Source organism: Anastrepha obliqua, chromosome 1 (assembly GCF_027943255.1).
Source record: "Anastrepha obliqua isolate idAnaObli1 chromosome 1, idAnaObli1_1.0, whole genome shotgun sequence".
Taxonomy (NCBI): domain Eukaryota; kingdom Metazoa; phylum Arthropoda; class Insecta; order Diptera; family Tephritidae; genus Anastrepha; species Anastrepha obliqua.
This window is the reverse complement of record NC_072892.1, coordinates 143,170,197-143,314,375: the sequence shown is the minus strand read 5'-3', so window position 1 is coordinate 143,314,375 and position 144,179 is coordinate 143,170,197. Positions and strand designations below refer to the sequence as shown.

The 144,179-nt window shown below is 36.8% G+C and overlaps 6 protein-coding genes across 14 annotated transcripts; 2 read left to right on the top strand and 4 right to left on the bottom strand.

Annotated features, from left to right (window-relative positions):
- Positions 1-18,231: 18,231 nt before the first annotated feature.
- Positions 18,232-20,141, bottom strand: LOC129237590 (uncharacterized). The gene is made up of 3 exons (XM_054872423.1): positions 19,711-20,141; positions 19,548-19,640; positions 18,232-18,828 (listed from the first exon to the last, which is right to left on the bottom strand). Exons 1-3 carry the CDS (start codon positions 20,051-20,053, stop codon positions 18,269-18,271), a joined length of 996 nt encoding a protein of 331 aa, XP_054728398.1. The 5' UTR covers positions 20,054-20,141; the 3' UTR covers positions 18,232-18,268.
- Positions 20,142-29,311: 9,170 nt separating this feature from the next.
- Positions 29,312-30,588, bottom strand: LOC129237580 (uncharacterized). Its single transcript, XM_054872411.1, has 3 exons — positions 30,397-30,588; positions 29,844-30,305; positions 29,312-29,781 (listed from the first exon to the last, which is right to left on the bottom strand). The coding sequence occupies exons 2-3, from the start codon at positions 30,301-30,303 to the stop codon at positions 29,312-29,314; spliced, it is 930 nt and encodes a 309-aa protein (XP_054728386.1). The 5' UTR covers positions 30,304-30,305; positions 30,397-30,588.
- A 10,857-nt stretch (positions 30,589-41,445) lies between these two features.
- LOC129236373 (la-related protein 1) lies at positions 41,446-107,512 on the bottom strand. 5 transcript variants are annotated; one of them, XM_054870726.1, is made up of 8 exons: positions 107,070-107,512; positions 106,100-106,287; positions 104,988-105,999; positions 51,432-51,744; positions 50,541-50,605; positions 49,472-50,460; positions 46,965-49,366; positions 41,446-46,890 (listed from the first exon to the last, which is right to left on the bottom strand). In XM_054870726.1, the coding sequence occupies exons 3-8, from the start codon at positions 105,834-105,836 to the stop codon at positions 46,058-46,060; spliced, it is 5,451 nt and encodes a 1,816-aa protein (XP_054726701.1). In that variant the 5' UTR covers positions 105,837-105,999; positions 106,100-106,287; positions 107,070-107,512; the 3' UTR covers positions 41,446-46,057. The 5 variants fall into 5 exon arrangements, with proteins under 5 accessions (XP_054726701.1, XP_054726703.1, XP_054726702.1 ...); XM_054870728.1 differs by having other exon boundaries at positions 107,244-107,512; XM_054870727.1 differs by lacking the exon at positions 106,100-106,287.
- Positions 107,513-110,601: 3,089 nt separating this feature from the next.
- Positions 110,602-113,876, top strand: LOC129236372 (glutamine--fructose-6-phosphate aminotransferase [isomerizing] 2-like). 3 transcript variants are annotated; one of them, XM_054870725.1, is made up of 2 exons: positions 110,602-111,148; positions 111,223-113,876. In XM_054870725.1, exon 2 carries the CDS (start codon positions 111,434-111,436, stop codon positions 113,486-113,488), a length of 2,055 nt encoding a protein of 684 aa, XP_054726700.1. In that variant the 5' UTR covers positions 110,602-111,148; positions 111,223-111,433; the 3' UTR covers positions 113,489-113,876. The 3 variants fall into 3 exon arrangements, with proteins under 3 accessions (XP_054726700.1, XP_054726698.1, XP_054726699.1); XM_054870723.1 differs by having other exon boundaries at positions 110,602-111,164; XM_054870724.1 differs by having other exon boundaries at positions 110,602-111,168.
- A 6,002-nt stretch (positions 113,877-119,878) lies between these two features.
- LOC129236371 (peptidyl-prolyl cis-trans isomerase G) lies at positions 119,879-129,561 on the top strand. 2 transcript variants are annotated; one of them, XM_054870722.1, is made up of 8 exons: positions 119,879-120,360; positions 123,147-123,234; positions 123,818-123,847; positions 123,917-124,056; positions 125,494-125,635; positions 125,703-125,814; positions 127,149-127,322; positions 127,383-129,561. In XM_054870722.1, exons 1-8 carry the CDS (start codon positions 120,036-120,038, stop codon positions 129,270-129,272), a joined length of 2,901 nt encoding a protein of 966 aa, XP_054726697.1. In that variant the 5' UTR covers positions 119,879-120,035; the 3' UTR covers positions 129,273-129,561. The 2 variants fall into 2 exon arrangements, with proteins under 2 accessions (XP_054726697.1, XP_054726696.1); XM_054870721.1 differs by having other exon boundaries at positions 125,700-125,814.
- Positions 129,562-132,118: 2,557 nt separating this feature from the next.
- Positions 132,119-133,073, bottom strand: LOC129252909 (transcription factor Adf-1-like). 2 transcript variants are annotated; one of them, XM_054891065.1, is made up of 3 exons: positions 132,851-133,073; positions 132,611-132,773; positions 132,119-132,554 (listed from the first exon to the last, which is right to left on the bottom strand). In XM_054891065.1, exons 1-3 carry the CDS (start codon positions 132,984-132,986, stop codon positions 132,137-132,139), a joined length of 717 nt encoding a protein of 238 aa, XP_054747040.1. In that variant the 5' UTR covers positions 132,987-133,073; the 3' UTR covers positions 132,119-132,136. The 2 variants fall into 2 exon arrangements, with proteins under 2 accessions (XP_054747040.1, XP_054747041.1); XM_054891066.1 differs by having other exon boundaries at positions 132,611-132,770.
- Between the last annotated feature and the right edge of the window lie 11,106 nt (positions 133,074-144,179).

Sequence of the window (144,179 nt, the reverse complement as noted above, 5' to 3'; positions counted from 1 at the left end):
TTTCATGAGATCGAAGAACAACAGCAAACTTTTTATCACTATGCCAGCTATGTATTTCATAAATTTGCGGAAGAAAAGGCTTACCTATAGCGATTATTGCCTCTCTCGTGCCAGAGTTCATGAGTGGTTTACACGTTTCAGAGATGGTTGTGAGGACATAAATGACAATGAAAGGGACAATACGGGCCACCCAAAATCAGTAACCACAAACTCCATCGAAATTGTTCGTAAGTTTGTGAAAAATGAACCGAAGTCACCGTTGAAATTCATGGAATCGGAGTTGAATATCTCCAAAGCATCGATTTATCGCATTTCAACTGATCATTTGAGCTTACGAAAGGTCTGTGCCCGTTTCAATTCGCACAAGTTAACTGAGGACCAAAAATTGCTCAGAATTTAACATTCGAAAGATCTCATTAAAGAGGCGAGAACTTCCTTTACAACATTGTAACTGCCGAATGGAAGGCTCGAGACGAGCCACCACACAAAAAATTACGTTTGCAGAAGTCAAAAATCAAGTCGTTGCTATTTTTTTTTTTACGATTCCACGGGAATTGTCCACAAGGGCCAAACTGTCAATGCAATTTTCTATCTCGGCGTTTTGAAGCGTTTGTTGCATCAGAACGACAGACGTCGCGAGCCTTGCAGCTACGAACTAATTTGGGCGTCTATATGCTGACACGCGTCCGGAACGGTGAAACGGCTTGAGCGGATATATGCTGACACTCGTTAACGCGTTCACGCCGGCGCGTACCACCGGTGGCTCGCACAAGATTGCTTCATGGGACGGCGTGTACCACCAATGGTACTTTATTAGACGGTACCTATGAGATGAGAAGCCATAAACGACTACCCTTATGAAAAAATTTCGTTTTATATAACCTGCAATCGCTTCCGATAGAGCGAAAAGATGTAAACGTTGCCGTCTGTCGGCGAAGACCATGAATAACAGCGCCGGCGGGAACGTGTTAAATACCATCGTTTTTGAAACGTTTCATTGTGTTGAAATAGCCCAACAGGATAAACCGGTCTTTTGCAACCCTATGATTGCTTCTCGATGAGCTGGGCTGCAATTTTTATCTTTTGACATTATTGAATTGTTTGAAGGAAATTAAAGTTCTCTAGGAATACTCCAGATATTTTTTTTTGCTTTCATTACCAGTTGCAATATAAAACACAAAACAATTCACAAAATTTTGGACGAACACCGAATCGTTCTTAAGTACATTTCAACGGCTGTAAATACCAAGCAAAAACATTATCTAACCTCTTATATTACCCTTCATGCTTTGCAATACCATTTTTGGTTATTTTGCGAGCAACTAAACTTCCATTTCCATTTCAGTGAGCCCTGTGCTAAATTAATAATAATCGAGCTCTGAGAGGAAAGGGCGCACGAGCAACAACTTGTTAGAAAACCAATTGAAATTAAACGGAAACAGATTGTCACATCTGTATAAAAGAAAAAAAAAAAAAAAGCAAAAACAAAATACACTCGTTTATCTTCAGGCATCCGCCATAGATCTTCATCAACGGTCCGCTAAGACGGCACGTAAGTGAGATAGGTAATAAATCGCTGAGTGTTAATTTGTCACACGATTTTATGTAGTTTAACAATTACAAAGACAAGTTAGGTTAAACGGAAAAATCGAAAAACTACAATGAAACAGAATAAGCGGCACACACACAAAAAAAAAAAAGAAAAACAAACAAAGCAGAAAGCAGGAAAAACAAGAAAGAAAAACAGAAAAATAAAATAAAATGTATTGACACTGTCCAGAACAACGAGCCGTGAGTATTAGCCCACAATAATGTCCGCTCGAATTGACAGCTCAACTAAAGACGAAAGAAATTGCCAAATCGCTCCACACCGATGTGGGAAAGTGGCCGAAAGAGAAATTGAAGACGGTAACAAATGGCCAACAATGCAAGTCATGCCTGGACTCTGCGATAGTTTTCCAAAGGCGAACACATAAATAAACTCAATTTAAGAGACATCTCATGAATAGGGAATAGTTATGTAGCACGAGCACAAGCAGAAGTGCGAATACATACAAATCTACGAATTATAAATGTACACGCATTTGAGACGAATGAATTAACGCATGAGTATTAGTTGCGATAAAATCGCTTACTTGTATGAATGCCTGAAGAACTACGGAGGCGTTAGGATGTGAGTGAGAGGCAGAAATTAATGCCAAAAATTGGCGTGCTTTCATTCCATAGGACCAAATGTGTTTGTCATACTCACATACGTGTGTGCTCACATAATTACTTATACAAGGTGAAGTCCAAAATAAACAAGACTGCGCTAAAATGGAAACGACATGAGCTTTGTTCTGATAACTTCGAGTTTATTTCTGCAAAATAGTCCCCTCTGGCCTCAATACAGTGTGTATTGCGTGATCTAAAAGCTTTTCGAAAGAGTGTTTCAGGTCACTGACCGGAATCCGGAATGTCCTTCAGGTAGGTAGAAGTTACAGGGATTCATGTCAGGCGAATACGGTGAGTGATTCATGGTTAAAATGCGATTTCTAGTCAAAAAATCAATCACAAGAGTGGATCGATGAGATGGTGCAAGGCTCGCGACGTCTGTCGTTCTGATGCAACGTAGGTATAGTAAAAGAATCAAGTTTTCATTCAAAGGCATTAGGAGCCCATAGTGATGAAGTCTTACCTTCCTTATAATGTAAACTTACGATCTGAGACGACGATAGAGTCAGAACGAATTTCAGTTCTTCGATTCAGTCTCTCAGTGTCACTGCCAGAGGAACCAGCAGGATTTTTATATATTTTATATTTTATCCTACGCACGATGGCTAAGCGATCTAGAGATGATACGTTAGATAGTGATAGTTCTGACGTATATTACTTTGAATCTGTCAAGACGGAAGATGATGGCATTACTTCGTCAAGTGGAAGTGAAATCCGTGCAATAAGGAATCCACTCAGGCATTTCAACGTTAGCAGTGATAGCAGTTTGTTTATAATAATTTTTTGAATTTATGAAAAATTTAATAAAGCCTTAGTTTTTATTACGTTCAACGTATTTATTTTCTTTACTGCGCACTCCAATACCCCTCGTCCTCAGCTGCTCTCACCCGTCGAGCGGCTGCGTCCCCAAAGGGTTAATGCTTTGAAATATTTTTCTGAGTATAAAAAACAGCAGAAAACGTTGCCAAAAAAAGAAAGCGCGAAAGACTGCAGACTGATTGATAGGACGATTTTTTGATTGTCAAAACCGGATCCCAGGAAGAGGACTGCCGACATCCATCGAAAAATTTTTGTTCACCTGGAAAAGACAACAGTTGCGCTTCGAATTGCAGAAGCAGAGCTTCACGGTCGACTCGACACGGAAGAAGCCATTGGTAGCAGCATCGCAACAAGAAGTTTGCTCGAGAGCACAGTAGGAAGTACGGGCGGTGGCCACAGCGTGCAGCAAGCGACCCCAAGTTCATCTAACTAATCATAAAACACGGGTGGGACCGCAACAATGGTGTGGGACCGCTTTTCATAAAACGTTGTTTACTGGTGATTTGGAAATTTCAACAAGATTTGCACATTTCTCGTTTGGCAAAAAAGGTCGTCGAAGACAATTTGATCACCTGTCCGGATTGAGCATCTTCGAGTGGCGACTTAAATCTAATAGAACATCTTTGAAACGACGTAAAAGATTCACTCAGTACGCAGAATATCACAAATTTGGATGAGTTATTTGAAAAGGCAAGACAGCGTTGGCGCTGAGGCGTCACTTGAGGTGTTCGAGAGAAATATTCTGCGGAAATTTTTTGAACCTTTGCACGTTGGCGACGGCGAGAATCGCAGGCGATCAAACGATGAGTTGTATGAGCTTTACGACAACATACATGTAGGCATAGCGCAGCGAATAATGGTCCGCCGGCTATGTTGGCTTGGTCATATCGTTCGAATGGATACGAACGCTCCGGCTCTGAAAGTATTCGATACGATACCAGCTGGTGGTAGCAGAGGAAGAGGAATGCCTCCTCTGCGTTGGAAAGAACAGGTGGATAGGAACTGGGCTTCACTTGGTATGGCCAACTGGCCATGGTTAGCACGAAAAAGAAACGGCTGGCGCCCTTTGTTAAACTTGACCAAAATCGCGTAAGCGGTTATCGCCCCAATTAAGAAGAAGATAGAAGGAAAGGCTCTCCCTCAAAAAAGCTTGCCAGCATCATTAGGCCAAGACAAGCATTTGAATAAATAGAATGTACCGTAAATAAGTATTAATACAACAGAACCTGATAATTTTTTGCACGACGAAGTCTGTGGTGATTTAACTCAAGCTTCGACAGACATGTTTTGAGAGAAGGAGAGTGTTAAATTCTCACACAATTGCTCTTCAAATAATGGGGAACAATATTGAGTTTAAATGTTTCTAAATTTGGCGAACATGCGTCCAGTAGAGCCTAAGATAAAGTTCTATTGGTTGACTCTACTTGGTATTATACCAGGACCCACAAAAAATTAACTCTATTTGTCTGTTTGTCGGTTTAAAGGACAGTGTCAATAGTTTTTTGTGTTAATTAATTTTATTAAAAAAAATTAAATTCTTAAAAAAGACCAATCTTATTCAACCCTTCAGCCACTAAGGGTTTTAGAAAGGAATTTTTGCTCTGAATACGAGTACAGAGCGTTTTTATGGATATTTTGAAAAATCGTAGTACTGAAATTGCTAGTTTACCAATAAAATAAATTTAAATCTTATTTGAAGAGCAAAAAACAAAAGACAGAAGACAAGCAATGGTTTCGTCGAAGGAATCGTGTTGCTTATGGCATCGTTTCGTGTCGTAACTGTTAACTGGCTCTGTGCTCGAAATGAAAATACAATAGTTATAAGGCAATGAAAATACAATAGTTATAAGGCCAGCCGTTCATGCTTTAAAAGAGAAGAGTGAACTATAGGCCTCTTCTATTCGCCTTTTCCCCGCTCGCTATCTCTATGCTCGATTAACTTGACGAAAAATTTACATACGAAAGCAATAACAAAGTTAACGAGTAAAATTCGCCGCTAGCGAGTATGGCTATAGCTCATTAGGCGGCACTGCCTTACCATGCAGTTCTCTTCTCGCGTTACCGACATATGCTCATTTGTTTCATCTACTCTCCACTTGCAAAGTCTTGGTGAAAAAAAGAGGCCTTATATTGCCTTTCAACTCTTGCTAACATTTGTAGTGAATGTTGATCGTCTGCTAAACATCGGTAAGTCACACAGTGTACAAAGAAAAACGTGTGACCTCGTGTAGGAGTTTACTATATGATCATATATCATATGCTATGTATGAGTATATGTATGTACTTGTATGTATAATACACACACACATAATTCAAATAGTTCTAAATGATTTCAGATATGATTTTTTCCATAACAGCACAGAATTTAATATAAAATTAAAACGGTATACTTAGACGTGACATAAAATGAGAAAAATACTAATATAATTTTGTTTTTTAACTGGCAACTAAAACCGATGGCCGGTCTTGGCCGCTACCAAAATAGTATGCCAATCGCCTCTGCATTGCGCGTGTTGACGCCAGTTAGAAACACCAGGAGCAGATAGATCGTCGTCGACTTGGTCTTTCCAATGTAAGTGAGGACGTCGTTTTTTGCGAGCTCCACCAGTGCATTTCGAAAAGAGCACCATCTTTGCTGGAGCGTCATTGACCCTTTGCTCAATGTGACTTAACCAACGCAGCCGCTGAATTCTAATGCGCTTCACTACGTCGATGTCGGCGTATGGCTCGCGACTCCATCCTATTCGATATGCATCATTCGCGCAAATCGGACCATATATCTTGCGAAGAATTTTTCTCTCGAAAGCTTCTAATAACCGCCCACCGGTGTTCGTCAATGCGCCATATAGTAAGACCGGGAGGATGAATGATTGATAGAGCTTCTTTTTCGTGCATCGAGAGAGGGTTCTGCTTTTCATTTGCCTACACAGCCCAAAGTAGCACCTGTTGCCAAGAGTTATTCTTCGTTGGATATCTTGGCTGACGTTGTTGTTGAAGTAGACAAAGTACTTGACTACGCCAAACTCGAAATTGTCAATCGCAACCTGCTGTCCAATACGCGTCGTGTTTTTGTTGCTGACACAAGGTATTTTGTCTTGCCCTGGTTTACCGCACGACCCACTCGACGGGATTCCTTTTCAAGATTGGAGAAAGTTGCACTGACTGCCAGCTGACTAATGCCAACAATGTCGATATCATCAGCGTAAGCGCTTTTGTCGAAAATTATTCCAGAAATGTTGATGTCGGTGGCGTGGAGAAATCAATTGAAATCAATTGAAAACAACGCATGATAAGTGTCTGAAAGCCCTAAAACTGATATAAATACGTTGCAAAATACGTGTCTTCTTATTTTTCATAACTTATCCGAAAATCACTATGAGATCTCAGAGCTTAAACAGTTTTTAATTTTATTTGCAAACTGTAATTAAAGAAACATCACTGATTTTTGCTACTAAAGGCACCATACCACACTTTAGAGAAAACAGAAATGTTACAAGAACACTTAGTCCAACTGAGCAGCTTTAAAGATATCGAAAACTAAGCTGTCTACGGAAGTTGAGGTATTTGAGAATACCACAAAAACCGGCTTAATACTTTTAACCGATTAGGGGTAGTCAGAGGACCGAAAAAATTATGATTTTCAATAAAATAACAAAAAACAAATGCTAAATCAAGTTACGAAAATGGTAATCTGGTCATACTGGATCTAAAATCACGTAAGTAGTCGTCAAATTCGCTGAGCGCAAAGTAACGGGACCACGATAGGCGCCACCTCATTATTCTTTCCATCATGCAGCTGTACAACCTCACCTCGCAGCCGCCGTTAACTCTATACCCACAACTCCTCTCTCATGGAATGAGCAAATCCAAACTGCAATTGATCTAATCAGCATTTCTCATCCCACCACTTGTCTGGTAGCTCTCACAAGCGCAACAACAATCACAGCAGTTACAACATCAGCATCAACAAACAGAACCGCTACTACAAACTCTTCAATTTTCCCATACTCACCAATCATGTCTACATGCCCAAACATAGTTATGCAGGCAAAAACAGGTGAGAACAACAAAGAACTTTCTCTTCCAAAGAGAATACATAATTCTCCGGATAAGAATATAGAAACAACAATAACCACCAAAAAACATAAAACATTAGCAAACCAAAAAAAAAAACAATTACAACCTACTGGTTAAGTAAACCAACAAATAACAAAACAATCCAGCATACTCTGACATCAGATTTGATATACTCTCTCCCATCAGCAGATAGGGCAAACTCCAGGCGGCTCAAACGACCAACCGCAACTGAGCTGATAACTAGAATAATTTAAAGCTATGTACATACACTTGTAAACTCACACAAAAACTTAACCAAAATGTAATATTGATAATGATTAATGTTATGAAATCCAAGCTGTAGAAAGAATTACTTAGTGTTAATAAAGGAGGCATAAAAAAAATTTATTTATTTATATGTATTTATTTAAAAACATAGCATTATTACATCACGTTTCGACTAGACTTTAGCAAAATTTCAAAAAAGAAAATTAATAATTGTAAAAGTTATCGCTGTTTGTGTGGAGCCCGTTGCTCCAGAAGTCCCTTGGGGTGATCATCACAAGTCCTTTGAGATTCATCTAAAATCAATCGGATAAGAGAAATTAGATTTATTAATAGATCATTTTGTGCCTGATCGAAGCTTTAACAATATGGCAGCCTCAGGAAATATTTTGCAGATTTTCGAGAAAAAACCGACAATTAATTGTTAAAAAAAATCGAGCTTTTTGAAAAAAAAATCCTTCGATCAGGCACGAGTTTTTTATGTTTTTCAAAAGCAGTATAAACTGTATTGAAATCTACCAATTGGTTTTTACGTTATAGTAATCACCAGTTCAAAAAACATAGTTTTGAGAAAAACGCATTTAAAGTTTTGCTATCGCCCGAGCGGCCTTTGTTCTTCTTCTTCTTAATTGGCGCTATAACCGCTTACGCGGTTTTTGCCCGAGTTTAACAAAGCGTGCCAGTCGTTTCTTTCTCGTGCTAACCGGCGCCAATTGAACACACCAAGTGAAGCCAAGTCCTTCTCCACCTGATCTTTCCCACGCAGACGAGGCCCTTCTCTTCCTCTACTACCACCAGCTGGTACCGCATCGAATACTTTCAGAGCCGGAGCGTTTATATCCATTCGGACGACATGACCCAGCCAACGTAGCCGCTGGATCTTTATTCATTGCGCTATGTCTATGTCGTCGTAAAGCTCATACAGCTCATCGTTCCATCGCTTGCGATATTCGCCGTTGCCAACGTGCAAAAGTCCAAAAATCTTACGCAGAATCTTTCTCTCAAACGTGTTGAGAGCCTTTTAGAGTGTTAGTTTTGTTCGTCGATAGAGGACTTTACTACTCAGTGGCCTACTTCCTCCAAAGTAGCACTTGTCGGCAAGAGAGACTCTACGTTGGATTTCAAGGCTAACATTCTTTTCGGTGTTATTGCTGGTTCCTAAGTATACGAAGTCCTTTACAACCTCGAAATTATAACTGTCAACAGTGACGTGGGTGCCGATACGCGAGTGCGCCGACTGTTTGTTTGAAGACAGGAGGTACTTCGTTTTGTCCTCCCATTCGCTTTGCCTCTTTATCCAGTTTGGAGAAGGCAGAACTAACAGCGCGGTTGTTAAGGCCGATGATGTCGATATCATCGTACGATCCTCTCCAATATCAGGTTAAAGACACGACTCACCCTGTCTGAAACCTCTTTGGTATCAAACGGCTCGGAGAGGTCCTTCCCAATTCTGTCGGCACTGCTGGTGTTGAGCAATATCATCTTGCATAGCCGTATTAGTTTTGTGGGGATACTAAATTCAGACATCGCGGCATGCAAGTAACTTCTTTCCGTACTGTCGAATGCAGCTTTGAAATCGACGAAAAGATGGTGTGTGTCGACTCTCCTTTCATGGGTCTTTTCCAAGATTTGGCGTATTGTAAATATTTGGTCAATTGTAGACTTTCCAGGACTAAAGCCACACTGTTAAGGTCCAATCAGTTAGTTGACGGTGGGCTTCATCCTTTCACACAATACGCTCGCTAGAACCTTATAGGCGATATTTAGAAGACTAGGCATGCTTTCATCCAACCATATTTTGCATAGAAGCTGATGCATGCACGTTATCAGCTCTCGCCGCCCTGTGCGCCGCGACTTTTGTGTTCTTTAGCCACGTTATCGCTGTTCTCACCTCCTCATGGTTGGGTAGCGGAACGTTGATTCCATCGTCGACGATTGAGGTATCAGCATCTTCACATTCTCTGTGACATGCGCAGCTATCACTGTTTAACAGGTTCGAGAAGTATTCCCTTCATAATTTAAGATTGCTCTGGATGTCAGCCACCAGTTCGCCGTATTTGTTCTTACAGGAAAACGCCCCGGTCTTAAAACCTTCTGTAAGCCGCCGAACTTTCTGGTGGAATTTTCGGGCGTTGTTCCTGTTGGCCAGCATCTCAAGCTCTTTGCACTCACGTATTTCGGCCTCTCGTTTCTCGAGCGCCCTTTGTTAATTATTGAATAACTCAAAAAGTATTTGTCGAATTCACTTCAAATTTTCACACAATATTTTTAGGATATTATACTTTAAGAAAATGCAATGCAAAAAATCTAATTTTTTTTAAATTCTAATTACCCCTATCTCCGTTGGAATTATCTCGGAGTATCTCCTTCGGAATGAAAATACCAATTCAACTAGGAAGACCACAGTTAAGTTCGCTAATGTGTCAAAAAACTTAGAACTGATTTACTGCGTTTTAAAATTCTGCGCACAATTATGTATGTATGTGTGTAGATATTTAAAAAATTGTAGTCAAAGGCGGCAATTTAATTTCCGTCTTTTATTTTATATCTCACACCACAAGAAACTCAAAAAAAAAATATCAAAAGCAAAATGTGAATTTAGCAATCTAAAATATTACCACACATTCACGCTTCACTTGACTTTTGACCAACACGGAAGCAGAATTGCCAATAAACGAATAGCATGCCGTTCTCAGATTAGCGCCTGCTGTTGCGGATCGAGGCCCAAGGGGCAGGTTGGAGACGCAAATGGAAATCAAATGAGCCAATATACGGCTAGAACAGAACATTGCGGTGGAAATCGAGCGTACAAAGCGTACAAGTTGCAAATGCCCGCACACACAGGAAAACACTAAATACTATTACTTAATCTAAATGTGTGCCATATACATACAAGCACTTACAAGCACACATGCATGTACGCATGGCTGTATGTGTACGTATGTATGAATTTGTAAAGTCGCACAAGCCAGTTCGTCCACATGTTGATCCTTAGTGTTGGGGGAGAATTAAAAAGCGTCTACTTCTCAAAGTTTTCAACTGCTTTAAAGCGTGTTAAATAGCAAATATCGAGGCGTTTACTGGCTTGGTTGAGGATATGAATTTAGTTGTGCGTACACGTCGCACACACTTACATATGCAGACATACACGTAAGTACCTTTGAATGTAATGGCGGGCCTAGGCAGTCAACTGCGGCTTAGCCTCATATCGTGGCGGCCGACTTGTGTTGGCAATATTTATGACCTGCCTGAGAACAGCAACACGCCTGCCATGCAAGAAGCTAAAGCGAGTTGAGTGGTAGCAAAGTGTTTGGGACGGGTGCGTTGTGTTGAGTAGCGGCAGCCGCAACTGTGTTTGCTAGTGGCGTGACCTGATATCGAATTACTTCAGTTTTAGTTTCCTTTCGAATTGGAAAATGACTGCATGACTGCGCTATTGGCCGCAATACAAAATTCTAACTACACATATTTATGTGTGTGTGATATGTGATATTTACATGTGTGTGTATGTGTTCATGTGTATGCGCTTGTAATCGCAATCGCCTTTGTGCGCGCCATAGAAAAATCAAAGGGCGTTCCTAGCCTATCGCCTCGTAACACAAGCGATTTGACGCTAAGCGCACGCACACACACACATATAGTACACGCGTTGTGGCCATTGATGATTTCTAATATTGAATGGCTCACGGAATCGGTTATGTTTATTTTATCAAGTAAGTAAATTGATTTGATTTCCGCCTAACAGGTGATTTCCGATACACATTTTCAAAGTGATTGGATTAGGTGTTGCTGTGTGTGTGTGTGCTTATGTATGGGTAAATATTGACCCACAATAAATAAATACACATGTATGTATGTGTTGTTGTCTGCTTGAGAGCAATGTAGAGATTGAATTTTCTACACGTTCTTGAATTAGTTATGCATTTACATTATTAATACTGCAGTACGGAAGCAGTGATTTGTTTCCCGATTATGGCACATTTATTATAGAAGAAATGCATTGCATTAAGCGGGTATCCCTGTAGAAATAACAAATTCATTAGGTAAATATTGGTAATGGATGTTCATCTAGGCGTTGTATTATTAAAAATTGAAAAAGCGAGGGGAAGTTGTTGGGCATGCGGCCGCCTCAACCAAATGGCTGTGTGCGTGACTGCCATTCTGATGTTGATCTTGGACTCGCTGCCCATAAATATTAATTTGGGGAAAAACAAATCGATTATTTTCTCTGTAGATGGCTGTGGTGATCGATATCTCGTGAAGTATCGATCAAACAATTTAAAGTTTATGCTCTTTGTCACGGTGACATTTCACAATAAGTAATCCTTTTGCTGTTTTTTGTCATGATTCAATAATACAAGGTTAAGTAAAGTTTGACAACTGATTTCGGATGCTACTTAATCCATTGATGCAATTTGGAAGCAAGGGAAAAAAGGGAATAAGTTTATCCCCTTTCTGAAAATGTAGTAAAAAATTGAAAAAGGTCGTTGTAAGCCATAAAATAATTTTATGTTATTTTATAACTGGTACTTAATTATTTATATTTTTAACTTAACTATTCCCATGGATTTGTGTCATATATATACAGTCCAATCGTGATAGTCCGACACATACGTGACCGAATCGTTGTCGGATTATCAAATATTCCGGACTACCGAAGGTTCCATTTAATGACACGAAAAGACAGAAAAAAATCACATCAACACCGTCAGAAATCGCGAGAGAACTGGCGTCGTTCAAATTTAATGACAAATACGTTGTGACCGGGAAACAAAACACAATCCCGTCCTGCTGCTCTGCTACGATTGATCAAAATAAAATAATGCCAATTGCATCCATAGACGTTATGAGGTTGTCGGATTACCGAACGTGTCGGATTAAGAAATGTCGGACTATCACGATTGTACTGTATGTATTTTGACCATGCATCGGATTGGAATCTATATGTGCCACTTGTGAACCTACACTGAAGTAATAAATAAAACAAATAGTGGAAACTCTTAACAAGGAAAAACCACTTTTATTTCGTCACGCCCGCTATTCATACATTTGATTTTTTAACGAGATTACCTGCAAAGTTACAAGTATAAAATCTGTGTTAAAAAAGATAAATTTATATATACGCAGAAACACAAGTAGACGGCCAAACAATAAAAGCGTAGCTCCAATTATAATCAAATTGAGCTCTGCTGCAGATCGCTCTCAACTGCTGAAAGCTGTAGCTAAATTCTGCAAAGATAAGAGACGAGCACTTTCTCTTAGTGATGTCGGCGTCAGTATTGAAGGGAAGCTATTTATCCACGAATGTCTTACAAGAAAAAATCGCGAACTAATGCGTTTGGCTATGCAGTATAAAAAGCAAAAGCGTCTAACGTCAGTTTTCTCTGTTCGTGGGCAAGTGTTTGTTAGAGCTCGACCCCAAACTGATGCTGATGCTTTCCATTTCAATTCAACCGGGCTATTCGGGTCATGTTCTTCGATTTCGATGTAACTGAAATATGTTGCTCTCTGCTCAAAATAATGAGACACGTATTTTTTTGTTCGCCCGAAAAAATTTTTTTTCAAGATTTATCGGCAATTTTGTTTTTCCGCTCAAACTCGATTTTTTTTTCATTATATAAGAATTTTTTTTTAAATGCTCATAACTTAGTCAAAAATGAACCGATTTTAATGATTCTGGGTTCAAAATGATCGTCATTACTTACACGAACGACTTCATGCAGAAACAATTGCAAAAAAGTAATTGAAAATTTTTTATTTTGCAAAAAACAAAAAGTGCAAAACAGGTTTTTTACTCAAAAATTCATTACTCAAAAACAACTCATTTTACAATAGCTACTGCGCATTCAGCTTAATTGAAGTTTGAGGTGTTCTCTTGATTTGGAAAAAGTTATAAAAAAAAAAAAAATAGAAATGACCTCTCAGTGATATTTGATAAATTAGCGGAATTCCACATCTCCTATGAACATATTATTGTGTGTGGTGATTTAAATGTAGACCTTCTTTGTGATAATTTTTCTTCCAGGAGTTTGATAGATAGTTTCCAATCATTAAGAATTTCCTTAATCAATGAATATGCTACTCGCTTTGCACCCCACTGCAAACCAAGTCTTTTGGATGTATTTTGCGTCAGTGACAGTGATTACGTCAGTCATATTGATCAGCTTCCTATGGCTGGAGTTTCCGACCACGAGATGATATTCTTATCTTACAACATCCAGTTCAACAGACGCAATCAAGTAAAGTAGATATTTTTTAGAGACTTTAAGCTTATTCAGCATGATCTCTTAAATAAGGAGGCTGCCGAGCTTAATTGGAATATGTGTCGGTTATTCACAACATTGGATGAAAAACTGCAACATTTCAATGCTTTAGTCAGCTATCTATTTGATAGGTTTGTTCCGATGCGTAAAGTTGAATTAAAACTTGTTAGATTACTCATTGCTCCTCATGTATCACACGCTGAATTACTATATTGCAGGCTTGATAATAATTCGAAGCAAAAATTGCAAATCGCTTTAAATAATGCAGCGCGTTTCGTGTTTGAAAAAAAAAAAATCAAATAAATTGAAATTGAAATTGAAAGATGCGAAAGTCTAAGCAAAATGGAATAGGCAAAACAGTATTGCCTGCTAACTTTTTCAGCAAAAGCTTTAGTTTCTACGCTTTTGAGTACTTTTTCTTTAGAATTTGCTCTGAAATATAAAGTAGCTTTTCCAAGAGGACAACACGGATTTATTAAGTAGCTTCAAGATGGCTAACACGGGGTGAAATTAGGCTACTTACATCACCTTTAATTATTGCTTCATGGTTTTTTGTTTATTTCTTCAGTTGTGAGTTGCAGGGTGCTAACAAGGGAAATCAGCAAATAGAAAATTCGGTACATTTTAAAGTTTTTCTTTGATTAAGGGGGGCCTCTTACCAATGCCTTCAAAAAAAGGTGTTTTTTCTCAATTTTTTTTCGAGGCGAAAAAAGCGACACACGAGAATAATCTTTTGTATTTATTTGAAGGAATGATTGAAGAGTAATAAACAATTTTTGAACATAAATAAAAAAACCGAATGGCGGACATATGACGGATCTCGCACAGCATCTCGTTGCGCGCTAGTAAAACGGCGTGTAAGATTGCGGTCGTAGTTTTCACCTGAAACACAAAAGAAAACGAGGGCTTTCCCGCATATTAGACTGCTCTTGTATAAAAATATGAAAAAATGAACACACAATTAATTATTGACACAAATTGCTTTTTTCCGCTATTTGTTTTTCAAAAAAGGTGTTAAATAACATTAAAAAATGATTTTTTTTTTGTATTTTATTAGTTAATTAGTTGCGCATTGTAATAATCTTTTTATAGATTATCGTTAAAACGATAACTTCCGTCGTTTTTTTTTTAATCTTACACGCCATTTTCAAAAACATGGTTTTGAGAAAACGTGTTTCAAAGTTTTCAGAAGGTAGACAGTATGCTCACACGAGGGACGGTACACAGGCCTGTAACTCCGCAATAACTTTGAATTTTTTGAGGGCATATTCTCCAATAATATATCTATCGATTGCAATAAAAAAAAATCGATTTTTTGAAGTCGACTGATAAGAGGCCCCCCTTAAGGCACAAGTGCAAGCCAGGCCACTGAAGTTATGGTGGTGCTTATAATACCGATACTGCAACAGAAAATTTCGTGCAATTTTGATTTCATCGATTCCGTTCAGGTATTTCTAATGGTCGATACAATCACGAAAATGTCGATAAAATCACAGAAATAACTGAAGTTGACTGGCATATTAGTAATCGGAACATAGCCCAGTAGCTAAAAATCGACCATAAAACAGTTTTAAACCATTTCCGTCAAAAATGAGCGCAAAAATAATTGATTTCTTTTTCTCCAAACTACAGGGTCCGGCATTCGAAGTGAACCCATCAAAAAGGCCATAAATTTAATTTGGAAACACCCTTTTACACCCTTTTTTGGGTGTTTGGCCAAGCTCCTCCTCCTATTTGTGGTGTGCGTCTTGATGTTGTTCAACAAATGGAGGGACGTACAGTTACAAGCCGACTCCGAACGGCAGATATTTTTTTATGAGGAGCTTTTCCATGGCAGAAATACCTCGAAAGTTTCCCATTGCCTGCCAAGGGGCGACCGCTATTAGAAACATGTTTTTCTTAATTTTGGTGTTTCACCGAGATTCGAACCTACGTTCTCTCTGTGAATTCCGAATGGTAGTCACGCACCAACCCATTCGGCTACGGTCGCCGCGTTTGGACAATTACTTTTATGCAATTCGAAGTAAAAAATTTGTGAAAATAATGCAAAATTGAGAATAGATAAATTCACTTTTGCTCGATATGACCACCGTTTGTCTTGGCTATGGCCTTTGAGACGGCCCAAAAACGAATCGCAAGCTGCCCGAATGTAACTTGCAGGTATTTCGGTCCACTCGCGGAGAATGGCTTTTTTCAGCACTTCAAGACTGGGTGCTCCACAATTGTGTGGACGTTATGAAGTTCGGAACGTTGTTTTTTAGCCATTCTTGATTCACTCGAGCTTTGTGAGACGACGCCGAGACCTGTTGGAACGTCCATGATCTGCCACCGAAATATTTGCCAGTCCGCGGCTTCAAAGCAACCTGCAGAATACGTTCCCGATAATATTCAACATTTACCTTAGAGCTAGGTTTGATAAAAATGATTAGGGAGCGCCCCTCTGCGGTTACAGTGGCCCTAACCATTACCTGTGGAGGGTGCAGCCTCCTGTTGGCCAATCAATGACTCATATTCTCATATGAACGGTCGGTCCAAAAATCCCCGCCCGTTTTTGGAGTTTACGAATTGCTCAATTTGAAAATTTTCTCGTCAGAAAACCCAATGTTCGGAAATTGACCGCTTTCGGCCAACCGAAGCAACTTCTTCGCTCTCTCAAGTCTGACTTGTTGCTGCTTTGGTGTGAGATCAGGAGCCTTTTGGACCTTGTAAGGCTTGGCTTTGAGTTCATTTTTCAGTATGCGGCGAATGCGACGGTATTTTCAGTTTTTTCACATTTCACGTGATGTTGCAGTCTTTTGATGAACACCTCCATGACGTTTCGCGATACCATTAGTATCATTGTAACGAGTAATGTTGTGATAAAAAAAACTTACATCAGTTGCACGAGTGGGCTGAAGTTGATTACACTTCGAGTGCCGGACCCTTTATAGTAGTTCTAAATCCTTCTTAAGAATGGCATCTAAAAATATATAGTCAGTCACACCTTATTTGGTACAGATCTGTTTTTTTTTATAAAGTGTTCTACAGGGTTTGATTGAAAAGTAATGAGCCTTTCCGCGCGAATCGGCTGGTGGGGGAAAATGATCGTTGGACCTTCCTCTTCCACTAGAAACCGGTCCCAGTTCGCTGGCAACAGCGGCGCAGTCAACATCGCTCCGCGCGTGAAAGCTGTTTTAAAAGTGTGTTAGGATTTTGCAGTGGCGAAAATGAAGCGATCGTTGGAGCAACGTTAATCGATCAAATTTTGCGTAAAGCTAAACAAACCAAGTACCGAAACCATTGGGCTACTCAAGAAGACTTACGGGGACCAATCTCTGTCCACTGCCCAGGTAAAACGGTGGCACAAGTCGTTCAAGGAAGGCCGGGAGGACGTCGAAGACGAACAGCGATCTGAAAGGCCTTCGGCGACGCAAACAGACGAAGATGTGAACTGGGTTCGTGAATTTTTGAACATTGACCGTCGTGCTAGTCTACGTGAGATCAGTGAAGATTTAATTTCAACTGATTACAATGTGCGGGAAATCGTGACTGGAAAACTTGAAATGTGCAAAGTGTATGCCAAATTTATTCCAAAGGTTTTGACTGATGAACAAACCGCCTTCCTCTGCATTAGCCAAGATGGGGGTTCCGGTGCTTCCCCACCCTCCCTACAGCCCAGACCTGTCCCCTCCGGACTTCTTCTTGTTCCCGCGCCTGAAAATAAAGCTGAAGGGGAGGCGTTTCGACTCCATCGAGGCTATCCAAAAAACTGTGACAGCCGAATTGAAAGCGATTCCGGCGGATGAGTTTAAAAAATGTTTCCTGCGGACCGCTACCAGCGGTGTATTGACGCTCAAGGGTCCTATTTTGAAGAATATTAGTTTTATAAGCCAAAAGGTTTAATAAAACTGCTTAAAAAAAAAAGGCTCATTACTTTTCAATCAAACCCTGTATATTTCATAGTATTTAGCGAAAATGGAAAAACAAAGTATGCAGATATTTTACGCATTTTGTTTTATTTCATTTCTCAACAAAAATAGAAAAACATGTCCACTTATTTCATTGTAATGCAAACAAAAAAAAAACAAAAAACAGAGCATTTACGCCGCTACAAAACTTTTCACAAAAATCGTATCTGTATCAAATAAGGTGTGGGTGACTGTATATTAGGCCGGGTCGATTTGTGGGGAGGTAAAAAAATCGCCCATTGCTCTGTGAAAATCATATTCTAGGGATCAAAATAAGAAACTTTGCCGAAGGAACCATACCTCTAAAACGAGTTCTGATGTCCCCCAATTTGGGTCGAACTTTTTAGTTTCTTTTCTCATGTAAAGGCCAAAAATGGTGATATTTTGAAATTATTGTATGGGGAACCCCCCAGGGGAGTTCCAGGGGGTGTGCCACTGGCTAGAATACGATTTTCACAGAGCAATGAGCGATTTTTAAATCGACCCGCCCTACTATATATTGTCAAGGAATAAAAAAAATGTCCCATTGAATAAATGAAACTTACTCAATTTTATTGTTTCCTATAGCATATAAAAATTTAGTTTACGACAATATTTAATTTATTTAAAAAAAGTGTAGTTCTTTAATTAAAAAAAATTGATTAATTGACGTAATTATTGCGTTTAAAAAATACCCATTTTCCATCATTCTCCACCCTGCAAGTTCTTATTTATGAGATCTGCAATATTATCAGCGGCATCGTCATTTTCTTCCCAAATGTATTCCACAGTTGGTACATCAACCTCACTCATAGGATCAAAATAGTAATTGTAGTCAAAGTGGTTGCAGGGATTATTAAAGTTAAAACGATTGTAGGCTGCTAGATTTGCTGGCCTAATATAAGGGGGAAACCTGTGATAACGTGGCATCATCTTTAGTTGGTTCCGACGCGACTTAAGGAGTTTTCGTTGTAACTTGAGTAAATCTTCAACATCGGCCGCAGACAAAAGTTTTGGTTTATTTTGCTTTTGCTCTTGATTTTTGCTTTTCACACCTTCCATATCATCGACGAAAGCCGAATTCAACAATGCTTCACTATATGGAATGTCCCCGCACTCAATTATTTGAAAACTCGCAAGACGTTGATTCTTTTTCACAGTGTTGGTTTGAGGTCTCTTTGACTTTATAGGTATTGACGCCACGTCAACGACTGGTTCGGTTTCTTCGAAGCTTGAATGCATATCTTCGTTTGTACGATGAAATTCTATATGAAGAAATGGGAAAATTGAAGAAAACGATTGTAATTAAGTGAACAATAGAGTGTGTGAAATGGAAAGTGCAAATTTTGTTTTTGAATAACTTTTTCACTAAAATGATTTTGAAATTTTACTTTTTTTTTTTGGAAATTTCATGCTGCAATTAACCATTAAACAGGTTGGTAGAGAGTGTGAGGCAACAAAATGGTACGGAAGCGCTAGTTGGATTCTGGATTAATCACCACTTTAACCAACCAATCAACCAAAAGTCTCAGTCTTTCATGAGTTTTGCCTTAAGAATGTGGGAAATTTCGCAAAATGTTTATTTTCTATTTCTTGTTATAGAATCGACATCGGAAGCGGAAGTATCCAGCCTGCAGAAACCAAGTCAACTTCAACATGAGTCAATAGGAAGTAAAATTATAATTTATATCTAACTACATTTTTTTGTAGATACATTAAATAAAAAAAATAAAAATCGTGTTGAACTGCTCTGGGAAAGAAGAACATCAAAATCACTTCTGAATGGCCTACTAGTCCAAGAGTGGAAATGTTTCTGGAAATCGCATGAATTATCCGATGTATCAAAGCTGAGAGTTTTATTTTGTGTTTTTTTTTTCTAATGGGAACATCACTTTCAAAAAAAATACCTTGCCAATATCGTACTCACTTGGCTTTGATATGTTATAATATATGAGAAGAAGAACATTAAAGATAATTCACTTACTTGACATGAGTTCTTTTGGATGGCTTTTGGATGGCTTCTTAAAGCGTTTTCGTGAATCCGATGCATCGTTTTTCAGCGACAAATTACGAAGCCCTTTAAATGCCAAATTTTTATATGTGAACATACATTTTTCTATCATCACAACTTATCGTGTCACACTCACTTTCTTTCTGCTTAGTCGTATCACGCACTTTCACATCCGATTGCACCGCCAACAAAACTCTGTGCTTATGATCGTACGATGCCAAAGATTCCTCTTTCTCCAATTCGCTCATAACATCAGTGCCATTCACTAAAAGCGGCGAAGTTTCATTGTTTGTTTCATTGAGCTTTGCATTTGTTTGCTCACTCCTCCGCGCTTGTCTTGAGTGTTGCGCAACCATTGGTGCCAGCGTTGTCGCAGCTACAGCGACGGGTCTCCACTTTGCTGGCTGCAGCATTCTTTGTCCACCAAAATTAGAGCACACACAACAACACAGCACAAATACTAAGTAAATCGCTTTCATTGTCGCGATAATTATTTAGTTGTAAAGCACTCACAGGTGTAATTTAATATTACAATTAATTGTACCGTTAGCTGGCACACGTCTGCTACCAGCGCTGAGCAGTATCTTTGGCTGATGTCTTCTCGAATGGGCTATTTATGGTAATCTATGAGCGAAGTCTACGTGATGTGTGGCTGATTTTCACATTAGAAAAATTTTGACTTAAGAAAAATAACACGATGTTGATGAATGCAGTCAATGAATGGGCTGCATGATTTCTCTGCTGCTTGCACTTCTTTAAGGTTTTGTTGTTTCTTTTGCAAAGGCTGATGTTAGAAGCACCAACTTCCCTAATAACACACGAACAAATGAACAGAGATAACTTAAGTGATGGTCCAAGATTGTCCAAAGTTTTTAAAGTATACAAAACCAAAATCAGCGTCTACAAAAACAACATGCGACATTATAAAGTCGCTTTTTGTGTAGGTGGTTGGTTATGTTGACCTTCCTGCGCAATGACTTCCTCTTTTTATTAAGCAACTGCAAGAAACTATTTTCCAAAATTTACTTATAAGTGTCCAGATATGAGTGAAAAGTGGGTAAAATTAGAGTATTGAGCGGATTTTGCAGAAGTTTCATGGCGCATAGATAAATAAACGAAAGCAGCTTAAGAATTAACACACAACACTGGATTGAGTAGCGGAAATAAAAGCCCAACTTAGGCAGTCGGAATTGGTGTACTTGAACCCATACTTTCTGTTTCACCACTTCAGCAGTCTTTCGCGTCTGCTGCACTGAACAACTTTTTTTTCGATATTGAAATACCTCCAAAAATTAATTTTATTTTTTTTTTTTCAAAAACCTCGGATAATAGAAGAGTCTAAGCTTAAAAGATCTGCACAATAATTGTTAATTTTTTTAATTACTAAATCAATTATAATATCAAAATGATTTTTTCTAATAGCTGTCGCCCCTCGGCCGGCAATGACAAACGTCCGAGTGTATTACTACCATGAAAAAGCTCCTTATAAAAAATATTTGCCGTTCGGGTTCGGCTTACTACTTTAGGTCCCTTCATTTGTAAAACAATACGAAGGAGCTCGACCAAACACCCAAAAAGAGTGTATACCCTATGATCAAAAAGTACCGGGAAGGTGATGTTGGCTGTTCTCTTCGATTGCCAAGGCGTAGTGCACCATGAATACTTTCCATCTGATCAAACAGTCAATAAAATATCCGTTTGAAGCGTTTGAGAGATGCTGAACGTCGCAAACAGCCGGAAATGTGGGCAAAAAATGCTTGGATTTTGCATGGTGATAACGCGCCATCGCACCGAGCCCAAATTGTGCTGGATTATTTGACCAAACACCAAGTAAATACCATCGTGCAAGCACCGTATGCACCTGATATGGCCACGTGCGACTTCTTTTTGTTTCCCAAGCTGAAATTACCACTTCGTGGAAGGAGATTTAAGTCGATAGAGGAGATCAAGGAGAATGTGACGAAGGAGCTGAAGGCCATCACTTCGTCGGCCTACCAGGGTTGCATGGAGGACTGGGTTAAACGTTGGCGCAAGTGTGTTGCTTCAGACGGGTCATATTTTGAAGGAGATAAAATAAATTTGCCTGAAATTTAACTCTGTTTTGTTTTATTTAAACATTCCCGGTACTTTCTGGTCATAGGGTATAAATGAACGGAACGGAGTTCTGTTGATATTGCAAAAATAAAATTTTAGAGGTTGAATTTTTTAAGAAAAGAAAAAGTTAAGAAAATAACTTCTCACTGATGCCTTAGAAGTCTCATTCGTTCGAGAATTGGCTGACCTGTTACGGTTTCATTTAAACCTATCTTCAAAAAAAAAAAATTGCATCAAAAACTTATTATGTTGTTTCCGTTCATGAAATTTTGAAAAAATTTCATCTACATATTTTCCAAAAGTACTTCAAAAAGCGTCACATGTATTTCAGAAACCAGAAAATATTCTTCAGAATACTCGATTGTGCTTCAAAAGCCGTGAAATATATTCCATAATAGTCAATTGTAATTTAGAATTTCCATTTGCTAAACAACATCAAGACGCACGCCACAAATAAAAGGAGAACCTCGAAACTAATTTAAAAACAGTAAAATGTATTTCATAATAGTCAATAGTACTTCATAAACCGTAAAATGCTCTTCGAATATATTGTAAAACAAAAATTACACTTCGCTGTAAAACGCAATACGAGGTGTGTTCAAAAAGTATCGCGAATTTTGTGTTTTTTTCCAAAAATTATTTATTTATTCATTAATATCTATTTTGGCCCCTTCAAAGTAATCCCCATGAGATATTATACACTTGAGCCAACGATTTTTCCAATCTTCGAAGCACTTCCAAAAATGATTTTTTATCTTGTTCTCCTTCGATGCCGTCTTTATCTCGTCAATCGTCGTCCTTTCATGTGCCTCTTCAGTTTCGGGAACAAGAAATAGTCACAGGCGGCCAGATCTGGGGAATACGGTGGCTGTGGCATCATTAGTGTGTTATTTTTGGCCAAAAAGTCGCGCACAAGCAACGATGTGTGAGCAGGGGCGTTATCGTGATGCAAGAGCCAATTTTTGTTCTTCCACAAATCCGGGCGTTTCTGGCGGATTGCTTCGCGCAAATTGCGCATAACCGTTTTACCCTGTGGCAAGAACTCATGATGCACAACGGCCCTGCAATCGAAGAAAACGGTAAGCAAAACGTTTGCATTCGACCGAACTTGGCGCGCATTTATCGGTCTTGGTTCATGCGGCAGCTTCCATTCAGATGATTGAGCTTTCGGTTTCCACGTCATAACCATAAACCCACGATTTGTCACCAGTTATGACCCTCTGCAGCAAATTTGGGTCGTCGCGGACAGAGTCCAACATCTCATTAGCAATGTTCATGCGATGCTGCTTTTCCTCGAAATTGAGCAGTTTTGGAACGAATTTTGCGGCGACCAGCCTCATGCCCAAATCATTGAAAAGCATCAAATGGCACGAGCCAATCGATATGTCTAGCTCCTCAGCAACTTCTCTAATGGTGATTCGACGATTGGCCAATACCATTTTCTTCACTTCATAATTTTTTTCGTCTGTTGTTCAAGCGCTCGGGCGTTCGGCACGCCGGCACGCTTTTCGTCGTTCACATCCTCTCGGCTCTCCTTCTGAGAACATTTTGTACCACCGATAAACGTTGCTTTGGTCCAAAGTAGTTTCTCCGTATGACACAGTCAACATTCGGAATGCATCCGCACACTTAATTTCGCTTTTCACACAAATTTGATACAGGTTCTTTAATCCAACTTTTTGGATAGGTAAAAATCGAAGACGAGCCGAAACACGTGCAAGCAAAGCAGTTGTCAACAATTAACTGAATATTCATAATGGCCGAACTCGTCGGCATGAGTGGGAGACATGAGTACCAACATATCGCCACAAAAAAATTGAAATTCGGATATACGTAACCTGCGAAAATTTAAAATTCGCAATACTTTTTGACCACACCTCGTATATCAAGTAATCAATAATAGCCTTCAAGTTGATGCAGTTTATACGGACTTTTCCAAGGCCTTCGATAAAGTCTGCAACTCAACTTTAATATCTAGACTAATAAGTTTTGGGTTTCACTCTACTTTCCTTAAATGGATAAAGTCGTACCTTTTCAATTGTGAATGTGTAGTTGTTATCGATAATGTATCTTCTTATCCGTTTATTACCTATTCCGGTGTCCTTCAGGGTAGCATTTTGAGCTCTTTGTTCTTTGCAATTTTTATTAATGACATATCTGTTTGTTTTCATTTCTCCGAGTTTCTTTTAAAATTTTTAAAACTTTACGAAACCTGTCTGTTTCATGGGATCTTCAATCAGATCTCAACAACATCGTGGCGCATGGTGTGATAGGAATCTACTTCAATTAAATATTAAGAAATGAACTCGCGCCTAAATACTCGTAATGAAATTACAGATTTGGGAGTAATCTTTGACTCCACCTTTCAGTTTCTTAGTTATTTGAATTTTGTCATCGCCAAATCGAATTCTACACTTGCCTTCATTCGGCGGTTTGTTTCCGACCTTACGGATCCTCAACTTTGAAGTCACTATTTACGTCACTCGTACGATCCAAGTTGGAGTATACCGTCTTTATTTGGAGGCCTTATCCGCAGTGCCACATCAATCGGCTTCAACGTATCCAAAAGATTTTTTTTCGTTTTACACTCAAGTCTTTGAACCTCACTGATCCGACTCCTTCATAGAATGCAAAGTGTGCATTACTAAACTTAAAAACGTTACAAGTAGAAGAAGTACAACGTCACTCTGCTTTGCATTCGACATTATAAATGGGACAGTTGACTCGCCTTTACTTTTAGAGCTCATCCATTTTTACACACCTCGAAAAAATCTTCGGAGAAATGATTTATTCTTCCTAGAGCGGGTTAGAACTGTTTATGCCTCGTAAGCACCTATGATTAGAATTTTGAATGACTTCAACCATATTTCAAGTTCTTCGGCTTTTGATTTATCGCTATCTAAAGTTAAGTTTAAATTATCACTTAATAATTTCTTTAAATAGTTTCGAAACATGTATGTATGGGTAGATAACTCTTGCAAATACTTTTAGTTCTTTGAAGTCTGTAAGAAACTTTGTATTTCTTGACTTCCTAAATGAATGAATAAATAAAAAACCAAAATGTACTTTATAATTGTCAAATGTACTTCAGAAACCGTAAACTGTACCTTAGAGTTGTCAAAAGTGCTTCAGAATCCGTTAAGGGGGGGGGTAAGGGATAAACGCTAAAAAAAACACTTTTTTCATGAATTTATTGTAGCGAAACGGTTCAAGTCAGTTTATTAAAAGTTATTGCATATTATAAAGTAACATTTCAAGAATATTTGATAAAATTTTCATGTAAAAATATTGCAAAATGAGCGAATGAGAGCACATTTACGTAGACGTCTTTTCAAAAATACATTTTGCAGTAGTCAGCATATCTCGGCGTAGAATCATCTGAAATCAAAAAAATCGAATAATTTAGTTAAAGTATGAGTTAAACTTCCCCCCAATGTTTATTTTGACGATTTATTTTCATTTTCAGCCATTTGGTAGTCGTTTGAAGTAAAAAGTGATTTTTGACCAAAAAATGCCGCCATTTTGTAGGTGTAAAACCACCTTAATATAAAAAAAATGGCGAAAAAAAAAGTTGGGAGGAGGTTTTTTATATGTAAAATATGTGTGCAAAATTTCAAAAGGATCGGTTGAGTAGTTTTCAAATGCCAATGACTACGCACTTTAAAAAAAAAGGTTCGAGAAAACCGCGTTTAAAGTTTGTAACGGACTACGCGCGCAACTGCTGCGTCTCGGCAGATGTTTGAGGCGGCTCGGCTTTATGCTCTATAACTTAAAAAGTTTTGCTCGGATTGACTTAAAATTTTAACACGGTATTTTTGAAATGTTTTACTACAATAACATGCAAAAAAAAAATCGATTTTTATCCCTTACCTTCCCCTTAAATGTAATTATGAAACTCTAAAAAATAAAGGTTTATCAAACTGGAGATACTTTTTCCAGTAGGTGTTTTTTCGCAGATCACGCATAACTACAGTCAAACTAAATGCATAATTTTTTCAGTTTTCATTAACCTTTCATCAGGGAAAACTTACGACTCAGCAATGTTTACAAATCATACGATTGTATTTCGAAAATCGACGCTCTGTGAAAAGTGTTCATCGCGCGCTCAGGCCAATACAACATAACTGTATATAACCGTCCTAACGAACACTCTATTCGACAAGCAAACGCCATAATGAGAACACTTTTACATTACTGGAGGATTCTTTACCGATTAGACCGCGTACAGCCCGGCTGTAAATGAGAGTTTTTCAGATCACCCGGAAGAATCGATCTTGGCTTATCTACCTGGGCGATTTTGAGCGAAGATTTTAGTTTGAAAGGGTACAAAATACAGCTAGTCGGCCTTAACAACCGCGCTGTTAGTTCTGCCTTCTCCAAACTGGATAAAGAGACAAATCGAATGGGTCTGGTGGTGAGCGAGGACAAAACGAAGTACCTCCTGTCATCAAACAAACAGTCGGCGCACTCGCGTATCGGCACCCATGTCACTGCTGACAGCTATGATTTCGAGATTGTAAAATACTTCGTTTATTTAGGGACCAGCATTAACACCGAAAAGAGTGTCAGCCATGAAAACCAACGTAGAGTCTCTCTTGCCAACAAGTGCTACTTTGGACTAAGTAGGCAATTGAGCAGTAAAGTTCTCTCTCGACGAACAAACCTATCACTCCACAAGAATCTCATCATGCCCGTCCTAACGTATGGCGCAGAAGCGTGGACGATGACAACATCCGATGAAGCGACGGTTGGAGTGTTTGAGAGAAAGATTCTGCGTAAGATTTTTGGACCTTTGCACGTTGGCAACGGCGAATATCGCAGACGATGGAACGATGAGCTGTATGAGCTTTACGGCGACATAGACATAGCGCAGCGAATAAAGATCCAGCGGGTACGTTGGCTGGGTCATGTCGTCCGAATGGATACAAACGCTCCAGCTCTGAAAGTATTCGGGGAAAGCTCTGAAAGTAGCAGAGGAAGAGGAAGGCCTCCTCTGCGTTGGAAAAATCAGGTGGAGAAGGACTTGGCTTCACTTGGTGTGTCCAATTGGCGCCGGCTAGCGCGAGAAAGAAACGACTGGCGCGCTTTTTTAAACTCGGCCAAAATCGCTTAAGCGGTTATCGCGCCAATTAAGAAGAAGAAGTCCAAGATTTGATTTGGTTGATTTTTCAAAGCGTCATAATTTCTGTCGTTGTACTTTTGAAAAACTCGCCGAAGATCCGCATTTTGGAGTCCGAATTTTGTTTTCAGCGATGAAGCCCATTTTTAGCTTAATGGCTACATTAACAAGCAAAAATGCCATATTTGGGCTGAAGAGCAACCCGAAGCCATTCAAGAACAGCCATTACATCCATTGAAGACAACCGTTTGGTGCGGCCTATGGGTTGGAGGAATCATCGGCCGGTATTTCTTCAAAAGACGAGGATGCCGGCAATTTATGTATTATACATAACAGTAAATGGTGAAAACTATCCCACTATGATAAATGACATTTTGATGCCGGAAATTAAAGCCTGTGATCTACACAACATTTTGTTCTAACAAAACGGCCATTGGGGTTACTTGCCATACAGCCCGTGAAGCAATGGATTTACGGCGTCGTCATTTCTGTGAGAGATAAATTGTCTCGTCTCGGACCAGTGGATTGGCCATCAAGATCGTGTGATATCACACTTTTGCACGTTCATGGCGGAGGTATGTAAAGTCAAAATGATTTGTGAATAAACCAGCTTCGATTGAAGCATTGGAAGCCAACATTACTAAAGTTATCCACGAGCTACCGACCGAAATCCTCCAGCGAAGTCCTCCACCATTCAAAATTGGTGTTTACGAATGGCCGAATAACGGCGCAGTTGCGCCCAACATTGGAAAGGGATTACTTAAAAAAAATAAATGCCATAAATAGTTCTACACAAAAATAAAAAAAATTGCCCAATCAATTTGAAATTTCGTTGTTTTATTTCAATTTAAAAGCCGATTCCTCCATGATCACCCTTTATATAGGGTGGGCCATGTAAAATTTGCTTTTTAAATCGGCTATAAAAAAAATCTAATCAATATTTTTTCAAACTTTTTCTTATATTTTGAACATTGCACATTGTTATTTATGAAGGAAAAATAATATCGTTCAAATGACTGCCACGACTGGCTTAACAGTAGGCCATTCGATCAACCCAATTTTTAAGCACATTTTCGATTGTTTGGGCTCCAATTTCATGAATGCTAACTTCGATTTCGTGTTTTAAAGCATCAATCGTCTCTGGATGGTTCGCATAGCATTTGTCCTTAACGGCTCCCCACAAAAAGTAGTCCAACGTGCTTAGATCACAGCTCCGAGGCGGCCAATTGATATCGGAATTTCGGCTGATTATTCGGTTTTCAAAAACGATAGCCAAAAGTTCGAGTGTAACTTTGGCAGTGTGACAAGTTGCATCGTCCTGTTGAAACCAAATGTCGTCCATGTCATCCTCTTCAATTTTTGGAAACAATTCGTTGAGCATGTCACGGTAACGCTCGCCATTTACTGTAACCGCGGCTCCTCGCTCATTTTCGAAAAAAATGACCCGATGATGCCACCAGACCAAAAACCGCACCAAACAGTGACTTGTTGTGGATGCATTTGCCTCTCTTCTGAGCCCCAAATCCGACAATTGTGCTTATTGACGTAGCCACCGATGTGAAAATCAGAAAAGAAGAAGAAGACTCACCATTTTGAAAATAGGTTTTCAATATTTCTCAATTTTGTTCAAGCGTATAGCGTCCCATTTCGTAAATGTCAAACCTTTAAATAAATTATGAACACATTTGACATGTCATTTGTGTTACCACTCTTAAAAAAAATAGGTGGTTCAAAAATCAAAAGCTATATGGTCCACCCTGTATATAAATATAATAACATTCTTGGAGATTGCATCGCGGCGGAGCTAGCTAGGCGGGCAATTGATCTTCAATCAGTAAATTCTGCCCAATATGCGGCCATTTCTTTACACTCAAGCAAGCTTTGAATCAGGTCAGTCCACATCATGCAAGCCAACAGTATGTAGATGAACCACAGAGCACACTTGCGACATATTTGGCCTGGAAGAAATGAGCACAAAACTAGATCCCTCATCAATCGAAACCGGACTGCTATCATACAGTTGTTGGTATCGTCATTCTATTCTGCCTAGTGGAAACACACGATAAACGTACGAGGTTTCCCTCAAATGACTGCAGTAACGAGTAGGAGGTGGAGAGCATGAACACTTCCTCGACCACTGTCCTGCTCCTGCCAGAGCGCGATATTGCTGTCTAAACTCTTACTTGTTTGGATGTTTGGCAGATTTGCAGTCGACAGTCATCCACAGTACTTTATCGTTTATCCGAGAGACGAAGTGGTTTCAACACATTGCGAATTAGAGGAGGGAACTTAATTCCAAACTAGTGGTATCACAATAAGCCGCCAGGTCTAGGTGAGTTCCCTCTAGACTCTTGTAAAGAGTGGCAACCACGAGTGGCTTTATATAAACAATTAATAAAATGTCTAAAATTGGAAATATTTTTTTTTTTTATAAAATGGAAGCAATTTAGTAATCTAAAGTAAAGTAGTAATCATTTAAATAAAAAAAATTCTACTTTATTATTCGAAAAAACAAAGTCTAATATTAATACTTGTAATCTTCAGAGCTATAATCACCCCGAGTTTCTGCAAAGTCCGTTTCAGTTGCCAAATGCGCGTAGTCTATATTATGAATATAATTGAATGGATACTTCAAATGCGTCATTTCCTGCGCTGCACCAAACCTTGGCATTAAAACATAATCGCCAGTTCTCGACCATTGCCGCTTTCGCGCGCTCATCAAAGGCTTTGAACGTGGATGGGCAACATTCTTTGTAATTGGATCTGTTCTTTGGTTTCTTCCCTTTCTGTTTTTATTTTCCCAAGAGCCCACTCCACCATCTTTCGCTGTGTCCTCGCACGCAATCGGTTCCACATAGACAATCGGTTTACTTTGTTGCTTTCGTATGAGCCAAGGAAAAGTTGGCGGCACATAATGCGGCACGATATTCACACACTTTTTGATTTCCACGCCATTCGTTACGCCTTGATCTTGATCGGTTGTGATCTGGAGTTCTGTTTGAGTAGAAAGCATTTTTAGGAAAATGTAATTGAATTAACTGTGTGACCCTCCTTACTTTTGAGCAAATCCGTAAGCCATTTTTCATCGAGTATGAAAGTTTCATTCAAGATTTCCTTTTTTGCATTATGCGAGTCCGTTGGTTTGTTGCCTAATTTTTTTTCTAGTACACTTAAATTCTTTTTTATAGGATTTGTAATAAAATTGTGGCTATTACTTTGTTGTCCATCGCGAGCTTCCCGTACATTCAAATCCGACAAAACTACCAACAAAATTTTATGTTTATGATCATAAAAAATGGTATTATTATTCACTGCGGTGGAGTTGCTAGTTTTGTTGCTCATCACTTCCACCAAAGCCGTTGTGGCTTCGATTGGCGCTGGTGTGGTTGTTGAGTCAATCGGTATTGCGCGGTCTACGCGCGCAGCAAGTCGCTTTGTCTTGACATTTGTTGAACCAACAGCAGCAAAACTCCAGTTCAGCCAGAAAATTATAGACCAAGCGCAAATTGATTTCATTTCTGTTGCAAGAACAAAATTTTTTGATATTAATATATTTAATAGAGTGGCGGCGCTTGATGATGAAAGTTATAGGAAACAGAAACGACACACCTCAGTGGAGCGACTTTGCTCTCAATGCAGCCACCTTTGTTTCAGTCAAATGAATTGCAATTTTTCTGTCCCATGTTGGCTATTTATAATTTATTGTAGTTTTCTTAGACGTGATAAGTTTATGATTTTCGAAAATGCTTTGATTATGTAAACTTGCGTCTTGATCATTTTTTCTATCATTGGCCTGTGTTCTAGCGTTGGAGCTCATTTTGGCTGCTAGTGCTTTTTATTTATTATTTTCATGTTGTTTTTTTTTTGTAAAAAATAAGCGAATCCAACGAATTAATATTAGAAAACTGAATGCACACATACATACGTGTAAACATAACGGTACCATTCAAACTGTGTACTTACGGCAGCTTTCGTGCCTTTAGTGCCTCCCAAACATTTCGATTTGGGGCTCTCTAAGCTTTTGATGTGCATTACAGTGCATTCCAAACTTTTAAACCCAGCAATCAGAAGAGATGGTCGCTTGGTTGTGGCTCATTCAGTGGTTAAACGCACATATGTTGGCGCTATGTAGCCATTTCCTGTAGCAATGAAATTTTCTTGCTTAACCCTTTCGCGATATTGTTGCCATATGGCAACAGTAAACTTTAAAAGGCCGTCAACACTCTCTTGTAAAAAATATCAACTTTTTTGTTACATATTTTCAAAAATTTAAGTTTAATGGTTAAACAGAAATAAAATAAATAATAACCGCCCATTATATATCGGTAATACAACATTTTTAAAGAAAGCCTTCTGGCATATAGCACTTCACTCTGAAATTTGTATTTTGCATTTTTAGATTTTTGAGGCATTTTGGGCAAATGTTTTCAACAATTTTTGAATAAAGTATATAGAAAAATGTTCAATCTGTCATTTGGCATATAAATATTTTTTCGCTCGCAGCTTTAAAAGCTGTGCTAATTTTTAAAACTAAGCTTGTTGCCATATGGCAACAAATTTCTCGTAAGGTGTTAACTTGCATTAGATTGCAGAAGAAGTTTATTTGCGATTGAAACTGGTAGCAGAGAGACGTGTTGTTGTTTGCGGAATATTATTTTCAAATATGGCAAGAAAAATTAGCGACAGTGTTATAGAAAAGATTTTGGAGAATTTCGAGGACTCAGATCTCTCAGACTTTGAGAATTCGGAATCGGAAGAAATATTAGAGGATTTATTTGAGGCATTTGACAATAATGAAACTTTTATGATGGAGGAGCTTAGTCGTCCAGGTCCGTATGATATAAGCATTACAAATATCAACGGGGAATGTAATGACGAACTAGTTTTGGGTGAAAATGGCTCTAGCTCAGAAGCTGGTACTTCGAACTATCAACCAAAACAAGTTAATGAATTTCGATGGAAAAAGACTTCGTGGGCTCCTCCTCAAGCTGAGTGTTATTCAAGTAACGCTGTAAAACTTCCAGTACAGTACTTTTTGGAATATTTTGCTGTAGAATTTTTTGAAGAAGTAGTGCAGGCGACAAACCAAGCATCTCTTTTAAAAGACGGTGGACCATTTAACTTAACGAAAGAATAATTTTTTAAGTTTCTTGCTTTGGAGGTTATGATTGGGACAATTGGTTATCCCAGATTGTCTATGTACTGAACAGCGCCCACAGATATTCCGGCATTTCGTCAAAATATGACAAAGAATAGATTTCATTCCTTGCGAAACAACTTGAAGTTCACAACAAGTGATCCAGGCAATGACAAACTTTTCAGGATTCGTCCAATAATAAATATCTTTACTAAAAAGTTGTATACTATCCCCAAAGAAGAGAATCTTTGTGTGGATGAAATGATGGTACCTTTCAAAGGAAAGACTGTCCTTAGACAATGCATGCCTAAAAAGCCAATAAAATGGGGAATTAAATTATTTTGTCTATGTAGTTCATATGGCATGTTGTATGACTTTGAAATATATCAAGGAAAAAATGCCGTTATTTCTGGACCAAAACTAAGGTTTTGCTCCGACATTGTAGTTTATCTCACAAGAACTATTTCCGAAAACAAAAACTTGAAGCTATTTTTTGACAACTATTTTTCTACACTTAATTTGATACTGTACTTACAGAAAAAAGGTATTTGGAAATACCTAAACTGTGGCTGTGTACAACAAGAATATGGGAGGAGTTGATAAAATAGACTTCCTTCTTTCATTGTGTAGAATATCGATACGGTCAAGAAAATGTACACTTAAAATATTTGACCACTTTATTGACCTGGCCATATGCAACTCATGGCTGGAGTACAGGAAGGATCATGAGGGTAATAATAAAGGCCAAAAGCAGAAACCCATGGATCTGCTTGAGTTCCGCAACGACATTGCTGATGGTCTGCTAGCGCAAGCAAATAAGGACGCATTTTCTCGCAAACGTGGACGGCCAAAAGTCTCTTTGAATGAAAACATCGTCAGCCCATCAACTTCTCGAAAGAGATATGAAACAGCACCATCAGTTTCTGTCCGATATGATGGAAATCAACATTGGGTGGAGACACTGAGAAAAAAAAAACAGATGCAAATTAAAAGGATGTTCAGGATTTTCCAGATACAAATGTTCAAAGTGTTCGGTTCACTTGTGTCTACCCAACGGAGATCGCGATTGCTTTAAGGATTATCACTACAGCGACTAAATTCTTGGTAAGATACTTCTTTCCTTTGTATTATTTTAAGTAATTTTTATAGCTATAGTTTTCTATAATACTTTTTATGCTAATATAATATTTTATGTTTGTAGTTTATATCCTTGTTCACTTTTTAATATGTATGTACGTGTATATTTATAGTATTGAATCGATTTTTTTATTTTAAATATTTTGTTATTGTTGGAACTTTAGTTTAGAAATCTTGATTTATAAATAAATTGAAATTTTGATGTCAAACAAAAATTTAATAAATGTACGAACCTTTATACAAAAACCAAAAATAAACTGTTTTTTTACCATACAAAACATTTGTTGCCATATGGCAACATTAAAAAAAAGCACTTAACAAAAAAAAATTAAAAAAAAAAATTTATTTGTATTGTTATTGGTCCTAAAATAAATACTCAGACAAAAATTTGGATTTTTTGGATGGCGCAATAAAAAGATGTAACGAAAGGGTCAAACAAATTTAAGTTTTTGTATTTCTTAAGGTGTTATATACAGTTAGAAGGCCGAAAAAAGCGAATTTCCCAGAATTTTTTCTGAGAAAACTTTTAATTTTATTGATCTAAAAAATTGTACACGCCGCAGGGAGGTGTCCTTTCGCCCCTACTTTAGCTAGTTGTAATTGACGAAGTTCTAATAATGCTAAATAAGGGTGGGGTTAAGGTAGTAGCGTATCCCGATGACTTGGTCCTGATGGTCTCGGAACCATTTCCCTCAGTCATGGCTGCGATTATGGAAAGGTCACTGGCTGTACTCAATCGCTGGGCTGCCTCTTGTGTCCTCCGAGTCAACTCTGACAAAACGGAGATGGTGCTATTTGCCAGAAAATATAAACCTCCACCCTTTCAACTTCCCAAATTAAACAACTATGTTTTTCCGCTGTCATTGGAAGTTAGGTATCTCGGAGTGATACTTGACTCCAAACTCTATTGGAAGCTATACATTGAAAATCGGGTAAAGAAGGCCAGTATAGCCTTCTACTCCTGCAAATCTATGTTCGGTAAAAAATGGAAACTCAAGCCACAGGTCGAGCTGTGGATGTACAATGCAGTGGTTTTGCCAATTTTTACGTATGGATGACTGGTTTTGGTGGGAAGCTCTTTGGAAGGGCTATAATACCACTAAACTGGGGAGGGTGCAAAGGACTGCATGTAGAACTTGCCCCAGTGCTATACTGAATGTCGTTTTGCACTTACTTCCCATCGACTTTTATGTTATTTCCATTGCTGCTCAAAGTGCAATCAGGGTAAGGAAGCTTGGTCTCTGGAGACAGTCTCTCAAGGGACATGGTAGCATTTTCGAGCAGTTAACACCGTATTTCTCCGAACTTCGAACAGATATCTCTATCCGCAAACTAGAATTAGAGGGTCGTGCAAGGGCAATCTTTCCAAATAGACAGAATTGGATCGAGGAAAAAATCTGCAACGGAGCTTGCACTGCTGTTTTCACTGACGGTTCCAAGATGTAATCGGGAGTCGGAGCGGGGGTTTTCTCTAAATCAGCCAATTTATCTATCTCCTTTAAACTGTCAAACACTGCTAGTGTTTTTCAATCAGAAGCATTTGCGTTCTTGCAGCCTTTGGATGGCGGGAGCGAGGGAGCTATTAACATTTTCTCCGATAGTGAAGCCGCGATTAAGGCTTTGACGACGCCATGGTGCAGACCGAAATTAGGAAACTCCTGTAAGGAGGTAACATTTCTCTGGGTTCAGGTAACATTTCTCTGGGTTCCAGTACATAGGAACATAGAGGGAAATGAAATTGCTGATGAGCTTGCCAGGAAGGGGACTAAATTGGCCTCAGAGACCTCCTACCCGATCATCGGCATCCCGTTAACTGTTAAAGGGGAACTGCACAAATTATTTCTCAGGAGAGTGCAGAAAAGATGGAGCTCCATTTCTTCCTGTATTATTGCGACAACCCTTTAGCCTCAATACGATATACAAAAGACTCAGAAAGTTCTTTGGACTCCTCGCCATTCAATTTCCAAACTCGTAGCTGTGTTTATCGGTCACTGGACCAACAGCACACACGTAGAAAAGCTAGAGTTACCATTTAACCCCCATTGCAGAAGCTGTGGATACCTTTCCGAGAAGGAGACTGTAAAGCATTTTCTCTGTAAATGTCCGGGTTTGGCAGCTAGACGACTAAGGTCACTGGGAGCTCCTTTCTTATCAATCTTATCCATTATATCAACAACTCTGGCTGGCTGTAGATATCTACCTGTTGGAGGTCTCATAATGGTATCAAAACGGCGCTTTAGTGCCACTTGAGGAGTGTCAGGTGCACTTCAACCATTTTGCCTACCAACCTATGTTATCTTCTAGTTGTATTTTAGGACTTAGTATTAGTAAAAATATTTATTTGGAAAGGAGCTACAGCTGATCTCCGGGAACTCCTCTCAATAAAGACGTTTTGCGGTGGCCACTAAATCTCTGAACTGGATTCTCTGAAATTAAAAAACCAAACAGATTTCGTTAAAGTAATGTTAAATCTAGTAATTAATCGAAGGAATACTAGATTTTTTTGCAAAAAAAAATCGATTTCGGCTTTAAATTGTTTATAAAAAAAATATTTATCGGTGAGAAAAAATCTTCGATTAATTACTAAAAAATATATTTAAGAAGCTAGCCAAGGTTAACATTTGAGACTAATCGGTTTAGCCGTTTTCGAGAAATGTTGGTCACCGACTTTGAAAACTCCATTTTGAGAAAAACGCGTTTAAAGTTTGAAAATCACTATGCAGCACTCTGAAACACCTTTTCAAATTTGCGTAAAACTTCGAAAATATTCACCGGAACGATATTCAATTTTCTATGTACAGGGTTGCCAATATTCGACGGACCCATCTGGCAACCCTGTATCTTTTGACAAAGACATCAGATCACTTAATGACATACCGCGTTGGAAGCGTCAGTCCAAGCAGATTTTTACCATGGAGCAGTACACGCCACGCAAGCGCTCCCAAATTGCTGAAATTTATTATACATTCAACAAAAGAAGCCAATTGTGAAAACTCAACGTGAGTATAAAAAATCCCAAAATCGCCGTTCTCAGCAGTTGGGCATTGCCCGGACCACTTTACAACGAGCTACCCGCATTGATTTGCATTTATTCCCGTATAAGATTCAATTGACGCAAAGATTGTTGCCTGCGGACAAGCCTCGTCGATTGAAATGGGCCCAAAGAGTCATCGAAATCCGTCGGGTCCGTCGAATATGGGCAACCCTGTATTCTCTTAAATATATGTACATTAAGAAAAAAATATATAAAATAAATAGCACATCATCATCATCATCACAGCATCACAGTTCGGGGTGAACTATTGCTTCCGTTACAAGTCGTCTCGACGTCACTCGGTCATCCGATTTTCGTTTGATATCAGATATGCCCATAGCTCCAAAGTCGCCTTCAATGCCATCTCTCCACTTTATCGGCCGACCTCTGCTTCTGTCACCTTGTGGATTTATTTCGAATATCTTTTTGAAAGTTCTATCGTTGCTCATTCGTAAAATGTGACCGTACCATCGATTCCTTTGGGCTTTGATGCACCTGATTACATTTGCGCCACTGATAAATGTGTCTAACTCGTCGTTGTACCGCGCACAAACGCTGCCATTTACAAGTCTACGGTGGAGCTAGTTAAAAACTGCACACTTAAAAAACACTATGTATCTGGAGGATTTTGAATAGCAGCAAAAGACCAAAGACCGCCTATTTTAACAACGAGGCACAAAGGCTCCCTGTAAAGGAGTGCAATAAACTGCTCAGCAAGCAGTTCATGTAGGGTGCTACCGCTGACTTTCATCCTTGAAGATACCTGCTTGAACCAGAGCCACCTCACAGGCACGTCGGAGACACCTCCTCAATTACGCCGACGAGTTTCAGGACAAGAAACTACTGGACGGACAGAAAACTACTGGACTAAACAGTATTTAGACACAATAAACGACATTCATCGGGAGACCATTAACGCCTTCTAAAGCTCCCGACCACCGATAGCTGTAATCGGAGTCCAACCAGCACGTACAGCAGATGAAGAGCTCCAGCTTCCCCGTGAGGTCCGCGTAACACTGGCACAATTACCTTCTAGATATTGTAGCAGGTTTAACTCCTACTTATCCAGAATCGACCCCAACACACTAAACATATGTCCGGCATGTGAAGGTACCCCGCACGACTCTAACCACCTTTCCACATGCCCTTCGAAACCCACTCATCTAACACCCCTCTCCCTCTGGACCCAACCTGTTAAAACAGCAAGTTTCCTGGGCCTACCGTTAGATACACGAAGACCGATGATATATACTACACTAACAGGGCTTGTATTACTGCTGCAACAACAACAACAACCGCTTACTATTTTTGTGTCGTTATTTGTGTTGTTCTACAGGTGCACAGAATATATACAATAAATATGGGTTTTAGTGATATTTGATTTAATTATAAAATTACTTAATATGGGAGCTCGCCCCACGAGAACTCAACGACAAATATTTGGCGCTAAAACATTTGCAGACCAAGATCAAGATGGGTTGAACTGGAAGACGAAATTAGGCGACTAAAGGTCAAAAACTGAAAAGAATCTGCCAAGGACTGGGTCAAATGGAGACAATTTGTGCAGTAGACCAAAGCTCATACAGAGCTGTTGCATCAAATGATGATGATGATCCTAATATCTCTGAAATACTTTCCGCCTTGACTGTGCCTTGAGACGGTCCAGAAATGAATCGCAAGCTGCCCGAATGTGACATGCAGGTATTTTGGCCCACTCGCGGATAATGGCTTTTTACAGCACCTCGAGACTAGTGAATCTTTTACTTCGGACCTTGCCCTCCAAAATGGCCCAAAGAGAATAATCTATCGGATTCGCGTCTGGTGAATTTGAGAACCATTGTGTGGACGTTATGAAGTTCGGAACGTAGTTTTTTAGCCATTCTTGGTGCACTCGAACTTTGTGAGACGGTGCCGAGTACTATTGGAACAATCATGGTCTGCCACCGAAATGTTTGTCTGCCCACGGCTTCAAACCAACTTTCCCGATAACATTTCGCATTTACCTTGACGCCAAGCTCGTGGGAATATTTGAAGAGCGCCCATCTGCGGTTATAGTGGTCCCAACCATTACCCGTGGCGTGTGCTTCCTCCTTGTGGCCAATCGATGACTTAAATTCTCGTATGAACGGTCGGTCAAATAAACCCTATCGTTTCGGGAGTTTACGAATTACTCAATTTGAAAAATTTTCTCATCACAAAACACACTGTTCTAGTCCGGGAGCCAGGGGTCATTTTGACCTCATCATTTCATGCCGACTCATTTTAATACTGAAGGCAGACGCCATCCAATGGATGACGAAACCAACCGTCAGCTGGTCCAGTAGCGGTGGCTACGTGCGTAGGATGCTGCGAAAAAAAAAGATTGAAAATTCCGCGCGCTGCCGAGGTGTATGAACGCACTGATAAATTCTTGCTTCGGCTGACGATCTTCCCACCGCTATAAACGCAGCTGACTATCAATATTATATTTTCATATGTGTCCAAAATTATGTAAAAAAATTTGAATCGGCATAAAGTAATTAGTTTTACTTTTTAATTTATTTTACGAGTTCGCCTGTTCAGCTGACGTATTTTTCCCTCTCTACGGCGCAGCTGATTTTCTTTTTATTCTACTAAAGTTGGTAGAAATTTTTTTTCGACACGTTTCGTACCCTCCCACAATCGCACCCACCGCGGGTGCGCCAGCTGACGTTCACTTTCGTTATTCATGAAAGCTAAATCACAAGTATAGTCAAGAATTCAACAGTATAATAACGCAGTCCATAATCGACCCCTGGCTCCCGGACTATTTAGAAATTGACCGCTTTCGGTCAAGCGAAGCAACTCATTCGCTCTCTCAAGCCTGACTTGTGTGCTTTGGTGCCAATCGTGCCAAGACGAATACAGCGATAGGAAAAGAATTACATTTTATATAGAACAATTATTTTAGCATACGAGAATTAATATTTAATTTAATAGGTCAATTGGTCGGTTCCTCTTCAGACGTCGTCAAGTTCTTCTTTCAAGTTGTGAGAGTGTATTGACTTCTCTATTTTTGTGCTGGTTTATTTCGTTTAAATACCTTGTTGATATCGCTTTTATTTCTTCGTCGATTAATGGTATATTGAACGTAGAATGGATGTCATCATTTTTTGTGTACCTGTCGGACATTGTTATTATACGTAAGATTTTTGATTGTTGTCGCTGTACTTTGTTTATGTGAGTTCCTTTTGCAGCTCCCCACACTTGAAGTCCGTAGGTCCAGATTGGTTTAATGACCGCCTTGTATACTAAAAGTTTGTTGGAAATATTGAGCTTAGAATTTCTGCCTATTAGCCAATGCAATTGTCGATTTATTTGTTTTATTTTCTTTTTGATATGATCTTTCCAAGTTAGTTTTGAGTCCAGATGGATTCCAAGATATTTTGCAGATGTTTCAATTTGTATAGGGTTATTCAATAGGTGCGCTTCAACTTTTTTCCGATAGGGAGGGCGAACGACGCAATATTTTTTATTTTTCGCTTGTCATTTGTAAACTTCATTAGTATACATTTCATCATGGAACGATTGCAAATCGTGCAAATTTTTTATGAAAATAATCGTTCTGTTGCTGCTACTTTAAGAGCATTACGGCCATTTTACGGTCCATTTAACAAGCCGTCCCGTTTTGGGGTTATGTGAAGTCATTGGTCTACAGTAACAAGCCGGCGACGATTTGTGAGCTCAGAGCCAATATTGAACGCGAAATTGCTGGAATTTCGGCCGATTTATGCAAAAGAGTGGTCGAAAATTGGGTTCAACGATTGGACTTCGTAAAACGTGCACGCGGTGGTCATGCAAAAGAAATCGAATTTCATACTTAAATGTATATGTTCAAACTCGATAATAAAAAAAAAAATTAGTTAAAAAAGTCAAACCGTTTTTGTTTTATTCAAAAAAGTTCAAAAGTTGAAGCGCTCTTACTGAAAACCCCTATATATTTTTATTGTTGGGCTTAATCGGCATAGCAGCAATATTTGTTCTTGTCGTAAATATTACTTGTACAGATTTGTTCTCGTTTACTTTTAAACTCCATTTGTCAAACCACTTCTTTACATTGTTGGTGTACATCTGTAATTTTGTTGTTGCGGTTGAGAGGTTTTTGTCAGATGACAATAAAATTGTGTCGTCTGCGAATGTTGCTATAGTAGAATTAGTTTCGTCTGGGAGTGGTATGTCAGAGGTAAATAAGACATATAGCAGTGGCCCTAGAACGCTGCCTTGAGGAACTCCTGCTGTTATTGGATGTATATGTGAGTATTTGTCATTGTATTTAATGTAGGAGCATCGGTCAGTAAGGTTAGCTCTTGATAATTAAATAATAGTCGAGTGGTAATATTGTCCTAATTTTAAGCAAGAGGCCTTTGTGCCAAACTTTGTCAAAAGCTTTTGCGACGTCCAAAAATACAGCAACGCAGTATCGTTTATTTTCCATGTCTGAAATTATTTTTTGTGTAACTCGATGTATTTGTTGGATAGTTGAGTGTTTTTTTTCGAAAACCGAATTGATGATTTGGAATGATGTCGTGTCAAGTATTGGGGTAATTCTGTCATGTAAATGTTTTTCTGCAATTTTAGATATAGTCGGAAGTAGGCTTATAGGTGGATATGAAGTTAAAGCTGTTGGGTTTTTACCCGGTTTTGGTAGCGCAATGATTTCTGCGACTTTCCATACTTTTGGGAAGTATTGTAAGTGAAACATTGCATTGAATACGTTTCTAAGAAATAGGTAAGCCTCAATTGGTAGCTCCGTAAGTGATTTGCCTGTCAGCATATCATATCCGGGTGCTTTTTTATGTTTAATTCGAGTTTTTATGCATAATATCACTTCTTGTGTGAGAGATCATTTTGGATGCTAAGGTCAGATATTTTCAGTTCTTTCGCCATTTGATTGACACTTCGTCGGGGACTTCGCTCAAGTCGCTTGTTAACTTTTTAAACCATTTCACGTGACGTTGCAGTCTTTTGGTGAGCACCTCCATGACGTTTCGCGATGCTACCAGTATCATTGTAACGAGTAATGGTGCGATAAACAAAAACTTTAAGCCTTAAAGTAAGGTGCTCGAACTCATGATCAATCACTGGTTGTGATTTTCAGTCAAATATAATGCAATCACACAATTCCGTTTGAAATCCATTACTGATTTTCTTACTCTTGCCAAATGCTTCCGCGCGCTTATAAACAATACTCTGTACTGTCATCGTGCATCAGCTGCAAGAGCGGTCTGAAGTTGGTTACACTTCGAGTGCCGTACCCTGTACAGTTAGCAAACTGAGCGGATATGTAAGTACTAAATTCGAAATTACTAAAAAGGAAATAAAACGGCGCAAATTAAGTTTTTCATATTTTTTATTGAATTTTTTTTAATAGATTTTTTACGTTTTTTTACACTTTTAAGTTTTTACATTTTTTTGTGTAGTTTTTGCGTTAGTTTTTTTTACTGAATTAAGCCTTTATAAGAATTTGTATTTTTTTTTTTTTGTTTTCGTTTAAATTAATTTATAATTAGAACTATCACTTTTAGGTAAACTTACATATAATAATTAAAAAAAAATATGTATACATCTATACATATACGTATGTATGTATGAATATATATAGTACAACATAAGAATTTATATGTTTCCAGTTAAACGCAGGCAATTAGGAATACAAAGTGTATTAAAAATACTCAAAAATAATAAAAACAAACGTAATTAAAATTTTTCGCTTTAACAAATTCAAACTGTTAATAGTAGTGTTGTTTTTATTTTTTTCCTTTTCGCTGTCCTGGTTTTTGTTTTTTTTTCTTCGTTTTTTTCTTTTGGTTAAATTAGTCGTTTTTCTGCACAAATTGTGTCCGCTGCTGTGTTAGTGTAGGTAATTATGTGCGATTGTATATGTTTATATGCATACATAATTGGCGCATACATCCTTAGATGAAAGTGAAGTGCGAAAAATGCGCAGGCCAATTGGTCAGCTAAGCGTGGCAACGAGCAGCTAAAAGACCGAGGCAACAAGTGCTGCTCGCCGCCCCAGCATAGCAATGCAACGAGTGTGGGGCTGCTGCGACGCACTACTGAATTGTATTTTTTATTTCATTTATACATAAGTAGCTATTTATAGTAAATTTTTTGTATGCTAATATTTATTTTATGCGCACATTGCACTTATGCAAGTATTTCTGTTTGTTTAAAAGTGTTTTTGTTTTTGTTTTTACTTCTGTGTAGGTTTGAAATTGTTTTGCGATATTCTTTCCGCCATTGTAAACAAATGAAAATACAGCAATAATGATTAATATCTTTTTTAACTTCAATTCCACGTAAGTTTTCCAATAAACTATTTACAAGAAAAAATTATAAAAAATTGTACGCCGAAAGAAAATAAAAAATTCTATGAAATAAACGCATAAAATTGCTATAATTTAAGTATACTCGTAGTAAACCAAAACAATGTTTTTCAAATTACAACTTCACTTTTGTATCGAACAGAAAGTGATTTTTTCGTTAATAACAAACGTATTGCAAATATTTCTTGGTTTGTTGCAAACTATAATAAAATATGCCATTATTTGTTTTAGGTTTTTTTTTTTGATTTTTGGTTTTTTGTTTTGTAACGAAAATAGATTGCTCAAAAATTATACATTCTGTCACTTGTTTGCTGACAACTTTTAGTTTAGCTATTAGTTGTTTTCTTTTGGTAAAAAGTCTACATAAGTATTTTTGTAATTTGTTGCTTCCATTTTTCTTCTTCATGTTTCTCTTCCTTGTTTCACTTACAACTTATATAAAAAAATGTATATTTTAAATTTTACTTGATTAATTAGGCGTTAATTAGTGTAAACTACATATTCGCTTTTTCATATACATACATATAATTTTCCTTTACTACTTTTAACAGCTTGATTCAAAATTGTTGCTTCGTATGCAATATTACCAAATTCAACTTTTTATTTGATTTTAGAGAATAAAATCAGTTTTGTGTTTTATTTATATATATATTTTTTTTGTTTTTGCTTCTAGTTCTTATAATTTTTTTTTTTGCTTTTTTGTTTTTTGTTAATTCAAATTTAAATCAAAACCAAATGAAAACTTATCATTAATCTAACACACAAAGATTGAAATCGCTTACAAAACTAATTAATAAAAAAAAACTATGATGTCAATTCAAAAAATTGAGAAAATCAAACACACAAAAGTGTTTGTTGTGTTTCAACAACCAATAAGAGAGGAAGGAGCGGTATAAGTAAAGTAATAGTTTGAATAATTGCAATAATGTACGGATTCTCTTTGAAACTTCAGCAACAGTTACTCGCACAGTGCATATGGGGAATTGTTGCTTAAAATGCCGCGCGCTCTCACGAGCGCCATTTTGCATGCATTTGAAATGAAGCATTGACAGGGACGTACACTGTGGAGTAAACGGCAGTGTGTGCATGCATATAACTGTGTGTATGTGTATATTTGTATAGGTAGGCATGTTGTGGGTTGAAATCATTTTTCACTTGAATGGAACTTTCGTTGGTATGTGTTTGTGAGAGAAAAAAGTTTCTAAACATGCACTTGAACGATTTTTTGTTGTTTTTTTTTTTTGTTTGTTTGCTTGAGGAGTACTGACATTAGTGTTTTCGCGAAATATTTCACTAGTGATTTTGTTTTCATTTCTCTTAAACACATAATACATCGTTATTGAAGAATAGCTTTTGTTGGCATTATTTCACTGTGTTTAACGCTTAGGAAATATTTTCCGTCCTTTTTTTTATATGCTACCCGTTATCCGTTTAACTTTGCTAGTTGCGTGCAGGTATGTGTGTGTGTGTGTGTATGTGCATATTAACCGAACGCACCTATTTCGCTGCTGTTTGCTTGCTTTTGCTTCACTTTGTTGTTATCTCTCATCACAGCAGCCGTAGAAGCAAAGCAGCGGTTAGCGTGTGGCTTATAAAGTTCAGAATTTGTTGTAAATGCTTATGACTCTATAACTGTCATATTTTTTATAGTTATTTTTATGACTTAATAAAATGTGCACCTGCATGCATACAAGAATTTTTGCGTTTTAGCGCTCATAAAGTTTAACTTTGCATTCATATTCATATTTATATATTTATATAATTTTATGTATGTATATATGTGTGGGTTATCAGATATTAACTCTGCGTTATTGTTGCTTGGTTTTCTCATTTAAAGACCACTAAAATGTATGTATTCTTATATTTGTATATAATAACTCTTTACATATAAGCATAAATGTATGTAGTTAGTTGTAGGGGCTGCTTTAACGGTATGCTTTAGCACACATGTCTCGTTTTTACTGCTGTCATCGCTTTTATTGTTGTTTCTTAACAAACTTATAATACAAATATATAAATTTTAATGGCATAGATTTGCATCTATTCGTGTGTGCTTTTGCTAATATCAAATATTGCATAATTTTTTTCTTTTCATTTCATTTCACATTTTTGCACAATTGCATTTCTTAGTTAGTTCTTTTTTGTTTTCATAAATCTTAGCATAAAAGTTTAGTTCTCACAATAACGGCAACACTTAGTTGCTGTGTCCTGTGTTAGTGGTAATTGGTATGTATTCTTTTTTTGTCATTTCGTAACTATACTAGTGGCCCTTCTCCATTTTTTTTTTTTTTTTTAATTCTCTGCTACTCCATATGTAAGCGATCTCTTTCCAAACGTTCTTCGTTTGCACTAAAGTAAAATCATTTTCTCTATATGCAAATAATTGGAAAATATATGATAAGTGTGCAGCAATGCCTGTGATTTATGCTTTGCGGCATTTTCTTGAATTTTTTCCTACTTTTTAATGGCAACTAACGAATTTGGCACAGGTTGCCACACCGTGTCTTGGTTTTTCCTAACTTTTTTTATTTTACTTAAAAAATTTGTTTACCCAAAAGTTGTAGTCCAGTTCAACATTAGCACTAATGCATTGGCTAAATATTAAATAGAGTTGATTGATATTCTCGTTTATATTCAAAGTAAATTACTTGCAATTCCGATTTCAAGAGCGCCCAAGCATATTCATCATTAACTGACCATTATTGCTTGGAGATGATCCATTTCCCATTGGCGCTATACAGCAGATTCACTGCTATACCACATAAATGCAACTCATTTTCTTCTTCTTCATTTTCGTTGTGATCTGAAAAATCTCTGCGCAGCTGACGCTCAAACCTATACCATTTTTGTAATTCCTTGCCAGGAAGCAGGCAAATTCCAACCGTACTTCCTTCCTGTGAATGCCTTTCAAAGTACGAGTATGAACGCATTTTACGTTTTTCTGTTTTTCATCGTTTTATACAGAAAGTCACTTTAGCAAATATATTTCTTTAACGTTATGTGTTCAGTTTTGTTTGTATTTAAATATATGTATATAGGTATGTATATGTGTGTATAGTTGTAAATTCAACGCTTTGAAAGTCTATGAAAATAAGTTTACAATTAATCGTAACATCCATGACAATATCTGCGTATGCATGTGAAATAAATTATAGCAGAATTTTGAGCATTTTCATAATTTGATTCTTAAAGAAATTGCCTGTATGTATGTATATTTTTTGTGTGTACAACAATCATTTGGACTTGTTTCGTCTGCACTGCGCTGCAATAAGTGACTTTGATAGTATTTGTTTATTAAGAAAGCCAGAGATCAAAGCCAATTTATTCGCGTCTACTTCGTTTTGATTTTATAGTTCGTATAATTTGCACTTGTGGTTCAACCGAACTTATGTCAACTTATTTCTCTTTCTTTGTGTAGTTACAGTATTTTATATATATGCAAATTTTTGTCCGCGCTTAGAGTGCTGCTAAATTTGCACCGGTTTGTAGTCATGAAAATACTCAAAAATTACAAGAAAATACATACGTTATGCAAAATAAAGATAAGATAAGATATAAACGAACAATATTAAATAAGCTTTTGTATTAAAAAAAAAAGATCATGAAAATAAACAATTATTTATCCGCTGATGTTGAGGTCACTTCCGCCGCTGTGGAGGTGACTTTTGGTGTTACATTACTGCTGACTATTGATTTGTTTGGTTTTGCTGTCGCCCCATAATTTTGCTGCTGATGTTCTTTTTTAACTGCTGTCAGTGCAGTTGCCCCCGCAGCGTTAGCTGTTGCACTGGGCATATTATTGGAATCTTTATTTTGTACTTGTTGTTTAGACTTTTGTTGTGGTTGCTGTTGCTGCTGCTGCTGCTGCTGGCGATTTTGTTGCTGTTTGTGCGCTGCAAGGCCTGAGTTGCTGCCACCACGACGCATTTCATGTGGCGAGCTGCCGTAGTGATGATGATAATTGTTGTTGCGCGACACCACTTGTGGTTTATTGCCCAATGAACCGCTACGTACACGCACATTGCCGCTACCAAAGGAGCCGGTGCGGCGTCTATTGCTACTGAAATTGGCATAATTGCCTGGCTGATGATTGTTGTGTTGCTGTTGTTGGTGTTGCTGTTGCTGTTGTGGGTGTTGTTGGTATTGCGGGCGATTGCCCACATAATCACTGCGGTTGCTGATTGTAGTGTTAGGTCTGCGACCGCCCGCGCCAACTACCGCCGTGCCATCGCTTTCGGAAACGCTGCGCAACCGATTCAAGTTGCGGCCACGATTCAGACTGCCAACACCTTGCAACATTTCATTGATCTCCGGTTCGACGACGCGGAAATCTTCTATAGTTTTAAATTTTTTCAGATATTCTGCCAATTCCGGTTTCACCGTCAGTTTATCAGCGTTTTTGTAGTATTTGAGGAAAGCCCAGAATTTCTCAACACCATAGAGTTGACCTGTAGAATTTATTAGAAAAAATTATTAGAAATATTAGCATATACAGCATTTTCAAACATTTTGTATTACTAACCGATTTTATAGTCAGCAATCGTCTCGTCCTGGAAGTCCTCATACACATTTGGCCTGAATTTCTTTTCCAAACCATACGAATAGAAACGGAATAGACACTCCAATCCATAGCGAAAGCCATTGGAAGCATCTTCCAACGCCAACGTACGGAATTCATTGTACATTGTCTTGTTGAAGTTTTCGCGCAGGAAGAATGACCAGAAACGATACAAAGTATTCATCTCCTGTGATTGACCATAGCCTGCACGGCGCCTCTCCTTCAGACAACGCGAATGATATTTGTGATAGGCTTGTTGCGTGAAGTTATTCTCTTTGAGCAGCGAGTGCGAAGGATGCTGGAAGACAGGTAGCGATTGTGGCACGGAGGAACCATATGACGAAGTCGTTGGTGAAGTGCCTGTCGAGGAGCCCATTGACGTGGTGCGCGGTCGATGTTCGACAGAGTCGAGCAGCCAACCGACGTGCGCCTCTACAGGTGGATTGGACGAATGGCGGGTCTTGCGCTTGCGTGGCGTACGTGGATCGATCGAATGTGAGCTGGGCGCAGCATAGAAGCGAGCACGACGCGACTTCAATGTCGAATTGAGCGTACTATTTAATGTGGTATCCACATCTTCGTAGGCAGGTGGTGGTGGTGGCGGTGCTTGTTGTACATAGTTGCGTTGCACACGTCCACCGGCTCCGCCGCCACCCAACTTCTCAAAATCTTCTTGTGATATAATATTCACCGTGCGATAAGCCGTGCCCGTATTCGATGTGGTCCACAGATCTTCCTCGTAATTGGCCAAACCATCGTTTATCACATTCTCGAGGTCTTGTGTGATTTTTGTACGTGAAATGTAGTCAGCTGTGCGATCGTAGCCTTCGTGTTTGGGTGCCCGCTGCACTTGCGCCACAATCAGCAGTTTATTGATGTCGCGGTCAGCAAATTCATAGTCGGATTCGTCATCGTCGGAGAAATTTTCGGTGAAATTATTTATACGTCCAGAGGCTGGGATGGGATCCATAAGCTCTTCGTCAAATTGAAAGTCTAGTTCTTCCTTTTCAATTGCGTTTGTTGTGAGACCAACTGTTGCTGCTGATGTAGCTGAAGCGTGTGCGACTGCTGACTGAGTGGATGGCTGAGGAGCTGTTTTGTTGTTATTGATGATAGTGGTGGATGATGTGGCGTTCGTTGTGTTGGTGGTGTGAGTTGCATTGGTGACGGAGGCGTTCGATGTAATCAATGGTGTTGTTGCCGTGTTCATTTTTGTATCAATTTTGTTTAAGTTATTGTTGTTTGTTGTGGTCGATGAATTAGTTGCAGAGGTAGCATTTGTAGTGGCGTTTTTAATGAGTTGTTTTTGTTGTGTTGAGGGCGTTTGGGAGTGTTGTTGATTGGAAGATTTAGTATCTTTTAAAGCATTTGATTTTGAGCGTCTCTTTACCTCTTTCCACATGCCCTCAGCGGCATCGGACGGTGCCTCACCATCAGCCTCTGCCGTGTTTCCACCAATGCCTACTTTGTTGTTGCTACCGCCAGTGCCTTTTGCATTACCTTGCTCATTATTGTGCTTGCCACCTTTTTGTAGTTTCTGAGGCGTCGATGTCACAGGCGGCATCTTCACACTTTCAGCCAGACCACTCAAATGGTCCGCCAGCTGAGCCACAGCCCCGCCGCCACTTTCCACTTCGGCCACTTTCTGTGTGAGCGCGCTTATCGCGTTCTCCGCATTCACAGTGGGCGTAGGCATTTGCTTCACTTGCTGCAGTAGCAGCGAGGAGACCAAGTTTTGCGAGTTTCGTGGCACAGGCGGTGGCGGGATGCTAGTCAGAGGTTTAGTTGCCATAGCTGAGGTAAGTATTGGCTGTAAGAGCACTTCGCTTGCGAATGCTGCATCCACATTGGTCGTGGGTATGGTTGTGGCAGCCCCTATGGGGCTAGCTTTATTGTCATTAGCAACTTGTTGAGCCTCCGCGGTGTTACCACCATTGCCGCCGAAGCTGTTGCTTATGGGAACAGGAGCAACAGCTTGCTCGGTGGCAGTAGTGACAGTATTTGGTTGACTTTCTTGCTGCGTATTTGTTTGTATATCATTATTTACACTCTCTGGTGTCTGACCACTCGCTGTGTCAACGGCTGCATTTGAAACAGCCACTTGAGCGACTGGATTAAATGTAGTCTCGATCACATCACGAATGGGCCATTTTGTGGGATTGGTATTTGTGCGTACTTTATAGCCCTCGAGAAACTCCAGCTTCTCGGACTCCTTGATGGCGTTAATGATCAACGCCACATCAGTAGTCAAGGCTAAGACGCGATGAAAAGAAGCAATCAATGTGACTGGAATACAACCTTCTGGGTCCATTTTGCGACGCAGAAAGAAATCGCCAGTTAAATTCTCTTCACTGAAATAGTATTCACTGTAATGAGCGGAGGGGACGAAACAAAATATTAGTAAAAAATTTAGAAATTTTTTAAAAATTAAATTTTCAAAAAATTCAATTGTTGTTTTTTTCGATACTTACACTTGTTTCTTGATCGCTTCCTTGACCGTTTGTGCATCCATTTCGATATAGGTCGCCGGCACTGGACCGTAGTAGTGCGTGCCCATGAGCACAAACGAGGACTGTTCGACACCGGCTGCGTCCGCCGGCAAATAACTTGCGTATTCGCCACTGGCTAACAGATGGCGTGGTATGCGATTTGACGCACGACCTGGTCCCGGTCTTGCGAATCCACCCCGACCTTGCCGCCCGCCACGATAGGACGTCCGGAAGCGCCGTTGCGTGCGGGCTGGCCGCTCGTAGTCTCGTTCGGTGATGCTGCCGCCACCGATGGCAACACTGCGCTCGGTGCCGCTGCCGCTACGCCAGGAATCAATGCGCTCAGTAGGGCGGGAATAGGGCCGCGTTGGGCGTTCACCGCCACGTGACGTTTCACCGCCGGCGCTTGGTGCTGCATGTTGACGCCAATCACTGCGTTGTTGCTCTGTTGCTGTTCCGCCGTTGTAGTGGTCACCACCGTTTGAGCGTTGCTCTTGATTGTGGTACTGTTGTGACTGCTGGTGATAGCGAGACGCAGAGTTTGGCAAACGTCTAGTGGGACGTCCAATCGGTTTCGGGCGACTTGATTTTGCAAGGTCGATTTGGAGAGGACGCCACTTGTGCTTGGGAATCTTCTTATTGATGCCATTTGATCCTGAGCTTGAGTTGCCGGCTGTGGCATTTGTGGCCGAAGATCCACTATTGCCTTCACCACTGCCAGATTTACTAGGCTCATTTTGTGCTTGACTTGTTGACGGTTTATCACCTGTGGTAGCACTGCCTGTTGGAGCTGCTTGATCAGCGTTACCGGGAGCTGATGCTGTGGGTGCTGCTGTTGCTGTTGTGTTTTCCTCTTTACTGTTTGCGTTCACTGAACGCTGTTTATGCTTCGTTAAGCGTTTCGATTCGTTATTTGTGGGTTTACCACCAATTAACATAGGCCAATCACCAACGTTGCTGAAATCGCTGGTCTAAATGGGGAAAGGGTAAAGAATGAAAGTTTAGGTTAGGTTCTGCAATGTACCTCTGACGTTTGGGAGTTTTGACATACCTTTTCATTGGCTCTCTTTCCCTTATTTACAACCGGAGCGGGTGCTGTGTCTGGATGGTGCTTAACTGTAACGAGAAGAAGGGAGAGAGAGGGGAGTTAAAATAATTGTTGTCAATGTCAAAGGACCAAAAAAGGTGCAGGTTAGGTTGAGACTTAGAAAACCAAATTTCTAGTTGCTTTAAGAAATATTTAAAATTGAAATTAATTTAGAATTTTTCTTCAGAATTATTTTTAAATGTCAGCGAATAAATGTTTTTCGGTTAAAATCAGGCTTGAAATATTAAACCCATTTTTCAGATACCATTCACGTATGTACATGATATCAAAAACGTGCTTAGCGTGCATAACCTCACTTATCGATATGTGAACGTACCCCTAATGTTTTTTACAAATTGAACTCTCGCGACACGCATCTTGGATACGTGAATATTTTTTTAATTTCTTATTTATTTACTTTTTAGTTAAAACACAATTAAACGAATTTAAATAAAATACACCAACAATGCTTTAATCGAAAAAATTGGACAGCTTATAATAAAAACAAAAAAGAAAAACACACGTTAAATCGGTAATTCCGAAACAGGTTTAACAAAAAAGCGCGATTTATTAAGACGCAATTTAAAAACGAAAATGGCGAACCAAATGCAAAACAAAAAAGTTAAGTGCATAAAAGGTGTACATAGAAGGGGCGAAATAAAAAACCAATAAAACTAAAAACAAAACAAGGCATATTACAAAAAAGCGGTAAAAAGCGAACACCGCTCCCCGTGCACTTGTTTCGACAATATTTTGGCAGCTGCCAAAGCGCAAAACTAAATTTACAGCAGCAAAAAGAGTGAAATGAAAACACCTAACTTGTACGCACACACACACGAACACACGCACACTCACCAGTATTTGTCGATACTGCTGCTGCTGTTGCTGCTGGAGCTGGTGTAGAAATTGGCGCTGCTGCTGTTGTTGCTGTTATAACTTCGTCTTGAGCTGCGACTTTGGTGGTGCTGATTTCGCTGCTTTCAATGTTATTTTGATTGCTATCACCAATTCGATTAGTATGCGCCTGAGCACTATCTGGATTATTGTCGACTACTTTCGGTTCCTGTGATTGCTGCTGTGCAATCGGCTTTTTAGGTTGTAAAACACGTTTTTCTAAAGGCGTCGAACCTGTTGTGGTTGTTTTGTTGCTGGATGATTGTTTGGATATCTGGAAGAAGCAGGAAAAGTACGTTGATAGAAAAGAGTTTAGATTTTTACGTATGGCCTTTTGTTTATTCAACATTTTTAATTTTGTCATCAATAAAGTCAAATATGTGTATAAATTTAATCTAATTAAAAAACAAAAATCGGCAAACAAGTAGAGGAGGCAGACAGTTGAGTATTTTTTGTTTCTATTTTTTTTTTTTCATTCGGAACACAAACATTAGTTTATTGATTTCTTTATATTTTGCCTTGATAAAAGGGAATAACACTACTTTAGGAGGCAATTGAGGCTAATTTGTTTGATTCGGAGGCCTAGCTTTACATCGCTACATAACTCTTTTATAAGAGCAGCGAATTTATTGATAGGCTTAATTGATGTAAACGAGCAAGAAATTTTAATGGTTCTTATTGCCGATGTGGCTGTAGTGTTCGGTTGATTATCAGCACAGTTCGCCATTTTACTTTTTTTTGTTTATTTACATGCATGTACTTCTGAGTATATGAATATGTATTGTATATTATATGTATATTTGGATTTATTACAATTATTTTTTATTTTTTTATTTATTTGTTGTTATTATTTTTACATTAATTTATTATAAATATTTTTTATATTAATTTATTATTGTTATTTTTTGTTACATTCATTACATTATTTTATTAATTTTTTTTTATTATTTTATAAATTTTTTTCTTTTATTATTTTATCAATTTTTTTCTTTCATTATTTTTTTAATTTTTTTCTTTTTTTAATTTTTTTCTTTTATTATTATTTTTTCTTTTATTATTTTCTTTCTTTTATTATTTTTTTTTATTATTTTTTCCCCCTTTATTTTTTTTATTATTTTTTCCCCCTTTATTTTTTTTTATTATTTTTTCCCCCTTTATTTTTTTTTTTATTATTTTCCCCCCTTTATTTTTTTTGTATTATTTTTCCCCGTTTATTTTTTTATTATTTTTCCCCCTTTATTTTTTTTTCATTATTTTTTCCCCCTTTATTTTTTTTATTATTTTTCCCCCCTTTTTACATTTTCTCATTTTTTTGTTATTTTTTACATTTATTTCTTTTTTTATTCTATTCTTTTTTCTTTTAATTAATTTATTATTTATTTTCTTAATTTATTTATTGGGATTTATATTTTTTTCTTCTTTAATTTATACTTCTTTAATATTGTATATACACACATTAGGCCGGGTCGATTTGTGGGGAGGCAAAAAAATCGCCCATTGCTCTGTGAAAATCATATTCTAGGGATCAAAATAAGAAACTTTGCCGAAGGAACCATACCTCTAAAACGAATTCTGATGTCCCCCAATTTGGGTCGAACTTTTTTAGTTTCTTTTCTATAACTCACTTAATTTAATTTTTTTCATTTACATATGTTCTGACTAAATAAATTCTTAAGAGAAAAAATAGATATTATTATAAATAAATAAAAATAAAGAAAAAACATAGCCATTGTAAGGCCAAAAATGGTGATATTTTTAAATTGGGGGACATCAGAATTCGTTTTAGATGTATGGTTCCTTCGGCAAAGTTTCTTATTTTGATCCCTAGAATACGATTTTTCGACCTGCCCTAACACACATATATACCTACGTATTTATGATATATTTTTTTAATTTTTTTACTTTACTTTTCGATTTTTTTTCTGTTTTGTTTTTTTTTTTTTCTTATATATTTGTTTATTTTATGTCATTTTGTTTTTTGTTACATTTTTAAACTATTTGTTTTTTTTTTACTAATTTTAGTTTATTTTTATTTGGTTTTTTTACTTCTTACTTTATTAATGTTTTTATTATTTATTTAATTTTTCTATTATTTATTTAATTTTGTTCATGCATTTTATTTCTGTTTAGTATTCATTTTATTTCTTTTCATCCGTTTAATTGCAATATATCCAAAAATATATATTCTGTACATAATTAAACAACTATGTATATTCTTCAGAGCATTTGTGTTTACGTGACTTTTGAAGCATATCAAGAAAATGAGTTGCATGCCTTGCTCTTTCTACTTATGTATATATGAAGACGCTATCTTGCTCTCGCACAGCCCTGAAAAAATTGTGTGATAGGCGACATTTTTCTTTTTAAGTCAAACACATTTTTCAAAGCGCACATTTTAACTGTTTTAACTGTATTCAAACACCCACTACCCCATCGAAGAAGAAATTCGGTACCTACGCCTCGCACCACTACATGGCTAATACGCATCTATTTCAAAATTTTCAGCTCTCTACAATATGAAAAATGAAAATTGTACTAGCTGCTCTCTGCTTTGTTCCTCCATGACGATGCGCATGGTGTGGCCCGAAAAAAAGAGAGCCAACATATTGGAGTTGGCATAACCTAAATATTAAAAAAAGCTTTTACTTATAGTATGTAGATATATGTACGTGATTTTACAAAATTTTTACTGGAAAAGTACTCGGTTGCCGGTGATAAACGAAGGTAATGTTCATATGAAAGCACGAAACCGCTTCGTTTTGCCGCATTGACGTAACCCAACAAGAGCATAATATGGGAAAGATTTACTGGTATGTACAGCCATATGCATTTATAAATAACACATAAAAATATTGAAGTCACTGCGCTACACAAAGCGATATACAAGCAAGCAGATGAACGTACATATCTGCGTACTTCTGATAGAACAACAAAATATCTCAATTCGATTATTTTTACTTTATTAAGCTTTTGTTGAGAAAAAAGGGAGAAATTATAGTCGTGAATCATTAAAATTTCATAAACTGCATTAAAGTTGATTTATTTTGAGTGTGTCGTGCCCACTAAATCCACTAAATTTGTTTTAAAGTGAAATAATTCGCTTGGCTAAAACCTCACCAGTATAAGCTATTGCGGCATAAGTATGTACGGATGTATGAATGTGGCAGCCAAAATTGAAATTTACCTCGTTTTGATGTAATTATTCTTTACGCTGCTTCTGTATTATACAGGCTTGCTATCGATTTGATTTAGGTAAAGTCGCAAAATATTTGAGGTACACTTTAATTTTTTGTTTTAAAAATTGTTTCTACTGCTTTTTAACTTTCAAAAAAGTTATGCACTGAGTTCAGCAATTTATTATTGCACTTGAATGTATGTATGTATTAATTAAAAAGATTGTAAGTCTTTTATCAGTTTATGTGTGTTGGTTTCACTGTTTCACACTGTGAGCTGCTTAAGTATCCTCACAAATGTATTCAAGTATTTCATTTGAGCTTTTCACTTGCAATGTATTTAAAAGCAAAGTTCACTTGGTTAAAATAATAAGTGAGCAATTTAGATATTTTTAATTTCTTTGCGGAGACGTCTGACTTGTTCAATGGATGAAGAAGTTCTGAATAGTTGGCGAGTCGCGCGATCGCTAAAAACAACTTTGCCAATCGGCGTCTACGTGAGCCACGAAGCGGCACGCCAACTCGTATGTATGTGTGTGTGTAAGAAAACAAAAGTCAAACACAAACACACAACCATACAAAATCTTGGTGAGTAAACAGTGAGCTGACTACCTGACTGCTGGATTGCTGCATGCGGACAGTGCATGTGCAGGACTACAAGATTGATACACCCAAAACATGGGACGCCATATGTTTTTGTTACGTTTTTGTTTTGTTCTTCACACTGCACTCAACGCAAGGGGTTCACATTAAAAATAGCTATGTGCGCAAGAGTGTGGAGAGAAGAGGGGAAACGGATCCAGCTTGACGCCTTGTCAAATATTTAGCATTCGTGTTTTTGTTTTTGAATGTTCAGCTCGGGACTTCAAACGTTAAAAACGCAGTGCTTGCAATTATAATTGTAAACAAAATACATAAATTATACATCAAAGAGAGCAATTTTGCTTATTAGCTCTGCTAAAATACTACATCAGAACACTAAAAACTAAAACAAAAACATGAAGCTTAGCTGATCTGGCATTATGGCGTTAACAAAATAGGCTACTTAAATAAATATAAGTTTTTTATGGGGGAAAATGCTTTCAAAAAATATGCTAATGTAGGAGTCTCCACCGCATACCTATCCTGCGTGGTTCACCACGTTTGAAACGATTTGGGGCAAGTGGGACCTACATACCTCGAACATACATAGATCAGCTAAAATGAATGATAGTTCAGAGATTCGCAAACGAAATTTAAAATCTAAAACCGTTTCTTGATTTCAAGTGTTGAACTCATATCTCAAGTGTTACATGAGTCGATTTAACCTGGTACAATATCCATATCGTAATTCAGCCAAGGTTGCGCGTGCCACACAAGACAGGGGTTGGACTCCGCTAACGTCATTTGAGGGTCGGGAGTTTAGGAATGTGGTGAGAGTCTCCCGATGAATGTCGCTTAACATTTGTCCATATACTGTCCGGTCCAATAGTTGCATGGCGAACAACTGGCTGTCGAAGAAATCTCTTCTGACTCGCCTAGGAGGTGGCTCAGGCGCCAGCAAATGTCTCCAGGGGTGATTCCTGCGGTAGCGACCTAACAGAAATTGATTTTTGTGCTCCTTGACCCGCAGCATGGAAGCCTCGTTGTGAAGGTATTGTAAAGGAGGCATCCCATGCCTGTCAAGATGGCAGTATTTTGACAGGTCTGGAGCTAATCACAAGTGTTAGGCGAACAGGCGGTCGCGGCGTAATTTAGTACCGGCCCGCCAATTGCTTTAAATGTCACCAGCAACATTTCTTTGTCTACTGCCAAAATGCTGACGCCTATCGATTTCAAAACCTTGCTGCGCTTTTCGGCCTTAGTGGCAATTGCGGTTGCGTGCGCAAAGAAGGAGAGTTAAGTGCCGAAGGTTACACCCAAAATTTTGGGATTATTAACAGTCGGAATTTTTGTGTCATCGAATATTGCCTTTAGCTGCAGTTTAATCTCCTTCGTCCAGGTGGTAAAGAGGGCCGCCGTAGATTTAGTGGGGGAAAGCTGGAGATTCCTCGCACTGCAAAAGCGAGAAAGTTTAGCGAGATAAACGTTCACTGTGGAACGCAAGTAATCGTTGTCATTATTCAGAGTAATACTGCTTTCTTCGGTAAAGAAGTGATCTATCACCCCCTTTGCTTTTATAAAAATAATAATCGATTTCTCTGAAATGCTTACAACAGTCACTTCTACCACTTTTAGAAAACAAATTTTAATGTTGCAAGAACAAGCAACAGTTTCAAACAAGTAAACCTCAAAGTTGTTATGGAGTGAGTTTTAATCCCGAAAGTAAACAGTAAACAGCAGATGTTTGGAAGTGAACACCAATTGAATGCAGATATATATTTTTTATTTTTTTAACCACCAATACTTCAATAATGTACAACATCACACCACCAAAGCATGAAGTCATCCGATGACTCTCCAATGAAAATGACTGCATTTACATATGTATGTAGTTTATGTGGAGACGTGAGGAGAGTTTAAATTTTCAGTTGTTTGTGCCACTTTACCATAAAACAAAAAGAGATACAACAAACAGCGGAAAAGACCTACGCAATGAATACTACAACGAGTACAAAAGCGGAGACTTGGAGAGCCAACGAATGAAACTTCAAAACAATGCGCATTATTTATACCTGAATTCCAGTCGCACGACCTGGTGGTTGTTGGTAGGCTGACGAGTTGGCATTGAAGCAACAACCACCCGGCGCGCGCATAGCAAAACACATAAAACGTGGTAAACAGAAAAACGAGACAAAAACAAGTACTACAGAAAAAACAAAAATGGCAGCTGGGGAAAGCGGATACATAACACTGAAACATTGAAACACAGCAAACAACGAAGCAGCCAAGCAAAACAACACAACCAATAAAAAACAAAGTGTGCCATTTGGCACGTAGACACCGCTAGCCAAGCCCTGAGATCTGGTGCGTCGCATGAAACGCCCTGGCAAACCCCCTATGAAAAACTGTCATACAGTCAAGCAGACCAATGAGATAGTAAATAATTTATCTAGAAAATCTAATTAACACTGGAATGTGAAGACCATCTAATTTAAGCGACATTGTCAAAGAATTAGCACATGTACGACGAAGGCAATGAGCAAAATAAACCATACACAAAAATGTGTACGACCGAAAAAAAGGCACAAAAACAAGATAAGACGACAGCGAAAGGGGCAGTGCGCGTCCTTCTGGACGGCTTATCAGCACCACCAAAACCGGTCACCAGCCATGTGGCTTCTTGAATTGCACGTAGTCATACCATACATATATGTATGTATGTACGCCTGCATATATGTACAATAACAAAATGAGAGTGCAATTCGAAACATTTACATTTACGAATGCAATGTGGAAGCCATAAAAGCTGCTGCGGCATATGTAAGGCAAGAAAAAGTTTGCATATGAATTAACTATGCATTGTGAATACTGAGTATCTGTCAGTCCCAACGAGGGCGGTCATTAAACCTTACAACCCAGAGGAGTATCTACGTGTAATGAATCCATATGTGACAAGGCGTAATCGTTGATTTTTTTATAGAGAGAAATCATAAACTAACATAAAGCATTTTAAAATTGAACGATTTCGAGGAGTGAATGAGAATATAATAGAAAGAGAGCATACACACCTACATAACGCATACATATGTATGTATGTATATGATAGTGTGAAATTGCTTGAAATTGTGTTCAATACAAAGGCATACAACAAATTGTTTTTCAATTGAAAACAAGGCCATGCTATTTTTCTATACATCAGATAAGATAGTGAAGCGCACTTGAAGTTCTCTAAGCTACATAAGTTCTTTCATTATTGATGAATATTTTTTTTAGCTTTGAAGAGGCATAAAGTTCTTAATTGCTTATTGTAAGTGAAGGCACGGGCAGACATGGGAAAGAATTTTGTTTTAATTTTTTATTTAATTTATTTTTTATTACTATTATTATTTTTAATTATGTTTTTTTTTAATTTTCTTTTATTTTATTTAAAAAAATTTTTTTTTTCTATGCTTTTCTATTTTTTTCTATTGTAGTTTTATTATTTTTTTTTTGTTTTTTTCTAATTTTATTATTTTTTTTAATTTTATTTATTTTTTTTTTAATTTTTTTAATTTTTTTAAATTTTATTTGTTATTTTATTATTTTTTTATTGTACTTTATTTGTTTTTTTTTTATTTTATTTTCTTTTTTATTTATTGTACTTTATTTGTTTTTTTATTTTATTTTCTTTTTTATTTATTGTACTTTATTTGTTTTTTTTTTTTTAATTGTACTTTATGTTTTTTTTTAATTGTACTTTATTTTTTTTTTTATTAACACTTACAATATTTGAAAACTTATTTACTAATATATGTAAATATTCAATAAAGTTTGGTGTAAAAATTATTTACTTTCTTTGCGACAAAAAGCTAGCGAAATCTCTTTCCAACTCATCGGCAATCAATGAGGAAAAAATATTTGCAATTATGAAACAATAAACCCCAGCATGCGTAAATTTTCTGAAAAGCTTTAAAAAAAAGCCTAGGGTACCCTAGCAGGCTTTGCACAAAAGATCGCAGTGCGGAGTAGGTTAGGTACGGTTTTACTGGCTAGCCGAAGCAACGCAGAGACCATTTTAGTCCATAGCCCAAGGATAATAATAATAATAACGATTGCAATTGTCAGAGCAAAAGGAAACCTTCAGCGGCTTTCTTCTAAAAAGTGCTGTGAAAACAATCGATTAAGTAAAACTTTGCTTTCTGCATTGGTGCGTTCTGCATCTGGAAAGCAAGCGCAAAGCCTCATACAAAAAATGAATTTGCTCAAAAAAAAAAAATTGGCTGCTACAAATAACAACATAAGAATATGATGTTCAAAAATCAGCAAAATTATAGAAAATAAATTTTTGCAGTAACGGTCGCCCCACGGCAAGCAATGGCAAACCTCTGAGAGGATCTGCCATGAAAAATTTCCTCATAAAAAGCCGTTTGCCGTTCGGAGTCTGTCTAAAACTGTAGGTCCCCTTCATTTGTGAAACAAACTTGATTTTAGTTTCCTATTTCAGCTCAGTCAATTTAGACGATATTTAATATTAGTTAGGAAAAAAGAAACCCATTAATTTTGCGTAAAATTATTACAAAAATGGTTTAAAACTGTTTTATGGGCGATGCTACGACTTTATTAGTCAACTTCGATTATCTATGTGATTTTATCGACATTATCGACAATTTTTTAACATCCAAAATGCCGGAACGGGATTGACCAACCCAAAATTGTGAGATATCAATCACTACAGCCATTTACCCGGAAAGTAATGGACTTATTTTTTCTAATCTAATATTTATTCTTTTCTGAGCGATCATATAAAGGGGAAAGATCATATAAAGAATCTTACCAAAGACGCACTTATGTAGATGTTGTTTAAAATAAAATTTGTAAAAATTTAGATGCCTTTCAGATTTCACAATTTTTATTCAAATTACGGCTATTACCAATTTTATGTGTTATTTTTCATATTCATTCATTTATTTAAATGTCCATCATATCATGGGCATATCTACAGGTAAAATTTGCCAAATCGACTATTCATGAATGCCTAATTGTTGAGACAGAACCAGTTTCTTGAAATTTTGTCAACAACCTTTACTTTTACCTTTTTACTCTACTCATTCCACCAAAAAAATCATGAATTTTGCGATATGTTGTTCTTAAAGATCGGCCATTTTCATAATAAGTTTCAACAATTTTAAGGCGTTATTCTATTCGTGTAAATGTATTGGGCATCTGTCCACTTGAGAAGCAACAAAGATGACATGAAAAATAGGTACCGTCTAGGAATTACTCATACACTGACATCTAACCGTCAATTTTGAAAGACTCTTTATATTGCTAATTATATTTCACTTGCCACGTCTGATGACCCCCTAACATTTATATCGACACAATCGAGAAACAAAGTCAGTTAACAATATCTAATATCTAACAGCCGGCGTTTTTCAGTAGTAAACAAACCTTGAAGTTGTTTATTACTTACTCCAAGCACACATTTACAGGTGTACGAGTATGTGTGTGCATATACGAGTATTTGCCTGAATGCACAAACAGAGTTGGCAAACAGGTTTTACAAGGCAATTCACGCATAAATATATGTATGAACAGATTGTGTGAAAATAAAAATTCTATATTTTAATGAATAAAACTGAATTTATTAGATGGCGAGCAAAAGCTATGAAACTAAGTTTTTTTTTTTTAATACATTTTAACGCTGAGTTACGAGTTATGGAAAATTTTGCAGGCACGTCGTGGCATAGTTGCACATAATGAAAAAATAATAATATTAAAAACATGTGCACATCTACATACATATATATTAAGGTGTGTGTATATATTGCATATACCTGTGTGTATGTGTGCGTCTATATTTAGATGATAGAATGCAATCAGCAATAGAAAAAAAGGCAAGCAGATAAGATTACTTGTGTAACTATCAGCAGTTTTGTTTTTGGATTTTAATATTAAAAGCAATCAAAACAACTCAATCTTTATCGCGCGATCGTACGATCCCCAATAAATGCGTGTGTATGTATGTATGTACGTACAATATTACATATACATACTTATAGCTTGGAGGTGAGTAGCTCTATCACTCACTATGCAAGTACACAGCTTAGTTCGCTGTACATTTGTTGCTTGCCCATTATGCAGGCAAATTAATTTCAAAGCCCTTTGCGATTACAAAAGTCAAATACTTAAATATAATTTTTCAGGCCCATGTGCATATATATGAGATTGTGTATGTATATATTCACTTCGAATAAAACTACTTTGCAAGTTGTAAATGTAAGCGAACGTCCGCCGTATCGCTCGCTCTCGCTTTATCGCTCATGCTAAAAATAGCTAGCAATAGAAAATTTTCCATAATGCGATATACAAGTTTTCTATATTTACACATTATGTAGATTACAAACGTGCAATACTGTAATAATTATAGAATTTATAAGAATTTGTAGAATTGAAAAATTAATGCGACGGGCTTTTGCACTTTTCCATAAACAAATCGCATCGTTTTTGTAATGTACGACGACTTGTTCCTGTAATTGCTGAATGATGGATTGCTTAGGAAGTGAGTGCTATTGAGTGGGAAAAAGAATGCAAATGTATATGTATGTATGTAAAACTAAATAACTTATAGCTTAAAAAAATATATTAAAAAAAATAAAATAAAAATAAAATAAAAAATAAAAACAAAATAAAAAATAAATAAAATAAATAAAAAATTAAAAATGAAAAACAATTAAAAAAATTGAAAAATTAAAAAAAATTATAATAATAAAAATAGCAATAATACTCGTAAGAAAATTACGCAAAAAAAACTTTTTTTAATAAAAAAAACATTAAAAAAAAATTTTAAATAAAAAAAAAATAGAAAAACAAAAATAAAAAAAACAAAAGAAAAATTAAAACTAACATTAAAAATTAATAAAAATTACAATAATTAAAAAAAAAATTTAAATCAGTACAAATAAAAAAAAAATAAAAAAACCAAAAAAAAATTAAAACTAACATTAAAAATTAAAAAAAATTACAAGGTAAAATAAAAATTGAAGTAGAAATAATACTCGTAAGAAAATAACATCAAGCAATGCAATGAGCTCAGGTGGGACGGACTACATCACTCCGTACTTTAATTGGGAGAGAAGGTTTCGCACTACAATTGAAGAGGAGGGATGGCACAAAGGCATGAAGCCTAGCCATAGAACTTTTCACATCTATACAGACGGCTCTAAAACTCTAAACGGAGTGGGAGCGGGTATTTACTGCTCAATCAAGCTACCAGACCACAAGTATTTTCCAAGCGGAAGTGTTTGCTGTGGGGAAAGCCGCGGAGCTAGCCTACACTAGAACAAGAAATAACTCAACAATTAATATATACGTGGATAGTCAAGCAGCAATAAGAGCAATAAGCTCATATTGTATTAAGTCCAAAAATGTTCGACGGAGCAGGGAGGCCATAGAAAGGCTAGCCGCAAACAGTAGGCTGCATATCTACTGGGTACCTGGTCACAAAGGCATTATGGGGAACGAAATAGTAGATGGGGTAGTAAAAAGTGCTGTTAGACTACCTTTTGAGCAAGAGAATGACATACCAAAACCGCTAAACACAATATACAACGAAATGGACGACCACATGAAAAGGCAAGTGGAAGCTAGGTGGAATAACCTGACCACATGCAAAACAGCAAAAGTCATGTGTAGAACTAACGATAAAAAACTGACTCAATTCGTACTTACGCTCTCGCGAAAGGACTGCAGAACTATCATAGGTATACTAACAGGTTATAATCTATTCGCTGCACATGCGTACAAGATAGGGATTGCTAACACGCACAAATGCAGAAAATGCAGAGAGGATGTTGAGGAAACCTTAGAACACCTTCTGTGCGTTTGTCTGGCATTATTAAAAACGCGACTAAGATGCCTGGGAGCCCCACTGTTTGAGGGTCTGGAAGACGTCTCAAAAGCGGAGCTCCCAGCCCTACTTAGATTCGCCAAAAGCGCTGACATCCTACATGATGTCTACTTTAGGTATTCATAGAGATCGGTCTCCATCTGGTATCGCTAGGGACCAAAAGGTCTAGGCGTGGCTTATTGCCAACCAGGCGAACCTAACCTAAGCTAATGCAATGAGAGAGCGGTTAAGGTTCAGTATATCCGTGTGACTTACAAGTGAAGATAAGTGGAAGTACGCATATTTTCCTTTGCCTTATTGTAAAGCAAACAATTTTCTTAAGAAACTTCATTTTTGCAAGTTTTACTTTCAAATAAAAAAAAGACAATTAAATAGCGCACAGAGTTTACTTGAGCTTCGAAGAGTGGGCCAGTTAATTAGTTAATGTTGAAGTACTTCTATGAAGAGATTGCTATGTTGTTGTGGTTGTTGAAGTAGTTGAGTATTTCTATTGAAGCAATCCTAATTAGCGACAAGCACCGTTTTACTACCGCTGTTCTCGTGTGATATCTTATTTTCTTGATTACTATGTGGGGGGTATATGAGCCTGCTAGATGTTTCTAATTACAGCTGTGCCATAAGTTATTGTTCAAAGAACACTCCAATAAACTCAATAAACCCACTAGAAGAATTAGCTATTGGATCAACTTGAGAGCTTGACGCGATCAGCGTGATTAAATTTTCTAATTCATATAACTCTAATTTTTTTGATTCATTTATCTGAAAACTACTATTTACGGCTATGGTTCGAATTGGAAAAGCTGTTAAAATTTGGAAGTGATGCGATCAATTTTCGATGAATATAATTGGACTTTCCTTAAATATTCTTGAGCTTTATGGTTCTTTATACGTACTACGTTTCTCGACTGGTGTTAATCAATTTGAAGTCATTGGGAAAGAGCAGATAAGTCCTTTCGTCCTATGTACACCCTTTATTGGGTGTTTGGCCGAGCTCCTCCTCCTATTTGTGGCGTGCGTCTTGATATTGTTCCCCAAATGGAGGAACCTACAGTTTTGAGCCGACTTCGCACGGCAAACGATTTTTTATGAAGAGCTTTTTCGTGAAAGAAATACACTCAGAAATTTGCTATTCCCTGCCGCAGTGGGCCTACCGCTTTTAGAAACAATTTTTGCTATTATTAGTTGTCTCATGCTCGGTTATTCGAGCCAGGGCATTTCCGAGTGGTAGTCACACACACCAACCGCTCCAAGTTTTATACTGTAAATATTATTAAAGGCATCATCACTGATGATCCAATAGTAATAGCGTGAGAAGGTTTTACTATTACACAAAGAAGCCTTCGCTCTTTTCCCTTAAAAATTGTTACAAATCTATAAATGGCGTAGTTAGCAAAGCTCACTTTATTGGTTAGTTAAGAAAACGATCTAAGAAGCCTTAGAAAAGAGTCTTTTGTGCCCTCTACTCGGCACAAACGCAGATACCTCAATAAGCGCAGGATTGGGCTGGGTTGAGCTGAGCGTATGAGCCGTTCTTCTATCCGTGCCAGACAGAGATCTATACTCATTCTTTTCGCTATGACATCGCATTCGGGAAGAAGGTATGTATATTGGAGTTTCAGAGGATTAGGCACAAAAATGGCAGGAGTTGGTGGGTAACATCCCGAGCCTATGCAGATGGTTGCGTAATCTCTAGTGAGCTATTAGAATTCCTGTGGGCAAGAGGCAAGTTTATGAGATGCCTGAATCTCTTTTGCTTGTACACTACCAATAAGGACTTAGCCCAGCTTAGCCTCATTGCTTAGTGCCACCAGCTTATATCTCTTAGCTTTTACTTTTACCTTTTAGGCTCTTCCTTGCTGATATGTTGTCCCTCAGAATTCTTACTTCAATATAACTGCTACAGCATTCGTGGTAAGATCAGAAATACTAGTTTTTTTTCATATAAAAAGTGCAATTTATAAAAAACTGTAGTTGGTTTTTTTTCTACTTTTTTTTGTAAAGACTCATTTTCTTTTACAATAAATTTATTTTTATGTGTTATAAACCGCAAAAAGCCGCCAAAAAAAAATTAAAAGGTCAAAACGACTTAAAAGCTCAAAACTACAACTTTTTCACTAAAATTTCATTGTTCATGTTACTGCATACCCAAGATTTTCCTAAAGATTCAGATTAAAGAGTTCAAAATTCTGATGAAAAAATGTTGAATTTTTCTAAATTTTTTATGAACAAGTACAAAAAAAAAAATCCAAAAAAAGACAAATAAACAAAAAAAATGCTGAAGTGACAATCCTTAGCCGGATATAAATCCGGGACGTTCCTGTAATGTAGAACCGACCGTCATGGGAACGAATACGACTTGCAGACAAAATCTATGAAACTAAATTTAAAAAAAAATGTAAGCTAGTCTGAGTCATGTCTCAAAAAAAAAAAAAATAATTATTCCAACTTTCTAAAGTGCAAAAAGGTCTAATGAAGAATCTGATAACTTTTATATAAGTTCGCTTCATAAGATGCTGATATATGCATATGAAACGATGCCCTTAGCAAAATTGTCGTGTTCAATTTGCTGATGCGGACATTTCGCGGAGTTCACGTGTTCATAACGTGAAATTTGACGCAATCAAATTAACTCACACAGGAACTTATCGCAACAAAAACCCTAACTGGACATAACAGATGGACGGAGGGAAAGTGTAGAAAAATAGCAACATGTATGCATAAATACATGCGTATGTATGTATAAATGCATGTTTATGTATTCATAAATAAATGTATTGTAGTATGAATTATCGTAAATTTGTATGGGAAACATTAGCAATCGCCCTATTCACCTTTTGCGAAAACATGATAAGGGGCGCCTGCATCCATTAAGCAGACAGCTCCGTTTGCCAGAGTCGCCCAAATTCATTGTATATTTTGTATGCAAGAGATTTTCTGTACGAATGATAATTACGATTACGTATAGTATAAAATTTATAACTGCCAAAAATATTAAAAACAAATGGTAAAAAAAAACGATTAAATTAATTATTAATAGGCGGCTATGACGCACGAAATGTCTAACACAAAAAGGAAAATTATAATGAAATTAAATTGCTATCAATTAAATGGCTACTAGAAATTGTACTATAATTAGGAAGTGTGTTCTATATAGGATTTTTTTTTTATATTTGTTTGCGGTCAAATCGCTATTGTTAGCGAAACACGCTGATATGAACTAATTTCGCCTGTTCACCCTAACCAACAGCGCACACTGACCTCAATCGATTTGTAAAAAGCGACAATTGTGAGGTAAATCAATAGCCAAGTAGCCAAGTTGGCTACCACCAACTATTTGTATGTGAATACCAGAAAGTACCACCAGGTATTGTGTAAGCATAGCACCCAAAGTGGAGGTGACGTTACGACATGTGCTACTTAGAATGCGGCTTGTTGTTGTCTTGTCGCACATACTTTCATTGACCTTATAAAAGTTTTTTGGCATGATTTGGGCCTTTGAATGCTCTCCTTTCGCACAAGGTATAGTATGTTTAGTAGTTTTGCGCTTTAGCAGGCTTACGTATGTACGAGTAGTTGAAGCTTACGCTGGTGAGGTGGAACTTATGAGTTATAATATCGATTAAAAAACGTGAGTGTTGGGGGATGGATGATTATGGACGATTCGAAGAAGTGGCGTGACATTTCTTTTGCAGATATGTATGTATGTGTGTATGTATATAGTGCTTTCTAAATTCACATTTGAATAGCATTCATTGACGATTTATAGATTACTTGGAAATATTTATTCATTTGCTTCATTTTTCTTCAAACATGAAATAATATTAATATTGAATTTATATTTATTTTTCTTTTTTCAAATTTGTATATTTAGCATTGAGACGCACAAAGAAAATATCATCATCCACATCAGTCAAACCGCCTCTTTGGGAGTCTAACAAACACACGCCAGTAACGCAAATCTAATTTTTTTTTTCGATTTTCCAACTTTTTCTTTTGTCGATGAAGCGTTTTTACTTCGATTGGTGATATCACTGGCACATTTCTTCGAAAATGCTGATGGAATCGCCATTTCGATCATGCGCAATCCTGAAGTATGATTACACACATTGCAATTTAAAGCATGGCATTAGGCCACTTTCCTTTTAGTTGACAAGCCATGCCACTTAGGCCATCAGCCCAAAAAAAATGTGCGGTAATACTCTTAACAGCCGTTAGAGGATTTTACTAGGCCACCTATGAGTTGCCAACTGGAAATTTCTATCGTTTGGAGTTTGAGCTTTAATTTTTCTCAATTTGACAGTTAAATTAACATCCAGGATGTGTCAAAAACTTAGCTTAGTTACGTACAAAAAGGATCGTTTTTCTTTTGAACTGAGTTGGAAAATATTAAAAAAAAATTGAAAATCTACGGATATCGAAGCCGGCTAGAAGCTGCAATTTGACACAATTTTTTTATACAATATTTTTTCATTTCAATCAGTTATGCCAACCACACAGAGACGTGTTATGAGTTAAAAATAGGAAGGATAAATGGCTGCCCATGCGAAGGGGCCCACTTGGACAAATACTCAAAATTCGTCCGTTGTGATACCATACAAGGAGAAGGAGAAAACAGAAGTAAAAGAACCAAAACGGTGGAAAGACGAAGAATAGGCCTTGGATTATAAGATGGCGATCAACAGTAGTTAATTACATTCGTATTAACCGCTTCAAGCTACGGATGAATTTCACGAGGTGTGTGATATTTAAAGCTGCAATATCCGCAGGTATAGCAAAAAAGTGAGAGCCCAGATATCTAAATCTAAAACAAGCGTTGAAACATGAAATCAAAGTTGACATTGGATTGACAAAGTGGGACGCTGTAAAGTCAGTCGTGGAAGCCCTTTGAAGGAATATTTCTAATGAAACAATTTTTCTAAGAAAAAACAGCTAAATGAGCCACCCTGTATATTGACATTACCACAACACCCTCAGGCTGCGGGGCGCAACATCACCTTACTTTTCAAAACAATTGCAGTCCATCAAATAGCTGTTTGCAAAGAAAAAGGCCTTGGGAAACATGACATGAAACAATCATTGTAAAAATAACCTAACATACAACATGTTTGACTTAAATAATATAAATAACTATAAAAAACACAAAATGGAATACAGAAGAGAAGATGGTCATATGTAGAGAACGACTAAACTTCCGCTTGCGAGGCAAAATCTAAGTTCGGCTTTGGCCAAAAACGAGTGGAACATTTTGGCATTTCTTTTTTTGTTTTTTTTTGCTAAGTACTTTTAAACTTTTAGTTTTTGTAACAATTTTTTTTAAATACCAAAAACATTTATTTTTTATTTGCTTTGAATTATCATCTGCTCTTCCATCGACGATTGTGGCAAGTCAGCTCTTTAGCCGTAGATGGTGTCGCTAGCAAGATGAAAGTTTCGATAAGCTAATGGTTTTCCATTACAGTAAAAAATTATTAAATTATTGAATAAATAACATTTCATTCAGTTATATTAAAAAAAATAAATTTAATCTAATTGAATTATTAAATAAATAATTACTGAATGTACACATAAAGAAATTTTTTGTTTGTTTTTGTGGCAAACATAATATGTTATGGACGGAAATTAATATGATTGCGACGCATGATTCAATAAAACAAAGGTTTGGTCAGTAAGCAGCTTTTTCGGTCCCCTTTTGACAAATCGGCTCCTGGCAAGATACCAGGTTGCTAACTCTAGAAATTTGGAGTAAAAGTGGAGGAAAAGTAAAAGTGGCAGGAGAACCATTTCGTTTTCAAGGACCAAAACGACCAAAACAATATGGAGTACACCCTGTCACGCCGCTTAAGTCAGGATATCATAGAGCATTTTTTTGGGGCAATGCGCGCCAAAGATGGGCATTTTGACAAACTGGGCCCGATGCCTTTCAAATATAGATTGCGGAAGTATTTGAATGAGTGTTTTAAAAATTCATAGGTTGCAAAGAAGAGTCCACTTAGCAATGTAAAAATAAATGAATCCGCTTCTTCTACGAAAGAATTCATTAAGGTCATAATGCTTAGGCAACATAATAGCAATTTATTGGCGAAACTTTGCGATTAGTTTTGACATACTTGGCAATTTCCATTTGAACCATATATTTATACATAATTTAAGTGAAAAAAAAACTTTTGCACCAAAAAGGTGTTTAATTTTTCCGCTTTCTTCACCCTTTTTAAATGCGACCTTTTGTAAGGGCGTATCAGAATTCTAGTGTCTCGAGGGAACAAACCTTAGATAATTGAATCATGATTGGGACTTTTTTAAATTTGTTGAATTTTGTGAAATTACACATATTCTACGAAGTTTAAAAATGCAAATTATATGGTTTTTGTTGTAATATAGACTATATTTAAAAAAAAAATAAATAAATAAAAATAATAATAATAAATAAAAATAATAATAATAAATAAAAATAATAATAATAAAAAAAAAAAATTAAATAGAAAACAAAAAATACAAAAAAAAAATTAAAAAAAAAGTTAAAAAAAAAAATGTAAATAAAAAATTGGCAAAACAAAACAAATTAATAAGTAAATAGTAATAGTAAAACTTTGCAATATGTCGCACTATTATTATTCTGAACACAGGCGTATGTAAATAAATAAAAATAAATAAAAGAAGTAAAAAAATTAAATAAATAAAAAAATGAATAAATAAAAAAATTAAAGTAAACAAAAACTTCTTAAATAAAAAAAATTAATAAAAAAAGTAAATAAATGGAAATAAATACATAAAAAATAAGTAAAAAACAAAAACTTTACAATATGTCGCACTACTATTATTGTGAACATAGGTGTATGCATATAAAAAAAAAATTAAATAAATAAAATTACAATAAAAAAATAAAATAAATAAAAAAGTTTTACATGAAAAGAGTAATAATAAAAAAAGTAAATAAATAGAAATAAAAAATAAGTAAAAACCCAAAACTTTGCAATATGTCGCACCATTGATATTGTGACCAAAGGTGTATGTAGATACTTGCCTTTTTCTCGCTCCCCTTGCGTGTACACAAATTCAGTTCTTCCAAGTGATACAACGATATTTAAGATTCCAGTTGTGTACACTTTTCAAAAGTTGTTGAAATATTTCAAAAATGTTTTATTTTTTTACTGAATTCTTTTGAATTAGTTAACAGTTCAATAAAAAACACTACACCACAAATTCAAATAATGAAGATCTCAATTGCTGGTCTCTTTGGTATGAAAATTTTGTTAAGTTTTCACTTGTGAAAGAACGTTTTGTCACTTTATAACTTGAGGTTATTTCCTCGGTGGTTTTTCGGTTTTAGTTTCTGTACTTGTTTACTTTTCGAATGCTAGAAAGATACTGAACGGCACACATTGCAGGGCTAGAATTTAAAAACGATTCGCCAACGGGATACGAACTGTGGTGCATGCACACTTACAAATAATAAATAGCGACATAGTAAGTGAAAGCAATAAAAGCGAAATGCAATTGTGGTCAAATATTTATGTATGTACGTATGTATGTGTACTGTACAACACTAGCAAAAGTCAATACACAGCCAAAAAGAAACTAAACGAAAAAAGTGCATACGGCAACAAAAATGGAAAAAAGGACGCATATGAGTAAAAAACATTGTGAAAAAAAAATATTATACAGCAGGCCTAGAATAAGATGTTGCAAAGACAATTAACAATGCCAAGAAATAAAATCAAAATTAAAAAAAAAAAAAACGAAAAATTGTGCAAGTGCGAATGTAAACACGAAGCAAGAAACGTGCTTCGATTGTTCACATAACAGGCAGATAGAGGCAGGCGATAGCTGCAATGCTGCCAGGCAAGCGCCGGCTTTCAAACGATGCCTGTGCTTACTGAAGTGAATCAAACTGATTTAGAAAAGGCTGCTAACCGATGCCTATACCTGCAATAAATGCAACTGATTGGGAAAAGGTGCAGAACTCGCTGCAATGGAGGCGGTACTGGTTCTCACTGATTGCCGTGGGAAGTGATAGCAGCAAGGAATAGTTGCTGTACTACTACTACGCAGCCATTTTGCACTAGTGCGCGTACAGTTACGAAATGCCCAAACGATTTGATTTGACCACTCCAATGTTGCTACTATATTTACAAAGTAAATAAAAAGACACTTACATAGAGGTATAATATTTGCACATACTGTACTTGTTTACATTTCACAGCACTCGGTTGTGAAACAAGGCAAGATCGTTAATTATAACTCAATGAAAAATATTGATACTTAAGTATGCAGAGAGCACTCATGTGTACGTACATAAATATTTTAAGTTTATATAAATAAAAGCATAAAAATGTGTATACACTTGAGCTCACATAATGGAGTTACTTTTCGTCCTCATTTTTTTTTTTTTTTTTTTTTTTGTACCCCTCTCAATAGGGATTTCGCTTGGCGTTACCCCGTAGTTTGGTGCCAACAAACCTCCCTTAGCCTTAGCTCACTCCTAAGCTTCTCCTTGCTGGCATGTTTGGCCGCAGCCTATCTCGCCAATGAGCCAAATTAGCTGGATGCGAGTATGCCTTTCTAACATATTCAGTTTCCCGATGCACTAAAGGACGAGTGGGGACTTAATCTCACAGGATGATAGAGCCTTGAGTGCCGCCTGACAGTCGCTCAGAATGGCGATTTGCTCATTCCGGAAATTTCTGGCTAAGTTAATCTCTGCACAAAGACAGACGGCATACATCTCCGCTTGCAAGATTGGAAAACTATTCATCGGCAGAGATCGCTTGGTTCTGGGGACATATGTATATTCCTGCGTCTATACCTTTTGCTGCCTTCGAGCCATCTGTGCGCCAGTGCAGGGTACATTACTGGGGTATCCTTTCAAATGCAGGTCTACTCTAGTTTAACTTATCGTTCAGTTCAATTCTGAACTTTTTATAAATAAGTTAAAATTCTAAAATTTTTATAAGATTTACAAAAATTTTGAATATTAAAAAAAAAGTTTATAAAAATTGTATACTTTAATCAGTTCGTCAGTCGTTTATAGGGAAACAAATGCTCAACACCGCATGGTAAAAAATGTCAAAAATCAATGCGATTTTTGAACGACTTCAAACTTACATTTTTAATACAAAAATTTAATGGACCATAAAACTGCATACCCAGGAGTTTTTTAAATCATGTTATTAAATTAATTAAAAATTTGATGACAATTTTTTACAAGTTAAATTATCAACTAAACATTGCTTATTAATATATATTGGTATATATGTTAGCAGGTACAATTGTACAAAAAATGAATTAGAATCGTTAATGAAAAATAAATAAAAATTAAAAAAACTTAAAAATAAAATTTAAAAAAATTTAAAAAAATAAAAAAAAAAAATTTTTAAAAAGTATAAGAAAAAATAAACTCGTAAAAACGATACAAAGAAAAAAATTAAATTAAATTAATGTTCTTTAAATAATATTTTTGTTGCTAGGTGCAATTTGTACCAAAAATGAATAAGAATCGGTCATAAAAAAGAAATAGAAAAAAATAAAAAAATAAAATTAAAAGAAAAAATAAAAGAAAATAAAAAAATTAAAAAAAAAAATCAAATTTAGGAAACAAATTTAAAACAAAACATTTATTAATTAAAAAAATGTTGATTAAAAAAATATAAAAAAAAAATTAAAAAAGCTAAAAATAAAAAAATTAAAAGTTAAAAATAAAAAATTAAAAAAATGTAAAAGAACAACTTAAAAAATATTAAAAAAAAAAAAATAAAAAAAAAATAAAAAAAAAATAAAAAAAACAAATTTAAGAAACAAATTTAAAAACAAAAAAATTTTTTTCAATAAAAAAATGTTGATTAAAACAAAAAAATAAAAACTTACAAAATTAAAAGTTAAAAAAAAAATTAACATAAAAAAATGTAAAAAAAACAACAAAAATCAAAAACCAAATTTAAGAAACAAATTTAAAAACAAAAATGTTTTGAATAAAAAAAATATTGATTAAAAAAAATAAAAAAAATAAAAAAAAGTTTAAAATAAAAACTTAAGAAAAAAATTAGAAAAAAAAACAATTGTAAAAAAATGTATTATTTAAATAAATAATTTAATTTATTAATTTTTTGTGGAAATTTTATCAAGTTTAAAACTTTGATATATACCTAAGTGTTTTGTTAGACAATATTTAAAAGACCTAAAGTGACTCAATTATGCGAACATAAGTGTACCTATATTTTATTTATGCACATATGTGTGTATGTGTGTTTGCAAGCAACTTTTTGCGGTTTAAAAAAATGTGCAGCGGCAAAATCTCGTACTCGTATTATATAAAACTCAAAATGAAAACACGTTCGGTGTAAACAAGCCGGCAGGTGACCTGCGATTGTGTGGCCTCTATGAGGAGTAGATGTGGGGCTCTATAAGCCATTTGACAATCTAACATACTTTACGAACACGTAATCACCGGCATCTTACCAGTGCAACAACCGGCACTGCGCTGCTTACATACACTAATAATTACAAGTTGTAGACGCTGAAACGTTTGTTGAATTATTTAAGCTCTAAAAATTTTAAGAAATTAGTTCATGAAAATCTAAAACGGCATGAAAGAAGTTCAACGGAGTGGGATGACTACTAAAATAAATGTGCATAAATTAGAATTATAAATAAATGAATTAACGACCAATTGCTAAAAATATGTACTTATATACTATGTATGTGTGTATATAGTCACATGTAATTAGCGTAATTGTGAGAAGACGCCAACAATTGGAGGAAATACTTAAAATCTCTGAAAGCTGTCAGATGCAATGCCTGATAGGTTGTGAAAATAGCAAAAATGTTAGGTACACCTCAATAAGTGTTAAATAAAATTGAAAATTTTGGATTCACAATTTGAAAAGTGTGAGAAATCTGCGCACAATTAGAGCGAATTCTAGACTACGCATTTGTTCTATTCAAATTCTATTCTCTTTTTTTTTTTTTTTTGGTTTTTAGATATTGTTGTTTAAATCTAAGCAATATTTGCTGTTAAAATGGTGGGAGGTACAGTATGGACCAAAATAAACTTTCATAACGATCAGACGAGAATGTGAAACGTGCCGAGCGCGCGAATTAGCAAACGCCACAGATATAAAAATAATTTTAAATAACAAAAACATAAATCAGAAAAAATTGAATTTCTTGACGTAATAATACATAGTATATGTACATAGATATATGTACAGTGGTGGGCAATGATATGTGAATAAGAGGGCACACTCAAAGTGCAAGTGTGTTTGCATAAGACACCTCAGGACAAGCAATTATTTCACATACATAAATACAAATGCGCCATATGTGGAACTTTTATTACTAAGAAATTTTCTTTACTTTTGCCAAAAAAAGTTTCTCTGGTCTGACACCAATAAAATAGAAAATAATCAAAAACAGGATGTACCGCTTTTCGTGGGCCCGTGTACGTGGGAAGATCGGAGATGGCGATAGGAACAAAATATCGTATAGGAGCGTAAGGGTAAAATGCTTCGTTTTGTAGGTGGGGGAAATTTTGTAATTTTAGGTACTGGTTTTCCTAGCATCTTTCTGATTATTTGATTGGGAATTAAAATTAGCGGTTACCGGCGCACTAAAATGCACGCTCAATATGCACACGAGGGTTTCGTAAAGTTCAACAAAAAGCCCAAATATGTGGTAATGTATTAAAAAGTAAGAATTTACGAATGTAAGAAATACTTAAGAGAACAGCATTTTAACCGTGAGTAGAGAAAAATGAGCTTCTGGGGACTAGTGCAAAATCTTGATGCACCGTCAATCAATGAGACATTTTTTGAAATTTCAATAAAGTACCGAGTTTCCTAAACCATGAAAATTTCCATTTAGGCACTTTAATAACAGAATGGCTTCGAAGCTCTTTTCTTTCCAAAGACTAAGGCAACTAGCGCAAAGTGGCGCAAAATTAATCATTGCGAATGGCGTTGTACGTCAATCATATTTGACATTTGACTACACAGCGGCCGAATACAAACAGACGTAAAGGCTAAAAAAAGATTTCCATCATTCAAAGTATTTTTTTTTTTTTAGTAGGAAACTTATTCAGAAGATGATATAATTCACGCCTCATTGGAAATGGTCATCGTCCAAGCTTCTACGCCATACGTTAGGACGGGCATGATGAGAGTCTTGTAGTGTCAGTTTTGTTCGTCGAGAGAGGCCTTTACTACTCAATTGCCCACTTAGTCCAAAATAGCACTTGTTGGTAAGATTTCAAGGCTGACATAGTTATCGATGTTAATGCTGGTTCCTAAATAAACGAAGTTTTTTACAACCTCGAAACCGCGAGTGCGCCGCTTATTTGTTTGATGACAGGAGTTACTTCGTTTTATCCTCGTTCACCACTAGACCTGTTTTGCTTTTCTATCCAGTTTGAAAAAGGCAGAACTAGCTGCTATAAAAAAGTGTGCGTGAGTGATTAAATTTTGCAGCTCGCACGATCTTTTCCAGCATCAGGTTAAAGAAGTCACACGACAGCGAGTCACCCTGTCTGAAACCTCGTTTGGTATCAAACGGCTAAGAGAGATCCTTCCCAATTCTGACGGCGCTGCTGGTATTGAGCAATGTCATCTCGCATAGCCGTATTAGTTTTGCGGAGATAACAAATTCAGACATCGCGGCATATAGGCAACTCCTTTTCGTACTGTCGAGTGCAGCTTTAAAATCGAGAAAAATATAGTCTGTGTCGATTTTCCTTCCATGGGTGTTTTCCAAGACTTGGCGTTTTGTGCATATCTGATCGATGGTGGATATTACGATTACGTATTTTAATAATTTTTTTATTTTTTTTTCAGTATAATTCCAAAATTAAAACCCCATAAATCTGCCTCGCATCACACGAAAAACCTGGTCTTTTAGTCAGTCGCAACTAATTCAAACATACGCTGAAGAGAAGGAGAAACGAATAACAAAAAACTACTTAGCGAAAAGCAAAGCCGAATTGGTTAGCCATGACAAGCCCCATAACGCCCACCATCTGCAAATTTGTATATTTAAAAGCTTTTATTTTCTAATTTGAGTAAGACATTTTTAACCACTACATCCATATTTATTTTTAAAATGACACTAAACAACACAAACAAGCAAACTTATTTTTGTGTACTTCGACCTCCTAAACACGCAAATCATTAAAAGAAAAAATTTTGTTGGTAAATTTTTTTTTCGATTTTTAAAAGTTAAGCAAATAATTTATGTTTAAGGCAGTAGAAAAGAATTTATCCATGCTTTTCGGTACAACAAAAATTTAATGGAAATTAGAACAAAATTTGGCGATTTTTTATTTGAATCTTTGCGGCCGCCGTAGCCGAATGAGTGTGTGATAACAAAGCACTAAAAGTTTTTTCCGATAGTGATGAATGTGAATTTTTTTTTTTTAATAATTTTAGGAAATAAATATTACCATTAACAATGCTTATTTTCGTGCTTAGTATACCACAATGATTTTATATTCGCGTTGCTTAGTGTAGTTTACGAAGCTTGCTCGCTCACATTGTCACAATTATCTAGATTTTTATGTTAAAAAACAAAAAAAGCAAATACTCGAATGCAAAGGGAATTAGTGCTGTGCACGCATGCACGGCATGCCAAATTGATTATTCAAATCAAATGGAGATACACACACAAGTGCAGATACTTTTAATAAATGTAACATTTGCTGGATAAGAGCCAACGTCTGTTGCAAAAATGACAGCACAAATTTAAACATGGCAGATACATATATATGTACATATGTGTATATCTAAGTGATGAGTGTGTGTATGCATATGTAGATTTGTAAAGGCGATGATACAGTGGAAAATTAAGTGAGTTCGCCAGGAGCCCAGCACCGCGACAGCCAGACGACAGCAGTCGTGTGGGAGTAAATAAAGAGTGAAATTTCGCATCGCAACAGACCTCTGTACTGAATTGTACAGTAATCACATCGCACGACGGAAATGTCAGGTGCTGATCTACTCATATACATATATGTACATTAATGCTTACATATTTTCAAAGGATTTTCCATATTAGCACACAATGTAGTCTCTTCACGGCTACAATTTTTTTGGCATGAAAAATGTTTATAAAAAAATTTGTAACGCATGGCGCGTGTCGAAAGTATTTGAATTGCCTAGGAAATACACAGATCAGGAATAATAAGTATTCATCTGGTATAAAAAATAACTGACAACTGCAAGTAATTATTAAGGCTGTGAACTTATGCGATTATTCGGGCCAGGTAATTCCATTATATACTTAGTCTTGACATAAATTCTGTGAAAAATTTTACAATGCATACGGCGAGAACGAATTCGCAGAAAAAAGCTTTGCTTTTTGTTGTTGTTGTTGTTGTAGTAGCAGCATAAACATTCCCGTGCATATACCAGGAATGCTGCTGAAGTGACAGTCCTTGGCTGGATATAAATCCGGGTCGTTCCGGTTACGTAGAACCGACTGTCGTGGGAACGTTTTTGTTCATATGCATTGGCTACACATCAATTATAGTCAGTTTCGTGGCAAATTTCGCTTGTTAACAATGGAGTGGGGAGCTAAGGAAAATCGCATTGCAATTGGATTAACGAATTGCTGAAAAAACTTAATATTTCGAGAATGTTTTTAACCGCACGACCAATCGTTTTTCCCAAACCTCTGAAGTGTCAGAAAGAAAAAGAAGTGGTCGTCCTCGCGTGGTTTGAACCAGTGCAGCCATAGAAGCCGTTCGAGAAAGAATTCGCAGATATTTCCTTAGAAAGTAGAAATCATGTCCAGGCAAATGAATGTATCGATGAAATCCATGCCAAGACTAACCAGAGATGATCTCCACATTAAAGTCTCCCGTCGCTCAACTGGCAAGCAGCTTTTTCGGTGGTACGCGGACAACGGCCATGAAAATTTTCTTTTCACAGATGCGAGAATTTTCACTGTTGAAGAAGTTTTTAATAACCAAACGACAAAATAAATCTATACTAAAACTTCCAAAGACGCAAAAAATTTTGCTCCAAGGGTTCATCCGGTCGCCGTAATAGTTTGGTGGTGAGTGTCTTGTAAAGGCGTTACATCACTTCATTTCTGCGAAAAAGGGGTTGAGATCGGGGCAAAAGTGTACTGGGAGGGTGACTTAGAAGGCGTCGTGAAGCAGTTGAGCAGTATTCTCTTCAATAAAGAGTGTTGTATATTCCAGCAAGATTCCGCTCCACCCCATAAGGCAAAAACCACCAAGCAGTGACTAAAAAACAATATTCCTGGGTTCAAAGCCGCACAAGATTGGCCGTCTGGAGGTCCAGATCTGAATCCATTGGACTACAGTTTGTGGTCAGAATTGGAGGACTATGCTTTCTCGAAGACCTCACAGAAATTTGGAGAGTCTCAAACAACCTTCGGTTCGAGCAGCGACGTCAAGATTCATGGAAACCGTGCGTGCTGCTATAGCTGAATGGCCTAATCGTTTGAAGGCTTGTGTAAAAACAATTTTTTACGTAATTTTCGTAATAAATTTAACTTCCTAAAAAAACATATTATAATTTCATATCTATAACGGAATTTTTTTACCTCGAGGATATTTAAAAAAAAATTAGAAATGCAGTTTTACAGTTCATTAGATTTTAGTATTTATAATTGTGTATTTTATGTTAGCGTGACTCAAAACTCGCCCTGATTGCTGATAACTATTTTTTTTTCTGTTGACCGTGCGAGGCATTTTCTTTCAGATAAAAAAATTTTGAGGAATAGTTCAACAAGTTTGGGCGAGTTTTATTACCCAAAAGTCGGTGCCCTTTTTTCAAAATTTTACTTGCGTCATATTTATTTATTCGTTTTTTTTTTTTGGGTTCATCCCTTGCCAAATATATGAGTAATTTTGTATTTATAACAGATATATTGTTTTTTTTTTATTTCAAAGTTATCGTTATACTCGTATATTAGGCGGGCGTGGTGAATAAACGAATCCGTGCGTACGGACAGACGGACGGGCAAACTAGCCTAAATCGACTTCTCTCAACATTCTCAGCCTTTTGGTAAATACAGTTGTTCACAAAGAAATAGGAGTGTCGACACGAAAAACGTACACGAATGAAAAACTTTTTTGTAACACTTGTAAGTGAGGCCGCAGTGGTACACCTAACAGGATGATATTATTATCTTAGAGCAGGATTACTCCTTTTCAGAAACACTTTTTATGGCTTCGCCAAAAATAATAGAAGTGGCTAAGGGAAGTGGAAAACGTGGAAAGACAAAGAAAGAAAACATGGAAAGGCATACAAGAATATTCAGATTCCATAAGATGTTCTGATCAGGTGGTGGTGAATGCATTAAATTACAAAAATAAGCATGAAACTCGCGGTCGAAAGCTCAAAATATACGCTAAAGACGATCGTAATATAATATAATCGTTGCTTGAATTTGCATTACCCACGATCACCCGCAACGACCTTAGTTTGCCAGTTAGTGCCGAAACTGTCTATTGACGTTTGGTGGAATACAAATTATTGCCCAAGAAGTCCACTAAAAGTACCGCTACTGACAAATAATCACCTGAAAGCCCGTTTAGAGTTTACAGAAGAGTTCTGTGTTCTGGTCCGTGAGTGCATAGCGAAATTTATTGTGGTCAGATGTTAACAAAATCGAATTGTTTGGTAGTAAAGGCTCCAGAAAGTATGTTCGGAATATAATTCCCGATTCACCAAAAAAAGAGCGGCAAACATGGCGGTGCTAAATTCATGGTATGGGGTAAACTTTCATATAGCGCAGTAGGCCCAATTTGTGTGATTGAAGATGTCATGGATAAAAAGGCATATGTCAAAATATTAGACGAGTTAATGTTACCATGTGTCCCATGGCATTGCGTTAAAAACTTTGTCGAGATTTCATAGACTGTGAGCCATGAAGGTGGAATGATGCAGTACTAAAAACCGAAGCTATGCAACGAAGTATTAGTGTTTTTTTTTTCGTTTTTTAAAGCTTTGAAGGTATTTTATGCTAACAGCTTAAAATAGTCTCTTACTAAATAGATTACACCTATTCTTACGTGGAATTACTATTGAATTTGTTTTACTTAAATTAAAATTTAAACTATGCAGGAAAATGTAATGTTGATTCTATTTGATTTTGTACTAAGTTTGGAGCTTGAAGTTACCAGTTCAGGCTACCAGTATCATTGTAACGAGTAATGGAGCGATAAACAAAAACTTCATTTACTTTAAGGTGCTCGAGCAGATGGGCGCTCTCCAATCGTTTTCATCGAGCCTGGCGTCAAGGTAAATGCGAAATGTTATCGGGAAAGTATTCTGGAGGTTGCTTTGAATCCGTGGGCAGACAAATATTTCGGTGGCAGACAGTGGACGTTTCAACAGGACTCGGCTCGACACCATCTCACAAAGCTCAAGTGAACCAAGAATGGCTAAAAAACAACATTCCGAACTTCATAACGTCCACACAATGGCTCTCAAATTCACCAGACGTGAAACCGATGGATTATTCTCTTTGGGTCAATTAGGAGAGCAAAGTCCGAACTAAAAAATGCATCAGTCTCGAGGTGCTGAAAAAAGCAAAATACCTGCAAGTCACATTCGGGCAGCTTGCGATTCGTTTCTGGATCGTCTCAAGGCCATAGTCAAGGTGAAAGGTGGGCATATCGAGCAAAAGTAAATTGATTCTAAATTTTGTATTATTTTCACGCGCTTTTACTTTGAATTGAATAAAATTAATATTCCAAACTAAATTTATGAGCTTTTTAATTGGTTACACTTCGAGTGCCGAACCCTGTATTTTATTTATATATTTTTATAAAGGAAAAAAAGTAAAATAATATACAAATAAATAGTAAAAACTGGCAATAAGTTGCGCTGCTATTATTGTGAACACAGGTGGTGTATATAAATATTATTGAAATGGGGGAAAACCACAACCACTCTTTATATGTTAAGAGGAATTTTTCGCGGAATGCTGCTGGAGTAACAGTCCTTACCGGATATTTGTAAATTCGAGTAATTCCGGTAGCATAGAAACAATTGTCCTGGGAAGGTCCATCTGATATTAAAAGCTATAAATGTCATTATTGTTATGGCTGTAGCAGCAATGCAAGCCCTGTCAGTGAAGTGTATATCACCGTTCGACTTCGGCTGACTCATCTAAAGGTAGGCCCAAGAAACTTGCTGTTTCGACACGTTGGGTCCAGAGGGAGAGGGGCATGTGAAAAGGTGGTTAGTGTCATGGAGTGCCTTCACATGCAGGACATATAGTATGTTTGGTATGCCGGGGTCAATTCTGGATAAGTAGGAGTTTAACCTGCTACAATATCCAGAACATAATTGTGCCAGTGTTACGCGGGTCTCACGGGGAAACTGGAATAAATGTCACTGTCTATGAGTTTGTTTGATTCCAAAAATTTATGTGCGCTGGTATATAAAGTTCGACCCGGACCGAATTTAGCTTTTCTTACTTGTTTAACCTTTTGCGGTCGTATTAAATTTGGGCAGGGGTATCGTACAGGTCGGAATTAATTTCCGTTGAAAGAGCAGTGGTACGCAACATGTACAATTATGTAGGATCGACGCAATGCGTCAGTTCATAACGCAAGATCGCTTCCAGATATGTAATTGGCACGGCCCTTTTTTGGACATTTGGTCAAGCTCCTCCTCCTATTTGTAGTGTGCGTCTTGATGTTGTTCCGACCTATAGTTTCAAGCTGACTCCGAAGGGCAGATATTTTTTACGAGGAGCTTTTTCTTGGCAGAAATACACCATTGCCTGCCAAGGGGCGATCACTATTAGAAAAACTTTTTTTTAATTCTGATGTTTCACCGAGACACGAACCTACAAAGTTGCGGCGGCTGCCAGGTAGCTTCCCAAATTTTATTTTCTATCTTTTAAAAAGTATACTCGAACAGCACGAAAAAAGGACTGATCGAACTGCCCTATGTAAGCTTTTAAAAAAGGTGTCCAACGGAAGGTTAAGTAGCTCGTTTTGGAGTTATCCGCTTCTAGATAGCAAAATTGCTTTGAAGAAGTGCAGAAGTGAATTGGCTTCCAAGGAGAATATTTTGAAAAACAATAAAGCCATTTTCATTATTATTTTACTGTGGGTATTATTTTATTGGGTGCACAAACTATAAAAGGCTATCCTTGCATGTTTTCATGTTTCAAGGCCATCAGTTCGCATGATATTCAAGCGCAAATAAAATATGCTTTCAATAAAAAAACACAAATCGTAAGTAAGTTTTCGATTGAAGAAAAAACGTTCATGCTGAATAAACAAGAAAAAAAGATAAATATATTTATAATATATCATAAAGTTGGAATGCAACTAATTTTTGCGATAAACAACGAAATTTTTTTTTTTAATAATATTTACTTACAATAACAATAAATGTCTTTTTTTCAAAACAAAACACAACTGGAAGCATTGTGCTTTTAATGTGTGGCTTTGCCACCCTTATTTGATTGCGGTGAAATTAATTGCAAAAGGTACATACATACATACATAAGTACATATGTACGTAGGTATGTTGTTTATCATCAAAAAGGGCTGGCAATCAACAATCATGACTAATTACAGTTGCTGACTTCTTATTTATTTTTATTTTCTTATTATTCGCGGGAGGTTATCACCGAAGTATCGAAGAAACTACGCAGTTAATTTACCATAAAAGAAAAGAATTCTTAAAACACATATTTGCGGTGTGTGTGTGTGTGTCGAGTAATTCAGTCAACACATTTCAAAACGTTGTTGCATATGAAATTTTAATAAGGAATTAACACACTGACATATTTACTTAATTTAATAAAAATTTACGACTGCTTTAGATAACTTAAATAAAAAGAGATAGTACAAACGAGTATGTGTGTGTGTGTTTATAAATGTTTACAATTATATTATATTTTGTAAAAGCCGTCCAGGGAATTATGGTTTATGAGTGGGTGGGGCAATCGTTATGTGAGCAATAATAGAAATACATTTCTATAGCCGCGTATTTTTAATTGAGATTATTGATAACAAAATATGGAAATGCAATTAGCCTCGTTAAATCGGTAAACTCTCGAGCAAAGTGTCCGTATTTCTTTATTCTATTTTTTGTTTGTAATTTTTGTTTTGTATTTTTTCCTGTTTTTTTGTACACTTTTTTTTCTTTTTTGCTTTTTTTTTTGTTTTTTGGGATTTTTTTTTTTTTTTGGTTTTTTGGGATTTTCTATTTTTTTTTGTTTTTGTATTTTTTTCTGTTTTTGTATTTTTTTTTCTGTTTTTGTATTTTTTTTTTTTTATTTTACTACGACTGACATAAATCCAATAAGTGATTAATGGTGCGTTTGGAAATTTACTGAACTTCTTTGAGGTCCTTGGGCGTATATAGGTAAATAATAATAAAATTAGTTTAACTGAAACTAGTGCAAGGCCATGAGCAATGTGCACAGTTATGTCCTATTTCTGACGGCCATAAGGGCCGTGTGGTGATAACTTCTACCTCTTAAGGCTGGTAAATGACAGCACTTTTACTTCAGTAGACGCAACATTGCGATTGATTTCGATTACAAGTTGGAAAATTTATGAAAAGAAGGACTTGGGGGTCATATTTACACATCGAAAATGTCGTTTTGTAATCATAGAGATTTTATGATTGTCAAGTCGAGATCTATGCTCGGCTTTTTAGTAAGCAGTTCTTCGGTGATTCTTTCTACGTTGAAGACTTTGTATTTTTCTCTTGCAACATCAAAAATCGAATAATGCGCCATCATCTGGGATCCATTCTACATGGGTTCATCTTTAAGAATTGAGAAGGTTCAGAAACATTTCACTAGATTTTCCATTCATTCCCTTTCAGATGCCTTTTGATAGAATTGCCAACATTGAAATTGAAATTTAAAAAAGGCGAGCCAAGAAGCACCGAGAGAATGGTAGATCCTAAAACACTTAGGCTAAAAATTCCATTGTATTCAAAGTGGAAAGTAACAGAAAGAAAGAAAAAGGTTCGAATAGAGACAAAGACAGAGGTAGCTAGCCCGGTGAGAATTTTCCCCGATTCTTTGGCAAAACTGAAAATATCCTCCAGTTTGAGAGAACCACGTTTACTCGTTCTCATGACATCGGAACTCAAAATTCGTAGCCTTGCTCTAGCAAAGACAGGGCACTCACAAAGAAAATGCTCAGTTCTATCCGTCTCCTCTAAGAAAGACAAACAAATAGGGTCCTCAATGATTCCAATGGTATTCATATGCTGACCCCATTGGTTGTGTCCTATAACAACACTGACTATCAACCGAACGTCTTTTCTTCCAAGTTTTGGAAGAAAGTTCGACAGTTTTCTGTTCGGACTTGTCACAAAACACTTTGTTACTGATCACCATTCATTGCCAACATTAGAAATGTGAAGAAAAATTTCCTCGGCAAATGTTTATAAGCGATATAGCCAAGAATCATATCAAATGTCACTTCATACTGAAGCTAATACTTTCTCATTGTGCTACAAGTAATATTAGACTCGGCAATATGTTATTATATATTTAGCTTATCACGAGATCAGTTTTAGTTGTAATGACCCTATTTTCTAAAAAATTAGGCATATTCTCTAACACACGAGAGGCTTTTGAGTCATAACCTAGAAGCTAATGTATTTACAGAGTGGCGATTTGAAGCCAAGTGCCAGCAATCATTGAAATGATTACCAACTTTTTGTGAGCTGAAATGCTCACAGCTAAACTCGATAGTCGTATTATCAGCCATTTTGATATGATTTGGCCGCAACAGTAAGCATTTCAATGGAATATTCTGATAGATGGATGTCATGCGAACGAATCAGAAACAGTTTAAGCACAGCACTTGAGTCGAATAATATCGTCCAAGGGTTGATATGGGAACTTAAATGATTGATGACAAAATATCTACATATATTTCACAATAAACAAGAGAAATCCCATAAAAAGTACTCATTAATTTATTTAAAAAATTTAAAAATAGATATAAACTAATTCGTTTTATTTACCTGTCGACGTGTTACGATTGCGGGCGACATAAAAGTCGTCGTTCGTTTAATGACCTTCACTTTCTATTATTCAAAAGAAAAACAAACTTATCACATCAAGCCCACATGCAACCAAAAACAAAAACAGCAACAATAAAAATAAACAAATTTACAATTACTCACGCGACAAATAAGTCTTACAAATTTACATATAAATATATAAATGTATATTATTTTTAAACTTTCAATGCTTTTGTCAGATGCGTTTGCTATTTTCGAATTCGAAATTGCCAAGGCAAAATGCAACCTATCAACTACGTTCACTGATTACTGGGCACATTTGCAAATGAATCGAATTCAATTTGTGCAATAACTTGTTTGCTCGAGAATAAGAATCATAATGCACTTCGCACGAATATGAGAATGCATGGACATACTAATACAAACACATTTATCTAAGTGTGCATATGCATTAATGCAAATTGTGCGGCACCGTGCGTTGCACTCAGCTGCATAACTACTTTGCATACCGCACGGACAAAGCTACACACGCGTTCCAATTACAAAAAGTAACAAAAACAACTAAGGAAAGCGAAATTCGGTTCGGACCGAACTTTGTATAGCCACGCATATTTTAGTAAAATTTAATTTGAACGAACTATTAATTTGTGGAATCAAACAAACTCACAGACAATGAGAATTAAAGCTTGTAACATCAGATGGAAATTTTAGTTTTAACTTATAAAAAGGGGGCATGGATTTATTTACGAGTAACTCAATAATATTTATAGCGGATCTAAATGGGGTACGGAGCAGTCATTTAAAACGTTATCGAAACACGATTTTTTGGGTTTTTTATTTGCACCAAGTTTAAGTAATTTTACTGCACTTATAAGAGAAATATTGTTTTTTTTTTAACATTACCATAATATGGGACTGACCGGCTCATACATGTCCCAGGACACAGGTTTATAACTGGGAACGAAGTAACGGAGAGAGACTGTGACTTCATTAATAGGACTCAAACACATCAAGGAGAAGCTTAGAAAGATGAGCGAAGGCTTCCTCATACATGTACGAAGAATGCTGCTGGAATGATAATCCTTAACCGGAAATAAATCCGGGTCGTTCCGGTAACGTAGAATCGACTATCGCAGGAACGCACACCTTCCTCTCGAACGTAATGCTATAGCGCGAGGCAGGATGAGACATCGCGGCCCGATGCGACCGGAAGAAAGACACATACGCTCAGTCCAACCCGCTCTATCTTTGGTTTTTTAAAGGAACTAGGACTGGATGAGGTACTGTGATGAATAGAGGTCGGAGTGCAAACCTCATTTCCATTCATTCATTAATTGACCAATTGCGCATATTTTCAAAACCAAACTACCTTAAACAAATATTGTAGTACTAAGTTTCATAGTTTAGGTTAGGTTATACTGGCAGGCCGAAGACACGTAGCGACCATTTTGAACCATAGCGATACCAGAGTAGAGTCCTCTTTTTAGTGAAAATATGCATCGCTAAAGATGCGCGTACTGTTCGCAAATTTACGGAGTTTGAGCGAACTCCAGCCGAGGCATAAGTTCTAGTCTTTAAAAATTGAGAGCACCTAGGTAGTAGTCCAGTTTTTGAGCGAGCCGGACAGCACCACAGGAGACGTTCGAAGGTTTCTCTTGTACCCGGTTTTTTTCCATTTGCTGCAAGCATTGTTAAGAGCTAAATTTAACTCGTAAGCATGCGTCGCAACTAGACAATGCCCTGTTAGTACCTCAACTAAAGTTCTACTATTTCTTCTATCGAGCGATATAGCCGATTCGGTGTACCTGGCATCATATGCGTGTTTACACATGATCCTACTTTGCAATTGGGTAAACTAAGCCTTTCGCCTTTCTCCTCTAATTATTTTTGAGTTGTGCACAAGTACCTAACATATTTGAACCACTGTAAGTCTTGCGCCTTATTTTGCTATTTCGTCCACTCCCTCATTTCCCTCTATGCCCGCATGCTCCGGAACCCAATAGACGCAAAGCCTGCGATTACCAAGTTTCCATAGACGGATAAGCAGACATAGCTTAATTGACTCTTCTCATGATTTTAAACATTTTAAAATATATTTATATATAAATGGTTTTAAAATAAGAGGTGTTAGTCCCGTAAAAGATCAATGGTTTCGTTGCTTGTGTGGCACGTAGCGCCGTCTTGTTGAAAATAAACTTTGTCCAGATTAATACCATCCAATTCCGGCCATAAAAATCGGTAATCATCTCTCTATAGCGCAATCCATTCGCCGTAACAATTGCTCCATCTTCATTTTCGAAAAAGTAAGGTCCAATGACTCCATCGGACCATAAACCGCACCAAACAGTCACAAGTTGAGGATAGAGAGTCTTTTGAACAACAACTCTTGGATTTTCTGAGCCCCAGATCAGACAATTTGGTTTGTTGACGAAGCAACCTTCGCCTCGGTTGCTGGGCCTCATACTCAAGATGACTTTTCCATGGAATTCCGGATCATTTTTATGATTTCAACGACTCAATCAGCAAAGACACGACGTTGGTGATGATCGGCCGGCTTGAGTACTTCTGTTGGACTTTATAAGCCTTAAGATCCAAATCTTTATGCAAAATACGGTGCAATTACGTTTGTGGAGTATCTAATTCCAAAGAACGAGGAATGGACAAACCTGGGTTTTCTTCAACACTTTCGGCTACAACAGTAATATTTTCGGCTGTTCTTGAGCGACGTGCACGGGTTTTATTCTTCACATCACTAACTTGTCCCAGCAGCTCGATTTTTTTCACCAATTTCACCGACAAGGTGCTTCACGATGATCCAAAAATGCTCGAGTTTACGAACCGTCTTTGCCAAATTTTCACCATTTTTATAGCGAATTTTATTAATTTCAATGCGTTCTGTAAGCGTGTATCGTTCCATTTTTATTAATGGCGTAGTTTCTACTTGTCAAATATTAAAAAACGACAGCTTCAAAAGTGACATCTACCCAAATAGCGGTACATCTATCTTAGTTCCTTTAATGCTGTTACTTTCAACTTTTATGCGAACCAAATTATAATACCCTGGGGCACCAGTGCGCTTGGGTATAAAAAATCAATCATGACATATGGGTACAACAAACATAAAGAAAGAAAGACATGTAAAAAAGAAAACAATAAATATAAAATAAAAAACAACAAAGCAATAACAACAATGTTCCTTACTGTCATAACAGCATTGTGGTCATATTCAGAACATCAAAGCTTGTGATAACAAAAAAAAGACAAAGTCACAAAGAACACACGTACAGTGCTGTGTCATAAAATAAGCACATTGTGAGTGAAATTTCAAAAATCTCCATCGAGCATTCACCCAGTTGATGAATTTCAATTGACACACATGAACTGATTTCATTATAAGTACAATACCCTTTACGCCTAGATCAAATATGTGTATCCTGGTCTGAACGCGCAAGGTAAGGCAATGAATATACAGGCTAAGTGCCGATTTACACAGAGAAACTTTTTGCTAGTGAGAGAAGGTTGTACGGCGGAAAGAGAGAGAATTTTGTCTCCCGTACGACACGCTTTGTGCTTCTTATTCGTATTTTCAATCTTAAAGTTGGATATAAAACAATTTTTGAAGTTGCTTCCTGCGTTTTCTTCGTTTATGTGAAAAAGTTATATGTTGGTTTCCAATCAAATGGAAGAAATCAACTATGGCAAACATCAGAATGCTGATTGGGAAATACAGGATGATTTTTGCTTGTAAAGTAGGTATGAAACGCGAATGAAACGTCAAAAGAGAATTTCCAGTGTCACCCTTCCAGATGTCTCTGTGTAAATCAAGACTAACAAAGTATCGATGCAATATCATTAGTTGTAAAAGCGCTAACTTTTGCAGACAAATCTTAAGTTATTTGTTTAAGAACCGGCGCGTGACAAACAAAAACAGAAAAAAATTTATTAAAACATAATTTATTATTAATTTCGTTTTCGCAGTGATACAACAAGACTTAATACCTTAGTAAATATTTGCGAATTAGCTGGTGAGGTGAAAACCGCAATTCACATGCAATTAACGTTAGCATGAGAACTGCGTCAAACGCTGATTTTGCGATTCCAACCATTGCTAATAACAACTTTCCAAGCTTCTGAAAATGCACTTTCTGTGGTAATTATGTACAGATTGAGTAGTAGTTTTAAGCCAACCATCACCTAACAACAAGTAGAAGAATCAAAACGTATACCCTATTCCATATAAATAAGTATACAGTTTGTCAAGAATATCTTTGCATAGTGAAGAAAATTTTTAGCTTTGATCGAAAATTCCAACAACATTTATCATTTGAGGAAACAAAAAAAAATTCATTTCGATCTGTTAATTCATTCTTTGTTTACAAGCCATTGGAGGTCAATGAGTTGTCAATGAATTTTTGTATGAAAGAAACCGAATATCTTGCGCAGATAAAACTCTTTGTGTTTAAAGATTTACCACCAACAAAAATTCAAAAGTGGTAATAAAAAGGAATCTCAATGGGCTCTCGAGTTTAAACGTGGTCGGTAAGCGTTAAAGTTTAACAACACCAAAAAGCATTGCGGAAGTGTAGGCACTAAATTTTGTGCAATAAGTATTGCGGTTCGATAAGAGAGGGCGCTGTTACTAGCCTTTTCTTTCTTATGTTTACACAAAACATTTTTGATATTAAACTTAAAGTAACGCAAAACATAACTTTGCTGGTGGAATAACAAAATGCACAAAATTATCGTCTCTTAGATAAAAATTACAGGTGCATAACATCAGGAATAAACTTCAGTCCGATTTTATTTCATTTAAACACAAATACTTTTATATTTCTACTGAAAGCTCCTTTACATAAATACGTTTTTATGCATAAGCCCTACTTAATTCGAATCTCATTTGTTATCTACGCCTCCTTTGTTGCCTTGCATCTTTTATGATGTCAAGCGGCTTTGCAGAGTACAAAGGCCGGGTATCTTAAGTAAACATGAAATTTAACAATGTGGATGGGAGAATCTACTTATCTGTAATACACAAACGTTTGCATAAGCGCATATAAGAAACAATTGAAGTATGTAAATAATATGGGAAAGAAAAATTACAAAGAAAACAAAGACAGAAATGCGTTAAAACATTTTATGAAGGAAACGTCTGTCAATACAGGGTGCGGCACTCGACGTGTTACCAACTTCAGACCGCTCGCGTAGCTGATGCACACGCATTGGCTAAATGAAATGCATCATAAATGAAAGAACTAAAAATACCTGACCGTAGCATCCGCCGCATACTGAAAAATGATCTCAAAGTCAAGACTTACAAGATCCAAAAAGCGCATGATCTCGCACCAAAGCAGCAACAAGTCAGACTTGAGAGAGCGAGCCTGGCGTCAAGGTAAATGCGAAATATTATCGAGAAAGTATTCTGGAGGTTCCTTGAAGCCGTGGGCAGACAAACATTTCGGTGGCAGACCATGGTCGTTTGAACAGAACTCGCAAAGCTCGAGTGAACCAAAAATGGCTAAAAAACAACATTTCGAAGTCAAGGCAAATAGTCAAGGTAAAATTTGGTCATATCGAGCAAAAGTAAATTGATTCTTAATTTTGTATATTACTATTTTCACACATTTTTTACTTTGAATTGATTAAAAGTCATTTTTCAAACTAAATTTATGGCCTTTTTAATTTATTACACTTCGAATGCCCGACCCTATATATGAAGTATTAAGAAACTTTTGCTTTCTCGATATTTTGGAGCCGATTTTATAAAACAAAAACATTTGTTATTCTTACAAAATCGACCTGAATTAATTTTTAATAAGACCGATTAAGCATTTCGTTGCTTCTACACCGATAAAGTTATCTATGTACATAAATACATACATAAAAAGGAGCATTTGCAATTTTATTTTTTTACTTTTCCCCATCACAAAAAGTGCTGCTAAAATTGGTTTTAAGCAAATGAAAATCAAAGAAATTTGCGAATATCCGTTTATCTAAAATTTGCAAACCAAAAATCATTTTCAAGATATTGAAAAAGATTTTGATATAATAAACGATAAAGGACTGCTAAGACACTCTAATCCATTTGAGTTAGATAAAAATGGTTTTTATATACAAAACAAAAAACTGGCACTTTATTCTACCAGAATTCATTAATCTATACAACTGCATACTTAAAATTTTTCTACAAATTCTGATTAAAAAGTTTGAAATTTTTATAAAATTTGTTTCAATTTTTTAAAATTCTGTACAAAGTATGAAACTTTAAGCTATATGGTGTTTGTTGTGGTATGGATTATAAAATTATAATAAAATTATAAAGAAAAATAATAAAAAGTAAATAAATAATCGAAAATTCCCAATTTTTTCGGAATTTTTGAGCGACCTCAATCTTACACTTTAACATAATAAAATTTAACGAACCAAAATTAAAAAAAAAAAAATTAGTTCTTGTTTTAGCAGCATGGACATTCCCCATACATATGTATGTATATGGGAATGCTGCAGAAGTGGCACTCCTTGAACGGATATAACTCCGGTTCGTTCCGGTAACGTAGAACCGACTGTCGTGGGAACGAAAAACTCAGTTGTTAAGTAGTGGTCAGTGCGGCCGAATAGTCATGCCCATGAAAAACAATTTTCCTATGCGTATATGATAAACGCTGTGTATTGCTATCCCTACTGCAATCCTGATATGTTGAAAAAAAAAAATTAAGTGACTTAATTAAGTGAACTTAAGTGTGTAGATAAAAACAAACAAAAAAAAACAACAACAACAACAAAAACATTCTATAATGTTGAACATAGAAACGGGGAAATATTCAACTCAATTAAAAATTTTAAAATATAAACAAAGTATATTTGTACATATGTATGTATTTATGCATGTCAATATTTATTAATCTGCCAGAATTGTACCTAAGTAAGTAAATATTACAAAACGAGCGTGCGAAATGAGAATCACCATCGATTGCAACGTGAGCTAACTCATTCGTGAATAAAAAGTATATGTATGTATTAGGGCGGGTCGATTTAAAAATCGCCCATTGCTCTGTGAAAATCATATTCTAGGGATCAAAATAAGAAACTTTGCCGAAGGAAGCATACCTCTAAAACGAGTTCTGATGTCCCCCAATTTGGGTCGAACGAAAAATCCCACTTTGACCCATTTAGAGTGCTCCAATCGAGTCCAAATGTATGACCGACCCCCACTAACTTTGGACGGCCGATCCACCCATGCCAGTGGAACACCCCGTGGAACTCCCCTGGGGGGTTCCTCATATAATCATTTCAAAATGTCACCATTTTTGGCCTTTACTTGAGAAAAGAAACTAAAAAGTTCAACCCAAATTGGGGGACATCAGAATTGGTTTTAGAGGTATGGTTCCTTCGGCAAAGTTTCTTATTTTGATCCCTAGAATATGATTTTCACAGAGCAATGGACGATTTGTTTGCCTCCCCACAAATCGACCCGGCCTAGTATGTATGTAATATATGTACATAAGTATGTTTACAAACTTTAATAAGCGGTACAAGGACTTTAAGCCTCGCTGAGAAAGTGAGCGCCGTCACGTCGACACTTTTTACAGAAGAAAATTCACTGCATACAATACACAATAAGTACATGTACAAATATATGTCAAATACATGTATGTAAGTGCAAATTATAGCACGCAAAGGCGGTAGGCGCTGGCTAATTGTTCTCAAGTACGTGTCGACGAGTGTACAGTGACGATGGTGCAATGCATATGGGCATGTAGCCAAAGGAAAGCCTTGTTACCTCTTTTCATGTATGCATGTTTTAGATGCATGCACACACACACATACATACAATATATAAACAAATACAACATGAGTGGATGTTAAAATCGGCCGGAAACAATAAGGAAAGTAGGAAGTGATTAAAAGAATTACTGCCGAAAATACTAAGTTTGAAGAAAAAAAGAGGAGTGAAGAAATGGAAATTCAAAATCACTTTCATGGTTACTTAGAAAAGTACAAATGAATTTTACAGCTTTAGTAGCTTTTAACATACAATATTCGGTACCGAAATTAGAAAAAAAATAGCATAGAATTATTATTGTGCAAGCTACTAGCCATTGCTAGTTAGCTTAATTGGAGGTTTGCACTTCGATCCAAAGGTATTTTGTGCACTCTATTCATCACAGTACCTCATCCAAAGTCGTTTCCCTAAGTGAACATAAGATGAAGAAGGTTGGGCCCTGATACCTAGAATTCCGGGGATAGAATCGCAAAAATGAAAGGAGTCGATGGTCCATAACCCGAGCCTATGCATATCGCTGCGTAATCTCCAGTGACCTATAAAAATGCCAGTGAGCATTCTAGGTTTGTTCTTAGGGAGATTTATGAGCGGCCTGAATTTCGTTTGATTATCCGCTACTAATAACGACTTAGCCTGGGCCTGGTGTAGCCCCATTCTTTGGTGCCGGTTTATATTATATATTTTAGCCTTAACTCTTCCTTAGTTCAATAAATTTACTATCTCCCAAGTAATTTGTGAATGCCTCGCAAAAATAATCTTTTAAAACCAAATCAAACATCAAGTCTGCTTTTCAGACCTTCAGTCAGTCATATGTAATTCTATTAGTACCACTGATACTCGTATAGACAACCAATAAGCCCGAAAGGATTTTGCCACAATCGATCTTTTGAACACTAAATTCGGTAATCGGGCTATCACCCGTCTCGACGTTGTCAATTTCTCACGTTAGACTATTTTTGAAATGCTGTGAAGGACTGCTGTTATGCGTTCTCACGACAGTCGGTTTTAGGTTACCGGAACAACCCGGATATATATCCGGCCAAGGACTATCACTACAGCAGCATTCTCCGTAAATATATGGATAATGTTTATGCTGCTACAACAACAAGAACAACTGATGTTATGCAAGCACTCTATTAACAATTCAGGCTCCTTAAGTGAATATCGAGCAAGCCTTTCGTTAAAAAGTCAGGAACCATCAAGGCCTTGAAAATTGGGTTAACAAAATGCACTACTACGAAGCCAACCGAGGCAGGCTATTATGTATAAAGTTATGATCCATAAATAATAAGAATATTTTCCGTTTCGAATAACTAACCCCTTAGCGTAGTCAGAATTTTCAAAAATTGAATTGCTTTTGAAACACATAAAAAACTCGTGCCTGATCAAAGGATTTTTTTTTTCAAACAATTTTTTTCTCCAAAATCTGACAAATATTGTTAATTTTGGAAAAAAAAGTTTTGTTGTTTAATTCTTATTTGTATATACATATATGTTTATCAATTCTTATAACTGTTTTTAGTATTTTTCAATTTTTATTTTATTTATTTTTTTCTTTAATTTGTTTTTAATTTTTGTTTTTTTTTTAATTAATTTTTTTTTAATGAATTTTATTTTTTTTTTTAACTTTTTTATTTCTATTTTTTTATTGTTTTTTTTATTTAATGTTTTTTTTATTGAATGTTTTCTTATTTATTATAATTTTTTTTATTGTTCTTTATGTATTGTTTTTTTTTTTGTTTATTGTTTTTTAATTTAATGTTTTTTTATTTATTTTTTTTTTATGTATTGTTTTTTTTATTTATCTTTTATTTACTTTTTATTTTATTTAAATTTCTTTTCTTTTTTTATGTATCGGCTTTGTTCTCATGGTCACACGCTAGATAGAGAGAACATATTAGCTATGCATAATTTAAACGAGATTCTGACCCCCTGTCTATCATCCTAAAAATTTCCCGGTATTCTCTCCTGAGTACTACGAGCTAACAACTTAAATGGCAAAATAATTCGATCGTGGCAAAAGTTATGCGTGAAAACTCGTGCAACATAGACTTTTATAGGTACGAGTATGCATCTTCAGTTTGACCTCGCACAAAGATCATAATAGTAATAAGTGAGAATTTCGAAATTTAGAAATCAAGTGGAAATGGAATTATAATAGTTTACAACCAGTAGGACTTCCAATTCAATACTTCTAGACCGTTTTTATTTCAATGTATCAAATCAAATAATTCGCTGATCCCCCATTCAGTCTTGCTGCCTTTCAACAACGCAGTGTTATTAATTAAGTTAATTCCCTTGGTAAATTTTCGCCTCCTAGGGCAGTTCTGACAAAAGGCAAGTTTTAGTGTCGAAAGGTTGCCCTAATTCTATGATATTTCCAGTATATGTAGTCATATATGCACATATAATGCTTTGCTGCGACCATACCAATTCCACTTACATAAATTAAAACTCAACAGCAGATAAGATCAGTCAACAGAAGGTAGCGATAAGAGAAAAGTAAATAAACAGCACCAAAGGTATTGTACATGAATGCACATACATATGTATGTATGTATGTATGTATGTATATGAAAGCAAATAGTCATACAAACTGCAAGATAAGGCGAAACTTATAGCAAATAGCTGCAAGAAAGTCGTTTTCTACATACACACATACATACATAAATAAGTAAATACACTCTTAAGAATGTTTTTTTATTTTTCTTTCTAAATATCTAAAATAAATATAATTTAAATATTTGTATGAGCGTAAGGCGGAGATTTTCCAGTTATTTTCTTTAATAATGTATGTAGGTAATAAGTGTGAGAAAATGAAGTTAACTACAAAATTCCCTGCAATTGTTGTTATATCAAAGCTCATAAGCTCTCTTTCGAACAGAGTGAACTCAACTTTTCTGCGGTATAACATGAAAGTTTGCATTAACATTAACGGCAGTAAATTTAAAAGTTTTGTAGAAAATATTTTCAAGCGCAGTAAGAACCATAACTGTACAACCTGCTACAAAATGAATAGGCTGATCAAATATTTACTACTACTGCTAGCCGTTAAGTATTTAAGTACGAATAAAATAATTTAAAGTGTAAATAAATGCTTAAACTTTGATTTACACTTTAAAATAACACGCAAGAAATTCACGAATCTTTTAAAATTCTTTAGAGCGCTCAAAGAGTTTAATAACATCTCAAAGATGTTCTTCGCCAAGATTTCTGTTTAGGTCCGTATTTGACTCTCTTTATTTTTAGATTAATTTCGAGTCTATTTTATATATGTATGTATATTTACTTTTCAACCTAATTATGAATATATGTATGGATGTATCCATGAGGGCTAAAAGGACCATGGGGTCGAAGTGCAAACCTCCAATAAATCTTAATCTAATGTATCGACGTCTACAGGTTATATTCAGGTGTATTCTGCATTTCGATTCCGCTCAAATTCTTCGAAATCGAAATTTGTTGGTATGCATTTTGATAAGTTGTGCTTAGAAGTAGTCGGCAAGTGGTAAATTACACCTAAATACGTAAATTGTAAAATGTCAGTAAAAATTTTCGATTGCAATCTTCATAATATTAAGATGATATTTTATTCCTTATTGCTGTAATATCTAGTCAATTAGTTTCAATGAAATGAAATCGCCATATTCTAGATTCTGCTTCAGGGCATGCTAAGTACTCATCAAAAAATTTCATATTGGCATGCATTACAAATAATAGTCGAACATAAATTTTTAGGTTCGTAACTTGCTTTCGCAGTTTTATTTGAGTTTTAGTCGTAATAATTATTGACAAAAAAAATTTATTTAAGTTAACACCAGCTGGAATTAATATTTTTCCTGGAAAAAGCAAGAATATTTTACTTTTTTCGAATTTGTACGAATAATCTGCGACTAATAGCAACTCGTAACGAAATCATTACCGAAACTGGCTGATTAACGAATCTGAACGAAAACGATTTCAAAATTTTCCCGTAGGAGCAAGGCGCGCACTCATTAAAGGTGGCACTAGACAACAAACTAAACCGGTTTGCACATTAGAAATGTTATGACAAAAGAAAGTAGAAACGAAAGGACGAACTATGTTGCAGAGCCGGCATGAAGTTGGAGCTAAAAGCATGCGACTATGGTGCGAATGGAACGGCTTTTCGACATTTCATTTAATGCTGACATCCAGATGTGAACGGCGAAAGAAAAAAAGAAAATCAGATAGGTCTACCGATATTACCTCTAATAGATTCGGAGTCAATAATTCTTTTGGTCTTCTAATATTATTTTCAATAGTGCACTTGAGTGTAACAGTAACTTCTTCCGGCGGTCGATTTTCCGTGCAGAAAGTACCTTTTTTCTATATTTTGGCACGTACATAAAATTTGTTTTTTTCCTATAGTTTGGCATAAATACATTGTATGCATTTTGTGGTCGATATTTTTAAAAATTCACAGAGCTTTTAACTGTAATCGGCGGCAATAAGTTATGGAAAAATCGGTAAAAAAAATTGTTAAAAGCCATAATTTCTTTACATTTCCGGATGTCAATGTTCACAACTGTAAGCTCACTTATGCAATGTTTGTGCAAAGAATCCTACATATATAATCAGCCTTTTGTGCCTGAATTATCTAGCTTAAGCACGAGCGATAATTTGCTTTAAATACTATATTGTTGTTGATGTTTTTTTTTTTAATTTTTTTCATTTCATTAATTTTTATATTGCTTTTACTTTCACGCCTCTCTTTGTTAATGTGAAAGAATATATGTATATAAACAGAAATCGTGCATGTGTGCGCATAATAAACCACAGCACGAGCAAAACGTGAGTACGATTGTTGTAGGAAAATACAGCAGCTGCTACATTTTTAAGCCCCAATGTGATGCACAGTGTACTGCTTGTAGACTGCTAAACAACAACTGCGGCGAAGTTAGTGGTAGCGAAAAGTTAGTCTGTCTCACGGTATAAATTGTAAGCAGGTTGTTGTTCTTGTTGTTGTAGCAGATATTTTGTATTATTTGTTTTTCTTCTTTCTTGCTTTTGCTTTAGCTTTCGTGCTTATTTGCAATTTTCACACAATTCTAAACAGAAAAGCATTCTGAGCTTTTAGAATGAGACAACCATCTAGCGGCGCAATAAATGAAAGGCAACCAATTCGATATCCACGTATACACTCATGATCAGCGCTCTCCAAACTGTTGGAGCCCACGTGTGCACTGTTGTGGTGGGTTGTTTTGAGTTGTATAGAGAATTTTGTGGTATTCACGAGACTTGTTTGTACGCAACAGAAACCTCATATTGAGAGAAGTCTCAGAATGAGAAGCTATGTATATAATTCATACAGCAACAACGTGTTTGCCTAAATTTATTGTTGTTTAAAATTCATAGCAGATAGAATGTAGTACGCGATATTTATGTGTGTATATGTGTGGAACGTTGAGCGTGCGAGTAAATACTACAATGTATTGTAGCAGCACCACCGTTGTTGCTTGAGTAAAAAGTAAATAAAAATTTGTCAAATAAAAAATGAGAAACAAGAAAAGCAAACAGGCAAAATATAAAAAACAAATAACATCGCGCGTGCTAAATCAATTCAGTACAAATAAAAAGAAACTTCCTTATTAGGCTATGGAGCATTTCTATGCACGATTTGGAATTGCAATAGAAAAAGTAATTTTCAACGGAAATTAAAGTTTAAATATAAAGCAGAAACATAGGCCTATCTATACCCTTCCGTCAGGTTTTTTTGGCTTGTTTGGTTTCGGTATGGGTACAACAAGGGCAATTTTCCATTGTTGTGGTATAGTGTGTGTATTGTAAATGAGCTTGCCAACTGAAGGAAGTTGTTTTACAAACTCATAGGGGATATTATATTGGCCAGGTGTTTTCCTTTTTGTGAAGCTAGGCATCCATCGAGTTCTTGCAATGTGAAGGGCTCTTCTATAGCTTTCGCCTTTTTACTTAGTTGATAGACCATGCTTATTGGGTTTTTATAACGATTTTTTGTCCTATGAACTGTGCTGAAAAATTAGTGTCTTTTGAGTAGTTTGACCATGCTTTTGCCAGCGAATCACCTATTTCGAGGGAGTTAGATGTAGATAATTTGTTATTTTTTTTAATAGAGTGAATTAAGTTAGATGGGCGGTGCCCGTAGAGTAAGTTCACTTTGTTCCAAAGGACTTTTGATGGAGTTATAGTGCAGTTAATATCCTTAGTGAAATTTGTGAAAGCCACACGTTTAGAAATTTTCGTTTCTCGTTTGAATTTAGCATTCGCACAAGGCAAAATAATTGAATTAAATATTTAGAAAAATTTTTTAAACTGGAAAGTGAGTTTTTTGACGATGTTTTTGGAATCGTTTCAAATAAATTAACATTGAATTTTCTATAAAAAGGTGCAAGTTTCCTTTTTAAATTCAAATTAAACCCATATACATTATGAACGGGAATTCACTATCTATTCATTGACAATATTGGCAACAGAGCTTCTACAATTAATGAATGATAAGCAATATTTTTCAAAAGCAGTTATCGATGCTTTCGACGAAAATTTCCATAAAATTTACTCTATTTTTAAGATGGTTGCAAATAACACTTGTGCTGAAAAGTACCGGGCCTTACACACAGATGGCACTAGTTTTATTGCATTCACCTCTTTTTGAGTTAGTACTAACCATAAAGAGACAGCTGTTAAAATTTCATGATATTCTATTCCCTAGCTCGTGGGTTATTGTGTTAGAGTGATACTACTTTTATTATTTTCAAAACAATGGATCAAACAAATTTCGTGCTTTCATTTTACACAACTTCTTGATGGGGAAAAATACCATTCAAACGAAGCAATGGCTTGAAAAGCGTTATGGGGACTCCGCTCCATCAGAAACGAATGAAATAGATCTAAAAAAAAATGCTCACCGGTAAGAAATTTCGCACGAATGAAAGGGTGAGGCCTGACAAAAGTGGTGTTGAAGTGTTAGAGAGGCGCTGAAATGATTGCGTTGTTCCTGATGGAAATTGCGTTGAAGAATAAAGTTAATTTTGAATAAAAAAATTAACGTTTTTTCTTTGTTTCGTCCAGGACTTTTCAGCCCATACGTGTTACGTACAGTTTGTCTCATATGAAAATATTTGGCAAGGAAAACTGTTTGAAGTGGATTTCGAAAGTATTGCACGTAGTTTTTTATTTATTTTTATAACAAGACAAACTCATTCTATTTTCTGCGATGTATGAAAAAAAAAGAAATAATTTATGGAAAGTGATTTAGAGAAAAAGTAATTAAAAAAAGATTTTATATTCAGCGCTGTCTCAAATTTTTTTTCACATATCAACAAAATAAAATATCAAATAAATGTGCATGCCTATTTTTATGTTAATATTTGGTGTAGCCACCTTCAGCATCTATTACCGATTGTAACATCCTATGCATTGATGAATGTAGTTTTCCTAGTTGTTTTTGTTTGTAGGGCACCTTTTTGTCAATTTTTTTTTTTTCAAATGCGACCATAAATTTAGAATTGGGTTGATGTCTGCGCTTTGGGTAAGAGTATCTAGCACATTTGAGCAAATATGTAGGAACCAAAACGTGCATATGTAAGACTTGTACTTAGGATCATTAGCTTGGTATAATTTGAATAGCCACTTATTTGGATTTTCTGGTTCAGTAAGTCCAAATTTTTTCACACTTCGTTTAAAATTGTTACGTAAAATGTATTATTAGATTTATTTTATCATTTGTCTTCAATAATTTTAATTTCGGCAATGCCTTTGGTACACATACAACCCCATACTATTACACTTAACTTCCCAAATTTCACTGTGGAAATAATGTTCTTGATTTGTATGGCTGTTAGGGGCTTTCTCTAAACTCCATTGGGTCCATCATCACAAAAAAATATATATAAAAATATTCCACTGAATGTTAAATTAGAGCAAAAGAAATTAATTTGTCAAGCTTAGCATGCGATAGTAATGACTGTTCCCTTGTATTTCTTGATGAAAATTTTAGTTTTAAGAGAACTCGGACTTGTGGCCAAATCTGCAGCTAGCATTCTAAGGCTGCACTGTGGTTTTAATTCAAATTGCTTCACTATTGACCTTTCCACTCTTGGTGTGAGCGTGTTTGGTCTACAACTAAAAAAATTACTTGTTTCTAAAACCCTGGAGGCTTATTTATATAATTTTTAGCAAATTCAATGCGCTTTTGTCTGTTCACAAGTGAAATAAACGGCGAGCGACTTTACCTTGATATCCAGCCTAGCCTTATATAAAAATTTTCTAGCAGTTTCCGCACAAATACTTTTTTAAATGTTTGGTTTACATTCTCAACAATTTTTGATTATGTTATTCGAGAGTTAGCCTTTGTCATATTGACTATACTGCTCTTCCCGGACCGATACTGTTCTTGGACACCCAGTCCTGAACTTAGATGTTAAAATCAAATTTTGCTTATAATTGTTTACTACGCGTTGAACAGAGGAATACGTTGCCCCAATAGTTTTGCAAATATTTCGGAAACTGTTTCCATCTTTCTACAATTTTATAATTATTTTTCTTTTCCATACACAAATTTCTTTTCCTTTGGTTCCCATTCTTTCGGATCATTACCACTTTTAAATAAAATGGGTAACTGAATTCGCTAACCAGTCAATTATAATACCAAAGAATAAAAAGTGAGCAAAAACAAGAATTACGGATTCAAAGTATTTTTTAATAAAATCAAGGATTTTGTGTCAAGCTAATATATTTCTATTATCTTTGCTTTGGAAAACATGCGAGATACTGATTTTAACCCTCCGTTGGATACCGTTTTTAAAACCTTCGGTTGGGCACTCGGGTGAGGCCTTTTTTGTCCTGTTTGACGATCCTTTGGAAAAGGATAAATATACCATAAATCGATAGAAATTTAATTTTACGAAGCTACCCGAAGGCTCAAGTCGTTAGCTATAGTAGAAATATGTTAAATTCACGTCCAAAGTCGAAAAAGATCTGCCGTGAAAAGTCTGGGTTAAGTGAAACTACTTGGTCGTGCCATAAGTTTTTTTACAAATTGAAATAGGAAAATGCAGAAAAAATGAAATAATTTAAGGAAATTGTTTTTAGATTTAATTTTAACCCTTAACTGGTATCGTGGGGGCCGCGCAGCCCCCACGCGTTTTATTTTTTTGAATTATGATTATTATAAATTTTATTTTATTGAAGTACTATATATGAATAAAACCTTATTAATTTCATAAAACAAGCTTGTTATTTGTCCTATCAAAATAATTCTTGAAAAAAATTGTAGACATTTGTATCCTAGAATCTAATTTTAATAGTTCACTAGTTTCGTTAGTCAAATTTACGATACCAGTTAAGGGTTAACATTAATTTTTTCTACGTTACAGGAACGGCCCAGATTTAAATCCGGCTAAGGACCGTCACTCCTGCATCATTCCCCGTACATCTGTGGGGAATGTTTATGCTGCTATAACAAAAACAATAACCATAACCATAATTTATAGTTGAACAGATTTAAATTAGAATTGCCCGAGGGTCCAACTTCACAAGAAATAAAAGCTTAACTATATGGCTTTAACCACGCTTCATTTGTTTTAGCGTCAATGCCACTTTACCTACGATGGTATTTTGACGAATTCGCTTCAGTTTTAACCCTTTTACATCACCGCTCGAAATGCGCGATGAAGCCAAAATACTTTGCATCCATAATACAACACTTTGCGTTGGCAAGACTTTTACTGCTTGTTCTAATGGAAAAGAATGTTACAGGACTGCCAAAAACATTTATTTTACTCAAACTTTAACAAAAAATAATTTAGTGCGGATTATTCCGCTCTTGGTGATAAGAGGGAGGTTCTATTCGCGCGTACTATTCCGCTCTTGGTGATAAGATGATTGCAATATTGTTATGAAAAAAAACTATATGAAGTTTTACAGGAATATAATCCAGTGGTGCTTATTATTAAACTCCATTTTAACTCTTGCAAATATTTTAACTTACTTCGTTTACGAATACTCAAAAAATTCTAATTAAGAAATTTCTTATACTCGTAGTAAAATTATTGTAATCGTTCATTGAAGACTTTAATCTTACGTTTGTCAGAACTGTAACTCGAATTTTCCAACAATTAATTACAAATGTTTGGTCGATTACACTAATCCTAATCGTTTCCCCGGTAGTTGGTGCCGGAATGACCAGGATCTATATTCGGTCAAGGACTGACTCAAACATTTACGGGGAATGTTTCATGCTGTTACGGAGAGAGTGAAATTAACCCTTAGAGTACGGAGTGCGGGACTTTAGATCCCCCAAGAATAGTTTTCCTTAATAACTTCGTAAATAATTATCTCTTCGCTCTTTTTCCCTTTAGGTAGTTGAGTTGTATTTTAAATCCTGTATAAAAACTTATTAGTGGCATTCTATTATTAATTTATTTATAATTATAAGGTAAGTTTTTCGTTTGGGGGGCCCAAGTCACCCCACTCCGTCCTTTTTGTTATAAAATAGACTCCATGTCCGTACTCTAAGGGTTAAAATGCTGTATGAGGAAAAATATTACGACCATTGAACTGCTAAAAAAGTGAAATGCCTAAACAATTGCTCATTCGCAAAACTTTTGTTTTTATATTTTACGATAACTGTAAACTATGATATATGCATGTGTGTATTAGTAAAAACGAATTCCAGCTTTAAATATAAATTAATAAATTAAATGCATAGGAAAAGTTTCAACAATTATATACAAATGTTTTGAAATATCTCCCCTACTTTCTCCTTCGTTCCCTTTCCTAAGCGTAATTTTTTATCTCTTTGCAAAACAAAAATGAAAATTATCGAAACAGCCTTTCATTCAATCATCATTAGTGTGTTTTAATGTCGAGCAACAAAAGAGAGATGCGCCCATCTGTTCTATGTTTACATGTATGGTTTTCAATAAGTTTGTTTATGTGTACATTTGTGATACGCGATTGCCTGCGTCTGCTTTTTTCCATCTTTTTCCCCAATAGCTTTTAATTTGCTTTCGTTTCCGTACATTTTATACGATCCATTCTACTTTATGCGGCATTTCGTCGCACTAACAAATATTGACCTTGACATTTATTTTTGCTTCTTTCGTTGAACAAATTTCACAACCCTAATTTATATTGAACTTTTTTTTAATGTTTATATTAATGCGATTAAGATTTGAAGCGAGAAAAAAATAAGCATTTCAGAAACAAAATCGTTTAATTTAGTAATGAAGAACATACGAAAATAGCGCTGACAAGAATCACCACCACCACCAGCCGTGGTGTGATCAACAACAACGACTGGCAACAGGCCTGCTAGCATTAACGCTCACCTCACACACTCGACAAATTCAGTCGCACCGTTGATCAAGTATTGCATAATATTTCGTTGCTTTTAATTTACTTATATGTTTATTACTCGTTTTTTTATGTACTGTTCTGAATTTTCGGGTTGTATAAGTTCATTTCTCTTTTTTCCATACTCTTTTATGTTAATTTCGAGTTAACCGGTTTCAATCATTGCACAAATATATTTTATATATTTTTTAATATTAATTAATCTCCTAAAATTATAACCGAGCAGTAACTCATTTTAATGAACCTACCCTAAACAAAGATCACTTATCCGAGTCTAATTATAACTCATTTTGGAACTGATTAAAAACCCTAAACACAAAAATGTAAGTGTGTAAAACAAAAGAAAATACATTCTCTTGTAGCCCATCAAGCCACAAAACGTGCTTTCCTTTCAAGAAGTGATTTAACGCAGTATGTACCTCTCTAAAGCTCTCGGTCGGTGCCATCGTCAACTTCAGCATTATTTTGAATTTCTTGTTTTTATTTTTTTTTTTGTTATTATCTCATTCTACTCATATTTGTTTACTACTTTTGTGAGCCTTATTTCGGGTATAGTTTTTTCATAGTTCATCAAAATATGACAAATTTAATGCGCAATTCTGAAATACGCAAAAACAGCACTAACGTTTTTTATTTTTGCAAAAATTACGGTTTTATTATTATATTTATAATTTTTCAAATATTGAACTACTCTTTTTTTGCATAAAATATGCAAATGAGTAAAATTGATATTTGCAACTTAAGATTATTTTTGTTCGTACTTACCTTCCAGGCGTTGACCTTCGGTGGAGGTGCAGCCACGTATTTCTTCGGTTGAGGCGGTGGAACTGCTGCAGCACCATTACCGCTAGCTGCTGGCGATTCGGCATCACTACTTTTTGCTTCATTTCCACTGCTTGTATTCTCTACGCTAGCACTGGGCGAAGTATCTTTCCGGTCCTTTGGCGACTTGGGTGCTCCGCCAGTAGGTCCACCTTTACGTGGGCTACCGCCGCGTTGACGTGGACGCGACGTATACTTTTTATCGCCTTCCTTGTCAACAGCACCCGTTATACGTTTGTTTTTTCCACCCTCACCACCACCACCATTGCCACCACCAGCTCGAGCACCATTTCCTCCGCCGGTGAGCTTTTCATTTCCATTGTTATTATTTCCAGCTTGTCGTTCACGTCCGGTTGGTTTTTCCTTACGTGGTTTTTTACGATCACGTCGATGATGTGAAACCACCGGCACAAAATCGTTATTATCGTCTATTTCCGAAGAGTTTTCTGCACCTGCGTCCGTATTGGCAGCACGCTTTTCGCCGGCCAAGCTTGCATTAGTTTCAACAGTAGTAGTGGCTAAGCTTTCGCCGGCTGCTTCAGCGGCAGCAGCCTCCTCACTCCATGACTTAATTGATTTTAGATTAGGTTGGTTTTCTTTATTGTCAGAATCAACAACTGCGACATCTACAGATCCACTTTTATCAATGGCACCTTTTTTAGTTTCCAAATTTTGCAACACATTAGCATAAGACGTTGTTGCTGGTGCTGCTGGCTGGCCAGTGGGAGCGGCCACCGTTGGACCGGTGCTGGTGGCGCTCGTTTTTGAAGTTTCTTCTTTACCTGCTGACATGTTAGCTTCAAGTGCGTTTATCGTGTGCCTCCGGAGTATTGGTAACGTCAGTTACGTTACTTACTCCAGAAATTGCTTTGACGTTATGGAAACTCTTTGCTGCTTCCTTGCCCAATCAAAAAGACAAAAAACGTTCAAACAAATCAATTTCAAGACGTCGACTCTGAAAGAAAGAATGTAAAAGATTAGTTCCAACTTTTACCCTCTCCACATTCAAGACCAACGTACACTTTTGCGGTGCACAAAGGACTAGCGAATAATACCTATGCTTGTTTTGAAATTCCGGTGAAAGGAAGAATTCTACAGCGATGCTAATAGCCACTTCAAGACGGTCACAAGAATTCGTACGGCTGGCAATTTATAGTGAGCCTTATCTAGTTGACAGCATTTCGTAAATGCTCACTGTAGATTCTTCAAGGAAAAATCATGCACAGTAATCAATACAATTTAGCTAGAAGTATAGATATTAGAACATTTATTCACTAGATTCGCCAATGACATCATGTCCTTTAAGCCGCAATAAAGGATCTTAAACTAAACACGGAAATTTGCCTGTCAAAATTTTTACTGCACATCTACGACGGTGAAATATTATTTTTCAATATTCCTAAAAGTTGCATTCAACACTTCCTAATAATTTTTCAATGTATATAATAGAAAATTTTACGAAATTTCGCGTAATATTCCAACGAACGTCAGACTGTAAGAAAATATGGTCAAAAGTGAGGTTAAGTGATGTACACACAGTTAAACTTCAAACGAAAAGAGAACGAAAGGTATAATACACACAATCAACTGACAATTGCACTTCGGCACGTACAGAGCTGCATTTAAGCGTACTATATTTTCACAGCCAGCAATGTCATTAATTCAATGACATGAGGAACACAAGAGAATGTGCAAATGTTTATGTTAACAAACACACAAATACATATATACCTTGTATATAAATAGGAATTTCATATTTCTTCTGCAACTGCATTTTAATTAATTTTGCTACTCCATAACCTACAAGAGCATATTATGCAATACTGCATTTAAATGCATCTCTACAGCAGTCAGCTGACTGTTGATAAACTCGGAACCAATGCAGACAAAGCTTACATTCTGGGCATTAACAATTACTGACCCCTATCGAACTAGGGGTACACACCATAACATTACGAATAGATTCTCATGAGGTATTCTTAATTTCCATCAAAAAAGGTTTAAATCACATTTAAAAATACTCACAACGTCGATTTGTTGAGCACCGCACAGTCCAAAATACAATTCACTTTGCACACACGTTTTATCTTAGTTTCGTTTTCACAAACCTTTATTGCGGCCTTTGCTTTGTGGAGACTATTCTACACACACGATCAAATTCGTACAATAATAAATCTGACACGAAGAATTGATACGAACCAAACTCAACTCACGTCGAAATTTGACAATTCGACGACAAAAGAATAGAGTTGTAAAGAGAGACGAAAAAATGTACTCTTTGCGTATTTGAAAATTTTGTTTTATCGAGATTGTCTGCAATCTATTAACAAATTTCAGTTCAATTCAATTGTACAATATCACTGTTTTGATTATTCAGCACTTTTGTATAATTTCACAACACTTTACACCATAATTCAATGGTAATTCGCGAAAATTCTCGTTTCACGAGCGAACATGTGGCCGACGCCGTTGATAGAAACTTCGAAAAAGAACGATGACATTACTGTCGTTTGTGCCGAAAGGGTAAAACGGCCCGTTCTACCGGACATGTGCCATCGAATAAACAGTGTTGTCCTTCTGGTTATTTGCAAATGCAAAAAAAGATTAATGATATTTTCTTTTCTCGAGCCAAAATGTCAAAACGGCCAAATTTTGTATTTCATCATTATTGATGTGTATTCTCGTTCAGGAATTTGAAATTGCTGACTCTCAGAGAGCAAAACCTACATATAGTTCAAGAAATGCAAATTTTCATAGCGCGCAATTCAAAAAGATTTAAAAAGGGAGTTGCAAATTATACTGCAATCTAAGAATAACTGCGCACTTTTCTTATATTAATTGTCCACTACAGATTTTTCGAAAATCAGCTTTTTATTTCTTTATTGTATGAGCATTTGCTTGTAACAAGCTGCTTTTTCAATGCAAACAAATTGCAATTTGCTCTCAAAATCAACTGTCACTTTGATCTCTTAATTCACCTTCTTTGCAAGGTTCTGCGTTATAGTTTGTTTCGAATTATCACGTAGATGACTAAAACTAATAATAGATTTGTTTAGCTGATTTTCCAGCAAATATTATCCAGTAGGAAAATTTTCGAAAAATGAACAAAAAACAGTAAAAACTTTGAAATTTTGCGGTCAGCTGTAGTTATTTAACATTGAGGATTAAAAGGGAAATAAAAAAATGGAAAATTCAAAAATGCTGCGCATAGATTTTTTCTTCACATTTCGTACATTCCGTAGAACCCAAAATAGATTTACTTATTTCTAAATCGAAATTCCAGCACTAAATGAAATTATATGATTTGCATTTCCTGTTGACAAATTGGTGCTGATGAAAATTAGTGCTGAAATCGCGTCAAATGAAATGTCTTATTGCTCTCTCAATTTACCTTACTTTACTAGAGTTTTGCGTATGCGAACGCCGAAAATAATTTTTGTTTTGTTTTGGAAAATCATCAGTTTCTCGAATTCAAGCAACATTAATATAAAATGCTTTGCGCCCACTGTTGTCACGTAGAGCCCGGGTTCGAGACCTATTGTAAACATAAAACCCCAAATGACAAGAACGATTTTTTCTAATAACAGTAACAAAGGTGCTCATAACTAACCATTTGCGGTTCGGAGGCGGCATAAAACTATAGTTTCCTTTATTTGGGGAAAAACGTCAAGGCGTATCCTATATATTGGAGAATGAGTTTGGCCAATCATCTAACAATGAATGTGGATTCCTACGTCAGTCGGTTCTACGTAACCGGAGCGACCCGGATTTATATTCACCAAGAACTATCACTTCAGCAGCATTTCGCGTATATGTATGGGAAATGTTTATGCTGATAAACAAAAACAACAACAACAACAACAACAAAGGATGTACGCGCCAATAAATGGATACAATTAAAGTTTTCGCATAACAATTTTGACGACCTTGACGCCCACCCTCAAATGTTATCAAATATTACATTGAGAGTATGATTTAAGTGAATATATATGGAGTTAATAACTTACAACAAGGTTTATCAAACAAATCTTTCCGTTATTTTAATCTACCCCATGTACTCTTTGTAATCTTACTTTTATCCAAAACTTAATAATATTGTAACTTTTATTACTTCTTATTTCATAAGTATTCAGATAGCTGATGCTCTTCGTTGCTATTTTAAAACTTGTATATGCAACTTATTATTTCATAAGTTAAGTAAAAAATTATGTAAAATAAAAAAAAAAAATGAAAAAACATAAATAAAAATTAAAAAAAAAATTGAAATAAAAAGAGGTTGTCTGTAAAGTCGGTTTACTGACGATAGTTTAACGTGATAACGTCATAAGAAAATACTGATTGAATGGTTGCATTTTTCAAAAGAAAATTTTAATTTTATTTGTTTGATAGATATTTTGTATGGATATAGAGAATGAGTTAACATAACATAACATAACATAACATAACATAACATAACATAACATAACATAACATAACATAACATAACATAACATAACATAACATAACATAACATAACATAACATAACATAACATAACATAACATAACATAACATAACATAACATAACATAACATAACATAACATAACATAACATAACATAACATAACATAACATAACATAACATAACATAACATAACATAACATAACATAACATAACATAACATAACATAACATAACATAACATAACATACCATAACATAACAAAACATAACATAACATAACATAACATAACATAACATAACATAACATAACATAACATAACATAACATAACATAACATAACATAACATAACATAACATAACATAACATAACATAACATAACATAACATAACATAACATAACATAACATAACATAACATAACATAACATAACATAACATAACATAACATAACATAACATAACATAACATAACTTAACATAACATAACATAACATAACACAACATAACATAACAAAACATAACATAACATAACATAACATAACATAACATAACATATCATAACGTAACATAACATGCTGTTCAAGCAAGGTAACGACGCATGAGCAAGATAACGACGCATTTTTTGGTGCGTGCAGCTGGCTACATAGAATTTCAAGACGTTATCACGTCAAAAAATAATAATAACATTAAAACAACAGGTATTATTAACAAACTTGGTTTCATTTTAAATTCTTCAAGTAAATCAAATTAATAATAATCAATAAGAAGGCATATGCAAATACAAATACGTACAAATACATATGTACATATGCGCATATACATACATATATACGCTCACTTAAGTAGGAGAGAGCAAGATGTCGAACGTTGCCGTTCGTTTGCTTTGTTTGCTTTGTCGTTCGCTCCGCGCTTTCGCTTGCAGTTCATTCAAGGTAACGGCAATGAGCAAGGTAACACTAATGAGCAAGGTAACGACACATTTTTTCGTGCGTGCAGCCTGTTAAATCGAATTATAAGACGTTATCACGTCAAAAAATTAAATGTTTCCGTATTAACGGAAGTAACAGTAAACGGATTTATACTTTCGTCATTTTTTCCATAAATTTCGCAATATATGCAAATAATTTGTACATACAAATATACGTTTGTTACATGGTTCAATAAATTGATAGAATACAAACTTGCGCGCATCACAGAGACGAGATGTCATATTACTGCAGCTGTTTGAATGAAGAAATTATATAAACAATACGCGAATAAATTTCACAAGTGTGATGTCACACACAGCGATTCTGAGAGCGGATAGCGGTACGAGATGTACCCCACATTTGTATTGTATTCATGCCTTTTTTTTTGAAGCCAACCTAATTTCTTTTCGAGATCTATAAAATATCTAGAACCATTACAACATAAAAGTCACTATTTCATCAGTTTGTTGCATTCCATCTTCATTACGTCCTACTTATCGCGGCAACACTGTTAACCCTCGATCTCTACGAAAATGGTGGATGGCACAGCGAAATATAAACAAAGGTGTTAAAAAGTTCCAGCAACTTTTATTCCACAAGACACGGTCGGCAAATATAATTTGGACGTATCAAGAAGCGGAAATTAATTATAATCTTATCGCATAGCAAGTTTCCACTTAATAAATATCTTGCAAAAGTAGATATACATATATGTATGTATGTAGATTGGTAATGCAGTTAAACTTTCTTTTCCACTATCAATTTTTTTAGAATTGAATATATTCGTCAAAACGCTGGATATAGAATAAACTAAATATTTAGAGTGCTGCGATAAATGCTGACGTCGATACCAAGCAGCAGCCGAGGAAGGTTTTTAAGCAGTGTGGTGTACGTGGCACTTTGCAGTTTGTTTACACAATAGCTCGCATACAGATCATATATTCGCGTACTTCGTTTAATAATTTACATACTTATATTCGCAATGTGTGGCATATTCGCCTATCTTAATTACTTAACACCGCGGTCAAGACAGGAAGTATTAGAATTGCTTTTAAATGGCCTCAAGAGGTTGGAGTACCGTGGCTATGACTCAACTGGGTTGGCTATTGACGATCCGGAAGCAGATGAGCAAAGTAACAGCATTATGATTGTGCGGCGCACGGGCAAGGTTAAGGTTTTGGAGGATGCAATTGCCGAGGTTTGTAATAGCGATGCATACAAAGTACCCATCACTACGCATATCGGTATTGCGCACACACGTTGGGCTACGCATGGTCCACCATCTGAAAAGAATTCTCATCCGCAGCCTTCGGATGAGGAAAACAGTTTTGTGGTCGTCCACAATGGTATCATTACCAATTACAAAGATGTAAAAACCCTGCTGGAAAAACGGGGTTATGTGTTTGAATCGGAAACTGATACTGAAGTGATTGCTAAGTTGATTCACCATTTGTGGCGACAACATCCAACTTACACGTTTCGCGAACTCGTCGAGCAAGCCATTCTGCAATTTGAAGGTGCCTTTGCGATAGCTTGTAAGTCGAAGTATTTCCCTGGAGAATGCGTAGCATCACGACGTGGCACGCCACTATTGGTAGGCATTAAATCCAAAACTCTCTTACCTATCGACCACATTCCAATATTGTACGCAAAGAAGCAGAGAGCACATGGAAAAACATTACCAGCCGAGATATCCTTGCCGCCGCTGTACAACGACACATCAGCTGAATATCAACCGATGGAAAGCAAAGGAGTCGAATACTTTTTCGCATCGGACGCCAGTGCGATTATTGAGCATACTGATCGCGTCATTTATCTTGAGGATGACGATGTGGCAGCAGTCAAAGATGGCAAGTTAAGTATTCATCGCCTCAAGAAATGCCTGGATGATCCGCATGCACGCGAAATCACTACACTGAAGATGGAAATTCAGCAAATTATGAAAGGCAACTATGATTCATTCATGCTAAAGGAGATATTTGAGCAACCCGAATCGGTGGTAAATACCATGCGTGGCCGCATGTTCTTCGATACAAAAACAGCAGTTTTGGGTGGCATTAAGGAATTCATACCGGAGATTAAGCGCTGCCGGCGCCTCATTCTTATAGCTTGTGGCACATCATACCATAGTGCTGTGGCTACACGCCAGCTGCTTGAGGAGCTAACCGAATTACCAGTGGTGGTGGAGCTTGCTTCTGATTTCATGGATCGCCATACGCCCATTTTCCGTGACGATGTGTGTTTCTTTATTTCACAGTCAGGTGAAACAGCCGATACGCTGATTGCATTGCGTTACTGCAAACAACGTGGCGCACTCATAGTTGGCATCACCAACACGGTGGGCAGCAGCATTTGTCGCGAATCACACTGTGGAGTGCATATCAATGCCGGCCCTGAAATAGGTGTGGCGTCCACTAAGGCTTATACGTCACAATTTATTTCGCTAGTTATGTTCGCTCTAGTCATGTCAGAGGATAGATTATCATTGCAACCACGTCGCCTTGAAATTATTAACGGTTTAGAGGCGCTTGCTGATCAAATACGTCAAGTGTTGCAGCTGAATTCAAAAGTGCAGGAGCTGGCGAAGGACTTGTATTTGCACAAATCGCTCCTAATAATGGGACGCGGCTATAATTTCGCCACATGCCTGGAAGGTGCACTCAAAGTAAAAGAATTGACATACATGCATAGTGAAGGAATATTGGCGGGCGAGCTAAAGCACGGACCCATAGCACTGGTGGACGATGAGATGCCAGTGCTGATGGTAATCATGCGTGATCCGGTGTATATGAAGTGCATGAATGCATTACAGCAAGTAACTGCACGCAACGGTCGCCCAATTCTACTGTGCGAGGAGGGTGATGAGGATACAAAAGCGTTTTCGTCGCGTTCTTTAGAAATTCCACGCACGGTGGACTGCCTGCAGGGCATTCTGACTGTCATACCCATGCAGTTGCTGTCATATCACATAGCAGTTTTGCGGGGCTGCGATGTAGACTGCCCACGTAACTTGGCCAAATCTGTAACGGTGGAGTAGTAAGGTAGATTGACTTAAAAACATATATAGCGCAAACCAAATTAAAAGTTTATAAATATTTTATATAACAGAAAGTGAATTAGTATTCTTAAAAACTAAAGAAGCACTTTATACTATCCTAATTAATTTGTTTTTAAATATCCCCATAATAATCGTATTGTGTCATAGGTATTACTTGCGTTCGATAACACACACATTTGTAATAGTCATTCCTAATATTTGCAAGTAGCCGATAACGCCAAAAATTAGTCATCACACCAAAATTTAGAGAGTAAAGTGGCAGTTGGATGGTAGCAAGGCGAATTTATTATAATAATTCCACCTTGGATGGTAGAGAGATGTTAATTTTGTGATGGAGAAATGTTAGCCAACAACAACTTATGCATGTGACTGAACTTTGTAAACAAACAACTTTTTTTTGTGAATTTGGTCTTTTGTGCACTTCGGTTTGAAATTTGCATTTCTCAATAAAATCGAAAATTGAACAACAAAAAACGGGAATTTATAAAGTATATTCATGGTAATTTTTTTTGGACATCACAAAAATTTGTAAACAAATTTATCTGATTTGTGTTCTACCGGTTTTTGTATGTGAATGCAATTTTGAGTTCGTTAACTTTTTGTTTTTTTTTTGCTCTTTGAGAGAGCATTTTCGTTTACGCTCTTTATTTGGATTGATGGCTGGTGATGGCTAATTCTGTTATCGAGCACAACTATTGTGTATATGTATATAGTTTATAAAATTGTGCGTACTTACTTTTGTTTGTTATTATTTCTGAAATGTGCAATATATCCAATCAAATATATACATTCAACAAATCAATGTATTTCCTTAGGAAAATGTTTGATTTTAGCAATGAAGGGGTTAGGGGTAGTTAGAGGCCCGAAAAAATGATGGGAAAAACTTTCCTTTACTACCACGATATATTTGAATGGGGGGCGGAGGGGGAGGGGGCGGGGCACCACCCACCACGCCCATTAGAAAGAGCAAGGTCACACCATTATAACTGTGAAAGTCCCAACCTCCTAGGGTCCCTATAGAACCCCCGGGAGAAGTTTAAAAATTAGGTTTTTTCCGACCACATTTGCAGTTTGTACTGAAATACAGTTGAAGAGAAGAGAATACAGCAGTCGACAACCCAGCAAGCATTTAACTTAGGTTTTATAATTCATAGCACTTATGAAAATGTTGTTTTATCTTAAAAGTTATGAGTGCCGATGGCGAAAATTTAGGCGATTTTTATTTCAAATTTTCAGCTTTTGTAAAAATATTTGTTTTTGTAATATATATGTATATTTGAAGGCAAAAATGCGCCGCAGGCGAAAATTTGGACTAAAAATCGCGCGATTTTTATTCCAAATTTTCAGCATTTGTAAAAATATTTGTTTTTGTAATATGTATGTATATTTGAAAGCAAAAAAGCGCCGCAGGCGAAAATTTGGACTAAAAATCGCGCGATTTTTATTCCAAATTTTCAGTATTTGTAAAAATATTTGTTTTTGTAATATATATGTATATTTGAAAGCAAAAAAGCGCCGCAGGCGAAAATTTGGACTAAAAATCGCGCGATTTTTATTCCAAATTTTCAGTGTTTGTAAAAATATTTGTTTTTGTAATATGTATGTATATTTGAAAGCAAAAAAGCGCCGCAGGCGAAAATTTGGACTAAAAATCGCGCGATTTTTATTCCAAATTTTCAGTATTTGTAAAAATATTTGTTTTTGTAATATATATGTATATTTGAAAGCAAAAAAGCGCCGCAGGCGAAAATTTGGACTAAAAATCGCGCGATTTTTATTCCAAATTTTCAGTGTTTGTAAAAATATTTGTTTTTGTAATATGCATGTATATTTGAAAGCAAAAAAGCGCCGCAGGCGAAAATTTGGACTAAAAATCGCGCGATTTTTATTCCAAATTTTCAGTATTTGTAAAAATATTTGTTTTTGTAATATATATGTATATTTGAAAGCAAAAAAGCGCCGCAGGCGAAAATTTGGACTAAAAATCGCGCGATTTTTATTCCAAATTTTCAGTATTTGTAAAAATATTTGTTTTTGTAATATGCATGTATATTTGAAAGCAAAAAAGCGCCGCAGGCGAAAATTTGGACTAAAAATCGCGCGATAATAATATAAGAGTTATTCCTTTTATGTTGACTGGGTTTTTCTCATTTCGCTTTGTTCTTCTCTCTCTCATCGTTCGTTTGACAGTTCGCTCCTCACATTTATTCTGCACGGCATTACAAACGTTTAGAAGAACATTTGTAATAATAAAATTCTAATAGAATTTGTAGTATTATTTAGTGAAAATAGCTTTAAATCAATTCTTCAATTAATAAAGAGTGTTTATAAGTGAATTCGTTACTTTTCTGTGTTTGTATTTAAGTGAAATAAGCGTCTGTAATAGGGCATTTTTTCAAGCTTATGCAAAAAAGGTGCATTTTTAACGTTAAATATTGCTATTAAATCTTAATTTTAATTTATAAAAAGTAATACAAATCAAAAGGCTGATATAGTGACTACATTTGCGTGTTATAATTTTTAAATTCGGTCCACGCACTTAGACATTATAAGCAAATATATCGTGGTAGAAAAGGAAAGCTCAGCCAAATGATGATTTACAATAATTTTTTTTGCCATTCAATTGTTTTATTTAAAAAAAAAAATTAATAATTGTAGAAGTTATCGCTGTTTGTGTGGAACCCACCCGTTTCTCCAGAAGTCCCTTGCGGTGATCGTCAGAAGTCCTTGAGATTCATCTAAAATCAATCAGACAAGAGAAATTAGTTGTGCCTGATCGAAGCTTTGTTTTTTTTTTTCAAAATTAACAATTTGGCGGTCTCAAGAAAAATTTTTCAGATTTTCGAAAAAAAAATCAACAATTAAATATAAAAAAAATCGAAATTTTTGAAAAACAAAGCAGTGCGTGTAGCGTAGTGCACATAACAGAAGTGAAACTTTCAAGGCAGACAAAGAAAGAGGGAGAGACCTGAGAGAGAATGAGAAAGAGAGAGAGAAAGAATACTATATATCTAAATAAATTCACAACATTTGCAGAGAATACCAATAGACAAAATTTACAAAAAACGGAGAAGGGTTGACCGGTATAGGTAAACGTCGGACATAAACCGTGGCAACAACGCGCACTCCTGCGAGCGTTTATCACCCGCACAAACGCAGCGATTGCAGGACCGCAGCAACGATAGATAGCACTTTATAGTACGCACAAGCACTAGCCAGGAAACGGAAATAAGCGCCAAAAGGTAGGCAAAAAAAAAAACGCCAAAAAAAATTGGGACCAGAAAACGCCCCAAACAGTAGGCACTAAGGAAATATAACGCCAAAAAGTAGGCACCAAAAATATATTTCCTACAAGTTTGCACCAACAAACAAGCACCAAAAAGTAGGCAGTGTTTTTTCTCACTAGAAATTAGCAACCACAAGGAAGAACTCAGGAAAAATAGCCTAAAGTGTATCTAAGATATGTGTAACGTTTTCTCGACAGTGGCTCAGGACTGTCACTTCAACAGCATTCGTCAAAAATATATGGGAGATATTTTATTTTGTCAACAAAAACCAAACTAAACGACAGTCTATTCTATGAGCCTGATTCTAATTAGAACACAATAACAACAGCGACATGCACCCACTTGTTCAATTCGCTTCTTTCGCACTTTTGCATTTAAACCAGCCAAGCGCACGTAGGGAAGAACTTTTGGCAGAACACATGGACGATTCGACATTTAGCACAGTAAACGGCAATGCCCCCACTAGGATAGCTAGCGTTGGTCTGATTAATAGCATAACATGGTGACCTAAGTTATTATCGTCTCGATCGATAGGCTAACCGAATTCATTTTCGCGAATTACCGCTCTTAGATTAACTTTAATAAATCTTATTAGGTCAGCCTCGCGAACTTTCACTACTCTTACCATTTCCCATGGATGTGCGCGTAGGCGATCGTGCATTCGGCGAGGTGATCACTGTTCTGTGGCTCACTTCATATCCGCTGACATTTGAAGGGCATTCGCTTTAATTTCCCAGCGGTAGCCGTTTTAGTCAATGAGCGTGACCACCTACGCCAGGGCGATCCGGCGGATCCCGGCTATAGGATCTCAATTTGGATGTTCGGCAACTGGTAAATCAGCACTAGCTGATATGGGTAGACCGCTTCAAGACCTGGTACTTCGCCATTGGTATGAGTAAGCTCTGGTCCACCTTAAGGACGAAGCACAATGACGGAGTGGCAGTTACATTTGCGGACTGTGTTGGATCCGAAGGTATGCGCGAGCTGTTTTTACCGACTTTCGGTTGATCTTGCTGCATTTTTCGGTTTATAGATCCGTCACATAGTTGCACAAACTGTCAAACAACAGTGCACCACTTGCTTACTCCAGCGATTGAGCCCAAGTGGAAGCCAGGAAAGTTAAAGGGTCTAAAGCCCCTGGTCCCGACGGTGTCAACATGCTGATCTTGAAAAATATGGGCCAACGGGCGTTCAACGGGTCTGTAACTCTTAGTATCTCTGAATAGTGGAGAATATTGGTTTTATCGCCCTATGTCTCTTCTTTCCTCAGCAGTGAAGAAACTTTAAGCGCTTCTACTACCGGTTTTCACGAAACATTTGACTCCAGATAAATATCATCACAGCTTCCGCAAAGAAGACAGTTCCACCACGTCATCTATGGACTCCACACTACTAGATAATATTCAGCAAACTACTCTCCCGCCGGGGCGCAAGAGGTGGTCTGCAAATTAAGCAAAGGGTGCCATCGAGTGGTGTCCTTTTTCCCTTACTTTTCAATTTCTACATTCCGAAGTTTCCTCAGCCACCAGAGAGACCTTATACGATGACGATTGTTCGATATTGACATGCGGCTATTACAACGATGGCTTGTGTTCAAAGGGAACAACTATCTATCCAGACTTTCTCGCATCTTCACTGCAAGGAGCCTGGAACTTCTCCCCACTAAATCCACATAGACCCGATTTACCACCTGGAGGAAGGAGGTCAAACTACACGAAACGACCCGGATTTATACCGGCCAAGGACTGTCACTCCAGCAGCATTCACCGTTTATAAATAAGTAGGGAGAATGTTTAAGCTGCTACAACAAAAACAACAAGGTCAAACTACAACTGAGGGTCAAAGTCGATGACACACCAATGCCCACTGTCTATAACTCCCAAGTTACTAGGCGTCACCTTTGATAGCTTGGTCTCCTTAAAAAATATCAAATTGTAAATTAATAACATCTTAGAAATGAAAAATTGATTGCAACGGTTTTTAAAATAAATTTTTTGTAATGTTCGTTACTTGTATCAGGAAAGCAGTTTAATACTGAATTATTTTGGATGACCGAGGTTGCTCTACCCTTATCTACACTACACCAACAGAAAGTTTTAAAAAAAAAAAAAACAGTTAACGTAATCTACTGTTTTACTTAGGAAACTTACAAAAAAAAAAAAAAATGGAAAACCTTAATTGGCTTAAATTTAAATTTATTTTTATATGTTTTGGAAAATCTCAAATATGCAAGAATTAAAATTTAGGAAAACTAGTACCGCTGTAAGTAGAAACATACTTTAAAGCCAAGCTAGATTTTCATTATCGAATATAAGTATGGTCTCTAACTGAGTCTTCCATACAAAATAGCAAAATGCTGGTCAAAAAGGCTCACACACTTTTTGGTTGCTTGACCGAGCTCCTCCTCCTATTTGTGGTGTGCGTCTTGATTTTGTTGAGGAGGGACCCACAGTTTTAAGATGACTCCGAACGGCACATATTTTTTACAGCGAGCTTTTTAATGGTAGAAATACACTCGGAGGTTTGCCATTATCTGGGAACGGGCGACAACTATTAGAAAAAACTTTCCATCATTCTAGTGTTTCATGCACGGAGATTCGAACCTACGCATGCTCGAATGGTAGTCGCGCTGCAATCATTCAGCTACGGCGGCCTCCCCTAATTTAATTCCATTTTGGCTCGTAAATATTTGTGCAGCTGAAATGAATATGGAATGATATTGCGAATGGTAGCTTTGCCCTATTAAAAGCTAAATGCCAAATGTCGTTCCCACGACAGTCGGTTCTATGTGACCGGAACGACCCGTATTTATATCCAGCCAAGGACTGACACTTCAGCAGCATTCCTGGTATATATGTATATGGGGAATGTTTATGCTGCTATAGCAACAACAACAACAACATTACTATTTAAATACATTGCATAGTTAATTATCTTATTCATCATTTAAATAATTAATTGTGCATGTTTTTTTTCACAGATGCTACTATTTTCGTAATCAAATGCAACACTGCACAATCTTTCGCAAATATAATACAGTATCCACATTCCACAAATGTCATAACATTTGTGAGAAGAATTTTCTTCGACTACAGCCATTCCTCGTTGAAACCGTTTTTACGCGAATTAGACGGGAGAATTGCGGACTTTTTAAATAAAAATTATATAAAAGCGGTGTTTAATGCAAAAAATTTAAGTTGGTTGCCAAAATATTTGTGAGAAGTGGAAAAGTGTCGAATATGACAGTGGCTGAGGGGTTGGCGACGACGTCAGCTACAGCCAATGCGGCTGCAAGACCGCGTTGTTTTTTCGATATTTCGATTGGTGGTCTGAATGTTGGCCGTATTGTCTTTGAACTGTTTAAGGATGTGGCACCCAAGACGGTAGAAAATTTTCGAGCTCTCTGCACTGGCGAGAAAGGTATCGGTTTGGTTACGGACAAGACTTTACATTATAAGAACGTCATATTCCACCGTGTTGTCAAGGATTTTATGATACAAGCTGGTGATTTTTCGGCTGGCAATGGTACCGGTGGCGAATCCATCTATGGCGGAACGTTTGAGGGTAGGTATCTATGTACATACATATAAACATCAAGGCATGATGCGTGGCATATGAGATCGAAGAAGTGGGAGGGTGGCTGGAGCGTTGCTAACAAATAAATAATTTGGGTATTGGCTAACAAAAAATGCGATATTTCCAGGGAATTTATACAAATGAAATGCATTTCAAATATGTATGGGCATATATAGTAAATTTCGTTCCGTCTTAGCAGCGTTTCTCAACTACAAGACGTCACTATAGTACGCCCACATACTGCAGGGCGTAATCGATCTTTAGGTAATACGCCTATTTACCAGATATATCCCTGCTGGATGATGGGGGGAAAAATACGCACGCTCTGATAAGCCAATAAACGAATACGTCGATAAATACATGGGTATTATTAAGTCAACATGTGACAACCCAGTAGCAAAAAGAAGGAGTGAAAAGCGATTACAGAAACTCTTCTTTGGAATCGGGAGGGCCTTACCATCTGCATGATTTCCTTAATTATTTTTTATATGAAATGAGCCAAAACGCAAGGCATTGCATTTTCGCTTGCGACGGAACATCTTATAGAAGGTGTTATTGCAAGTCATTATGCCACCGCTTGTACGAGAATGCTTTTGAGAAGAAGCTGTCTTCAAGCGCTTCACAAACGCCTGCAAGTATGTCCTTCTTGCTCGCTTACTTATAAGCATTTTAATAGATGATGTATACAAACGTTAGCTCGTAGCTACGTAGCGGACAGTTTATTTTGTTACACCTTGCCTACTCACTTCTCGAGAAGGAGCACTGGAAGCGCTCTGGGAGCAGTGCTTTTGACATAAGCATTTCACTTGCTTATAAGCTGTTCTGTAATAGCTAATGAAGGCAAGATATTGCACCATTTCCTTCTGGGAAAGAATATATGAAGATTTTATACTATAAATGCTTTATATGTTTTTTGTATTTGAGCACTTCTTCTATTCTTATGGGAAATTTTAGAAAATCAAAAAAAAAAAAAAAGTAAAAAAAAAAAAAAAAAATAAAACGAATACTCCGTTTTATTGCTGCTTATAAAATGACATCTATAATTCCTATTTTCAAAAGTGGTAGCACATATAATATATATTAGCAACTATTAACCAATTTCTAATCTATCCATAGTTTCTAAACTATTCTAATGTATCGTTAAGCACAAAATGTTAAGAGTTAAATTTGCGCAAGCCAACATGGTTTTATGCCTGGGCGGTCCTTAGTCTTTGCTCTTGTAATTATGTGCCATTGTTTTACATTCCTATTAAAAGTGTTGGATACAATTTTAATTATAAAATTTGTTGTCTAGGCTTTGTTGTTGTTGTTGTAGCAGCATAAACATTCCCCATACTTACATACGGGAAATGCTGCTGGGGTGACAGTCCTTGGCCGGATATAAATCCGGGTCGTTTCGGTAACGTAGAACAGACTGTCGTGGAAACATTGTCTATTCTTTCATTTCGGTTTGTAGTTACTGTACACTATTCCTCCTTTCTGATACCTCGGCACATCGGGTGTTCCTCAAAACAGTATTTTCGCGCCTTGACACATTAGCTATTGATTCTCTTTTCCCAACTTTTTGTTATACACCGAATTTTAACTTTCCTTTGGACACCTTTTTTAAAAGCTGTTCGAGTATATTTTTGTTCCTATTTAAGGATCCGATTTAAAAAGTGATATCCATAAATCGATAAAAAGTAAAATTTTAGGAAGCTATCTGGAAGCTCAAGTCGTTAGCTATAAAGAAATTTGTTAAATTCAAGTCCAAAGTTGAAAAAAATCTGGTCAGAAAAGATGGGCACCCCTTTAAACACATTCCAAGTGACGCCAGCCCATAAGCCGATTCTGCCAAATTCGCTCAGAACCAAATAACGGTCTGCTACATAGACCACCTCTAAAGAGCTTTTCACCATGTTCATCTTCAATGGGTGGTTGGACTCCGTTAACTTTATTCGGTGGTCGGGAGTTTAGGAAGGTGCTCAAAGTCTCCTGTTGAATGTCATATATCCAACCAAGCGCTACGCTCCAGTAAACTAGTCCTGCCTAGTTCGCTGAATCACAGCTGAATTATACTGCCTTTATTTGGCGTTCGTACCGTAAATTTAAGACAAATAGGATTGCGAATTGAACAGTCGACAATCGGTTCTACGTTACCGGAACGACCCGAATTGTTATCCGTCCAAGGACAGTCACTTCAGTAGTATTCCCCGTATATGTATTTCCCATACATGCTGCCCATTTCCCGTATATGCTGCTACAACAACGACAACTGCATCAAGCATTCAAAATGTTTTACTTAAATATGCTTTCCGCTCTGTACCTTTCTTTTGTCCATTTCCTTCTTTCGCTCACGACTCATTAATCTTAAATCGTTGGAAAAGAAAAGGTCCGTCCTTTCCGTCCTCTTATTTTTTATCATTATTCAAGGAACCGTTGGTTGTTCCCAACTTTTTGTTTTTGAGTCCTAACATATTCCGGTTTTCCTATGAAGTTTTTGGCGGCAATCGTAGATAGGTGGGGTGGCTGTTGCTATGACACATTTAGACCTTTCGCAGGTCCATTGTGATACCACTGGAACTTATCCTTACCCTATGGGTTCCTTTTCAAACCATCTGGTAGCTTGCATAAACGATAAAAGCTTCGTTAGTTTTAGATACGGCGATGGTAAGAGAAATTACTCGCGCAAAGCTCGTCTTTAAGAGCTGCTGATGCATTTAACTCAGTATATAATTCTATAGATCTCGATTTTTCACTGTTAAAATATTCAACTTATAATATCTACTTTCCAGATGAAAGCTTCGACTTCAAACATGATCGTCCATTTTTGCTTTCAATGGCAAATCGTGGCAAAAACACCAATGGCTCACAATTCTTCATGTAAGTGGAATGCAACTTAGAAAATCGAGATTTCATACATAAAAGGAATTCTAGTTTTTAGTATTAACACATAACATCTCTTTGCAGCATCACATTAAAACGAAACGTTTTGTTTACAGATATGTCTATATTGATTTATTATTATTATTATTATTATCATTGATTTGTCATCATCTAGCTAGCCACTAATCCTAGGTCGTCACAAAGTAGAGTGTAAATGAAACGATCGCTAGCTGCGCATACTGATGACAAATTTAGTGATCAGCTGTCGGTGTCCTTACACTGGTATCGCAATCGTCGCGTTGGACGTTGCCTTAGTATGTGGTTGCGGCGCCGCACCAGCTGGAAAGGTTTACAGATGTATGATCCTGCACAGCTGCCATGCTATCCCAAAAAAACTGAGCTATTTAATGCGTGGGAGGTGAAGGCAGTAGTAGGAAATGAGACAGCAGCAGGAAATTCAGACTATGTCCTACGTAGACAAATTCAATTGCTTTGTTGCACCAAATCAAAACCAAATGAAATCGAACTCAATGTGTACACTGTGTAAAGCATATTTTTCTTCTTCTGTTTTTCATTGTAGTACTACACAACCCGCACCTCACTTGGACAAGTAAGTTCCGCCGTAGCATTGAAAGCATATTTTTCAATCTACTAATTTTTTTGTTTTTTTTTATTTTAGCGTCCACGTGGTATTTGGTCAAGTAATATCGGGACAAGATTTAGTACGTCAATTGGAGGAGCTCCCAGTCGATAGAAATTCACGCCCATTACAAGATGTTACCATATCAAATTGCGGAGAACTCGTCCGACAGGTTAAAGGTGAATTAGCTCGCACTTGCATATACTTAGTCCTCGCCATAAATTCTGTGACAATTTTACAATGCATACGAGGCGAGTACGAACTCGCAGTAAAAAGCTCAGTTATTTTTGCTTTTGTTGTTGTTGTTGTCGTTGTAGCTGCATAAACATTTCCCGTGCATATACGAGGAATGCGGCTGAAGTGACAGCCCTTGGCTGGATATAAATCCGGGACGTTCCGGTTACGTAGAACCGACTGCCGTGGGAACGTTTTTGTTTTTGTTCTTATGCATTGGCTACTCATCAATTATACTCAGTTTCGTGGCCAAATTTGCTTGTTAACAATGGAGTGGGGTGCTAAGGGAAATCGCATTGCAATTGGATTAACGAATTGCTGAAAAAATCTAGTATTTCGAGAATGTTTTTAACCGCACGACCAATCGTTTTTCCCAAACATCTAAGTGTCAGAAAGAAAAAGAAGTGGTCGCCTTCGCGTGGTTCAAACCAGTGCAGCCATAAACGCCGTTCGAGGAAAAATTCGCAGAAATCCCCTTAGAAAGCAGAAAATCATGCCCAGGGAAATGAATGTATCGACCAGATCAATGCCAAGTCTAATTAGTCCGTTTATCAACTGGTCATCTTTTCACAACGCACTTGAAGAAAATTAGACTTGACAGATGCAAGCAGCTTCTTCGTTGGCACGCGATCAACGGCCATGAAAATTTTCTTTTCACAGATGCGAGAATTTCCACCGTTGAAGAAGTTTTTAATAAGCAAAACCACAAAATATATCTATGCTAAAACTACTGAAGACGCAAAAAATGTTGCTCCAAGGGTTCAGCGTAGCTACCATCCAGCCTCCGTAATGGTTTGGTGGGGAATGCCTTATAAAGGCGTTACATCACTTCATTTCTGCGAAAAAGAGGTTGAGATCGGGGCAAAAGTGTACTGGGAGAATGTCTTAAAAGGCGTGGTGAAGCAGTTGAGCAGTACTCTCTTGAATGGAGAGTGTTGGAGCTTCTAGCAAGACTCCGCTCCACCCCATGCGGCAAAAAGCAGTGGCTAAAAAACTATATTCCTGGGTTCATAGCCGCAGAAGATTGGGCGTCTTGAAGCCCATAACTTAATCCATTTGACTACAGTTTGTAGTCAGAATTGGAGAACATGGCCTGTCGAAGACTTCACAGAAATTTGGAGAGTCTCAAACAATCTTTGGTTCGAGTGGCGACGCCAATATTTATGGAAACTGTGCGTGCTTCAATAGTTGAATGGCCTAATCGTTTGAATCGTAAAATCAAATGGTGACCATTTCGAATGAAAATTTAATTGTTTTTTAATATTTCTATGATTAAATAAAAATATCCATAACGGACATAACTTGTAACAGAACTTATGGCAGGACTAAGTAGATATATTTCATTTTAGAAAACAAAAAACTAATAAAAGTTTTGTTTTTAGTTAAAAAAGATAAAAAGAAAAAGAAGCGATCTACAGTTTCTGCTGGCGAAGATTCGGATGCCGGATCAGATGCAGACAAACGCATTAAGCGCAAGGAAAAAAAGAAGAAAAAGGGTCGCAAGCGGGAAAAATCCCATGAACGGTAACCCAAATACATAACAGCATTTTTATAGTATTTTTTATTGATTTATATCTATTATTTAAAGAAGCTCTGGGGCTGAAAAGAGTCAAGAGGATGAGGAGGAAAACGAAGATGGTGATGAAGGAGAATTGCATCCGCTTGTGTCTGTAACTAAAATCGATCCAGACGAAATACCAGAAGTAAGTTATTGATGAAATATATCTATACATATGCATGTACAGCTGCGAGCATGAAAATAGCTGTACTTAAAAACAAAAATATTTTGAAGACATTTACTTTCTTTCTACAAATAAAATAAAATATAGATGAATACTAAAATAAAATAAAAATAAATACTAAAATAAAATAAGAACTAAAAAATACAAAAAAAAAATTAAAAACAAAAATTAAAAAAAATAAAAAAAAAAATAAAAAAATGACAAAAAATTAAAAAAAAAGAATTAAAAAAAAATAAAATAAAATTTAAAAAAAAAATTGAAAAAAACATTAAAAAAAAAATTAAAAAACATTCAAAAAAAATTTTAATTAAATAAAAAAAAATAAAAAATAAGTAAATAAAAAATTAAAATTAAAAACCAAAAAAATTAAAAAAATAAAATTGAAAAAAATGTAAAAAATAAAAAAAAATATAAATAAATAAATAATTAAAACAAAAATTAAAAACAAAACAAAAAATTAAATTTTAACTTAATTAATTAATTTAATTAAATAAAAAATAATAATAAAAAAAATAATAATAAAAAGAAAAATAGAAAACTCATAACTCTCCCACGGATAAACTGGGAATGCTCTCGAGCATTCTCACAGGCCATTGCAGACTGCGTAGTCATCTGCACATTATCGGAATATGGTCCACTGGTTCTAGTCGTTTCTGCGACCAATACCAGGAGAGTCCAGTGCATCTTCTCATTGAATGGAGTAGATTGAAACATCTTGGCCATTTGCAGCCAGAAGAAAAGCACATACGCTCAGTCCAACCCAGCTCTATACTGAGTTTAATAAAGGAATTGGGGGGTTGGATGAGGTACTGTAATGAGTAGAGGGCACAAAATATCATGAGATCGAAGTGCAAACTTTTAATCTAATATAATTTAAAAATATTCTAGTATAAAAAGTAGCCGACTCGTTCACATCACTATTTTGAATGTGAGTTAATTTTCTAGTCACTAACAAATGTAGGAAATGGTATATAATTTTTTAATGATAAATAATAATTACCGAATAGCCCGCACGCTAATAGATGTCGATCCTTTTTGGTGGAAATTTCGATGAAATTTAGATATATCTGGGGTTCTCTGGGGGTGTCGGCAATTTTGCCCCATATATATATGTATTATCTTTCAAAGCTTCATTTATTTCTCGCTTATTATCGTAAGCTCTTATCTTGGAGATTTGGAGATGACCGAAGTTTTTAAGTATTAAAACATATTTTTTAATAATTTTTGAAATTACAGTCCTTCAAAACGGAGGTAAATTTCAGTTTCCTAAAACTGTTTTTATTTTGCATTTCCAGGTCTCGAATAAATTTTTGCTACGTGGTGACCGTTCGAATCGCTCCCAAGACCGCGAACAAAAGCGTGAATCACGAAACGACAGGTTAAGTGAAGGTAGACCCTCATTTGGTTGGTCCAAAAAACGTGTACCAGTTTCGCGCAGTGGACGTATTATCAAAGGGCGCGGAGTTTTCGTAAGTAACTGAGTTTACGTTCACAAAATAGTGATTCTTAATGATATATCTTATCTTTAGCGTTTTCGTACGCCCTCTCGCAGCCGTAGCCGTAGTACGACTCCTCCACATTGGAAGCGTGCTCAGAATCGCACTATCAAATTGTCTGATTTAGAGCGTCTCGAAGAGGAGAAAAAATTACGAGACGAGGAAATAAAAAGGCGTGAGGTCGAGCGAAAAAAACGTCACGAAGAAATGAAGCGAGATCCTAAAAAGTCTTTCTTTGAGTTATCGCATGCAAGTTCATATGGTGGTAGATACAGTGGATCGCCTGACCGTAAGAACCGAGGTAAGGACAATCCAAGTAATTCGCGTAAGGACAGACATGATGAGCGACGTTCGGATAAAGAAAAGCCGCGTGAAAGAGAACGGGAAAAAGAAAAGGAAAGCGAGAGAGACCGAGATAAGGCGAGGGAAAGGCGACGCGAACGTAGCGTTGATGCAAAACCTTTACCAAAACGCAAGAAGTCGATGGATATGAATGCACTAGACTATGAACATCAACCGGAAAGTGAAAATGAAGAAGGCTCGACGGAGAAAGAATCCACTTCAAAGTTAAAGGAGAAAAATGAGCGCTATGACTCTTTGGATACGGAACGACAGAAAGATAGAGATAATGGGCATGATAATAACAGATCTAAGGATAAGGAAAGGAATAGAGAAAAGACACAAGAAAATGATAAAGAGCGTGGGAAGGAGAAGAGTATGGCTAAGGGCAGTGACAATGACAGGGCAGAGGCTAAGGAAACCGGTAAAGGGAAGGGAAAAGGTGATCACGAGAAGGACGGCGATAAAAATAAAGACAAATCCAAACCTGTGGAAAAAGACAAGGGAAGAGACAAAGACCGGGACAAGGATAAAGAAAAAGAAAAAGAGACTACGCTTCGCAATCGGAATCGATCCAGAAGTGGCTCTCGCTCTAAGCAACGTTCACGTTCTCGATCCCGGTCGCGATCGCGATCGCGTGCATCACGGTCGCGTTCGCGTTCGCGTTCATTTCGTCGTCGCTCACCAATCAGAGATCGTCGCGAAAGGTTTCCCATGCGTAGAGGTGGCTTTCGTTCGCCTCCTAGGCGCGATTTTCGCGGCAGACGTGGCGGCAATCCATTCATGGATCGTCGTCGTCGCTCTGTGGAGCGCTATCGTAATCGCTTGCCGCTATCACCGTTACGCACACGTCGCGCAACGCCTCCACAAGATCGACGGTCACGTAATCGGTCGTTATCACGAAGTCGATCTCGATCACAACGGCGCGATCATATGCGTAAACGTTCGGCTGATTCTCGAGAGAAGCGAACACGTTCTAAGTCGCGTGACCGACGTACCTCATCCAAGTCACGGGAACGAGGCTCACGAACACGTGGTCGTCGCACCAGATCCAAATCGCGATCACCTATTCGCCAAACACGCAACAGACGTTCTGATACACGTTCACCAAGACGTTCAAAATCGGCAAATTATACACGAAAATCGAATGAACGACGTTCCGTCTCCAAAAAAGAGAGTAACTCAGATGCAAATGTAAGTTCAGGTAGCCATGCGGGCACGACATTTGGTAGTGCTGATAAAATGCGCGAAAAAATGTTGAAACGTGCTGAGGCTGCACAAATGCTGAAAGACCATATGCGTAAAGAAATAGCGAGGGAGGAAGAACGACGTGCGGAGAAGCAGCGACTGGATGACTTGGAAAAGGAAAAAACAGCACGCGAACTTGAGGAATTAGAACGTCTCAAATTGGAGACACTGCAAAAGCTGGAAGAGCATGAAAATCTTAAAAAACTTACAGTTATAGCAGCTGTGGCTGAAGCAATCAGTACAAAAGATGGTAAGGAAGAAAAGTCTAAAGAAAAGAAAAAGAAGCGTAAGAAGTCAAAAAAACGTTCGCGTACCTCGGGCACCGAATCCAATTGAGATTTGGTTCAACTGATATACGTAACAAGAAGGCATATTTACTCAAATAATTGAAATTATATTACATTGAAATATGGGGCATATGTTTGAGTGAACTTATTTAGTTTTTATTACATACATATTCATATGTATGTATGTATGTAAATTCGCAAGATGCACTCTACTGGGTGTATGCAAAACGTTTTGAAGACACATAGAAAACATTGAATGATTTAAATTAAAATTAACTCTTCACTCATTTTTTGAATGTTTAATATAAAAGAACATTTTAATTAAAAAATCAAAACAATTTGGCGTTCTTCTTATGAGTTATACATATTTACATATCTTGTCCAGGTGAATTAATTCGTAATAGGACTGTTCATGAGGCAAATATTTTTAACAATGCTTACAAATTATCAGATTTTGGTGTTCATGTACCCAAAAAACTTGCGAAGAAGGGAAAAGTGAGAGGGCAAAATGATATTTCATTTTGAGGGGTAGTTGCAAGTTTATACGGGGTAAATTTTCACTTGTAAGAATTTGCATGTGAGAAAAACAGCTGATCGCAAGTAAAAATAAACACGAATTCAAATTTACGAATTGAGTGAGAGCTCTAAATTAGAAAAAAGTGATTAAAATGGAGATTGTAAGTAAAAATGTTTTATATAAAATTTATTTGAAGTCATATATTGAATAGGAATGGGCCAAGTACATACATACCTCTAACTTCTGCTTCCAGCCAACTGTCACCGTTGCTGCAGTTTCCGAAATACAAATCGAAAGCTTTGAAGGCATATATTTTGTGAGTTATGCTTCCACGGAAATTGTGAAATGCATAGACGGATGCAAGGAAAAAGTGGCACAACAATACATTTACTAATGGAATCTTCCTCATCTGACCACGATGATGAAATGGAAGAAATCATTCAGCCCTATCATAGAATCCATCCTAGAAAATCTTCGAATACGAATGTCTACTACGAATACGTAAAAGATTGTAATCATATGTTCCATGTGAACTCGAAAAAAGTGCTGCTAAACTTTAATGTCAAATTTTGATATTTCTACAAGAGCTGGTTAAATGTAAACAAGAAAATTTACAAAAGAGTCTTTAAGTTTTTTGTCAAATCGCCTGAATTTCCAAATTAAAATGTATTCGTTGACATATGCGATTGTGTTAATGGAGGAGGAAAGTGAGAGAGGCAAGCGGAGTCTTGGAATTGAGTGCAACTCTCCCGATATGAACGAACCAATGTAAGTGCTCGCCGTTTTGTTAAAGAGAAAGTTTACTTAAATACGATTAAAAAAACTATCGTTTAAAAAAAGCTGCATTCACATGCGTTTTGAGTTTTATTGAAGACAGCGCAAGCTCAGCAAGGTCGTCGTCCATAATTTCAGTTCTCCGATTATCCTCTGTTTAACGGTTTCTTGTGGAGGGGGGCTATCAGCACGGAGTTGGCAAAGATTTTGACGTGCCAATGGGGCAGTCGACATTTAGCTATGCGCTAAAAGACGTATTGGCGTCACTACAAACACGATTGTGTTCTCAGTGAGTAAATCTCGACATGAGTGCTAATGAAAAACGGCGAAGCAAGATGGAATTCTATCAAAAATATAGATTTCCCGGCAGAATTTTGAGTGTAAACGAAAAAAATTATGTGATGTTAAGCACGATAATGGCGTCGGGCAATGACATTGATGGCCTGTGCGCCAAAGTGAACGTCTACCTTACCTACCGTTGTCGCTTTTTCAGCGCGAGGAATCTCCAACTTTCACCCGCTAAATCCACGGTGACCCTCTTTACCACCTGGATAAAGGAGGTTAAACTATCCCTCAACGTAAAAGTCGATGACACACCAATTCCGACGGTTAACAATCCCAATCTTGTGTCCGCCGGATGCTCAAAATTTTGGGTGTAACCTTCGACAGTTTGCTCTCTTTCTCTGCGCGCGCAACCCTAATTGCCCCTAAAGTCCAAAATCACAACAAGTTCCTCAAATCGCTTGCCGGCCGCACTTGAGGCAAAGATAAAGAATAGCTGCTATCGACATTTAAGGCAATTGGCCGGTCGGTTCTAAATTATGCTGCGCCTGTCTAGTCGCCAGTGGAGCTAGTGACACGCAGTGGGTAAAGCTCTAGACTTGTCAAAACACTGCTATTCGGACAGTGACGGGTTGCATTCTGATGTCCCCTCTTCAACACCTTCATAGCGAGGCACGGATGCTCCCTGTAAAGGAGTACAATAAACTGCTCAGCAAGTAGTTCCTGTTAGGGTGCTACTGCAGGTTTCACCCTTGCAGACACCTGCTTGAGCCAGAGTCGTCTCCCAGGCACGTCAGGAGACACCTCTTCAATTACGCCAACGAGATCCAGGACAAAACGAACAGACATCTAGTGGACCTGACAGTGCTTAGACATACAATAAACGACATTCATCGGGAGACCATCACCACCTTCTTAAGCTCCCGACCACCGAATGCCGTAATCGGCGTTCAACCACCACCTACAGCAGATGAAGAGCTCCAGCTTCCCCGTGAGACTCGCGTAACGCTGACACAATTACGTTCTGCACATTATAGCAGGTTAAACTCCTACTTATCCAGAATTGACCCCGATATACCAAACATATGTCCTGCATGTGAAGGCAACCCGCACGACACTAACCACCTTTTCACATGCCCCTCAAAACCCACTAAATTATCTATGCCCACTAATTTAACACCCCTCTCCCTCTGGGCCCAACCTGTCGAAACAGCAGGTTTCCTGGGCCTACCGTTAGATGAGTTAGACGAAGACGACCGGTGATATACACTACACCGACAGGGCTACAACAACAACTAATCGAATGAAAATGCTGCAATGCGTCAAATTGTCTACTTAATTTATGGTTTTATTCTTTTTTTATATTCAGACAGCTTTTTATACACAAACAACATGACGCTAGTCTCCATATCAGAAATTTGTTCTTCCGTAAGCGCTGCTTGCTTTATTTTACGGTCTAACAATTTAAACATTAAAGTTGTGCTGTCGCCCTCTTCCTCTCTTCTTAAGTCGCACACATTCGAAACAGGCGGGATTGTAGTTTCTACGAAGTTTGTAAACATTGTTTCCACATTCTCCGCATCTATTTCGTCCGGGTCAAGTTCTTTTAATGATTCAGCTTCAATACTTTCATCTTCGGCGCAAATTTCCCCGATTTTTGTTGGCTCTTCGATTCCTGAAGATTCATCTGTTGCTTGTGTTGGCACCGGAGAGCCAAAGTCGTCGTCATAGTCGAAAGAGTCTCGATTTTGTAGGGCTCTAGAATTGAAAGTTCAAACAATTTTCAAATATTTATTGATACTCAAAGTGATTACTGTTTTTGGTTGAAGAAGGGCGATAAGAAATCCATTTGATTTTTATAACGCCATATTTTCCGTCTTATGTCCCCCGGATGCTCCTTAGAGTACAGTAAATCACGCTTCTTACATCGATTGTAACAGTCACGTAAATGCTTCCATTTTTTCTTGCATTCCTCTACTGTCAATTGAATATTCAAATTAACATACACACACACACACATACATATTTTCTAACATTTATGCAATTCAGCTCACCATTCGAGCCACATTTTTGGGCAACTTTTTGCCACAGCTTATCTTTGAACGCCGCGTCTTTGTAATTCAACGCCTGCATGTTGTATAGGCATTCGTACTTTTTCACCTCGGCAATTACCCTTCGTTCAAAACTCATATTTTTGTAAATGCTTTAACTTGCAAACGTAATTACGACCACTGACGACCGACTACAAGATTCCAAAAATTAATTCGCTGCTTAAAACTACACGCTTCATCTTCAGTGACAGCTGGCGGAGAGTGATGCCAGATATTTTCGTGATAACTGAAAATTAAAAAAAAAAAAAGTTAAAATTAAAATATTGTGGAGTGGTAAGATTGTTTACCGGGGCGTCTTTCGATAACCTAATTTAATTTAGGATGTATTTTAAAGTATTGGGTTGGGGAATAAGTTCGTAGCGTTTTTACCAAAGACTTTTTTTTACAAAAAAAAAAAAACAGTTATTATATCAATAAGTTAATCAATTATATTTTCGCTGTTGCTTGTTCAACCTCTCCTCACCTTTCAATCAATTTGGTGATGTCGTTCCGCCAAAAATCGCTTGGCCTGGTGTCAAAGAAGTTGTTGAGGCGCCAGTGTTTAAGCACCTCTTGGTTATCGAAGGTTTGACAGGGAAGCGGAAAAGAGGGTGATCGGTCGGTGCAAGCTCCGGAGAATGCGGCGGATGCTGAAAGGCCTTCCATTGGAGCTATTGGAGTGCGGCTTTGATGACTTGTGCAACATGGTCCCTGACGTTGTCGTAAAGGAGTATGGTTTAACCAAGTCGAAGACGTATTTTCAGTCGAATAGCCTCATTCACGCGGTGTAGCTGGACAATGTAGAGCCTATTGTGGACCGTGGCATTCTTTTCGAGCATTTCCCATTGCACAATGCCCTTCCAGTCGCACCAAACACATACCTTGATCTTCTTTGGATGAAGATCCGGTTTGACTCTCGGCCTTGGCGTATCTCCTGGAGCCACCCACTCCTTTTTTTGCGTCATATTGACGTATAGGCACTACTTCTCATCTCCCGTGACAATTCGGTACCAAAAGCATTCTTTTGCTTAGGAGTGTTGCTCTCTTTCGTTCCCTCTCGACAGTCGGTTCTATGTTACCGGAATGACCCGGATTTACTATAGATCCGGCCAAGGACTGCCACTCTAGCAGAACTCTCGTACATGTATGGGGAATGTTTTGCTGCTACAACAACAACAACAACCGCGTGTTGCTCGATGGCGGGCGACAACAATTTGAAGGCGACTTTCTTTGTTTTTTTTCGTTGAGTTTGTGAGGCACCCAGGCTCACAATTTTTAGGTAAATTCCATTGAATGAAGTTGATTGAGAATCGTTTTATGATCGCAGTTAATTTTTTCCGCCAATTTACGACTGGTTTGCCAACCGTTCTCCTTCAAATGTGATTTGAGACGGTCTTTATTGAATTCAAAAGGCCTTCCGCCGCGGGATGTGTTATTGACGTCAAAGTCGCCATTTTTGAACTTTGCAAACAATTACCGTGCTGTAGACTCGCCTATGACACCTTCCCAATACACGTCGCAAATGTCCCGGGCTGCTTCGGCAGCTTTTTCACTTCGATGAAAAGCAAAATGTCGAAAATGTTGATTTTTGCCTCCGAATATTCCACTTCTGAACCTTAAAAGTAATAAAAAATTAAATAACGCAAAAATAGGTACAATTAACAAAGTTTTGTAGAGCAGAAAGAGTTCTCTCGAATGAATATTTACCCTTATCCTTAGAAAATATAAAAAAGCTATGAACTTATTCCTCAACCCAATACATAGACGAGTATCATTGAGAAACTCTTAGATTATAAGCACTCATTCTGAATTATATCCTTTAGTTCGGAGTTCTACCGGATTCTACAGGTACCATCATCCATTCTTTTTAGTAATCAGCATGCTAGCAGTCAGAGACTTTAAGAGTCCACACCTCAAATCCATACGTTTGGTCGGATAAGAGTCTTACACATAGTTAGTTTTGTAGCTTTAGACAAGAGCCTTGACTTGAACAAGTTAAGGTGTGCATAATACGTTTTGTTGGCGGCGTTGATGCGATCCCTGACTGCAGAAGTTGAATCACCGCGTCATGCGAACATAACTCCCAAATGCTTAAGGGGGTCTTCTGGTCTCCAGCGAAAAAAAAATCGATTTTTTTTTTTTGCATAATTTTGTTGTATGTGTATGCGAGAATACGCCACAGAAAGGATTTTTTGAAAATCGCATTTTTTCACATTTTTCTGGGCACCGAAGTGTACCCTCCTCCGGCCGTTTTATCATAAACTTTATCTTTAAACGCGTTTCCCCGAAAATCGTGTTTTTTAAGCATTTTGGTCACACTTTTCATAGTAGTTATACTCCGATTTCAATGGTTTTGGTCTTAAAAGGTTCGGAAAACTTACCGCTAAGTTTCCCCGTGTACGATTTTTGAAATTTTTTTTCATTCCATTTTTATAACCTTTTAAAGTTCAAAAAATGAGCAAAAAAAATTTTTTTTGCAAATTGTTGCATAACTTTTGAAAAAAATTAAAAAAAAAAAATCTGTCACGGGAAAACTTAACCAGGGCAACTCTGAAGACAACGCATATCTAATTTTCGCTTTCTGATTACCCAGGTGGAAAAACCGTGACCAAAATGGAGACCTGTTTCGTTTGGAGGTGGACGACTTCAGCGCCATTTCAAGGTCGCGGGTGTTAATTTTTTTCAAAGTCAAAACCATTTTTTAAAAGCCAGACATGTACCTTTAAAATAAAAAAAAAATTCACAGGATTTGTCACAATCAATCCCCAAAAAACCCTTCATTTCAGGGCCTCGAGACCAGAAGACCCCCTTAAAGTGCTGCACTGCTACAAAAGCATACAAAATTTAGCGTCTGTGTAGGCCGCCTCGACTTCAGCAAATATTTGGATTTTCTCTCCTTTACAAACAGACCAATACCGTTCGTTTTGTAAATTTTTAAAAAGGTTTCTTTTAAATAGTTCGTATTGATCAAGAGCCATGTCATCTGCGTGTGCTCATATTTGGTTTTTTTTTTTAATTAATAAGGTACCACCTTTGTTGACTTCTTTTATGACGAAGTGCAGCATCAAATTATGTCAGTTGAAAGGACATCACCTTGTTTTACACCTGTTTCAATACAGAAAGAATAATCTGTGAGCTTTCCTTGAATGATCACTTTTGCTTTTGTATTTGTGAGCCTTGGCTGGTATTCCACGACAGCAGCACATGGTGAGTCCTATCTCTTTTAACATTGTGGAAGGCTTGTTTAAAATCAACGAAAAGGCAGTGAACATCTGGAACGTATTCGTGATGTTTTCAAGCATTTGGTTAAGAACAAAGCATTGGTCGATTATTGATTTTCCTCTACGAAATCCGTATTAGTAGTCATGAATCATTTTTTCTGCATATTCGTTGATTCGTTTATAGAGAAAATTTGTAAAAAGCTTGTAAGCCGTGTTAAGCAGCGATAAGCCACGATAGTAGTTGTCGCATCCTGTCTTATCTCCTTCCTTGTGTATTGCAAAAGAATATGCAGCCTAACCAATCAGATGGTATGGATTCTTTTTCCCAAACGTCTATTATTAAGTGGTGGAAGTATCGGCATCATCGGGCCATTTTTTTTCGAAAATGAGCGAGGAGCCGCGGTTACAGTAAATGGCGACCGTTATCGTGACAAAAATTGAAGAGGATGACATGGACGACATTTGGTTTCAACAGGATTGTGCAACTTGTCACACTCCCAAAGTTACACTCGAACTTTTGGCTACCGTTTTTGAGTTCCGATATCAATTGGCCGCCTCGGAGCTGTGATTTATGCCCGTTGGACTATTTTTTGTGGGGAGCCGTTAAGGACAAATGCTATGCGAACCATCCAGAGACGATTGATGCTTTAAAACACGAAATCGAAGTTGCCATTCATGAAATTGGAGCCCAAACAATCCAAAATGTGCTTAAAAATTGGGTTGATCGAATGGCCTACTGTAAAGCCAGTCGTGGCACTCATTTCAACGACATTATTTTTCATTCATAAATGACAATGTTCAATCTTCAAAATAAAAAAAAGCAAATTTTACATGGCCCACCCTGTAGTAACCCACAAAGTATCCGTGAAGTGATAAAGTTAATCTTCGGTAACGACTATTTCGATTTGCTTGTGGCGCAAACAAATCTGTAACATTAACATACATAAAATGGCGCGTACACTTCTGTTAGGTGTTTGGCCGAGCTCCTCTTCCTATTTGTGGTATGCCTCTTGATGTAGTTTCACAAACGGAGGGAGAAGCTTTTTCATGACAAAAATACACACGGAGGTTTGTTATTGCCTGCCAAGGGGCGACGCTATTAGAAAAAACTTTTTCTATCATTTTGCTGTTGCATGCACGAAGATTCGAACCCACACATACTCTCGAATGGTAGTCACGCACCAACCCCTTCGGCTAAGGCGGCCGTCTAATACCAAAAGGTTTCTGGAATTAATTTTCTGGAATTGTAATGGAACGGAACTCGTGGGGATACTCGTCACACTAGAGAGAATATTGGTCAACCGATCCGTTACCAGAAGCTTCTTTATATATGTCAAGGTAATGTCAAGAAAGCGCTTCTAGCAACAGACTTTCAAAACTGAAATCCCTTCGGATTATTTTTTACCAAAATTTCAATCGATTTATATACTCAGAAAGCAGTTGAAGCAGAAGAAGAGATCATTCTTCTTATTTGGAAGGACAAAAGGCTTGTCCGAATGGTATCAACTATACAAGACGCATTCATGACATCAACAAAGAAAAAGAAAACCAGACTGGTCATGATATAATTAAGCCAACTTATAGATTAGAGTATAGGTTAGGTTAGGTTAGGTTAGGTAGTGATGGTTGTCCAGAGATTGGGCCCACTTGGACGAAAGAGTTTGGTTCACCCTTTGTGATACCATTGTAAGAAGGGAAAAAGAGGTGAAACAAAAGGACGATAGGACGAAAGGGAAAGGGTTGGAGAGGGTTGAGTGTTTGTGGACTATGAACGGTGACTGGTCTGCGGTTGTGTTAACCTCTCTATGCTGCTGATGAAGTTCACCAGTTTTTTGTTATCAAGACCCGCTATATCAACAGGCGCAGAAAAGAAGTGAGAACCAATATGCTTAAATCTTAGTCCCGCGAGAGCTGGGCAGATGAGGAGCAGGTGCTGAGATGATTCCACCTCAACCTCTATACAGCTGACGCAAAAAGGACTCGAAGTGATTCCGGGTCTCACGGCATGTGTACCCCGCAGGCAGTGCCCCCTGAGGATGCCCACGAAATTTGAGAGATGAGATTTCGTCATCCTCAGAAAAGTATTAGTATATTAGAGTATAACAAATATATGAAAGGTGTCAGCCTCTCAGATCAATATTTGTCCATACTATTTCAACATATTGCGAAAAACCCGATAAGGTAGGTATAAGAAAAATTCATCCCCTCAGCAAGATTCTCTTTGTCGACTAAGCGGTAAAATAAGCGAACATATATCATAGAGATGGCGGCCGCCTTAGCCGAATATGTTGGTGCGTGACTACCATTCGGAATACAGAGAGAACTTAGGTTCGAATCTCGATGAGACACCAAAATGAAGAAGAAGTTGTTTCTAATAGCGATTGCCCGTTGGCAGGCAATGGCAAACCTCCGAGTGTATTTCTGCCATGAAAAAGCTCCTCATAAAAATATCTGCCGTTCGGAGTCGACTTGAAACTGTAGGTGACTACATTTGTGGAACAACATCAAGACGCACGCTACAAATAGGAGGAGGAGCTCGGCCAAACACCCAAAAAGGGTGTATGCCCCATTTGTATACCGAAAATAGGATCATTTGTAATCAGTGTCACGTTCCTATCCACCCAGGTGCTTGCTTCACAGCCTACCATACTCTTAAAAAATAATAATATATGCACTTTAATAACATATGTGCAAACGAATTGAGCACACCGAAGTATTCCTTGCCTTGTGATTTGGGAATCGATTCATATTTTCGTAAGAGTGAAAATGCTGACCACATACAATTGCATTCAATGACAGTTTAAGCTGCTTCAGTCTTTTCCCGGATATAAATCCAGGTCGTTCCGGTAACATAGAACTGACTGTCATGGAGACGCGTTCAATACCGGTATCCTGTGATAGTTTCACTCCACTTAGTTGTGCTCGTTAACAAAATTAGCCATCAATCCAAATCAAAAGTCAAAACGAAAATTCTCTCTCAAAGAGAAGAAAAAGTAAAAAAGTTAACGGAGGGAAAATTTGCCATCACTTGCAAAACCCGGTTGGCGCTGACATATCAGCACATCAGTTGAATTTGTTTACAAATTTTAGTGTTGTTCAAAAAAATTATTATAAATATATTTTATACACACATTTTTTTGTTAATAAATTTTCCATTTTATTACTTTGGACTACAAATTGTGTCTAGGTTAGAATCCTGCGTCCAGGTTCCACTCCTGTGAGCACATGGGGTCTTTACGTCATCGATAGTATCCACTCCTCCCACTGTATTCATAAGCAATATACAGGGCCGTGGAGGTAAATCCGGAAAGCATTTCGAAAGCTCTGGAGCAGTAGCGTTAAGTCTAAAACCGCTGATAAAGGGACATATTTTTAGTGCATTGTTTCCTGATTGACATTGGGGTGCCGGAGTAAGTGCTAGTGAAACGATGAGTCGAGAGCAGGACAGAAAAGCTGCGAGACTAGAGTCACTTCGCGCCGGAAAAAGCCCTAAAGAGATAATTGAGTGGTTTGGCTAGCCTTTGTTAAACCCTGGACGGGCCGCGTGGCTGCTGGAAGAGAATATGTGTTTCAGCAGGACTCCGCACCTGCTCACAAGGCAAAGAAGACTCAGGCTTGGCTCCAGAACAACCTACCCTACCACTGGTCACCAGATTTTTGGCCACCCTCAAGCCCAGACTGCAATCCTCTTGATTATTACGTGTGGGGCACAGTTGAAGCAAAAGTTAACGCGAGGCCTCATAACACTAAGGACGCTCTGAAGACAACCATAGAGGAAGTGATGACCACAATGGCCAAAGAGGAGGTAGCTCGCGCATGTGGGCGCTTCAGGTCCCGGCTGGAGCAGGTAATTGCACGAGATGGAGGTTACATTGAATAATTTTCAACTATGATATGCGTACTCACATTATACAAAGTTAAGTGCAAATAAAATTATTTTTGAGTAAATATCCAATAGTTTTGTTTTTAAGTTCAACATTCCGGATTTACCTCGACGGCCTTGTGTATATACATAAATAAGTATTACAAATATATTAACATGCCACTTCACTGAAAACGTCCTACAGGTTATAATATGGTGACTTCTTTCCTTATATATTTAAACTTTGCCCTGATTTCTTTGACGCCATTAAAATTTGATATGTTTCTGCTTACATTTGGCATATCTTTCAAAGCTTAAGACCCTAGTTTTCTACGTTGTGAAGCTTCCTTTTAACAAAAATAAATTTCCACAAATTAGTGGTCCATTCTTCATCAAGTCGCAAATCGGGTCGTTTGCCTTCGTTTTGATAATAAAAATAGGTAAATCATGAGAAATGCCTCGTGTAGTCAACATGTTATAGATACGCATTTTTTCGTTTTTTTATGTTGTTTGTGTTCTCAAAGCACATCTGAAGCTGAAGCACTAACCAAGCTTGCATGCATATACATGTACATTTAAAACATATGTATGCATGTATGTATAAGTAATTGTAATCGTATTTTATCTATTGCTCGCATGTTCATTCATACTTTGGAGTGACATAATATACTCGTGCATTTTCATCACAGCATTTGCTTTGATCCCAACCTTCTCTCAAACTTGGTGTATTCCAAACATATTTTTAATATGTATGTATTTACAACTACATTTACAGTGTGGAGCAGCTCAGCGGGTAGCTTTTGGCTCTCAGTCAAGTTGTGAATGTATGTACATACCTTGAGCCACCTATATTCGCTTTGAAGTAAGTTGCCAATATGTAAACAGACACTTGCTATATGGTACGTTGTAGTGCCAATTGCGCTCCACCGTTATTCCAAGTTGCGGCTTTCGTGTTTTCTCTCACTTGTAACTTCAAACACATAGGGCATACTCGTATACACATGCACAGTTCATACTCATGTATTTCCATGTATTGTGTTGTTTTATCTGTTCTGCTCTCGACACATTCAAATACCAGATGAATTTGTGTATGCTGAGTATTCGAATTTGAAATGTGTATATGTATGTGGCGTTGAGAACAAAACTTCGGATATTGCAACAATAAAGGTAGTGTGTAAGTATTTGGTGAGGGAAGGTGGCACGTTGCTGGATTGCACAGTGGCTTAAATTGTTCGAAAGTTCAGATACATATCAAAACTTTATTTGCGCGCTTTAAATATTAACCCGAAATAACCCACGGCTGTCATATGATAATGCAAAATATACCCTTGGATTTACATGAATAAATTCAACACGACATAACAAAAATAACAAGAGCAAAACATTATTTGATGCAAAATATATTTGGATTACCAAAAAAATTCAGTTTCTGTTTCTGAGTTTAATTAGCGAAGCTGTCGCATGTCAAATTTACGAAAAAAAGGTTCATAATTCCAGTTTTCCGATATGGCACATCGGTAAGTATACAGTTATATCAATTCTTTTTCAAACGATTTTATTAATAATCACACTAATTGTTAGCCAGTGAAATAAACTATGAAAAACGAATTTATTTTTGTTGAACCACTTTTTGTTTGCCTTTTATTTTTACGTTTCACAAAAGGCGTTAAGCGAAAGCTATGTGCATGATTGCCATTCGGTTGGCTATGGGCTCGAAGATCTCTGTGGATATGAAACATCAAAAGCGATAGACCAAAACCAGCTTTTATAATTATATGGAAATAACTTGGTGGCCGCCGTAGCCGAATGGGTTGGTGCGTGACTACCATTCGGAATTCACAGAGAGAATGTAGGTTCGAATATCGGTGAAACACCAAAATTAAGAAAAAAATATTTTTCTAATAGCAGTCGCTCCTCGGCAGGCAATGGCAAACCTCCAAGTGTATTTCTGCCATGAAGAAGCTCCTTATAAAAATATCTGTCTTACGGAGCCGGCTTGAAACTGTAGGCCCCCCCATTTGTGGAACAACATCAAAACTCACGCCACAAATAGGAGGAGGAGCTGGGCCAAACACCCAAAAATGATGTACGCGCCAATTATACATATACATATAAAACTTGCAGGTATATCCCTCTTTGGGTACCTATTTGACAGAGTTTCGCCAATTTGTGATGTACGTTTTGGTGTTGCGGACAAGCAATGGAGCGCGCATAGGATCGCCTCGATGGAATCGAAACGCCTCCCCTTCAGCTTTCTTTTCAGGCGCGGAAACAAGAAGAAGGCCGTAGGGGACAGGTCTGGGTTGTAGGGAGGGTGGGGAAGCACCGGCCATTGCAGAGGTGCAGAGGAAGGCGGTGTGCGCTGGCGCATTGTCGTGATGAAGGGCTCCCGGCATTCCTTGAACGACTTGTGCCACCGTTTTACCTGGGCACTGCAGAGAGATTGGTCCACGTAAGCCTCCTTGAGTAGCTCAATGGTTTCGGTACTCGTTTTGTTTAGCTTAACGCAAAATTTGATCGACTAACGTTTCTCTCTCGCACGCACGATCGGATCGTCGGAATTTCTCGAACCAACTCCAAAGAGTAAATAAATTTCAAATCAAGTTAAATACATATTTTATATTTGCTTTTCATTAAATTTTTTTATGTTTTTTTTAATACTATAAGTACAACAAAAACCATACAACTTAAGGTCTCACACTTTGTAGAAAATTTAAAAAAGACTCATTAAAATTAAATATTTTTTAAGAGCAATTTTTAGAAAAATATCAGTTATGTTGTGCTAGCTTACTGGGTCAAAATTCACGTTGATTTTTCGTTTTTTTTTTTTATTGATAAAAAACAATTTCATCCAACTCAAAGGGATTAGAGTGTCTAAACAATCGTTTATAGTTATTATACCCAAAATTCTTTCAATATCTTGCTGTTGAAGTAGTCTTAATAGTTTTCAATATATAATTTCTTTTGATTTTAATTAGCTTATAACCAACTTTAGTAACAGCCTGTGGAGATTTTAAATTTAAACCCGGTTCTAAGCTGAAAATCCGGTGCTAATTCGAAATAAAATGAAAATAAATTACAGTTTTTATTAAACCTCAATATAAAAAATTTACATGACTATGATTAAGCACCACTGGTTTTTAATTTCGAATCATTTTTATATATACATAATTGACTCGTACACCCTTTTTGGGTGTTTGGCCGAGCTCCTCCTCCTATTTGTGGTGTGCGTCTTGATGTTGTTCCCACAGTTTCAAGCCGACTCCGAACGGCAGATATTTTTATGAGGAACTTTTTCATAGCCGAAATACACTCGGAGGTTTGCCATTGACTGCCGAGGGGCGACCGCTATTAGAAAAATGTTTTTCTTAAAGATTCGAACCAACATTCTCTCTGTGAATTCCGAATGGTAGTCCCATTCGCACCAACCCATTCGGCTACGGCGGCCGCCTAATTTCGAATCAAGTGTGCACTTAAAAGCATGTATGTTTGTTTCTAAAATTACAGCAATATGTCTAAGTAAATAATAGTTGGGATTTTTTAAAGTACTTTTAATCCACAATCTAGAAAACCGCTATTTTATTTTTGGCGAATCTGACAATTGAGTGACTCCTGTACAGGAAATAAACCAACCTTTGAGTGCAAATGTACATATGTGTGTGCACGACTTATTATATATTCCTATATTAGTATTTCACCCACACTCGCTTATTTTTCCTCCACTTTTTGTTTGTTTACAATATTTTCGGCACTGACGTCCCGGCACCTGAGAAGGGCAATCTTTATTCTATCATTCTTGCTTTTAAGTCACTGTGCGCTATCCATGTTGAAGCGGCCTTTTGCCGGCTCAACCTTATATCCACAAAATAAACACTCATACGAGTATACGCAAACTTATCTACAGTACATATATATGTATGTATGTAGGAAAAAACACAAACTCGTGTGAAATACCTCCCTGCTCCACCACCCAATTGTTGCAGCAATCCCACTGGCAAGAGCAGAGAGTAACTTCATGCTCACCACAATTTCCAGAGCGCACAAAGCTAGTGCTTTCAATTTTTCTGTAAAGTTTTATGCTTTCTTCAGCTTTTTTCCACATTCAGTTCTACAATCGCTCAGAACGTGTTTGGATGCAATGACGTTTTAGCGGAGTGCACGCGGCAACTCGGTAATAACATAACGTGTGTGTGCGCGGTGGCAAAGCCAA

Bases quoted from the DNA above. Each gene is read 5' to 3' on its own strand.
- LOC129237590 (XM_054872423.1), bottom strand. From the start codon at position 20,053: ATGAAAGCGATTTACTTAGTATTTGTGCTGTGTTGTTGTGTGTGCTCT. The intron at 19,641-19,710 runs GTGAGTGTGACA...TGGCATTTAAAG, and splicing joins TACGACTAAGCAGAAAGAAA to GGCTTCGTAATTTGTCGCTG. The intron at 18,829-19,547 runs GTAAGTGAATTA...TTCTTCATATAG, and splicing joins TCCAAAAGAACTCATGTCAA to AATTTCATCGTACAAACGAA.
- LOC129237580 (XM_054872411.1), bottom strand. From the start codon at position 30,303: ATGAAATCAATTTGCGCTTGGTCTATAATTTTCTGGCTGAACTGGAGT. The intron at 29,782-29,843 runs GTAAGGAGGGTC...CTACTCAAACAG, and splicing joins GCTTACGGATTTGCTCAAAA to AACTCCAGATCACAACCGAT.
- LOC129236373 (XM_054870726.1), bottom strand. From the start codon at position 105,836: ATGTCAGCAGGTAAAGAAGAAACTTCAAAAACGAGCGCCACCAGCACC. The intron at 51,745-104,987 runs GTAAGTACGAAC...TGCTTCTTCCAG, and splicing joins CGAAGGTCAACGCCTGGAAG to ATATCCAAACAATCATCCAG. The intron at 50,606-51,431 runs GTGAGTGTGCGT...TTCTCGTTACAG, and splicing joins AGCAGTATCGACAAATACTG to TTAAGCACCATCCAGACACA.
- LOC129236372 (XM_054870725.1), top strand. From the start codon at position 111,434: ATGTGTGGCATATTCGCCTATCTTAATTACTTAACACCGCGGTCAAGA.
- LOC129236371 (XM_054870721.1), top strand. From the start codon at position 120,036: ATGACAGTGGCTGAGGGGTTGGCGACGACGTCAGCTACAGCCAATGCG. The intron at 120,361-123,146 runs GTAGGTATCTAT...TCTACTTTCCAG, and splicing joins CTATGGCGGAACGTTTGAGG to ATGAAAGCTTCGACTTCAAA. The intron at 125,815-127,148 runs GTAAGTTATTGA...TTGCATTTCCAG, and splicing joins ATCCAGACGAAATACCAGAA to GTCTCGAATAAATTTTTGCT.
- LOC129252909 (XM_054891065.1), bottom strand. From the start codon at position 132,986: ATGAGTTTTGAACGAAGGGTAATTGCCGAGGTGAAAAAGTACGAATGC. The intron at 132,774-132,850 runs GTGAGCTGAATT...TTCAATTGACAG, and splicing joins CCAAAAATGTGGCTCGAATG to TAGAGGAATGCAAGAAAAAA. The intron at 132,555-132,610 runs GTAATCACTTTG...TTTCAATTCTAG, and splicing joins CCCTTCTTCAACCAAAAACA to AGCCCTACAAAATCGAGACT.